The sequence below is a fragment of the Drosophila ananassae genome (genome assembly GCF_017639315.1).
Source record: "Drosophila ananassae strain 14024-0371.13 chromosome 4 unlocalized genomic scaffold, ASM1763931v2 tig00000245, whole genome shotgun sequence".
In the NCBI taxonomy this organism is placed as follows: Eukaryota; Metazoa; Arthropoda; class Insecta; order Diptera; family Drosophilidae; genus Drosophila; species Drosophila ananassae.
Genome location: NW_025319049.1, coordinates 186188 through 312901, shown reverse-complemented (window position 1 = coordinate 312901; position 126714 = coordinate 186188). Strand labels below are relative to the sequence as shown.

The 126714-nt window shown below is 36.2% G+C and overlaps 9 protein-coding genes, 1 long non-coding RNA gene and 5 other non-coding genes across 17 annotated transcripts; 9 read left to right on the top strand and 6 right to left on the bottom strand.

Moving 5' to 3' along the window:
- Window positions 1-17139: 17139 nt before the first annotated feature.
- On the top strand, window positions 17140-18660 carry LOC123258129. The gene is made up of 2 exons (XR_006507973.1): window positions 17140-17379; window positions 17656-18660. It is a non-coding gene; the product is annotated as an uncharacterized LOC123258129 (long non-coding RNA).
- A 219-nt stretch (window positions 18661-18879) lies between these two features.
- On the top strand, window positions 18880-20645 carry LOC123258128 (phosphoribosylformylglycinamidine cyclo-ligase-like). 2 transcript variants are annotated; one of them, XM_044718010.1, is made up of 3 exons: window positions 18880-18900; window positions 18960-19237; window positions 19331-20645. In XM_044718010.1, the coding sequence occupies exon 3, from the start codon at window positions 19335-19337 to the stop codon at window positions 20370-20372; it is 1038 nt and encodes a 345-aa protein (XP_044573945.1). In that variant the 5' UTR covers window positions 18880-18900; window positions 18960-19237; window positions 19331-19334; the 3' UTR covers window positions 20373-20645. The 2 variants fall into 2 exon arrangements, with proteins under 2 accessions (XP_044573945.1, XP_044573944.1); XM_044718009.1 differs by having other exon boundaries at window positions 18881-19237.
- Window positions 20646-21307: 662 nt separating this feature from the next.
- LOC123258114 (uncharacterized protein RBE_0759-like) lies at window positions 21308-42923 on the top strand. Of its 2 annotated transcripts, XR_006507970.1 has the most exons (8): window positions 27982-28090; window positions 28152-28983; window positions 29039-29461; window positions 29525-29630; window positions 29692-29799; window positions 36959-37535; window positions 37597-40472; window positions 40531-42923. XR_006507970.1 is itself a non-coding variant. In XM_044717995.1 (5 exons), the coding sequence occupies exons 4-5, from the start codon at window positions 29621-29623 to the stop codon at window positions 30892-30894; spliced, it is 1209 nt and encodes a 402-aa protein (XP_044573930.1). In that variant the 5' UTR covers window positions 21308-22141; window positions 28152-28983; window positions 29039-29461; window positions 29525-29620. The 2 variants fall into 2 exon arrangements, 1 of the variants encoding a protein (XP_044573930.1); XM_044717995.1 differs by lacking the exons at window positions 27982-28090; window positions 36959-37535; window positions 37597-40472; window positions 40531-42923 and adding an exon at window positions 21308-22141 and having other exon boundaries at window positions 29525-29626; window positions 29692-30894.
- Window positions 27120-28122, bottom strand: LOC123258116 (putative carboxypeptidase RC0549). Its single transcript, XM_044717997.1, has one exon. It carries the CDS (start codon window positions 28120-28122, stop codon window positions 27139-27141), a length of 984 nt encoding a protein of 327 aa, XP_044573932.1. The 3' UTR covers window positions 27120-27138.
- LOC123258115 (probable lipid II flippase MurJ) lies at window positions 34065-36598 on the bottom strand. Its single transcript, XM_044717996.1, has 2 exons — window positions 34535-36598; window positions 34065-34481 (listed from the first exon to the last, which is right to left on the bottom strand). Exon 1 carries the CDS (start codon window positions 36424-36426, stop codon window positions 34930-34932), a length of 1497 nt encoding a protein of 498 aa, XP_044573931.1. The 5' UTR covers window positions 36427-36598; the 3' UTR covers window positions 34065-34481; window positions 34535-34929.
- Trnah-gug lies at window positions 36577-36649 on the top strand. Its single transcript has one exon. It is a non-coding gene; the product is annotated as a tRNA-His (tRNA).
- A 5478-nt stretch (window positions 42924-48401) lies between the features above and the next one.
- LOC123258123 lies at window positions 48402-49555 on the top strand. The gene is made up of 2 exons (XM_044718003.1): window positions 48402-49416; window positions 49477-49555. Exons 1-2 carry the CDS (start codon window positions 48402-48404, stop codon window positions 49536-49538), a joined length of 1077 nt encoding a protein of 358 aa, XP_044573938.1. The 3' UTR covers window positions 49539-49555.
- Window positions 49556-51764: 2209 nt separating this feature from the next.
- Trnal-cag lies at window positions 51765-51849 on the bottom strand. Its single transcript has one exon. It is a non-coding gene; the product is annotated as a tRNA-Leu (tRNA).
- A 1720-nt stretch (window positions 51850-53569) lies between these two features.
- LOC123258122 (cysteine desulfurase IscS-like) lies at window positions 53570-55238 on the top strand. Its single transcript, XM_044718002.1, has one exon. The coding sequence runs from the start codon at window positions 53617-53619 to the stop codon at window positions 54862-54864; it is 1248 nt and encodes a 415-aa protein (XP_044573937.1). The 5' UTR covers window positions 53570-53616; the 3' UTR covers window positions 54865-55238.
- Window positions 55239-68985: 13747 nt separating this feature from the next.
- On the bottom strand, window positions 68986-69073 carry Trnas-uga. The gene has a single exon. It is a non-coding gene; the product is annotated as a tRNA-Ser (tRNA).
- A 4690-nt stretch (window positions 69074-73763) lies between these two features.
- LOC123258120 (NADH-quinone oxidoreductase subunit F-like) lies at window positions 73764-75720 on the bottom strand. The gene has a single exon (XM_044718000.1). It carries the CDS (start codon window positions 75079-75081, stop codon window positions 73828-73830), a length of 1254 nt encoding a protein of 417 aa, XP_044573935.1. The 5' UTR covers window positions 75082-75720; the 3' UTR covers window positions 73764-73827.
- On the bottom strand, window positions 75101-75173 carry Trnak-uuu. The gene has a single exon. It is a non-coding gene; the product is annotated as a tRNA-Lys (tRNA).
- On the top strand, window positions 75494-75566 carry Trnaa-ugc. The gene has a single exon. It is a non-coding gene; the product is annotated as a tRNA-Ala (tRNA).
- Window positions 75721-107679: 31959 nt separating the features above from the next.
- LOC123258118 (aspartate-semialdehyde dehydrogenase-like) lies at window positions 107680-109241 on the top strand. The gene is made up of 2 exons (XM_044717998.1): window positions 107680-108233; window positions 108294-109241. The coding sequence occupies exons 1-2, from the start codon at window positions 107995-107997 to the stop codon at window positions 109027-109029; spliced, it is 975 nt and encodes a 324-aa protein (XP_044573933.1). The 5' UTR covers window positions 107680-107994; the 3' UTR covers window positions 109030-109241.
- Window positions 109242-121926: 12685 nt separating this feature from the next.
- LOC123258127 (chaperone protein DnaK-like) lies at window positions 121927-124197 on the top strand. The gene has a single exon (XM_044718008.1). The coding sequence runs from the start codon at window positions 122083-122085 to the stop codon at window positions 124003-124005; it is 1923 nt and encodes a 640-aa protein (XP_044573943.1). The 5' UTR covers window positions 121927-122082; the 3' UTR covers window positions 124006-124197.
- Window positions 124198-126714: the final 2517 nt, after the last annotated feature.

Genomic DNA, 126714 nt, shown 5'->3' with positions numbered 1-126714 from the left:
CGTTTTTCAAAGCCCTTAGTTTTAGCGAGCTGGTTAGGTAAGGAAGTAGTATTGCTACTACTCCCTCCCTTAGAAACGCAGCATGCAGGTTTCCCCACACTACGCTTGAGCCCCTTATCTAAGTCCTTCTTTTCTCGAACCGGCTTGTCCTTCATGATTCCTCAGAAAACATCATTCTTAATGGTGACACCAACAGTAGAGAACCTTCTCTTGAGAAAGAGCTTGCTAACATTTTTGTTTGTTTCACTCTTTCATCAAAATACTTTTTCCATTTTAAGTCAAGTGGATTTGCATCCGCCCTGATTTTAACATGTCGTCTGATAGGTATATCAATCAACCTAAGCAGTCTTAAATACCTTATCTCTTTCGGTTTGTTCTTGCATATGGGTGCAGCAAAGACCCATTGGCGTTGTTTCATTACCTTGAAGTAACGATTCTTTATCCAACGTAATCCTTTACGAGGATGTCTTTTCTTTGCCCATTTCCATAGAGCACACATAATTTCATGGTCTATTTTGTTAAAAGCTCTTTTCGCACACACATGGCTGTAGTAATTTCCCCATCCCCTTAATAGGGAATTGAGCAACTTGATTAGTACGGCCTGAGTGTTCGCTATGTTTGCCTTTATCAATGTACGTGCTTTATTAAGAAGTTTCTTAATACTTTCTTTTGAAGGTTTTATAATTAACTTCTTATTATACCTGCGTACATTACAACCAAGAAAGTCAAACCCTGTTGTAATAGATGTAATTTTTGTTTTCTCTTCGGAAAGGATAAGACCTCTCTCCTGAAGAAAGGACGATACTAGAGGTTTTACTTCATTTTCCAGTACTTCACGTGTGATTCCTGAAATGATAAAGTCATCTGCGTACCTGATTACATTTACTCCACTTCTGATTTTGCTTCTTCTTTTACTGCCAAGTTTACCAAATTGACTTTCCAATGATTTTTCAAGTCCATTTAGGGCTAGATTTGCTAGTATTGGAGAGATGATACTACCTTGTGGGGTACCTGCAGTTGTGGAATACAGAGTTTTTGATTCTAGGAAGCCAGCTTTTAACCAGCTATGAAGAATTTTCTTCTCCATAGGAATATGCTTCATGAGCCATTCATGGTTAATGTTATCAAAACACCCTTTAATATCACCTTCGAGTATCCATTGTAGTTGGTTACGGCTTGCCAGTAACAAGTGACAAGCCACAGTAGCGTCTGCGCAGGATCTTTTTGGTCTAAAACCATAAGAGTGACGATCACTGATCGTTTCAGCTATCGGTTCCAAAGCAAACAAGTATAATGCTTGCATGGCTCTATCTTTTATCGTAGGGATTCCAAGAGGTCTTCTTTTGCCATTAGACTTACTGATGTATATCCGTTTTAGCGGAGAAGGTTTGTATCCTCTTTGTTTTAATAGCTTTATTCCTTGAAATTTTGTGTTGCAAGTTGACCATATTTGACGATCTACACCTGCTGTGTTTTTTCCTTGGTTTTCAGTTACTCTCTTAACCGCCAAAGCTTTGCCGCTAAAAGAGCGTGTGAGAAGGTGTTGTAAAGTTTTCACCTTACCCCATCTGCCTTGTTGGACAGCCTTAACAATACGCCTCTGTAGCCTCATAACAACTTTTTGGCATTTCTTCCAGGGTAACTGGTTCCATGCTTCGGAGTTATTGGTAGGTGCACTTACAGTTGTACTTGTAATCATCTGCTTTCCTACCTTAAGTGGTTAACAAAGTTTCTTGTCATGAGGGACCAAATGGAAGTCTGCTCGTTTTCACGCGAATTAATGTTACAAATTCTATCCATTTCGTTACAAAATGGCATTCGCTTTCTCCATTATCCTTTACCTGCACATCCATCAGCATTCCTTGCGGGTTGCCTGCCATATAGGCGAAAATACAGGCTTATCCTGTTCCTTTTGTCATACAATAGTGGGTTAGGTGGCTTCTCTATACCGGTGGAATTATTATTTGCGTACATCCAGAAATGAAAAATGTAACTCATCCACATTACCTTTTGGTCGGAGCTTATCAGCATCTTTAGCTCTTTAATCGTTACGATACTTATGAAGCTTCACTTACGTTCACCATACCACTAAGCCTAGCCCTCCAACCACATGATGCTTGTAGTTTATGCTTTCTCTCACGATTGAGCATCTTCTTTATCAAGAGGAGGTTCATTGTCCGCGTCGCTCGGCACCAACTGGTTACCCAATTCGCACTGATGCGTAGACTCAGATGGCAAAACATCTGGTTCAATAAGCTTTAGAATCCTTTCAGTTTCTTTCTGAATGAATTCCTCTCCTTTTAAACAATATGACCGAAGGCTTTCAGGTCGCACCATTTCTGCTATATATCTATTTCCGTGAGAATCCTTGCAGAGAACATCAACAATACTTTGTTTATCAGAGGCAACTTCGGGATCCATAATAGTGCTAAGAAACTCAACTTCTTGTATTGCATTTATCTCAGTAAACCCTAAAATATCGTTCAAAAAGTGGATCAGGATATTCTTATTTTTTTCCGTTCCAAAGATTTTTTTGAAACACAAATCATTGCGAGGATCGAGAAATTTTGAAAGAGCCATGGCAAAAATGCTTGAAAATATTAATAATTATACACTATTATTAACAATTATTCAACCATATTTTTGAAGATAGCTATAGCTAACACGTCATAACCGCCACGAACCGTCATACCGCGATTCATTCGCGGTATCTTAGCATAGATCCCGCTAACAAGTAGCGGGATGACGATTGTGTATCGTGCTTTGCTAAAAATCACAGAATGCAGTCTGGTTACAAATAAACTATTTTGACAGTTAATGGGGTCTAGTTTTGATGTATGGACTATCCAAAGAAAAGGGTGGTATCATAACTTCAAAAACTTTTATGCTTTCTTCATTCAGAAATTCATACTTACCCTGCATTATTCCTGACGGTACATTTAAGTATGTTCCACTTGTGTATTTAAATACCTCTCCAGATTTTATCACAGGTTGTTCTCCGATAACACCAACTCCGGCAATTTCATTTACTTTTCCCTTATAATCTATTATTTGCCAATGACGACTTAACAATTGAATAGTTGATTGGCTTTTGTTTTTTATCTTAACGTTATACATCCATACATAGCAATTTTCATAAGGAATGGATTGCTCTTCAATATAAATTGGTAAAACTGTAACTTCAACAAAGTTGGTAGTTAGTGTGTATTCTATCATTATAAAATATTCATGATAAGAAAATAGTATCTTAATTATATACTTTTTTCATAGATTTTTCAAGTATACTTTAATTAGGAAGTATCAATTTATAGTATGAATGAACCAGATGCGCTTAGCAAAAAAGTAATAGGAATAATAGGTGGTGGACAATTAGGTAAAATGACTGCTATCGCTGCAACAAAACTTGGACAAAAAACACATGTTTTTGCCAGTGCTAAAGACGATCCGGCTTGCTCTGTTGCTGATGATTTCACAATAGCAGATTTCTCTGATAAGAAAGCTCTTGAATCTTTTGCACAGAGTGTGGATTTAGTTACTATTGAGTCTGAAAATATTCCATGTAGTGCAATTGATATCGATGTAAATTTTTATCCGGGTAAAAAAGCGTTACACATTTCGCAGAACAGACTGAGAGAAAAGGATTTTATTAAAAACTTGGGTATAAAAACTGCTAACTATAAGAGTATACAAAATTATAATGAGCTACTGAAAAGCAGTAGAGCTTTTGGCTATCCAACAAGGCTGAAAACAACAGAAATGGGTTATGATGGAAAAGGGCAATATGTGCTTGAGAATGATTCTGAAGTGAAGCAATTTGCTTCCTTTGATTGGAATACAGAGTACATTCTTGAAGCAAGTGTTGATTTACTGAAAGAGGTTTCAATAGTCGTTGCAAGAGATAAAAACGGTAAAGTAGCTTTTTTTCCTATAGCAGAAAATTACCACGTTGATGGAATACTTGATACTTCAACAGTGCCAGCTAAAATAGATAGTAAATTAACTCAAGAGGTACAACGAGCTGCAAAGAAAATAGCAAATGCGCTTGATGTAATAGGAATTCTGGCTATTGAATTTTTTGTTACTAAGGATAACGAATTGTTAGTTAATGAACTAGCTCCCAGACCTCACAATTCTTGCCACTGGAGCTTGGATGCATGTAACGTTAGTCAATTTGAACAACTGGTTAGGATAATATGCGGGCTACCTATGCAGGAAGTAGTATTACGCTTTCCTTGTATGACGAAAAATATAATAGGTAATGATATATATGATTCTCATAAGTATTTGAGCAACGAAAAAGCTAGTTTAACCATATATGGGAAAAAAGAGGTTAGGGATAAGCGTAAAATGGGACATGTCAATATAGATTTAAGTTAACAGTTTTTCTACGTCATACCGCCACAACTGTACGAACATTGTGATATGATGAGATGTTACATAGTAAACGGTGTCATTCTAGCACCTCTTTTCCCGTCATCCCGCTGCTTGTTAGCGGGATCTCATTTCACTTTGTGAAGGTGTCATCCCAGCACCTCTTTTCCCGTCATTCCGCTGCTTGTTAGCGGGATCTCATTTTACTTTATGAGGGTGTCATCCGAGTAGCCCCTTTCTCGTCATCCCGCTGCTTGTTAGCGGGATCTCATTTCACTTTATGAAGGTGTCATCCGAGTAGCCTGACTACTTGGATCCAGGAATTTTATTAAGTTGGTAAGCATAAAAGTGGCTGATCTTATGTTAAAACACAACGTTCTTGATGAGATTACAGCAAGGCTGGATTCCAGCGTCAGCTACTTGAATGACAGCAGTCCTACGTCATGCCGCCGCGGTATCTCTAGATCCCGCTAACACGTAGCGGGATGACGGTTGTCGTTTAGCCATAAATGTTTAAGAAATTTACCAAACGAAAAAAAAGGCAAAAGAAGCCCCGTGGTTGGCTAGTTACTTACATTATACTTTCAAGTATGGCGTTTTTTTTATTCTAAACGTTTAATAACCGCGATTCATCTGCTTTTAAGCCGCAACTAATCTAAATTATAAACATTAAGAAATTTACTAAACAGAAAAAAAGGCAAAGAAAACCTAGGGTAGCTAATTACTCACTATCCATTTTTTAAGTTGGCGTTTTTTGATGTTTTAAATGCTTTATAAGCGCATTTTAGCTTGTATAGCTAGAAATTTGATAAAGACATAAGGTGCACATAGTGCAAAAAATTAAACATGAGACGCCAAATACGTTGAGTTTTTTTGTCATTTAATCTGTACAGAGAAGATAAATAAATAGCTTCAGTTTCATGATAAGGGGGCTGGCGAAGGGTGTCAAGTAAGTTTTTTCGTTTCTATTTCCAATAAAAGTTTGTATGCAATAACACAGAAGCATGCACTGCTATTCCTTCATTTCTTCCAATATAACCTAATTTCTCTGCAGTGGTTGCTTTGATATTTACAAATTCATCATCAATTTCTAATGCTTTTGATATGAATTTCTTCATTTCTACTTTGTAAGGCGATATTTTAGGCTCTTCACAAACTATAGTAATATCTAAATTAGACACGCTGTACCCTTTTTCTTTTGCTTTTTTAGCAGCAAAGTCAAGAAAGTGAGATGAATTGCAATCTTTCCATTCAGAGGAACTAGGAGGAAAGTGCTCTCCTATGTCGCCATATCCCAGTGCTCCGAGTATTGCATCAACGATTGCATGTATTGCAACATCACCATCAGAGTGCGCTTCTATTGCCATGTTGTGTTCAATTTTCACACCGCAAATTTTTATAAAGCTTTCAGCACCATTTTGAACTTTAATGAACTTATGTATATCATAACCGGTTCCGACACGAAATTTTGGCTCTTCAAAAAGGAGTTTTGCCATATTGATATCTTCTTTTGTGGTTAACTTAAAATTGCTTTTTTCACCTTTAATAATCACAACGCGCTTTTTGTGCTCTATCATTAGCGATGAATCATCAGTAAATTCTTTGGTTGATTGGTGACATGATAATAGTTCTTTAAAGTTAAAAATTTGAGGAGTTTGTATGGCTCTAAGTTTTTCCCTTGAAATTGTAGATTCAATGAAATTATTACTTACCAATGACATAGTATCTTCAACATCTATTGCTGGAACTACTCCTGTATATTGATCATTAATCATGGACTGAGCCAAATTATCTATCAGAACATTTGACACAAAAGGCCTACAAGCATCGTGTATAACTACAAAATCTGGGTTAACTTTTTGTAAGCTTTCAAGCCCTAGTTTAACTGAACTTTGCCTGTTTTCTCCTCCATATATTGGACTTAGTAATTTAGTGTCTGTAATTAGTGATATAGCTTTCTCATAGAAGTTTTCATGGTCTCTATTAATTGCTATTCTTATGTGATCTATATATTGGTTAGTCAGAAATCTTTTAATTGTATGAAATAAAACAGATTTACCTACAAGTTCTGTATACTGCTTAGGAATCGTAGAACTGCATCTACTGCCTACTCCTGCTGCAACTATTAATGCTGCTATTTTGTATTTCTTAAGTCTGTTAGTGTGCATATTTATCATTTTCAGCGTAAGTGTATAGTAACAGGTTATTTACAGTTTTAAAAAAAGAGTGTATTATTTTAATTAAGATATAATATGATGCTAGAATGCACATTACTAAGTGTAATAAGGAAAATGAGATACACCTTATATTCTTTCATGGAATAGGGGATAACTATAAAAGTGCTCACAATTATGTACAAGGTTTAAATGGATCAAATAATAACCATGCACATAAATATCCAAGCGCATTTCAGAACTACATAACTTATGCTGCAGTTAGCTTTTTGTTCCTCGTGGCATCTGTATCAGCGCCCATTGCAATATTACTACTTATAAGCCCCATAACAGCTGGAGTAGTTGGTTTAGCAAGCTTAGCTGCTCTAACTTGCATTTTTTTATCCTTAATGCTTATTTTTATTCCCTTTATAAATAGAGATCAAAGTTTGCTTAAGCCCTCGATAGAAGAAATCAATAATTAATGGACAAGGGTGTGAGGCCTGAAAACATTATACTTTTTGGCCATTCCTTTGGAGGAGCAGTTGCATCGGCAGTTTTGAAGCACTTTGCAGACAAAAACGTTAAACTTGGAGGTGTTATTTTTACTAGCACTTTCAGCTCTTTTCATACAGCAATAGAGCATTTTCCGATCCCTCAAGCAAAAATTTTAAGTATGTTGCCCCCATCCATTTTAAAAAATTGCTAAAGGCTTTAGATCTAGATTTTGATTTAGTAAACGATATACGAAAGTTGCGAGATGAAGGAAAATTGATTACGCCAATAATAGTTATTAATAGCAAAGAAGATTACTTAGTACCACAGCCTGCACAATTGGCGCACGCAATAGAAAATGATGTATTGCTACGTGGAAAATTGATCAAGACTGTTAATTCGAAAAGGTGTGAAGATGATCCACATAACGGAGTTTTATCTAGTTGGGAATTGGGTGAAAATTTGACTGATCTAATACTTAATAAAATTGATAAAACAATGAATAGACAGTATTTACAATAAACTGTATATTTTTCAGTAAATTAGCTATGCTAAAAGCATGCAAAAACGTCATATAACTATTTGTTTTATACTGCTTTTTATAATAGGGATGTTAGTCCTGATGCGTCCTATGATTTTTCCATGTTAATATCTGTTGTTATTGCATATTTGTTTAATCCGCTAGTAGTTAAGTTGAAAAGTATAGAATACCGCGTTCATGTTCTGTAATTTTTATAATACTTATTTTATTAATAGCTTTTATACTAGTCATAACATTTGTTTTACCTATTATATATGTTCAAATTACTTCAATATTAAATTTCTTAGTGAGTAAAGTGCCTTCATTAAAGCTTAAAGTAATCCCTCTGTATTAGAATTTCTTAATATAAAAATCGAGGATAGCTTATTTGATCATTTATCTAAAAATCTAGCAGAAAATTACAGCAACTATGTATCTTATTTCATGAATGCTCTTGATATTGCTAGTAACTTTATATCCAAGTGTTAAGTTCAAGCTTTAACACGGTATCATTAATGGTGATTACTCCTGTAGTGTTTTTCTATATATTACGTGATTGGCCTTTAATTATAGAAAAAGCTAGTAAATTAATCCCTATTCCTTACAGAGGAAAAATTGCAGATTATTTTTCCAAAGTGGATTTCATTATATCTAATTATCTAAAGGGGCAGGTAAATGTATGTATTGTCATGATGGTCTTTTACTCTGTGAGTCTGAGCATAATCGATTGGAACACTCTATTGTTATTGGAATTTTATCAGGAATGTTAACGTTCATACCTTACGTAGGGCCATTATTATATACCATTATTGGGTTTTTGAGCGCCATCACTCAATTTAGTGGATGGTTTGAAAGTGCTGCCGTTTTGCTATTATTTGGTGTTGGACAATTAATAGATTCAAATATATTAGTTCCTTTATTAATAGAAAAAAAGTTCATATACATCCAACTGTAATTATTCTGGGAATTACTATATGCGCTTCATATTTTGGATTTACAGGTATATTACTTTTATTCCAATAATAGCAATGTTCAATGTATCAGTAGAATATGCAATCAATAAATATTTTAAAAGTGAGCTTTATAAAAACGGCTAACAGACCTTTTGCATAATCAATTTATGGTAAGAGAGAAATGAGCCCAGAATACCTGACACATTTGAGGAGCGTAAGTAAATTTCTGCGCAAAAATTACTACCAGAAAGAGGTTACGTAAGAGGTTCAACGTGCAATTAAATTTATTTAACAACAATCAAGCTGATTATAGCCGGCAAAATTACATCATCTTAGATGAAAATAAGCACGTATATAATTCGGTAGTTAATGATTTATCTTGGAAATGTCTGATTCTTTTTGGACCTAAAAGCTCCGTAAAACTCATCTTGCTCATATTTGGCAATCAATAAACGATGCAATCTTTATCAATGTGAATAACTTCGTAAGCGAGATTAGGTATAGCGATGCTTTTATTTTAGAAGACGTACAAAACATTAAAGATGAAGCAATGTTATTACATTGTTACAATTACATGAAAGAAAACGACAAGAGGCTGCTAATCACTTCTTCAATTTCACCAAAAAAGCTTAACTTCAAACTAAGAGATTTAAGTTCTCGAATATTATCAACTATCAGCGTAAAAATTTTGCCTGCAAGCGAGAATTATTAAGAATTATGCTAATAAAACGATTTTCAGATAAACAGTTAAAAATTGATTTAAAAGTGATTAATTATATTTTAGCAAGAATAGAACGTTCTTTCTATAGCATTGATAAAATTATAGAAAAGATAGATAATGAATCTATAGGGTCAAATGTGACCGTTCCTTTTATTAGCACTTTATTAAAAAAAGATGCCATTTGATTTCTTCTTTTGTAAAGGTGTATATTAAAAATTTATTAACACCCATAACACTAACGTAATTGGAATCTCTATCTGTCCATGTTAGAATTATAATCAATGTTATGTTATAATAAATATAGATAGATACAGCTAAGAAGTATTCTATATTTATAGTAGAGCTCACTTTATAAGGTGTTTTTTATAGATTTAACGTTATAATTTAACTATGATAAGAGTAAGATTAAATTTAAGAAAAAGGTTAAAGCAAAAGTTTGTGATGTTCACTCTATTGATAAATGCTTTATTTGTCTCATATTTTCTCATAAGAAACACAGGGAACACTTCTAATCAAATTATAGCCAAAGAAATAAATATAGGAACTGATAATGAAAAATAAACAGTCGCAAAATAAAAAAGAAAATCTTTACATAACATATTACATAGATGCTTTAGCTTCAGAGAGGTTCGCTGCACAAAATACTCTGGAAAGTTATCGTTCGGATTTACACCAGTTTGAAGAATTTTTATTGGAAAGCGGCACTACCTTGGTTGGTGTAAACAAAACCAATATTAAAGATTATGTGAAATCTTTATGTACACAAAAAAAATATAAAAGTAGCTCTATATCAAGAAAAATATCCGCTATGAAAAATTTTTACAAGTGTCTATTTAATGACGGAATAATAGATTTTAATCCAGCGCCGGCTAATGATGCTGAATTAAAGAATCCAAAAGTTTCTCGTCCTTTGCCTAAGTATTTAAGTGTCGAAGAAATATTTTTGCTAATGGACACAGTGAGAAAATCAGCAAGCGAATCGAATAAAGAGATAAGCAGTAAAAGGCTATGTGCGATTTTAGATATCCTTTACTCTTCTGGAATGCGTGTTTCTGAACTAATTAGTATGAAATTATGTGAAGTGTCACATTTAATAAACAGTAATAACAAAGAATGCTATATAATAATAAAAGGAAAAAGTGGTAGAGAGAGGCAAATTCTTTTTAATGAACAAGCATTGCAGAGCCTTAGAAATTATTTATCAGTTCGTGATAATCTGATCTCTAAAGAAAAGGAATCCGATTGGCTATTCCCAGGTGATAAACCTAATAAACCAATTACAAGGCAGAGGGTCGGTCAATTAATGAAGGAGTTGGCAAGAAAATGCAATATTGATGAAAATAAGATCTCTCCACACGTGATTAGGCATTCTTTTGCTACCCATCTACTAAATAGCGGAGCAAATATTGTGTTGATACAGAAAGTTCTTGGCCATACTAACCTTTCTACAACACAAATATATACTCATATTGCTAACGAAAAGTTAAAGGACAAATTAGCTGATTCGCATCCTATTACTCAGATGATCAATAATTAAATTTATTGTTTTTAATTTGTAATAAAGTTAAATTTAAATAAATTTATGTGAGTTTGTGATTTCAAGTTTATTGTTTAATTTCTTTCTTATATTATGGGAGGTATTCTATACTTTCATTACTCTCCCTGTAATTTTCTTTTCTGAGTGTGTAATAACCATTTTCCTCGTCTGTTCGGTGAGAGTTGTATTATTCATGCTGCGTTTATTATGTGGCATTAAATATGAAGTGAGGGGAATGGAAAACATCCCTAAGCAACCTTTTATCATTGCATCTAAACACCAATCTCCATTTGAAACATTTATTTTTATACTACTATTTAGAAAAGCGGTTTTTATTTTAAAACGTGAATTGAAATGGATTCCATTCATTGGTTTGCATCTTATAGCGCTGAAAATGATTTTTATTAACCGTTCAGATGGTATCAGTTCTATACGCCATATAGTCAAACTAGCAAAAATGCGTATAAAAGAAAATAGAAGCATAATAATATTTCCTGAAGGTACAAGAACAACTATAAACCAAAATATAAAATATCAACCAGGTATTGCTGCTTTATATAGCGTATTATCTGTTCCTGTGTTACCGGTTGCTTTAAACACTGGTTTGTTTTGGCCAAAAAGCATACTTTCTCTGAGAAAGAATCCCGGAAAGGCAGTAATAGAAATATTGCCCCCAATATATCCTGGGTTAAACAAAAATGAATTCTTGCAAAGTTTAGAAAAAATTATTGAAGAGAGAAGCAGTAGATTAACCATAGGAAAAACTGATATTGCAAATTAACAAAAAAACTTTATAATTAAAAGAAAAGTACAGTATTTTAGGTATTAATATATGGCAAATCATAAGAGTGCTAAAAAAATGATAAAGGTAATAGCAAAGCGCACTTTAATAAATAAGATGCGGAAAAGTAAAACTCGCACCTCTATTAGAAAATTGGTTGATATAATCAAGTCTGGCGACAAAGAAAATGTTGTTCTGGCATTTCGGAATGCTGAATCTAATTTACACAAGTGTGTGAATAAAGGTGTTATTCATAGGAATACTGCTGCGCGTAAAATAAGTCGCTTAAATGCAAAAGTAAAAGCATTGATGACCGCTTAATACGGTTAATGTAAAGTTAACTGTATGAATATATACTCCTCAGTTTGTATATTCTGTATAAAATTTAAGTAGCTTAAGTGATGGATAAAAAAGTGCTATTAGAACTAAGTAATGGATTAAAAATCGAGCTACCTGTATTAAGCGGAACAACAGGTCCTGATGTGTTAAATATCAAGGATTTATATAAGATGACAGGATTATTCACTTACGATCCAGGGTTTGTTTCTACAGCTTCATGCTCTTCTACAATTACATTCATTGATGGAGATGAAGGAGTTCTTAAATATAGGGGACATAATATAGCTGATTTGGCAGAGAATAATAATTTTACTGCTGTGATTTATTTATTGCTCTATGGTGAATTACCCAGTTCAGAGCAACACAAAAAATTTCTTCTCAAAATACAAGAATCATCCAAAGTATCAGAGCAAGTTACAAATGTAATTAAAGCATTTCCAAAAACTGCTCACCCTATGTCAATCTTAGTTGCATGTTTTGCAAGTTTGTCAGCATCTTATCATGAAAAGCATGGCAACAATGTCAATGGTGAAGACCTAGATTTTGGAATTTCTGCAATAGCGCAAGTTTCCACAATTATTGCAATGATTTGTAGGCATAACAACAATCAGGAATTCATAAATGCTAACAATGAATTAAGTTACAGTGAAAATTTCTTAAAGATGATATTTGGCGATGCTGTTGATAATGATAAAAGCGCCCTTTTTGCAAAAGCTCTGGATAAAATATTTACTCTCCATGCTGATCATGAACAGAATGCTTCTACGGCGGCTGTCAGATTGGTGGGATCGGCTGGTTCTAATCTGTTTGCAAGCCTCTCTGCAGGAGTTGCTACACTTTGGGGACCAGCACATGGTGGAGCTAATGAGGCAGTTATAAATATGCTAAAAGAGATAGAGCAAAGTGGAGATATAGATAAATTCATCGAAAAAAGCTAAAGATGATAAAGATCCATTTAAATTGATGGGATTTGGACATCGTGTTTATAAAAATTATGATCCGCGCGCGCGTATATTGAAAGGCGCTTGCCATGAGGTTCTAAGTAAACTAGAACAAAATAATGAACTGCTTAAAATTGCAAAAAAACTTGAAGAAATAGCTTTAAAGGATGAATATTTTATTGTGCGTAAGTTATATCCAAATGTTGATTTTTACTCAGGTATAATAATGAATGCTATCGATATTCCCTCAAATATGTTCACACCTATTTTTGCACTTGCAAGAACCACTGGTTGGGTTACTCAGTGGTATGAAATGATAAATGATAAAGAAACTAAGATCTGTAGACCAAGGCAACTCTATTTTGGTAAATAAATTTATTTTCACTTCATTAGACTTCTTGCATAACCCAAACTAAGTAGAAAAAAGATACCGTCTTGTTAGTCAACAAAAAAGTCATAAAAATTCTCCAAATTGCATAATAAAATCAAAAAATACTTCCAACTGTGTAGCAGTATACAGATTATAGTTAGTGGATATGTTGATAAGTAAATTAGTTACATATAAAACAGCAGAAATTTACTTATCAACATATCCACTAACCAACAACATTCAATAAATTTGTGTAAGATGCCATTTTACATAAGATGAATTAGAAGCATTTTTTGATTTTAAAGTACTAAACCTTCAGTTAACCTTTTAGCCCTATAGTTCTTGATATGATCTGGATCAAAGGCCTTTTTTGAACTTAAAACACCAAAAACTATATGAAGTAACTTACGCATTGCAGCACCAACTATGGCCATAGCATGCTTGCCTTTCTCTTTTAATCTTTCGCAAGAAGCCATAATGATAGGATTATGCTTTTTAGCTGCTATAGCAGAAAGTACATTGCTTTACGTAATGTTCGTGAACCGGTTTTACTTAATCTGGGCTTGGCATGTACGGATGAGCCTGATGTTATATTTTGTGGTATAGTTCCAGCATATGCTGCCAATTGCCTAGCATTTATAAAGGCTTTTATACCAGGAATTTCAGCTAAAATAGCTATTGCTGTTTCCTCTCCTATTCCTGGAATAGTTAATAGGAGTTGAAAATCTTCCAACAATTCTTTGTGTTGTTTTAATAGTTCGCGTATGGAGTTTTTTATTGTTTCTATTTTTTGCTCTATGTTCATTGCAAGGTCTTCCCAAGCATTTGCAACTTCTTTAGGCAGTCTCTCTTTCTTTTCTAAATGATTATTTGCTAATGTTAACTCATCCTTTAACGCATTTGAGCAACGATAAAGATGTTTTAATTTTTTCTTTTCAGGAGAAGGTGGTGTCCAACGAGAAGGTTCCTGTCTTTGACAATAATCTGCAATAATCTCTGCATCAGTCTGGTCATTCTTTTGTCGTGTAAGCTTACTTTTTGCATAAAATCTTATGCAAGCTGGGTTTACAACACTAACGAAATATCCAGCGTTGTGGAGGAACTCAGCCAAAGCTTCGCTATAACAACCAGTGGATTCCATGCAAGCTTTTACTTCTTCTACGTTATGTTTTTGTAGAAAGTTCAGTAGACCTTGAAACCCAGTATCATCATTTTTAAATTTCCTTTTCCTAGTTTCACGCTTTCCTTTTTTACTTATGAATGAGAGAGAAACATCAAAGCGTTCTTTTGAAACATCTATACCTAAAAAGTTGTTGATCATATATAACTCCATATACTACTATTAAAAATGAAAAGTAAGGCTTACCTTGTGAATACAGAATTAGAACCATTTAGGCCTTTCTACGATACCGTCCAGCCTCTACTTTTGAGAAGGGAACTCTTTTCTTTTCTACAGATTTTATATCTAAGGAATCTTCCAGAGTTCTTCCCTTCTCCACCTAATGCTTAAGCTTAAAAACACTAGATGCTTTTTTCAAGATACAAGAAATTGTTGCAGAATTTTACAATGAACATCACATTAACGAAAGTGATTTAAAGACTCTGGAAAAGGGGAAAGATTTAGTAAATAAAATAAATAACATTAACTTACTGCAACAAAATGAAAAAAATGAGGAATTCAATATTAGAAAGACACTTGCTCAATCAATAAAAATGCCTTCCATAGAAAAACACAAGTTAGAACATTCAAAATAACCTTGGCGAAGTATGGCAAAATATACAACTTATGGATAGTCTATTTCATTTTAACTCCTGGCACGCTTTAGTAATACTATCACATCCAATTTCTAATTGTTCCTGAGAGGTTGCATAAGAAATTCTGATAAAATTTTCTAGACCAAATGCAATTCCTGGAACCACAGCAACCAAATGATCTCCCAGTAAGTATTCAGTAAAATCTAAATCATTATTTATTATCTTACCACTTTTTGTGCTTTTACTGAGCAATCCTTCACATGAGACAAATAAATAAAACGCACCTTGTGGAACAGACGCTGATAATCCCGGGGCAGAATTTAGCTCTTTCACCATAAAATCTCTACGACTCTTAAAAATCCTTGTTCTTTCTTTCAAAAAACTATGATCACCGTTTAATGCTGCTGCTGCTGCTGCTTGTGCTATCGAATTTGGATTAGAAGTGCTTTGAGACTGCAGCGTAGAGATAGCTTTTACCACATCACTTCTACCTGCAATATACCCTATTCTCCAGCCTGTCATTGCATAGGCTTTTGATACTCCATTGACTACAAAAACTCTATCATAAAGCTTCGGCTCAACCTGAGCGATAGTAAAAAACTTTTCGTCGTATATTATATGCTCATAAATATCATCTGTAACGACATTCATATGTGGATATTCAAGCAATATTTGTGCTATGTCTTTCAATTCATCACATGTGTACACAGCTCCTGCAGGGTTGTTCGGTGAGTTAAGAATTAACCATTTAGTTTTTTTAGTTATCCTGCTTTTCAATAATTCCGCTGTCAGTTTAAAATTTTGTTTGCATTCTACTACAACTGGCAAGCCGCCAAAAAGACTTACCATATCAACATATGAAACCCAATAAGGAGCTGGAATAATAACTTCATCTCCAGAGTTAATTGTTGCCATGAACAAATTGAATAACACCTGCTTAGCACCTGTACCAACACAGATTTGGTTAAGCGTGTACTCGAGGTTATTATCCTTTCTTAACTTATTAATTATTGCTTCTTTCAGCTCACGCGTTCCATCAACAGCAGTATATTTAGTCTTACCTTCACTTATTGCTTGAATAGCTGCTTTTTTTATATGATCTGGAGTATCAAAATCCGGTTCTCCTGCAGCTAAAACACAGATCTTTTTTCCTTCATTTTTCAACTTATTTGCCTTATCAGTTACAGCAATCGTAGGTGATGGTTTTATTAGGAACATTCTTTTTGCAAGGTCTGACATATTTTACTGAAGCTAAATTTAAATGATAAACCCCGTACAACAAAAAAGCTAGGAATTTTGTGTATTGTATTAGTAGCTTTTTACCAGGTTTACCAACGCAGCAATATTTTCAACTGGAGTATCAGGGAGTACTCCATGTCCGAGATTAAATATGAAGGGTAAATCTCTAAAGCAATCTATTATACGTTTTGCTTCTTTGATTGCTTCCGTTTTATTATAGGCTAAAAGATTAGGATCAAGGTTTCCTTGTAGAGGGATGTTTAGATTCGCTTTCGCCCATTTTATTGGAACATTATAATCTATACTTACTGCAGATACACCTGTTTGTTCGCAGTAATCTTTATAAAGATTTCCAGCAGACCTTGGAAAACCTATTATTGGAAAATCAGAAAATCTATCCTTTATTGCCAAGATAATTCTCTTTGTTGGTTCGATAACATATTCTTTAAACAATGGTTCCGATAACGCACCAGCATTACTGTCAAATAGCTGAATAACATCTGCTCCAAATTCTATCTGTTTAATTAGATAAATAATCGTTACTTCCGTTATTCGTTCAATTATTTCCTTCAAACACGAAGGATAAAAATTTAATACTTTGGAAAAAGTTTTGCTGCTCCCACCTTCTATGATGTATGAGGCTACTGTCCATGGTCCACCAGCAAATCCTATGAGAGATTTTTCTTTTGGTAATTGGCTTCTGACTTTTTTTATAGCGTTTAGAATTGGTAAGGTTTTAGTTTCAATTTCTTGTGGACCCTTCAATTCCTTAGGACTTTCCACGGGTTTTATTATTGGACCTACACCGCGTACGAAATTCACGTCACAACCCAAAACATCAGCTATTATTAAAATGTCTGAAAAAATTATCGCCGCATCCATGTCAAATCTTGTCACCGGCTGTAACGTCAATTCTGTCACTAAATCTGTGTTGTAGCATATCTCCATAAAATTATTCATATTTTCTACTGCTTTGCGGTACTCAGGAAGAGACCTGCCAGCCTGACGCATTAGCCAGATAGGCACTCTTCCACCCGGCTCATTTCTCTTAATAATTTTCGCTATTGTTGTTTTGCCGCTTTCCAATCTATTCTATTTATTCTTTTGTATATTAAAGTATAGTAATAATAATAGTTCTATCAATAACTTGTTACTAACTTAAAATTCAGTAAAAATTGGCGTTGTTCAACTTGTGGATAAATATGTGAGTAACTTTCGTATATTATTGATTTTCTGTTATGATTTATGTGTATAAGTAAGGTGTTTAGAGTGTCAGTAATTTTCTTTTATGGAAAATACTTTACCATCATGCATTGTTACACAACTATGTATATGTTGTTGAAAAAGTTGTTGATCAATTGTTGGTATTTTATATCAACAAATAATTCACAAATTAATTTGACATTATTCACATGCTTATTAAACATTTAATAACAGTTTTCTTGATAAATCTAATCTGAAAACGTTTTTGCCATTACAGGGAATAAATTGAGTAAAAAAAGAACCTTAGTAGAAAAAATAGCATATAGAATTTTTCTCTTCCTTTTCAAAAAAGCTTCTGTGTTGAAAAAGTGTGCGACTGAGGCATTAATGAAAGATCTGCCAGACCTTAATATATTTAATGGTCTATTAAAATTCCGCGATTGTGGTATAATGGATATAATGACTCCACGTACAGAGATATGCGCAGTAGACATTGAGTCAAGCGAGCGTGAAATAATAAAGAAGATAAAAAACACTTGCCACACTAAAATACCAATTTATAAAAATAACTTTGATAACGTAATAGGCTTTTTTTATGTAAAAGATGTTATTTTTAATAGGGATAAAAATTTTAATCTGAAACATATTATACAAAGCGTAATATTTGTTCCACCCTCGATGAAGACAACTAATCTTTTTGTTAGGATGAACTCTTCTAAATCATGCTTAGCTATCGTATTGGATGAATATGGTGGAACTGATGGTTTAATTTCAATGACTGATCTTATAGAGGAACTAATACCAAACATTGATAGTGAAAACGAAATAAATTCAGAATATACCATTACTGAATTGTCTCAAAATAAGTTTGAAGTATCAGCAAGGGCTCTTATAAAAGATATAGAAGAGGATCTAAAAATAGAATTACGTGACCCTGAAGAAGACTATGTTACACTTGGTGGTTTGATTCTTTCGATTGCTGGTAAAGTGCCTTCTGTAGATGAAGTCATTAAATATAAAAATGGTATGAAGTTTATCATCAAAGATGCAAATGAGCGCTACATTAATAAAATAGTACTAGACTTAAGTGATTACAAAAATTAGATTTGGTACCCCTTGTCGGGGAATGCCTTGACACGAAGAAAAAGTTGTAATAACCAAATATGCAACTCAAGTTATAGTTAAACCTATTTCCAGCAAATTATTTTCGCAAGTATAATGCATTTCAGTGTTATAGTACTCTAATAATAAAGAGGTCATATAGATATTAATATCTTTTGTATTTAAATTAGTGTCATTTTTTTTGATTAATTTGTCTACTAATGATTTGCTTATTGGTTTGTGTTCATTTAGAATTTTTATAGTTAATAGCATTTTATCTTCTGTTTGACTCAGTAAAACAGATACTAGTTCAACTTCCGCCACTGCACTGGCTATAGTTAGCACCATATTAGAAATTATCTTATTTATCTTTTCAATTAAATCTTCCTTATTTTTTGCAGAGTATACGTCTATTTTCCACGTAAGCTTTACTTTTTTTTTAATAAATAATTTTCGATATTAGATTTGGTCTTATCAAAGCTATAATTATCCATTGAAGAAGAATATGCCTGCTTCATAACTTTATGTTTATATATTAAATCATCGGAGCTTTCTTTAAGAAACAACAACGCTTCCTTCTGCGCATCAGCATCATTCTTATCTATTACTTCAAGCTCTTCTACGCCAAACGTTATTCCATTCATAGAGTTAGCAAAGTCATGAAGCAGCCGTCCTGATAGCAGTTCCGTTATTAACAGTATGTTTTTGGTATTTTCGTTCATTGGATAATTATAAATGATTTAAGTTACCCTATATTGGTAAGTATATAATAGTCAATTAAGAGAAAGTTTCGTTGCACTTTTTATATCAAGGCATTAATATAGTATTAACAATTTTAAAATTTATAAAAGGATTATGAATACTTATACCAGATCAGGAATAGATATTGAACTATATAATAAGTTAATAAAAGAAGTCAAGCCTATTGCTCAAGAAACTACTAGAGAAGAAGTAATCAGCGAAATAGGTTCATTTTCTGCGTTATTTGATTTTGCTGCACTAAGTAAGAAGTATGACCATCCAGTACTCGTTTCCTCAACTGATGGAGTAGGTACGAAACTGTTGATAGCTCAAGAAGTGAATAAACATGATACTATAGGTATAGATTTAGTTGCAATGTGTGTAAATGACTTACTTGCACAAGGAGCAACGCCTTTGTTTTTCCTTGATTACTTTGCAACAGGCGTTTTGACCAAAGATGTTTTATTATCTGTGGTTAAGGGCATTGCAGAGGGGTGCAAGCAAGCTAAAATAGCATTGGTTGGTGGGGAAACTGCAGAAATGCCTGGAATGTATGGTAATAATCACTATGACCTTGCAGGGTTTGTGGTTGGTGTAGTTGATCGAAAGCAAATTCTTCCAAACTGTAGTATGATGAAAGCAGGTGATTATATAGTTGGCTTAGAGTCAAGTGGAATTCACTCAAATGGGTTTTCTTTAGTGCGCCATGTTTTCAAAAGCTTAGGTATAAATTATAACGATACATCTCTATGGAATAATAAATCTTGGAGTGAAATACTACTTGAACCAACAAAAATATATGTTGATTCTTTGCTGCCTATCATGTCACAAGTAAAAGGTATTGCGCACATCACGGGTGGTGGTTTGGTAGACAATATTCCGCGAATTCTTCCAAAAAACTTATTTGCAAACATAGACATTAATTCCTGGAAATGGCCAGATATATTTTTATGGCTAACAAAGGAGGGTAAAATAGAGAAGAAAGAAATGCTAAAAACATTTAATTGTGGTATTGGTATGGTATTGATCGTAAGTTCTGAGAATATGCAAAACGTGAAAAATCATTTCCAAAAACGTGGAGAAAAAATTGAAATTATTGGAAAACTTGATGAGGCATGTAACCCTCCACTTGATAGAGTAGTATTTAGTTAACCTAACTTTACTGACAGTCTTTTTGCAACTTCTAGGTATGCTTCCTTTAAATCTCCTAAATTCAAACGAAAGACATCTTTATCTAGCTTTTTATAAGTATTTTTATCCCATAATCTGCAGTTATCAGGGCTAATTTCATCAGCTAAAACGATTTTAGTACTGTCATTTATTAATCTGCCAAATTCTAACTTGAGATCAACTAAATATATACTTGCATTTGAAAATAGGTGAACTAATATTTCGTTGATTTTTAAAGTTGTAGTTTTAACTTCATCCATTTCTTTGCTAGATAGCCAATCAAAATACAGTATGTGATTTTCACTTACCATTGGGTCGGCTAGGTCATCATTTTTGTAAAAAAAATCGATTATAGGAGATGCAAGCCTCTCACCTTCTTTGATATTAAAACGTTTGCAAAAGCTGCCAGCTGCGACATTTCTAACTACTACCTCAAGAGGTATTATCTTGAGTTTTTTGACTAGCTGTTCTCTTTCGTTTAGAGTTTTTATAAAGTGTGTGCTAATTTCTGCTTTCTCAAGCTTTTCCATGATAAAAGCACTAATATGATTATTAATTATTCCTTTGCTCTCAATAATTTCATATTTTTCCTTATTGAATGCTGTAACATCATCTTTAAAGTGCTGTATAACAGTTGATGAGTCTTCAGTTTCAATAATGGCTTTCGCTTTACCTTCGTATATCGTTTTATTCAGTGACATGTTTAATTTAACTATATATTATATCAATTTACTATTCTTAGAGTATAGCCCCAAATAACTTAAAATAAACCTTAATGGCATTCAATGTTACAATATTAACCATATTCCCAGAAATGTTCCCGGGGTTTTTGAACTATTCTCTTGCCGGAAAAGCGTTAGAAAAAAAAATATGGAACCTTGAAGTAATAAATATTCGTTCTTTTGCGAAAGATAAACATTCAACTGTGGATGATGTTCCATATGGAGGTGGAGCAGGAATGGTTATGCGTTCTGATGTAGTTGGTGATGCAGTAGATAGTATGCTCTCTGTTCATAAAAACACTAAGTTTATTTACATGACTCCATCTGGAACTAAGTTTAATCAGAATATTGCCAGAGAATTATTAGAGTTTCCTCATATAACAATATTGTGTGGTCGATTTGAAGGTATTGACCAAAGGATAATTGATGCGTATACTCCTTATGAGTTAAGTATTGGAGATTATATACTTTCAGGAGGTGAGCCAGCTGCAATGGTGGTTCTTGATGCATGCATTAGACTTCTTCCAGGTGTAGTAAATAATACCGATAGTATTACTGAAGAAAGTTTTAATTATGGTGGTGGTGTACTTGAATATCCTCAATATACTAGACCTGAGCAGTGGAAGGGATATAAAGTACCTGAGGTTTTGTTATCTGGCAATCACAAAAAAATAAGTGATTGGAGGCAGAAGCAGTCTCATGTTATAACAAAAAAGCGTAGGCCTGAATTATTGAGTGGAGAGATAAATGACAAATTTACTTAAAAAATTTAACGAACAGCAAATGCAAGTGTTAGCTAAAGAAATACCAGAATTTCGTCCTGGCGATGATTTGAAGGTCACTTTTAAAGTAGTTGACGGTACAAGTGAACGTATACAGATATTTGAAGGTGTATGTATATCAAAAAGGAACCGCGGGTTACATTCTTCTTTTGCAGTCAGAAAAGTGAGCCATGGAGAAAGTATAGTGTCTCAGTTTTTTGTTTATTCTCCTGCACTGGTTTCAGTGCAAGTGACAAGAAAAGGAAAGGTTCGTAGAGCAAAACTGTATTATCTGTGCAAACTATTTGGAAAAGCTGCAAGGATCAAAGAGCGTACTACTTATGTTAAAAAGAAATCTAAGTAGATACAATAGGGAGTGATGTCAATTGTGTCATCTCAGAACTCTCTCTTGTCATCTCAGTGCGTGACACACAACTGTACGAACATTGTGTTTGCCTCCCGCTGTGGTGTCATCCCAATGCTCCGACACTGGGATCCAGCATTCATTATTCTCCTTTTGGTTTGTGCTTTCATGGAAAATGTAAAAATTATTTGCAGGCAAAGCCTGCTGGATCCCAGTGTCAGCTACTTGCATGACAAAAAAGGGGAAAGTTTTTTCAAATCCTCGTGTAAAGAAAAGTAAATGAGTATAAAGAAAAAATTCCTTAAATTACTTCAGTCAAGGCGTGTACATGCTCGTATAAAAAGGAAAAATAAAAAGAACAGAGCGCTACGCTTTTGTTCTTTCACGGCACTAGTTATCTCACTTGGCTGTCCTGTGTGTATATTGTTGAGTATATTAGTTAACTCTTACAGTGCCTTAACAGTAACGAAAATTTTATTGCCAGTTGAAATAAATGCTGATCTTGCTTTGGCGAGTAATCCTAGTGACTTGCGGTATAAGTCCATTGGCTTACTCAACGATTCTTTACGTAAGGTGTTTGGAGGAACTGATTTTAAAGACGGTGACGAAATTTTAAGTCGTAATTCTTACAAAGAACTAGAGAAATTTTTTCGTAAGAAAGTAAAAGATAGTGGTGAATATGAGATCTGGTTTACCGCGTCAAGTATAATTAATTCAATAAATAAAGATAAATATTTGAATGATCGTTATGCTAAATTACTTGATTGGCTAAAAGAAAAGAGGAGAGTGAAAAAATTTTTTAATAAGTCTTTATTCCTTAAATCTGACTCTCGTGAACCTGAAAATGCAGGGATTTTAGGAGCGTTTATCGGTTCATTAATGACAATTATAGTGTGCCTAGCATTAGCATTACCAATAGGAATTATGTCGGGCATCTGTCTTTACGAATTTATGCCTAAAAATAGGCTAATGACTAATATTGTAGAAATTAGCATAAATAATCTTGCTGCAGTGCCTTCAATAATATTTGGTGTAGTGGGCTTAACTCTCTATCTTGGCATATTTGGGCTACCACGCTCTTCACCACTTGTTGGTGGAATGACTCTTTCATTTATGATGTTACCTAATATTATAATTGCAACAAAAAATGCCTTTGCGAATGTTCCTATTACGATAAAAGATGCAGCGTTTGCGCTCGGTGCACCTCACATCAAGGTGATATTAGATCACTCTTTACCGATTGCGTTACCAAGAATAATACATGGTACTGTGCTTGCAATTGCAAGGATTTTAGGTGAATCTTCTCCTTTACTTATGATGGGTATGGTGGCATTTATTGCTGATACACCTACGTCCTTTTTCGATCCGGCGACTGTTCTACCTGTGCAAATATACATATGGTCAAGCAATCCTGAAATTGCATTTGTTGAACTTGCTGCTATCGCAATTATAGCTTTATTATTGGTGTTATTTGCGTTAAATTTAGTAGCAAATTTTGTAAAAAGGAAATTCGAATTTTTTAATTTTTAGCAATTCATGAAAATCACAGTCCTATCTGGTTATGGCTTAAATTGCGAAAAAGAAACTGCATTTGCATTTATGGAATGCAGCAGAAAACTTGGTATTGGTAATATTGAAGTAAAAATCGTTCACATTAACGATATCATAGATAATCCAGGTGAACTGAAATTAAGCAATATACTTGCAATTCCAGGGGGTTTTTCCTATGGTGATGACACTGGTGCTGGTAATGCGTTTGCTTTACGTATTAAAAACAACTTGTTGGATGAGTTTCAAGAGTTTTTATCTCAGGACAAGCTGATTATAGGAATATGTAATGGTTGTCAGATATTAGTAAAATTAATTCCAGAGTTCTCTAATCTAGCTTTAATCCATAATGATATAGGCGATTACCAATGCCGCTGGATTAGAGTGAGAGTTAATCCGCAGAGTAATTCTGTTTGGCTACGGGGTCTGAGTGAACTATATCTCCCTATTGCTCATGGGGAAGGCAAATTTTTTATGGATCAAGATATTTTGAACCAATTGATTGAGAGCAATTCCACCGCATTACGTTACATTGATAAAAATGGCAACTATGCTAACCTACAATTTCCTTACAATCCGAATGGATCTACATACGACCTAGCAGCTTTATCAGATAAAAGTGGAAGAGTGCTAGCTTTAATGCCCCATCCAGAAAGGGGAATATTTTTTACCCAGCAAGATAATTGGTCCCTTGAAAAAGAAAAGAGCAAGCGTTTAGGTGTTGCTGTGCCAAAATATGGCGATGGAATGCTTATATTTGAAAATGCACTGAAGTATTTTTGTTAAAATTTATTGATAGGGATTTATGGTCGAAATTATCCCCTGATATTGCAAAAAACTTGCTTGACAAGCCTTGCCAGTCCCCTTATCATGAAACTGAAGCTATTTATTTATCTTCTCTGTACAGATTAAATGACAAAAAAACTCACGTATCTGGCGTCCCATGTTTAATTTTTTGCACTATGTGCATCTTATGTCTTTATAAAATTTCTAGGTTTTTACCTAATATAAGCTGAAATGCGCTTATAAAGCATTTAAAACATCAAAAAACGCCGATTTAAAAAATGGATAGTGAATAACTAGCTACCCTAGGGTTTCTTTTGCCTTTTTTTCTGTTTAGTAAATTTCTTAAACATTTATGACTAAAGGTTAGTTGCATTAAAAAGCAGCTAAATCGCGGTTATTAAGCGTTTAGAATAAAAAAACGCCATACTTGAAAGTATAATGTAAGTAATTAGCCAACCACGGGGCTTCTTTTGCCTTTTTTTTATTTGGTAAATTTCTTAATATTTATAGCTAAACGACAACCGTCATCCCGCTGCTTGTTAGCGGGATCTCTTGTTAGCGCCGCGGTGGTATGACGTAGGATTGTTGTCATTCCGCTACTTGTTAGCGGCTGAGATACCGCGAATGAATCGCGGTATGACGGTGTAGATGATGGTTAAGTAATTCGTCATCCCGCTGCTTGTTAGCGGGATCTAGAGATACCGCAACGTCTCACCTATAGCCTTCAGTGCTCCTTTTTTTGTCATCCCAGCGTCACGCGTTGGTTTCAACATTATATCATGAACTTTCTAAAATTCATTGAACTGTGCTTTCAAACGGTGGTGCCGGGGTGTGAGTATAATGATTATCAGTATATAAAAGTCATAGCAGACAGACTTGAAGCGGCAAATGTTGGCAAAATGAGGCGAATAATATTCAATATGCCTCCGCGTTCAATGAAGTCCCTGTGCATAAGCGTTGCGTGGCCCGCATGGATACTGGGAAATCAGCCAACTGCAAGAATAATAGTTGCAAGCTACTCTCGGCTGCTTAGCGAAAAGCACTCGCTCGATACAAGATGCATAATGCAGTCTAGTTGGTATAGAGAGCTGTTTCCAGAGGTAGAACTATCCAAAGATCAGAATACCAAATACAAATTTCAAACAGTGCAGAGAGGATACAGAATCGCAACGTCAGTTGGAGGGACGTTAACAGGTGAAGGTGGTGATTTCATCATCGTGGATGATCCACTGAGTCCCGCCCAAGCTTTGAGTGAAACGTTTAGAAAGCGTGCTACAAATTGGTTTGACCAGACTTTAGTAGCCAGGCTCAACAATAGAAAAAAAGGAGTAATTGTTCTTGTGATGCATAGGCTACATCAAGAAGATTTAACCGGGCACCTTCTCTCCAAACCGAAAAACATATGGAACCATACTTGTTTACCGATGATATCTGAAAATAAGGAGATTATCTATTCAATCAAAAAGCCAGCGCCTCCTTTTCTTGTTCCTGTCACCCGAGTAACTACAAATGAGTACAAAAGCTGGATTACAGCATCAAGTGCTAGAATGACACCACCCGTAATATTATACTCAAGAGAAGAAGGTCAGTTGCTATATCCCCTCGATGGAGGAAAAGAAGAAGTTGAGATGATAAAGGTTGAACTTGGAAGTTACGCTTTTGCTGCACAATATCAACAAAACCCTCTGCCACTTTCAAGTGGTATAATTAAACGAGAGTGGCTGAAGCGCTATAGAAATTTTTCTGATAGTCTCTCATATGTCACTCAGAGCTGGGACACTGCAGTTTCAACAAGCAGCATGAGCAACTTTAGCGTCTGCACCACCTGGACAAAAGTGGGCAATAAATTCTATTTACTCGATGTATATCGCGCAAAGCTTGAGTATCCAAAGCTTAAAGAGCAAGTTTTTTCCTTAGCAGCAAGATGGACGCCACACGCAATTTTAATCGAAGCAAAAACAAGTGGTCAGCAATTGGTGCAAGAGCTAAAGACAAACAGTGATTTACCAATTATCGAAATAGTACCACATGATGACAAACTCACTCGATTTTATCAAATTGTTCCGATTATAGAGTCTGGCAAGGTTTTTCTGCCGCACCAAGCAGTATGGCTGAACGATTTTGAGTATGAGATTTTAATGTTTCCTGAAACTCGACACGATGATCAAGTGGATAGTACCGTGCAATATTTGCAGTGGGTGAGAGATAGTAGCTCTAGGGTCGCAGCTTTACGGGCATTGTGATTTGAGTCTACCAGATCCAAGTAGTCAGCTACTTGCATGACACCCTGACAACCGTCATCCCGCTACGTGTTAGCGGGATCTAGAGATACCGCGAATGAATCGCGGTATGACGGTTCGTGGTGGTATGACAGTTCGTGGCGGTATGACGGTTCGCGGCAGCATGACGATAAGGTTTATACCTTGTCATTCCAGCGCGTGACGCTGGAATCCAGCCTTTATTATGCAGCCTGCTTGGTTAAAATTAAGTCTTCTGGATCCAAGTAGTCAGGGCACTGGGATGACAATTACCTTAACAATTTCAAAAGAAGCCTAGTGAGCTATCAGCTATGTGTAGCTAACATTCTGCACGTCCATAAAAAACAAACCTTCTTTTTCGTCTTGAACGCTAATAATAGCGTGAGTGTTAAAAGGTAAAGGATCATTTGTATGTCCATGGCCTACCCCTTTCATTGTAAATACAGGAAAGTTAACACTTTTTGCAAACCTTTCTTTTACAACTTCAACAAGGTTATCGTTATAGCAGTTAACGAAATCCCCAAAGATTACTGCATGTACTCCATCAAAGATGTGAGCTTGTTTTAGGTGATCTAAACTGCGCTCTATTGCGTATGGGTAGACTCTTATGTCCTCTAAAAATAGAATTTTACCTTTCGCATTTATTTGCCAAACAGTTCCTATACTGTTTTCAACTAAAGTCATATTACCACCGATGATTTTAGACTTTAATCTGCCATCTTTTAGTCTAATGCCATTATTTATCGTCTTTAGGTTATCAAATCTGATAGAATCCCGCTTGTTAAGAATTAACTCTTTCAATTTTTCAACAGAGCTTTCAGAAACGGAGTTATTTACTATCATTTCCAACATGGTGCCGTGAAGAGTTTGCCAATCATATTTAGCTTGTAGATGGATGTGCAAGGCAGTTATATCGCTATAGCCTATGAGGATCTTTTTGTTTTGAGCAATCCTTTCTTTTTTATCATTGGGTAACTTTTCTAGATAGGGAATTAACCGAGAAGCCCCTTCTCCTCCTCTGATACACCAGATTATTTTACTATCACCGGTTAGTGCACTAACCAAATCATTTGCTCTGAATTCATCAGAGTTGGAATAAAATGGATTATCATTACTATATATTTTCTCCGAAATATGGGGATTAAAATCCAAAGCTTCTACATATTCTTTTATGGTAGTCAGATCTGATTCTTTTCCCTTGGAGGAAGGAGCAATAATATCAACTTGGTCGATTGCATGAATACTTGTGTTAGCACATAAAGTGAGAATGAAATATAAAAGATAAACAATCATTAAAATATCTTATAAAACTCTTTTTTTAGTATATCATCCAATTCAGAGAGTGGAACTTTCACTCCTAGTTCTTCCATTGACGTGACGCCATAATCTTGCAGTCCACAAGGAATAATACCCTTATAATGAGAGAGGTCTGGAAAGACGTTAAGCGCTATGCCATGATAAGTTACCCATTTTCTTAAACGGATACCAAAAGCTGCAATTTTTTTTTCTACTCCATTGTTATTCACCCAAACACCTATTCTATCCTCTTTAAATTCTCCAAGTATATTAAATTGCTTTAAAACATTTATTATCCACTTACTTAGGTCTCTAATATATAGCTTTATGTCGCATTTATTTCTTTTTTTAAGGTTTAACATTAAATATATGATGCGCTGTCCTGGACCATGATATGTGTATTTGCCACCCCTGCCTGTTTTATATATAGGAAATAATTTTTCAACAACGTCGTCATCTGTTGCACTGATTCCTGCAGTATAAAGTGGAGGGTGCTGGAGTAGCCATACTAATTCGTCTGCTGAATTATTGTGAATTTGTTGAATTTTCTCTTCCATAGATTTTACGGCACAGTTATAATCAATAAGCTGATTAGATATTAGCCATTCTGTCATGTTCAATTTCTTTTCTTTTTAGTATAGCAGTGCGTTCTTTTCCTGTCATCCCAGTGTGTGACACTGGGCGCAGCCTTTCTTATTCCTAATATACTTAATACTAACTTCTGTGCTATTTCTCCTTAACAAACATAGTACATGACAAATGTTTAATTATTTGTCAACACAGGTCCTCTTTACGTATAGGCAACTTTTTTTATTGAAAAATTCAGAAAAATGTTGTATAATTATTAGTAGATTTTAGGTAAAATATATGGCAAACTCAAAATTTAGCATAACTTTCAACAACGAAATTTCAGAGTGTCTTGCTGGACTGGCTAAAATAAGAAATAAGTCCATTAAAGAACTAGCAGAGAAGCTAATACAAGAAGCAATTGAAAATGAGGAAGATAAAATACTAATTGAGCGTGCTGCTAGACGTAATGTTTCAGGTGTGAAGAAAATTAGAAGTGAGGATGTAGACTGGAATACAATATTATCTTCATAGAAAGCGTTCTTGAGAAAGACCTTCCAGCTCTTCCAAAAACAATAAGATTAAGGATCATAAATGCGATAAATAAGCGCCTTACAGTTGATCCCATTAACCTTGGTGAGCCATTATATTACAGATTTAAAGGACAAAGAAGATTAAGGGTAGGTGATTATCGCGTTATCTATTCCGTAAATATTATAAAATATGAAGTGGTTATCACAGAGATAGGACACAGAAAAGATATTTATAAGTAAGTACATCATATAAATATTAAATATATTTTTACTCCTTCCTGATTCATTTTCTACCTTAGGTGGCTTCGCTCAGCTCAAAAAAAAAGCTCATTCTTTTTGCTACCCCTTATTGTGCCTGCCATTTAACTACTGTGTAGAGATTGCTCTCAAACATAATGTTCGTACGTTAGTATATCCTTCCTGTGACACCAATTGATATAATTCTACCACAAATTCAATTTTTTAGGAGGCACATATGAATTTCAACATCTTTCAAAGAAAAAAAAGCGCAGTATTTACTAAATATTCTGCTTTGCAGCTAATGATGGAGCCAAGTTGGAGTAAGCGTGATTATGTAAGTTTTGCTGAGGAAGGTTACATAAAAAATGTTATTGCCTTTCGAGCAATCAATATGATTGCAAGTGCTGCATCTTCGGTACCTCTTACTCTCTGCCAGCTTACTGACCAGGGAAAATCGCAACTAAAAGCCCATCCATTACTGAAATTACTTTATTCTCCTAACCCAATGACATCAAAATCTGAATTTATTGAGGGGATTGTAACTTATCGGTTAGTTAACGGCAATTCTTATATATTGATGGTTGAGTCGCAGAACAATAGAAAACCACCAACAGAGCTTTATCTTCTGCGCCCAGATAGGGTTGAAATTGTTCCAGGGAGAAATAACGTTCCTTATATCTATCGTTATGCCATAAATAACAACAGTTATGACTTTAAAGTTGATAAACTAACTGGATGTTCAGCAGTGTTGCACTTAAAGACCTTTAATCCTTTGAATGATTGGTATGGGCTATCACCAATTGAGGCAGCTGCATATAGCATAGATCAGCATAATCAGGCGGGTGCTTGGAATCAAGCGATGTTGCAAAACGGAGCAAGACCAAGTGGTGCAATAGTTGTGAAATCAGCGAAAGATGGAAGTGGTGGAAGTTTAAGTCAAGAGCAGTACCAACGCTTAAAAGCGCAAATAAATGATCATTATTCAGGTTCTATAAACGCTGGAAGACCGATATTGCTTGAAGGAGGCTTGGAGTGGAAGGAAATGAGCTTATCACCAAGGGATATGGATTTTATTGAGTCCAAACACAGTTCAGCTCGTGATATTGCCCTGGCTTTTGGCGTTCCGCCGCAGTTGCTTGGCATACCAGGTGATAACACTTATAGCAATTTAGTCGAAGCACGCCTGTCCCTTTGGGAGCAGACGGTTTTACCAACGCTAGAAAATATTATCTGTCACCTGAATTCTTGGCTGATACCAAGATTTGGTGAAGATCTGTGCTTGTCGTATGACAAAGATACAATAGAAATTCTCATGGAAAAGAGACAAAAGTTGTGGAAATACGTAGAAAATGCAAGCTTTATGACACTCAATGAAAAAAGGGAAGCATTTGGCTTGCCACCACAGCCAGGTGGTGATAAATTGAGTTGAAGTTTTGATGTTTATTACTTATAGCTAAACTGACTTAGATTTATCGACAATTTGAAAAACCGTCATTCCGCTACTAGTTAGCGGAATCTATACCGCGAATGAATCGCGATATGACGTAGGGTTGCACTAGCTATAGCAACTTTGTCTGCGCAACCATTTTTTACCGCACCATTGAACAGATACGCTTGAAGATATCCGTTCAGATAAGTTTATTGTCCCCTAAACCGTACACGCCTAACGAGCTACCGCTAGAGCTTGTGAAAAATTCTCTATTTTTATTCCCTTTAATTTACTAGATAAATTATCTACAAGCAAATCTGATTTAGTACAGATCTGCTCTATTTTTTCAGGAGATAAAGAAGAATCTAATTGATTCGCTATACCAGACACTCCATTTAAAACTACTCCAGCACCATATGGTACATATGACACAGTATATATAGCACCTGACGTAAGATCTAGCAAATTCTGAGAAGCAGTGATCATCTTGTATCCTACTGTATTTTTATCTTTTTCTTTAATCTCCTCAAGTATCTTTGATGCACTACAGGGAATATAAGATATACCAGCTATACCATATGAAGCCCCATTTAAGGCGTACGATACAACTACCGTTGTTGCTGATAGTGCTTTGGCTCCATATTTTGCAGTATAAAGCAATGGCTTAAGGGCATAAGAAATAGTTTTACCTTGTAATTCAGATTCAAGCAACGAATTTAGTTCTTCTTGTGTTGCTGCACATTCAAAAAATTCTTCCTCATCAATTTCTGCAAGATCAATCTCCTCAAAACCCTCATCAATATCTACAAGAGTCACTGTTTCTTTTATAGGGCTAACTTCTACATCACTCTCATCAATTTCTGCAAGATCAATCTCCTCAAAACCCTCATCAATATCCACAGGAGTCACTGTTTCTTTTATAGGGCTAACTTCTACATCACTTCCAATAACACTTGAATTTTTGCCAAAAAGATTCGAAAACATACTAAACATTTTTTTTACCTACAACTTAACCCTCATATCAATATATTAACCTAATATTAACCAGGTGTCAAGCACATATGACTCTTATAAACAGATGTTAGTAAATCAACTATTTTTCTTGCCAACCAGAGCGGTGAAGATTTGGTCTACATCAAAACTCATCTTAGGACGCCAAATAGGGCCATCCAAATGCATATCGATATAGATTGGATTACTATAGTTTGGTGGTATGAAAAAGAACCTGAATATAGAAGCTAAAGCGAAGTTAGATAAGGTTAAATTAGAAGAGATTGACCCTGATGCTTGATCAATCCCGAACTGTAAACTAGTTGAACATATACCACTCTTAATACTTGCTTTTCCGCTAATATTTTCAAAAAATGTTTTACCATTATATATATCAATATAAGCAAGTGTGGAAATTTCAGATTTATTCTTACTGCTTAACAAATTAGTGATAAATGAATTGAAATCTACATTAGTAACTTCTATTCCTTGCGCTTGTAAGTTTACATCTCCTGATAAGTTACTAGCCCAATCATGAAAACTTTTTCCTTGAGTTTTGATTTCACCATTTAAGCTTACCTGACCATTTACATTGTCAATTCCTATAACCTTACCAATCTTTTTAGTGTCCAAATTTACAATAGAAAACCTTGTATTTATTGAGTCTGATCTTAAATAACCCTGAAAAAACACTTGCCCGTGTTCTAATACGTAACTTGCCTGCCTGATAGTGATAGTGTTGTTTCTCATTACCGCATCCAAATTAAAATCTTTCAAAACATTCTGCTTGGTTTTAAATTCTGCAGTATTGATTTGCACATTTGCATCAAAGCCTTCTTTGTCATCCAAAAAATCAAGCTGCTTTGTTGACCATTGAATTTGATCTATCTCATTTCTTGAATTTCTTTTCGTCTCTACTAAATTTGGTAATGTAATAATTTTTCCATTAAATTTACTGCCCGTAAGGTTAACATCTAATAAAGGTTTGGCGTATTTTTGATCTGCTAATATTTTTGCATTACCGGTAATATCGAAATCTTCTCCAGATAGTTTTATTTTATCTGCAACTAGCTTACCTTTTTCCATTTTCAGCAAAAAATCCAAATTTTTAATTTTCGTATCATTCAATGTAAGGTTATTAACACGGGCCTTTATATTTGCATCATACTGAAAATTTTTCAGCCATTGCATTTTAGGTAAACTGCTAAATAATGAATGATCATATTTATCTGCATCAAGATTATGCATGCTAAATTCACCATCGACCACACTGCGTTTTTTTGTGTGGCTTACTCTAATTGACCCTTGCAAGGATTCCTTATTATTTAGCAGTCTAATGTCTGAGATAGATAATATTCTTGGTGCAAGGTGCAGTTTAGAACTTAGTGTAAATTGATTTTTCTGGTTTTCTTTCATCTTTATAGAAGGGAAAAAACATGAAATGAATGACCCAAAATCATTTCCTTCGACTAATAAATCGCCGTTGAATTCAGATAGGACATTATTGTTTGAGATCTCTCCTGATAAGTAAGATATATTATTGATTCCAGGAAATTTAAGAAGCGTATTAACTTTTACTTTGCCATCAGTGGATTTTAGTACAGCACGGAAATTGTCCAATATTTTGTTTTGATATTGAATGTTAGAAGCTTCCATATTAAAATTTAAGCTCAAGTTCTTTGGCACAACTGCTCTAAAACATTCCAGAAGATCCTTCATATTCATTGTTCTTTGTGAATCATTTTGTATGGAATCTAAATCAACTTTACTGAAGCTAATATTGAAATTAGTGTGATTGCCTTTTCTATCATTTTGTATTGTACCACTGGCTTGCATGCTTTTGGAATCAATTTTTAAGTCAGTTGCCGTAAACTCACTTTCATTAAGACTTATATTGGATGATATCTTGATATTTTCGCTAGGAATAACATGAGAGAGAAAGCTAAGATTAATGATTTTTGCTAAATCACTCACAGAACCGGAACTATTATTAATCGTTAGTGTTAAATTACCCTGGAGTTCTTCTTGATTTCTATTACCTGTAAATAGCAAATTTACAAAATTTGATTCAACACTAATGTGTACATTCTTTTTTGTGATATCAACCTTTCCTGAAAAATCGTAATTATTGTCACCTACCTTTACTTTACCAGAGAATTGCCTGTTTTTTTTTACAGCAACCTCCTTTATGTTAACAATATCAGCGAAATCACTCTTAAAACTTACTTGGCTGTCTTTTATTACTATATCGACTGTGTTACCACTGGCTTTTGTATTTATAATATTAATTAAATTTTCTTTATTGCTTTTCATGCCAAACAATGTGATTGACTTTGGTTGCAACGAAAATAAAAACAACGATAGGAACGATGGTCTTATTTCAATTTTTCTTACACTAATTAAATCTGATAACTTTTGCTCTTTATTTTCGTTGTATTGTACATATACATTATAAATAGTGAGCTTTGGAGTAATGAGTGAAACTTCAACTTTCCCTCCAATATGCACTTTAGCATCATACGTCTTCTCCAACTCTTTTATGATATATTGCCTGTAGCCACTCCAATCCTTAAAAGTTGCAGCAACATGAAGAAGGACTAATACTAAAGAAATTGATAATATGGCGTATAAAGAAAGTTTCATAGTAGACCTCTCATTCCGGCATCTCTTCGTCTTGTCATCCCAGTGCCTATTCCTGTCATCCCAGCACCCACTCCTGTCATCCCAGTGCTTGACACTGGGATCCAGAAAATTTGATTAGACATTAAGTTGGTTAGCAAAAAAGTAGCTAATCTTATGTTAAAACACAACATTTTTGATGAGGTTGCATGAGAAGCTGGATCCAAGTAGTCAAGCACTGGGATGACACCCTTCCCGGTGGAAATTGCTTTCAAATCACAACACTCATACAGTTGTATGTGTGACACTGAAATCCAGTGTGACTTAAACAAGGTTTTCCAGATCATACAATCAACAAAATTTCTGGATCCCAGTGTCAAGCACTGGGATGACACCGTTTGCTGTTCCTTTAGCAAAAGATCTGGTTTATACATATTTCAAATTATTCAAACTTCCTCTAAAAGTTAAGTAAAGAGTACCAAAATAAACAATAACACTCAAAGCTATTAAAGTCGCTAAATAAACAATACGAGCCAACATTTTATCAAAAAATAATCCTGCCAACAAAGAATTAAAAATATAAAGGGCTATTGACATGACTGCCGTTGCTACAAAAATTTTCATGATATTTAACAATAACGCTTGGCTAACCTTATACATCTTATTTATTGTTAAATAACTAATTAATAGAATGGAGTTTATCCAAGTGGAAACGGAAGTAGCAATAGCAATCCCCGTATGCTGATACTTGTTCATTAACAAAAGGTTTAGCACTACATTAATTCCAAGACACATTAGCGAAAATATGGTTGGTATTTTCAGATTGCCTTTAGCAAAAAATGTAGGTAGCAATACTTTATTTATAATAAATGCAGGTAAAGAAAGAGAAAATGCTATTAAAGTGGGAACAGTTTGCTGCACTGCATAATGATCAAACCGGCCGTAAGAAAAAAGCGTAAGTAAAATTATGTCGGGAATAATGATAAAGGCAGCAGTTGTTGGCATAATTAACATTAATCCTATGTTGAGAGCCTTGTTCTGTATTTTGACTATATTTTCAGTATTATTCACCTGTTTTGAAATTAGAGGAAGAAGCACTGTACCAATTGCAGTACCGATTATTCCCTGCGGTAGTTGATTTAGTCTATCGGCATAATATATATAAGACACCGCATTTGGTATAAAACTTGCCATTATTGTATCAATCCATAAGCTTATTTGAGTTACACAATTGTTGATAATTGCAGGTATCACACGCTTAAAAAACAACCTTACTTCATTGCTTAATTCAAGGCTAAAAGAAAAAGCTGCCTTTAACTTGTATGCACTAAATAGTATCAAAAGTAGCTGGAAAATTCCTCCTATAAGAACAGCTATAGAAAGGTTGTGCGCTGGAGTTTTTACGTAAGGCACAAACAAACTGATGATTAAACAGAGATTCAAAACGATTGGTGCAATAGCTGTTGAAGCAAAATGCTGCTTTACTTGCAGCATTCCACCAATAAGTGATGCAATTGAAACAAAGATTATGTAGGGCATCATAATTCTTGATAAAGTAACAGTAAGGGTAAACTTACTTTGGTCAAATCCAGGAGCAAAAATTTGAATCATATAAGGGGAGAAAGTTTGCATGATAAGGCAAAAAATTACTAAGATAATAAACGTAATGGATATTACACTACTTGCAAAATTAAATGCCTTCTTATTATCATATGATTCTGTCGAGTATAACGGTATGAATGAGGTAGTGAACGCTCCTTCTGCAAAAAATGCTCGAAATAGATTGGCAAAGCGAAACGAAGAAAAAAATATGTCTGCAAGAGAGTTTGCACCAATAACTGTAGCAATCAATACATCTCTTATTAACCCTGAGATCCTTGAAATAGCCGTAAAAAAACTAAATGTGAAAATACTTTTAAACATACCACTACTTCATTAGTGTCAATACAATTAACTATAATGGTAAAAGTATCAATGAAAATATTTATTGGCTAAACTTAAAACCCTCTGCAAAAGGAGAGTTAAATAATCAATTGACTATTTGCGCTCTTATGTTAGAAATTTTATATCTTGGCGGGCGTAGCTCAGTTGGTAGAGCGTCAGTTTGTGGTACTGAATGTCGCCAGTTCGATCCTGGTCGCTCGCCCCACTAAAACCCGATAATTTGAAAAACCGTCATCCCGCTGCTTGTTAGCGGGATCTAGAGATACCGTGACGGTATGACGTGGGGTTAGCTATACATTAGCCACTGATGATTGAAATAGTTAATTACTGTAAAATTTGACATTAACCGCTAATAGTTAGAATATTAGTAGAGTAAGAATTACTCAAGAAGGCATGCATAAATATGATGTAGTAGTAGTAGGTGGTGGTCATGCAGGGTGCGAAGCGGCTGCTGCGGCAGCTCGCCTTGGTACAAACACGCTGCTTATAACTCATAAAATTTCAACTATAGGGGAAATGTCCTGCAATCCAGCAATCGGAGGAGTTGCAAAGGGTGTTGTAGTCAGGGAAGTTGACGCTCTTGATGGAATAATGGGAAGAGCAATCGACCGAGCAAGCATACACTCAGTCATTTTAAATAGCAGCAGAGGTGCGGCAGTGTGGGGACCACGTGCACAGGCAGATCGAAAATTATACAAGCAAGCAATACAGGAAATTATTCTAAATTATAACAATTTGACGGTAAAAGAAGAGTCAGTTGACGATTTCCTTATAGAGAGTAATAACAATGGAGAATTGTGCATTAAAGCTGTAATAACAAGCTCAGGGGAACATATACTAACAGGTAAAGTCGTTTTAACCACAGGAACTTTTCTGCAAGGTGTAATTCATATAGGAGAACAAACAACCCCTTCAGGGAGAATGGGAGATAAGCCTGCAGTAGAACTTGCAAATACGTTGAATAAATATGATTTTAGATCGTGGCACTTGATCGTGGCACTATAAATTGGTCAATATTGCAAGAACAAGTGGGTGATAATCCACCTGTGCCGTTTTCTTATCTCACAGAAAAAATTAACCAACCTCAGGTATCATGCTTTATTACCCATACTAATGAAAATACGCATAAATTAGAGAAAATCTTCATAGGTCAGCTTCTTCGTATCTAAGTGACGTTGTTGCGCCAAGATACTGCCCATCCATTGAAGTTAAAGTGAAAAAATTCGCAGAAAAAAGTAGCCACCAAATATTTTTAGAACCAGAAGGCCTGGATGATGATACTGTATACCCGAACGGAATTTCAAATTCATTGCCCATTGAAGTGCAGCGTGAAATGATAAAGAGTATCAAGGGACTTGAAAATGCAGAAATACTAAGACCTGGATATGCAGTTGAGTATGACTATATTGACCCACGAGAGCTGTTTCATACTCTTGAAACCAAGAAAGTCAAAGGCCTATATTTTGCTGGCCAAATTAATGGCACCACTGGATATGAAGAAGCAGCAGGGCAAGGAATTATCGCCGGAATTAATGCAGCACTCTCTGCATTTGAAAAAAAAGAAAGCTTTGTTCTCCATCGTACAGATTCGTATATCGGTGTAATGATAGATGATCTAGTCACTAAAGGGGTGATCGAACCTTATAGATTATTTACCTCGCGTGCAGAATATAGGCTAGCTATCAGGTCAGACAATGCAGATAGAAGATTAACACAAAAAGGTTATGATATTTCCCTTGTTTCGCATGAGAGATACTCTGTTTTACAGAATAAACTTGAATCCATTAAGCAGCTTGAAGAGAAGTTAGGGAGTCTGACGATTACTCCTGAGCAGCTTAGGTCTTATGGTATCAAAATATCTTATGATGGGATAAGAAAAACGGCACTAGATTTACTTAGCTATCCAAACATCGACTGGAATAAATTACAAGAAATATGGCCGGAGTTAAGCAGCGTCACGCGCTGGAATGACAAAATGGGACACACCAAAGCGGATAATAGAGCTAAGAATGAAATATGCGAAGCGGTTGAAATTGAAGCAAAATACAAACCTTATCTAATAAGACAAGAAGCGGATATGAAGTTTTTACGAGAGGAAATTAACACTCAAATTCCAATTGATTTCAACTATTCACAAGTTAAAGGCCTGTCAAGTGAAGTAATAGAAAAGTTGCAGACGATAAAACCAGCGACGATTGGCATTGCAAAGCAAATACAAGGCATCACTCCCGCAGCGATAGTGAGCATATTAGTGTATTTGAGAAACAGGAAAACGAAAGTGGCTGCTAATTTTGTATGAGGTGTTCTATGTCAAAAATCGAAGAATTTCGTTCTTTTATGCACGAGATAAACGTTGATGCATTTATGTTGCATACTAAAGATGAATATTTAAATGAGTATTCAGAGGAGCTAACAAAGCTGTGTGGCTTTACAGGAACAAATGGGCTACTTATCGTTACAAAAGACAACAAGTGCCCATTTTTTACGGATGGACGCTATATCACACAAGCTCGCAATCAGCTCGATCGGGGCAATTTTCAAGTATATAATATACAAGAAGAGGATCCACGCGAATGGATAAAAGCAAACTTAACATCGACTGCCTCACTAGGTTATTATTTGCAATATTTTACCATAGAAGATATAAGAAAGTATGAGAATATCTGTAAATTAATACCCTGTTTAGCTGGAAAAAAAAGTGACTATCGAAAACAAGCAGTGGTTTTACATTCTATTGAACATGCTGGTGAAAGTAGTAAGGACAAATGTGAAAAAGTCGCTAAAAGTATAGATAAAGAAGCTGAAGCAGTGCTTTTAACTGATCCAAATTCAATTTCATGGTTATTAAATTTAAGAAACGAAAATGCTAAATATACTCCATGTATATTGGGTCGTGCTATATTGTATAAAAGCGGTAATGTTGATTTGTTTATTCAAGATAAAGAACATTCAACTATAGAAGCAAATTTAGGCAATCATATAAATATTTTTGATATTAGTGAGCTAGAAAATTCGCTGCACAAGCTAAATTCAATAGTCATGGATCCAAGCACAACTCCAATGAGTATCATGGCTGTAATAAAAGATAAACAGGTAGCTGAGAGAGAAGATCCTTGTCTAATTTATAAAGCAGCAAAAAACCAAACTGAAATAGCTGGGGCTATAAATGCGCATATCAGAGATGGAGTGGCAGTTACAAATTTTCTATATTGGCTTGAAAATAATGTTGGTACAGAACTTGAAGCTGAAGAAAAGATTTTAGAATACAGAAAAGAGCAGAATTTGTTTAAGCAACTAAGTTTTCCAACAATTTCAGCATTTAATGAGAATGGAGCAATAATTCACTATCGTGCAAGCAGTAAGACGAATAAAGTAATTCAGAAAGATGGACTGTATTTGATTGACTCTGGTGGCCAGTACCTTGACGGCACAACTGATGTGACAAAAACTGTAGCAATTGGCAATCCAACTGATGAACAAATAACCCACTATACAATAGTACTCAAAGCTCACATTGCTATAGCAAGTGTCATCTTTCCTCCTGGCACTACTGGTGGAGAATTGGATATATTAGCACGTACGCATTTATGGAAATTTGGAATGGACTATATGCATGGTACAGGGCATGGAGTAGGAAGTTACCTATCAGTACACGAAGGACCACAAGCAATATCAAAGGGAAATAAAGTGAAACTCACGCCAGGCATGATACTATCCAACGAACCTGGCTATTACATTCCGGGAGAGTATGGAATAAGGATTGAAAATCTGATGTATGTTGATAAACATAAAAATGGTTTCTTGGGATTTAAACAACTAACCTCTATTCCATATGATAGAAGGCTAATAAGTGTGCAAATGCTTACTAAGGATGAAATTGAATGGATAAATGGCTACCATCAATTTGTCTATAAAAACTTAGAAAATAGCGTCAAAGATAAGGAGTGGTTAAAGAAAGTATGTGACCCTTTATAAGCAAAGGAGCATTTTTTATTATTTAAAAAGTATTAATGCAATTGTGACAGGTATTTTGTATTGTTTTTAATTTTAAAATAATATATAATAAAGGACACGTATTTTTAGGTAGGTTATAATTATGATAGACAAAGGGCAAGGAGATGAATTTATGAAGCAGTATATGGATACTTGCAAAGAGCAAATAGAAAAATTAGCCAAGGATCCTGAATTGCTTAATCAGGCTTTAAAACCATTTATGCAAATGTCTCAGCAGCTTATGGCTGGCGGTATGTTAGAAGGGGCTATGCCTGGCATGATACCTGATTTGGGCAGTATGGATGTTAACAAGATGATTGCTCAGATGAAGGAAATGATTGACTACATAAGAGGTAACTATAAGGAACTAATGAAAGAGCGCAGCTCGCAGATTCAAGAGCTTAATGAATCCAGTAAAAAGCTAAGAGGCTTAGTTAAAAAATTGATAGAAAAGATCGAAAGTAAATAAATAACATCTGGATTTCTGTCATTCTATATACAACTTTCTAGTTGGACGGTAAGTCGAGGTCAATTATTGATGTCATGAAAGTAGCTGACACTGGTTCCTTTATGACGGCAGTGCCCAGAGGTGTCATCCCAGTGCTTGACACTGGGATCCAGTTCTTATTACCTGGTGTAAAGTTAAGTTTCCTGGATTCCAGTGTCAAGCACTGGAATGACAGCAATCCTACGTCATACCGCGATTCATTCGCGGTATCTTAGTATAGATTCCGCTAACAAGTAGCGGAATGACGGTTTTTCAAATCGTCGATGAACCTAAGTCACTTTAGCTATAGTATCGGGAACGTAATTGCACATTGGTTTTACAAATTTGAAAATTAGTGTTAGATAAAAATATAAACGCAAAAGGAAAAAAAATGATTGAACTTAGAGGTCCAGAAATTTGTGCAGGCGGAAATAAGAAAAATTTGATTGTTTTTTTACATGGTTGGGGCTCAAGTGGCGATAATTTCATTCACCTTGCTAAAGTTATGAGCAAGTTTTTACTGGGTTCATATTTTGCAGTACCCAATGCTCCGTTTGAAAGAGAAATAGGTGATGGTTATCAGTGGTTCAGCTTGGAAGATCGTAGTGAGGAAGCGCTATATAATGGAGTAAAAAATGCTACATCAATTGTAAATCATTTCATTGATACAAAATTAAAGGAGCTTAATTTAAAAGATACGCAACTTTCTTTAGTTGGATTTTCTCAAGGAGCAATGCTTGCAATACATACAGCTCTCACCCGCTCTCAATCCTGTGCATCAGTTGTTGCATACTCTGGTAGATTTCTTTCACCTTCAAAAACTGCACCAGAGATCAAGTCAAAACCTAACATATGTGTTATCCATGGTGATGCTGACGACGTGGTACCTTTTTCGTCCCTCGACTTAGCGGTTAAAGCTCTGAAAGAAAATGGAGTAAATGTTGAAGGACACCCAATTCATGCATTAGGGCATATTATTAATGAAGAGGGAATAAAATTAGGAGTAGAATTTATCAAGAAGAATTTTAAAAATTAATTTTCATGCACTTGTTTTGCTTTGGTTATGGATATGTAGCTAAATTTTTATCGAAAAAATTACTGAACTTAGGTTGGAAAGTCAGTGGCACATCAAGAAGTAAAAATATACAAGATGTAATCCTCTTTAATTATGAGAAAGTTAGTCAAGATCTGCTTAAAAGCGCAACGCACGTTTTAATTTCTATTCCTCCAGATGGCGATGATGTTGTGGAGAGATACGGTGATTGTCTGCAAAATGTAAAATGGCTTGGTTATTTGTCTGCAACTAGCGTCTATGGTGATCACTCTGGTAATTGGGTGGATGAGGAATCTGAAACAAGACCTATAGAAATCAGAGGAGAAAAGCGCCTTAAATCTGAAAAGAAGTGGCTAAATAGCAAACTGCCTGTACATATTTTTCGTTTAGCTGGAATATACGGTCCTGGTAGGAACGTGTTAATTGACTTGCAGCTTGGCAAAGCAAGAAATGTGAAAAAAGAAGGGCATTTTTTTTCTCGTATTCACGTTGAAGATATATCGAATATTTTATTTTCTTCCATGCAAAACATAAAACCTGGTGAAATATACAATTGTGCAGACGATTTACCCACTACACAATCTGAAGTGGTAATATATGCGACCAAACTTCTCAATGTTAGCCCTCCAGAACCAATTGAGTTACCAGATTATGCACAGAGTTTTTATTTAGGATCAAAGAGAGTAAGTAATGTTAAAATTAAAAAAGATCTTAATGTCTCTCTAATTTATCCTAACTACAAGGTGGGATTAGAGAGTTTGCACGTAAACAAAACTGAAATCACATCAGAATGATAGATAGGCTTATTGTCACTGCCATTAAGTTAAGGAAAGAATGGTTAAAAACTGAACTAAAAAGTCAGAAATAAGTATCCGTTCAGCGGAGTGGCAGAATAAGGTAGACAAGGTGATCTAAAAAGATAATCATAGAGCAAAAGTGAAATAATATGGTAAACCTTTTAGAACTTTGCAAAAATTTACAGCAAAAAATAGAAAGGTTAGAAGCAAAAATAGAAAGATTGGAAAAAGAGAATGAAAGTTTAAAAGCAGAAAATAAGGCTTTAAAGATAGAAAATGCTGAGTTAAGAGAAAGACTCGGTTTAAGCTCAAAAAATTCATCAATACCAAGTTCCAAAGAGTTGTATAAAATAAAAAAGAATAAGCCGAAAAGCGAAAGGAATATTGGCGGTCAGGTTGGTCATAAAGGAAGTTTTCGCGCCAACATGGATGCAGATAAAGTAGTAAAGATAGAGTTGCCTAATACTTGCGAATGCGGAGGAGAAATTGCAATATGTGAAAAACCATATATTCATCAGAAAGTTGATCTTCCAGAAATCAAGCCTTATGTAGTGGAATATCAGTTAGAACATGGCCGTTGTCGGAGATGCGGAAAGAGAAGAAGTAGCAAGTTACCGGAAGGTGTTACGCCAGATACATTTGGTCCAAGGGTTAAGTCAATAATTGCAGCGTTCAGCGGATTCTACAAAAATTCAAAACGCGAAATAGCGAGTGTCGTAAATGATATCTTCAATTTGAACATAAGCGTCGGTAGCATATCAAATAGTGAACATAGAGTTGCTTCAAAATGCAAAAAAATGTATGAGCAGATCGAACAAGAGATAAGTAGGAGTAAAGTTCTACATATTGATGAAACGAGCCATTATAACAAAGGTAAACTCGCTTGGTGTTGGATGTTTGCAAGCAATACGGCAAGTTTTGTAAAATTTACAGAGTCAAGAGGAATGAAAGTTTTACAAAATAGTAAATTCTGCAATCGCAATAGCTTGGTAATAACTGACAGGTATGCAGCATACAATTATTTTGCCGATAAAAACAGGCAAATCTGTTGGGCACATTTATCAAGAGATTTTGAAAGATTAGCACATAGTTGGAATATTGAAGTTAAAGTTCTGGGTTGTTACTTGAGAAACGTGGCCACTGAATTATTTGCACTAAAAAAAGCTTTACTAAAAAGTGAGATAGATGTTTTGAGGTTTGTCAGACGTGCCAGAAAATTAAGAAAACGTACAAAGTATTACTTGAAGGAGATATCTCGTTTACCTGAAGCAATTGGAGCCTCTCGAGTTGCAAAAAATGTTCTGAGATCTGAAAGAATGATGTGGAAATTTTTAGATGACCCAGAAAATATTCCGCTGACAAATAACCACGCTGAACGGCAAATTCGGCATTATGTCGTTTATCGCAAAAACTCATATTTTACACAATCAAAGCGGGGAAATACATTCCTTGAGCGGATAATTTCATTATACTTAACTTGGAAACAAAGGGGTCTCAATCCTTTCCAAAATCTCCTATCTATTGTTTCTTAAACCACTCTCCTGAACGGATACAGAAATAATTAAGGATTTATGACAAATGCTGAAACAGAATAGAGTAAACTTTAAAGCAGATAAACTCTGAAGTGTAAATTACTTAAGAAATAGTGACCTTACCCAGAAAAAGTGGAGAGAAAGAAAAGAGTTTTTTCGGGTAAAATAAAATTTTGGAGGATTAGAAATGGCAAGAGAATATACGGCAGAATTCAAATTGGAAGCTGTTAAGCTGGCAAATGAACAAAGAAAGGTAGGTCAACCAGTTGCAAAAGTAGCAAGAGATCTAGGAATAAGGGATAGTGTATTAGGAAAATGGATGAAGAAATATAACGAAAAAAAGTCAGCGGCAAATGCATTTCCAGATGTAGCACCTTATGACAAAGAGAGGTTTGATTTACAAAGCAAGAGTAACAAGGGAAAGAGACATTTAAAAAAAAGCCCTGGCCAGTCAAAAAGAGTAAAATATTTTTTTATATAGTAACTGCTATAAAGTACAGGAATTATGTAGGATTTTCTGCTAGTGGCTACTATAAGTGGACCACAAGAAAAATAAGCAGTAGAGAATCAGCAAATAAAGAGCTACTCGAAGCTATTCAAAAAATATATCAAGTTTCTAAATGTAGATATGGAGCTCCTAAAATTCATGCTGAATTGAAGGCTTTGGGTAAAAGTTGCAATTTGAAAACGGTGCAAAGTATTATGCAGAAAAATGACATCAGGGCTATACTGAGAAGAAAGTTTAAAATTAAAAAACAACAAACAGATAATAGAGCTGTAGCTCCCAATATACTAGATCAAAACTTTATTGTTGATCAACCAAATAAAGTATGGGATTACTTACATCAAAACCAAGGAGGGATGGCTATATTTGGCAGCAATAATTCTCACGTATGGTAGTTAATGAGTAGTGCAATAAATAAACAATTGGTTATGAACTCTTTATTAATGGCCATTAATAGGCGTAAACCTGTTAAAAATCTACTGCTGCACAGTGACCAAGGTTCACAATATACTGCGCAAGGGTATCAATATCTCTTAGCTGTAAAGAATATAGATGAGTAATAAAGGCTGTTGTTACGACAATTCTGTTGCAGAAAGCTTCTTTAGCTCATTGAAAAGAGAAATACTTATTGATACTTCACAACACTCTGCTCAACACACTAGAACTGCAATATTTGAATACATAGAAATTTTTTATAACAAACAACGTCACTATTAACTATTGCATTCCAGAACAATTTGATGCATCATTCTTTTTGTAAAAAACATTCCACACTTTCTCTCCACTTTTTCTGGGTAAGGTCAAATTTCTTCTACTAGGTTTTAATATTACATATGTGTACATCCCCATCATGAATGCTATTTTCGGTAAAATCTCTTACAACGCTCAAAAGCAGAAAAACAAAAACTTGATTTTCTCAGCTAAATAGTGGACCATCAAAAGCACGCATAAATATCTACAATGAAAGAAAAAACTTTCACAATCATCGATGGCTATGGTTTTCTTTTCAGAGCTTACTATGTACTACCTCATTTAATTACCACAACAGGAATGCCAATAGGTGGTGTATATGGCTTTCTGAATATGGTTCTTAAGTACATTGCCCATTCGGACTATTTAACTATAGCACTTGATGCAGGAAAAAAGAATTTTAGGCACGATTTATATCCTGAGTACAAAGCGAACAGAGTAACGCCTCCTGAGGATCTAACTCCACAGTTTACCATACTGAGGGAAGCGGTAGAAGCTTTTAACCTCAGCTATGAAGAGATTGAAGGTTATGAAGCAGATGATATAATCGCAACACTAGCTGCAAAATACGCCAACCACCAAGACTTTAAAGTGGTAGTCGTTTCATCAGATAAAGATTTGTTCCAGCTTTTGAATTACAATATTCTAATATTTGATCCTATTAAAAATATATACATAGATGAAAAACAAATAGTAGAAAAATTTGGTGTAAATTCAAACAAGCTTCTTGATTTATTTTCTCTAACTGGTGATGCATCTGATAACATTCCAGGCGTTCCAGGAATAGGCCCAAAAACTGCCACTAAATTATTAGATGAATTTGATTCATTGAATAATATTATAGAGAACATTGATAACATCGAGCAAACGAGGATTCGTAATATTCTTGCTGAACATAAGGAAAAAGCGCTAATTTCAAGAGAACTTTTATCACTATGCGAAAAAGTAGACCTTCAACATGATATTGCAAAATGTGAAGTTCGCCCTCCAAATATGGAAAAACTATTATCCTTTTTAAAGAAGTATGAATTCAATTCTTTAATAGGTAAAATGGAAAAGCTTTTTTCCTATAATGGGTCTAGCACAAAAGAGAAAATAGAATATAGTAGTGAAGAGTTAGAGAAATTTTTGGAGCATTGTAGATATGAAGGCAAAATTGCAATTCATTACCACCTTGAAAACAATGTATTAAGTCTATCTTATAGCGAAAGTAATATTTTTTATATAGAGCAAGACAGCATACAAGATGCACTTATTACAATTAACTCAACTTTACTCTCAAATGGAGTGCTTAAAATAATACATAACATTAAAGAGATCAGGAAAATCTTCCCTGCAACAGAGAAGATGTTAGATTCAGTTGATGATTTGATGATAATGTCGTATAGCTTGGATACAGGAAAACACGATCACAGTATTCCAAACATAGTTGCGCATAATTTGAGTGAAAATGCAGAAATTTTCTCGGCAAAAACTTTAATAGCAATTCATGAAAAGCTAAAGCAAAGGTTATTTCAGGAAAAATTGTTCACAATTTACGAGCGCTTCGATAAGCCACTTATGAAAGTAATATTTGATATGGAGAAAAATGGGATATTACTGAACATACAAAAATTACAGGAGCTGTCCGATAAATTTCAGCAGGTAATTGCCGTGCTTGAAGATGAGATATATAATTTGGCAGGAGAAAGATTTAATATTGCTTCGCCAAAACAATTAAGTGATGTTTTATTCAACAAAATGGGGCTTAATAAAAAGAAAAAGTCAAAAAAATCTGGATCGTATAGCACCAATTATGAAGTTCTAGAGGCACTCGAAGAAGAAGGGGTAGAAATCGCAAGTAAAATCTTAAATTGGCGACATTTAAGTAAATTAAAAGGCACCTACACTGATGCATTAATAAAGCAAGTTGATCCACTTGATGGTAGAATACACACAAGCTTTTCAACGACTGCAACTGCAACTGGAAGGCTGAGCTCCAGCAATCCTAATTTACAGAATATTCCTATCAGAAGCGAAGAGGGAAATCTTATCAGACAAGCATTTATTGCGCCAAAAGGGCATAAGATAATTTCTGCTGACTATTCACAAATAGAATTGAGACTCCTGGCACACGTTGCAAACGTTGCAGCATTTAAAGAAGCTTTTGCAAACGAACAAGATATTCACGATATCACCGCTAGGCAAGTTTTTGGAGTGCAAGAAATAGATGAGCAATTAAGACGCAAAGCAAAATCCATTAATTTTGGAATTATATATGGCATTAGCCCATTTGGTCTTGCAAAGCGGCTTGGAATTACCATTGCGGAGGCTGCTGAATACATTAATTACTATTTTTCCTGTTACCCAGAAATAAAGGTCTATATGGAAAAAGCAGTGTCTATCGCAAGATTGCATGGTTATGTAGAAACTTTGTTTGGCAGGAGATGCTTTGTGAGAGACATAAATAATACAATTCCTTATGTAAGACAATTTGCAGAAAGGGCAGCAATAAACGCACCACTGCAAGGCACCGCCGCTGATATAATAAAACGTGCGACGATTCAGCTTTTTGACCAATTAAAAGTAGGTAAAATAATCCTCCAGGTTCACGATGAACTACTGGTTGAAGTAGAAGACGAAAAGGTACAAGAAACAGCAAAACTTATGAAAGATATAATGGAAAATGCAATAGAAATTTCTGTACCACTTGAAGTAGAAATAAAAGTTGGCGACAACTGGGGTCTAAATTCCCTTAATTATGACTTAAACATCGTGAATTCTAGGAGTATAAATCATTTGAACTAATACGAAAAATATGTTAGAATAGAACATAGCAAATGCAAATAGGTCAGCCATGACAGGCCCACAAGTAAAAAGTTCAAAACCTCCAAAGTTACCTACTCAGGTAACTAACGAAGATGAGAAAATTTTTGAAAAAGAGGAACATCAGGTAATCCATGATGCCTTTATACAATTGCTAAAAAACAAAGTACAACCTAAAGAATTAAAGGAAGATGACGAGGCAGTACTCGCTTTCATGCTAAGTCAGAATCAAATTATATTCAATAATGTCAAGCTAGAAGATGTAGAACCACTCAGTGAAGAGAATTTTTCTCAGTTTTTACTTTCCGTATTTGAGAAAATTAGAGAGAAAAAATTAGCTAATGAGGAGAATCTCAAGAATGGTAAAATAAAAGAAGTAGTAGATGACTGTGTAGCTGATATACGCGGTACAGAAGCTAAAGATTCATCCATAAAGTTTGTATTGGAAATGCTGCTGCTGCTAATTGGAGGGATCAAAATAGACCCGAAAAATATTTCTGGCTCCTTTATGGATGGGATGAAAGAAAAAATACCATTCTTAGGTAAAGATAAAAAAGAAGAGGATGAACCACCACTCAGTGATGAAGAGATGGTAACAACGTTCTTAAGCAAGATCTTTTTTCCTGTCCTTCTTTCCACTATTCCAATGTTAATTTTTGGTCCTACTACACTCGGAGTAGTTCTTACTGCTATCGGCACAATATTTGCCATAAAAGGAGGAGTGGAGGTTCTTTTTTCAAATGACAAAAAAGGTACTTTGTATAACCCTCATTCACGGGATGAAAAGGAAAGAAAAGAATGGGGTAATGAAATTAGCGATGGCATCAATAAAATTTTAGGAACCCCAGTCGAGAAGGCTAAAGGGAGTGAGCAACCCATTTCTGTTTCTGAACAAATTTCCCAAGGAAAAGAAAAGAGTGAACAACAACCTGTTCCTGAGCAAATTTCCCAGAGAAACAACAGGGAAAACGAAAAGAGTGAGCAGCGCGATCAATCTTGGACAGGAAAGGAAAACAAACGAAGGGAAGAACCACAGAGCAGCAAAGGTAAGACTACTCAGGTTTGCTAAAAGTGAATTGTGTAAGAGATCTGCTATTATTCTATAGCACATACAACAGGAGTATGGTCAGACGGATTTTCTAGCTTACGCAATCTATCATCTATGTAGCATGTTTCCAATTTATCTACAGCTTGTGGTGATAACAGCATATAATCTATTCGCATTCCTTGATTATTTCTGAGTGAATTGCCTTGATAATGCCACCAAGTGAATTGTTGCAAATTTGGGTGAGATATTCTAAACGCATCTTTAAACCCAAGATTCAAGATCGCTCTTAACTTCTCACGTTCTCTTATATGAAAGCACACTTGGCCATTCAATAAGTTTGAATCAAAGACATCAATTTCATCCGGTGCAACATTATAATCGCCAGCTATAATAGTTAACTCTTCATTCTTTAACAAAGTGCTCATCCTTTCATATAGATTATCAAAAAACTTGAGTTTATATTCAAATGCTTGAGAGTCCGGGCTTTGACCGTTTGGAACGTATACACTTCCCACCCTTACCTTCTGATTATTGTGCTTTATTATGCACTCTATATAACGCGCTTCTTGATAACCTTCTACAATGTCAATTTTAAACTTTTCCAGTATTGGATATTTAGATAAAACACAAACGCCATTTCTTGCAACTTGTCCATAGATAGCATATTCATATCCTAACTTTTCTATCTCTGCATAAGGAAATTGCTCTTCCGTACATTTTATCTCTTGCAGCAAAACTATATCTATCTGACTATCAACTATAAAACTACAAAGTTGATTAACTCTTTTACGTATGGAGTTTACGTTCCAAGTTGCAATCTTTAGCATCAGCAATCCTTATTAATTATATCAATTAAACTCTCCCCAGTAGGCAACCTCGATGTTATAATTTTTTTCCACTTGATTAACTTTAAACTATCAGCAATGTTTTTACTCATGGTATATGCAACTGTATTATTCATCACATGAGATAGCCCACTTTTTAGAACTAATGAACAAAATACCCTTGCTGTCTGTGAGGAAAAAAAAGCAACGCTATCAATTTTACCATCCAACAGTAAATTTTTACACCTATTAGTTAGACTCCTTTTAATGATTGTTTTATAGAGTACAACTTCTCTTACGTTAAAATCTTCTTCAGATAATCTCTTTTTGAGGTCACATGATACTTCTTGTCCCCTTATATACAAGAACTTTATTGCGTTTGAATAATGAGCTTTTATGAATGATATCAGACCATCAACGTTGCTGTCTGCTGAGATTATATCAGAAAATCCCAAATTTTTTGCAGCCTGCATGGTTGAATTACCAACTGTAATAATCGGAAAGTCATCCTCTTTGCATATTTGACTAAAAGCCTTTACACTGTTTTTACTTGTAGATATCACAACGTCAAATTCGTACGCAGATATATCAGGATTTAAGTACTTTATTGTGAATACTGGTTCTATATAAACTTTGTATCCATACTTTCTCAATATATTTCTTGTATTGAACGAATCCAATAAAGGCCTCGTTAATAAAATAGACTTCATTCTGATTTATTTTACTACCAGTAAAATAGTACCCTTTATACACAAATTACTGAATAAAAACTTTTATTTTGATAGCTTGAGCAATTATTCAAGTAATTGATGTGGAAGTAGGAGTACTAAGAGCTCCTACCCCAATAAGCCCACAATTTCTGCTTACACTTTTTTGACGCTAATTACATCGAACTCTTTTGAATGGCTTCCTTCAGTGGAATTATATAGCTAATATTCCTGTATAAGTTAATACTTAAGCTTGTACTCTTGCAGTATTTGAAGAGAGATTCTCAAGGGCGTTTTTTGTCTGTGGTTCACTAATCATAGTTTGAACGATATTAGCTGCCATAATAACACAGCCTAGAATAAAAAAAGGCGTAGAAACAAAATAAATAACAGAAGACTCAAAAAGCGACATAGATGCAATACCTCCTATTAGAAATGAAGCACTGGATGCTATATCAAGATAGATCTTTGTTAACTTTTTTTGTCCTGGAGTGTTTTTTATGCCAGATTTCTTATTAAGATTCTGTTGTCGGGAATGATCATTTAGTGACCATATATTTAAAGCAAACGAAAGTGCACTGAATATAGTGCCGGCAATACTAAAATACAGACTTAAGACAGGAATATTCAAGACCAATGCCGCTATGTATCCAATGAAAGAGATAGTAGATAGTGTAGTAACTAAGCGTTTCGAGTAAGTTCGTACCTTCTTTCTGTAGGCTAACTTATCTTTTTCACCATACATAGCATAAATATTACCTAATATGTTATATTATAACATTAATTAATTCAATAAGCAATATGGAAGCTAAGAGTGCCCGAGAGAAGACTTGAACTTCCACAACTTAAAAAGTTACTAGCACCTGAAGCTAGCGCGTCTACCAATTCCGCCACCCGGGCTTTTTATAGTTTACTATGTTAAAGTTAAATAATATACTTAAACAATTTTTAGTTCAAAGGTAATGCCAAATCTAGATCAAATATTTTTTGCTCAAAACAATGTTAATATTAATAACGTATATAAAATAGTCAATAACGCTTTGAGCAATAGCGATGGTGGTGAGCTGTTTCTAGAATTTTGCCAGTCGGAGTCCCTGGTTTTTGAGGATAACATATTAAAACACATGGACTTGAATACTAGAAGGGGATTTGGTTTAAGGTCTTTTTGTGAAGATAGTACATCTTTCGTTTGTTCTTCTGAGATCAGCGAAAAAGAAATTAGTAATGCTGCTTCTATGGTAAAAAGCTCAGTGTCTTTAAACAAGACAAATTCAATAAATTTAAACGAAGAGACAAAAAGCCTATATTCGAGGATTAACCCTATAAATGAAATGGATCTGAATTCAAAGATTAAGCTACTCAATGAGGTTAATGAGTATGTAAGGTCCAAAAATAACTGCGTGAAGCAAGTAAAAATAACTCTAAGTGGAGAATGGCAAGTTGTACAAATAATAAAGGGTGATCACAGATTAAGCGATATCAGGCCTCTGGTACGTTTTAATGTGCTAGTCATTGTAGAAAAAGATGGCCGTACCGAAAGAGGTTCTGCAGGGCATGGTGGAAGGGACTCTTATAGTAAGTTTATTTCTGAGAAAAAGTGGAAAGAAGTTGCAAACCAAGCGTTAGAACAAGCACTGGTAAATCTTGAAGCAATTCCAACTCCAGCCGGAGAAATGACAGTCGTTTTAGGTCCAGGCTGGCCAGGAATATTGTTACACGAAGCCGTGGGTCATGGACTTGAGGGCGACTTCAATCGCAAAAAAGTCTCAGCATTTTCAAATTCTGTGGGTAAACAAGTAGCAGCTAGTGACATCACAGTAGTTGATGACGGAACTCTGCCCAATTTGCGCGGCTCTATCAGCGTAGACGATGAAGGCACTCCACCCAGTTATAATATATTGATAGAGGATGGGATCCTAAAAGGATACATGCAGGATCATATGAACGCTAAACTCATGGGTGTAAGCCCAACTGGTAATGGTAGAAGAGACAGTTATAAAGAAGTTATTATGCCGCGCATGACAAACACCTATATGTTGCCCGGAAAGTATACACCGAAGGAAATAATATCTAGCGTAAAGAAAGGTCTATATGCAGTAAATTTCGGTGGTGGGCAGGTTGATATAACGTCAGGAAAATTTGTTTTTTCATCTTCGGAAGCTTACCTAATAGAAAATGGCAAAATTACACAGCCAGTAAAAGGAGCAACACTAATTGGTGACGGTCCAACAGTGTTGAAAAAAGTATCTATGGTTGGTAATGACTTAAAGTTAGATCCTGGTGTTGGCACATGCTCGAAAGATGGACAAAATGTGCCCGTTGGAGTTGGTCAGCCGACACTCAAAGTCGACGCAATAACTGTTGGTGGAACTGAGATATAGATAAGGGCTAAAACGGATTCCAGCGCACGGCGCACAGCTGTACAAACATTATGATTTGGAAGCAATTGCCACCAATAGGGTGTCATCCCAGTGTCTGGGCACTGCCTTTGTGTTTGAGGCAAAACTGGCTATAACATTTAACACACTGCTTTCGCAAATAAATGTTCGTACAGTTATGTGTCAGCTACTTGGATGACACTTTTGTACTTGATGCAAGATTATATCTTGAAAAAATTAAGTTTTAATGCTATAAAATAATTGTAAATTTTGTCTCCGTGGTAGCTTTATGAATGTTGAAAGTAAAAAAATACACGATGCTAAAATAAAATTACCAATATTTCTTGATTATCAATCTACTACTAAAGTAGATCCCCGTGTTTTAGAGGTGATGATACCTTACTTTGGTGAGTTCAGCAATGCACACTCTCGCAGCCATTCATTTGGTTGGACTGCTGAAGAAGCAGTGGAAAAAGCAAGGAAACACATCGCTGATCTGGTGAACGCAGATAGCAAAGAAATTATCTTTACCTCAGGTGCAACTGAGTCAAATAATACGGCAATCAAGGGTGTTGCTCACTTTTATAAAAATAAAGGAAATCATATAATAACTGTCTGCACGGAGCATAAGTGTGTTCTGGATTCTTGTCGGCATCTGGAAAATGAAGGCTTTAAAGTTACATATTTGCCTGTTAAGCAAAACGGAATTATAGATTTATCAAAGCTTGAGGAAGCAATTACTGATCAAACAATCCTGGTTTCAGTGATGATGGTAAATAATGAAATCGGAGTAATTCAGCCTGTCAAAGAAATTGGTGTAATATGTAGAAAGCATAATATATTTTTCCACACAGATGCAGCTCAAAGCTTTGGAAAAGTTCCAATTGATGTTAATGAGATGTGCATTGATCTTATGAGTCTCTCTAGCCACAAAATTTATGGACCTATGGGAATAGGCGCATTATATGTACGTAGAAAGAATCCTCGTGTTAGGCTGATACCACTAATTAGTGGTGGTGGACAGGAAAGAGGCATGCGTTCTGGAACAGTTCCAACACCTCTTGCAGTTGGTTTTGGTGAAGCGGCACGTATTGCTAGAGAAGAAATGAAAAAAGAAACAACTAGAGTGGAAGAATTAAGGGATATTTTGTATAACAAGATAAAAGAAGCGTTTCCTAATATCGTTTTAAATGGTGATTATGAAAATAGAATTCCTGGCAACCTAAACTTGAGCTTTCCCTATATTGAGGGTGAGTCTCTCATCATGGCAATCAAGGATTTAGCAGTAAGTTCTGGTTCTGCGTGCACGTCTGCGTCTCTTGAGCCTTCCTATGTAGTACGGTCGCTAAATAATGGCCATGACCTTGAGCATTCATCAATTAGATTTGGCCTAGGCCGATTTACAACTAAAGAAGAAGTTTTGTATGCAGCAGATCTTGTTGCTAAAAATGTTGGCCGACTGAGAGAAATGAGCCCACTTTGGGAGATGGTACAAGAAGGAGTAGATTTGAACACCGTGAAATGGGACTCTCATTAAATGTATCCGTTCCAACTGCAAATGCACTTTGAAATTACTCTGTACCGTTCACACTTAATTCTTCAATCTCACTAATAGAAAGGCCAGTAAACTTGACAATAGTGTTGACATCAACATTATTAGCCAGCATTGCTTTTGCGACTTCAATTTTCCCTTCCTCTTTACCGATTTTGATGCCTCTTTCTTCGCCAATTTGGATGCCTTTTTCAGTAGCAAGGTCAAGTCTGTATTCAAGAATGGCTTCTTCTTTCCGTAGATCCATTATTCTTTCTTCATAAGCTACTAAATCTTTTTCATTCCAGCTAAACCTGTCTAATTCATCGTAGGCTAACTTTATTATTGGTGCTTTTTCTGCTATTTTCCTTAAGTCTTCTTCCGTAGTTTCATCTGCATATTTGAAGAAAAATAACCAACGATCCACTATGCTTTCTAGCTGTTCTTCCTTATTCTTAGGAAATTTAGGTAGTTCAATAAATACAAATTGAAAATCTTTTAAGTCATGCTCATTGGTTTTCTCATCTCTTATAGTGTGGCTGGATATATAATCAAGCTTATCAGGAAATAAATTACAATTAGCCCTCTAAGCCAAAGCTGCCTGAAGGCACGTATCACGTTTTTGGCCGTAACAAATAAATTAAGAACTTTTCAATCGTTTAAATAATTTTTGGCGGTTGGTAAAAGGCACATAAAATTATTAGTCTCATCTTTGAAGAGCTCCGAAGCTCTTAAACAATTGAAAAGCTGTAATTTTATTTTTTAACCTCAAAAAAAATACGTGCCTTCAGGCATGCTTAAGTCTTAGAGGGTTAGAGATAGCAATAAAGAAAACCTTCTTTAAATCAATGTACTTACCAGATTTATCAGCTTGCCTTGAGTAAGCCTTAGCAGCATATAATTGAGCTCGTTTTTCGAAGCCTTTATCGCGAGTAAGCTGGTCAGGTAAGGAAGCAGTATTACTACTACCCCCTCCCTTAGAAACGCAGCATGCAGGTTTCCCCACACTACGCTTGAGCCCCTTATCTAAGTTCTTCTTTTCTAGAACCGGCTTGTCCTTCATGATTCCTCAGGAAACATCATTCTTAATGGTGACACCAACAGTAGAGAACCTTCTCTTGAGAAAGAGCTTGCTAACATTCTTGTTCGTTTCACTCTCTCATCAAAATACTTTTTCCATTTTAAGTCAAGGGGATTTGCATCCGCTCTGATTTTAACATGTCGTCTGATAGGTATATCAATCAGCTTAAGCAGTCTTAAATACCGTATCTCTTTTGGTTTGTTCTTGCATATGGGTGCAGCAAAGACCCATTGGCGTTGACCCATTACTTTGAAGTAACGATTCTTTATCCAACGTAATCCTTTACGAGGATGTCTTTTCTTTGCCCATTTCCATAAACTATGCCAAATTTCATTGTCGATCTTTCTAAACGCTTTTTTAGCACACACATGGTGATAGTAATTTCCCCATCCTCTCAGTAGAGAGTTGAGTGACTTAATTACTATAGCCTGAGTGTTCTCTATATTTGCTTTTATCAATGTACGTGCTTTATTAAGAAGTCTTTTAATACTTTCTTTCGAAGGTTTAATAATTAACTTCTTATTATATCTACGTACATTACAACCAAGAAAGTCAAACCCTGTTGTGATAGATGTAATCTTTGTCTTCTCTTCTGAAAGAATTAAACCTCGCTCATGAAGAAAAGATGATACTAAAGGCTTAACTTCATTTTCCAGTACTTCATGTGTGAAACCTGAAATAATAAAGTCGTCTGCGTATCTGATTACGTTCACTCCACTTCTGATTTTGTTTCTTCTTCTACTGCCGAGTTTACCAAATCGACTTTCCAATAACTTTTCAAGTCCGTTTAAGGCTAAATTGGCTAGTATTGGAGAAATTATACCACCTTGCGGGGTACCTGCAGTTGTGGGATACAGAGTTTTCGATTCTAGGAAGCCAGCTTTTAACCAACTATGCAGAATTTTCTTCTCCATAGGAATATGCTTCATAAGCCATTCATGATTAATGTTGTCAAAGCATCCTTTGATATCACCTTCAAGTATCCATTGTAGTTGATTACGACTTGCCAGTAACAAATGACAAGCTACTGTAGCATCTGCACAGGATCTTTTAGGCCTAAAGCCATAGGAGTGACGATCACTGATTGTTTCAGCTATCGGTTCCAGAGCAAACAGATATAATGCTTGCATGGCTCTATCTTTTATCGATGGTATTCCAAGAGGTCTTCTTTTGCCATTAGATTTACTGATATAAATCCGTTTTAGCGGAGAAGGTTTATATCCTCTTTGCTTTAACTGCTTTATTCCTTGAAATTTAGCATTGCAAGTTGACCATAATTGACGATCTACACCCGCTGTGTTTTTTCCTTGGTTTTCAGTTACTCTCTTAACAGCCAAAGCTTTTCCGCTAAAAGAGCGTGTGAGAAGATGTTGTAAAGCTTTTACCTTACCCCATCTTCCTTTTTGGACAGCCTTAACAATACGTCTTTGTAGCCTCACAATAACTTTCTGGCATTTCTTCCATGGCAACTGCTTCCATGCTTCAAAGCTTTCGGTAGATGCACTTACAGGTTTACTTGTAATCATCTGCTTTCCTACCTTAAGTGGTTAACAAAGTTTCTTGTCACGAGGGACCAAACGGAAGTCTGCTCGTTTTCACGCGAATTAATGTTACAAATTCTATCCATTTCGTTACAAAATGGCATTCGCTTTCTCCATTCTCCTTTACCTGCACTTCCATCAGCATTCCTTGCGGTTTGCTTGCCATGTAGGCGAAAATACAGGCTTACCCTGTTCCTTCTGTCATACAACAGTGGGTTAGGTGACTTCTCTATACCGGTGGAGTTATTATTTGCGTACATCTAGAAATGAGAAATGTAACTTATCCACATTACCTTTTTGGTTAGAGCTTATCAGCATCTTTAGCTCCTTCATAATTACGATACTTTGAAGTTTCACTTACGTTCACCATACCACTAGCCTAGCTCTCCAACCACATGATGCTTGTAGTTTATGCTCCTCTCACGATTGAGCATCTTCTTTTTCAAGAGGAGGTTCATTGTCCGCATCGCTTGGCACCAACCGGTTGCCCGATTCGCACTGATGCGTAGACTCAGATGGCAAAACATCTGGTTTAATAAGTTTTAGAATCCTTTCAGTTTCTTTCTGGAGGAATTCCTCTCCTTTTAAACAATATGACCGAAGACTTTCAGGTCGCACCATTTCAATCACATACCTGGCCCCACTAGAATCCCTGCAAAGAACATCAACTATACTTTGTTTATCAGATGCAATTTCAGGATCCATTATAGTACTGAGGAATTCCACTTCTTGTATAGTATTTATCTCAGTAAACCCTAAAATATCATTCAAAAAATGTATGAGAATATTCTTATTTTTTTCAGTGCCAAATATTTTTTTGAAGGTCAAATCCAGCTTAGGGTCGAGAAACTTAGATAAAGCCATAGCCAAAGTGCTTAAAAATATTAATAATTATACACTATTATTAACAATTATTCAACCATATTTTTGAAGATAGCTATGCCGCCGCGAACCGTCATACCGCCGCGGTATCTCTAGATCCCGCTAACAAGCAGCGGGATGACGAATTACTTAACCGTCATACCACCGCGAACCGTCATACCGCCGCGGTATCTCGGCATAGATTCCGCTAATTAGTAGCGGAATGACGATTGTGTATCGTGTTTTGCTAAAAATCACAGAATGCAGTCTGGTTACATTACTCTAGCTATACGCAACAACTTTACTTTCAACAATTTTGTGAGCAATAATACGACTTTCACAATCAATATTTATTATATCAGATAGTGAATTAATATCGGTATAACTACCAAAACTTTCCATTGTTGATTCCACTACCTCTACTATTTCCAAAAAGCCGATTCGTGACTTCAAAAATTCATTAACAGCTATTTCATTTGCAGCATTGAGCACAATACTGTTTGTTTGTGGAGTAGAAGAGTTTAACACTTCCATGCTAAGCTTTAGCACAGGGAAATGCTTATGGTCTGGCTCTTGAAAGGTCAATTTTCCTTGCTTTGTTAAATCTAATTTATAATTTAAAACTAATCTTTCTGGCCAAGATAGAGCATATGAAATAGGAATTGCCATGTCAGTTTCTGCAAGCACAGCAAAGTTGAACCCATCCTTATAAGTTACAATTCCATGTACTATTGACTCAGGATGCACTACTGCTTCAATTTTATCCGGGCTGATGTTAAACAAGTTATGTGCTTCTATTATCTCTAGTGCCTTATTCATCATTGTTGCGCTATCAACCGAGATTTTCTTTCCCATATTCCAAGTGGGGTGACTAAGCGCCTGATCTACCATGATATTTCTTAATTGCTCAAGGCTATAATTTAAGAATGGTCCACCAGAAGCAGTAAGTATGATCTTTTCTACGCATTTGTCGTCATTTTGCAAAATTTGAAAAATTGCATTGTGCTCAGAGTCAATAGGGATTATTTGTACATTTTTTTTTTTAGCTTTTTTGAGTAATAACTTTCCACCGCAAACAATGCTTTCTTTGTTTGCCAATGCAATGACTTTGGTACCGCTTTCTATAACCTCCATAACTGGCCCAAGGCCTGCAATGCCAACTATTGCAACAACTGAGAGATCAACAGGTATAGCAGCAACATTTGTAGCACCAATTGCTATTTTTACATCTGTACCAAGTAGACTTTCTTTCAAATCTTTGTAAAGTCTTTCATCGGAGATAGCAACATATTTTGCATTCAGCAGTTTTGCTTGGTGTGCCAGTAGAGCAAAGTTCGAATGGGCACTTAGTGCTTCCACTTGGTATTCTTCTTTTCTCTTTGAGAGCAAATCTACAGTCTTTTTTCCAACACTTCCTGTTGACCCTAAAACTGAAACCTTTTTCACTAAGACAAACTCATAACAATAGCAACTTTTCTTGCGAACCCAACTATTCAATAGTTTTTAAGCGTTTAACCAAGTTCATGCCCGTGGTCATCGCCAACAGATGGTGAAGGACCAGGTGAAAAAGATTGACCATGGTGATCACCTGCATCATGCATGTCTTGCAAACCATCAGCATTATGAGCTATTTCGTTATTGGCATGAGGGTAATCATCTGAGTGATGTCCATCATCACCATGAGCCATATCCATTCCTTCTGATGGCATATCTTCCCCACCTCCACCTGAAAAATATTCTGCAAGGCCTTCAAGAAATTTTATGCCAAACATATTACCTGACTTTCCAAACAATGTTACTAAACTACTGCCACTCACCAAACCTTCAAACACGTTACTATAAGCAGCAATTGCTCCTTCATGAAAGTTGAACAACCATTTCATTCCATCGACAACTGTTGAAACAGAGTCACTATGACCAAGACCAAAACCACTTTTCTCACCAGCAGCCTCTTGGTGTTGCTGCTGCGCTTGCCATTCTGCAATGTTTGGACCTTGAGCTTCACTCATAAATTTTTACTCTCAACCTTAAGCTATTATTTTATCACAAATATTGCAAAATATCAATAGAGCTTTTGAATATAGCTAATACAAACAATTTCTGTCATCCTATATATAGCTAAACTGACTTACGACAATTTGAAAAACTATCATTTTCCAGATGACAGATTTTAACAAAAGCGTTGCGGTAAAGCATCAAGGCGCCGAATGCCAAAAGTTTTAAAATAAATCCTGCCTAGCAGCTTATTTGCTCAGTTAAAGAACTCCCAATTATATTTGTCTTGCATAAATCAAGAAGAGATGGTGGTGTTTGTTTTGTGTTATGGTTTACAGAGATATCTTTAAATGTATCACAAATTGTTTGTGTTATGTTTTGTGTAAGACTTACTCTTTCTCCAATTACGTTTGCAATATGAATACTGTCCTCTATCAATTTTGCTAGTAAAGACAGATCATCTGAATTTGTTATTCCTTTTTTTCTTAAAAATTCTTCTATCTCCTCAGTTTCTGGTATTGCTGATAAGTCTTGTATTGTTAAATCTTGAATTTTTGCTAAAGATTCTGGTGTAATTTGCTGATACTTCTGTGCCACAAAAAGCTCTGTAAACTTTCTTTTCAGTATTTTTTCCCATCGTTCTTCTAGAGTGGTATGCAGACCTTCCTCAAATTCAAACAACGGAAAAAAAAGGATGATTATTACCTGTAATCTAAGTATATTACTTACATCTGAAAACAGGTTCCCTTTAAAAATAAGTAAGTTAGAAAGGTAGCGGTTTATTTTATCTCTTACTTTTGAGATAAATCTGCCATCAACTAAATGTTCAACTTTAGTGTCTTCTATGATGGGAAACATTAGTTCATACCTATCTTTTATCGCTTCTTTGAGGAAAATCTGAAACAGATTAACACTTTTAGAAAAAACTCTTTCTGCTCGCTGATTATTATGTATTCCACTTAATAGAGCATAATCTTGTGCACATCCACGAAACTCACTATTTATGAAACGTGGGCGAAATGTATAAAAAAGCTTGTCCTCTAGATCCATATCATTATTAAACATACTATTTTTTCGCAACGTCCACAACAAGTTAATGTGATTCAATATTTCTCTCACTTTATTACCATCAAATTTTTCATCTGAAAGCACCCGTAGTATTTCATTCCGAGAATTGAATAATTTACTATTTAAAAGTGCATGAGTTGCTTCGGGATCTTTTTCAAAAGCAACTATTAGATTATCTAAAATATTTTTATTTTTACTTTTATCACCCAAGCAATCAAAGAATGCTAAAACTTCGTCAACATTTGCACAGTTTTCATATAGCTCGGTACTGCAGATTTTTCTAAGGACTCCAATGGGGATGCCCCTGAACTTATAAAACAACCTATTGTTTGCTAACAATAAGTGCAGATTACTTATATCAGAAGCTGCTGTTTTAAGATCAAAAATTTCCCTTAATCCCAAAAAAGTGCTATAGCCATTGCATTCTAATGTATGTGGCAGAACATTGTTAATATCATCAATATGTTTTAAATTATCAATCATATTTTTATCTTCCAACATTGAAGTGAGGTTATCAAACTCGCGTTCACTCATCTCTTTACGCAAAAAATATTTGATTATTAGCATTAAACTAGATTGTGCGCCCAAGTTAGAAGATAAATTATCAATTAAATCCTTTTTTAGAAACAACTTTTTTAAATTGTCTTGCATTACCTTCTTACTGTAGTACCCATTGTACTCATGTCCAAGAAATATGGAGAGGTATTCAGCCATTTGCACAGCAAGTATTTGTTTGTTTCTAAAGGCATCAGACATGTTTTTTACTAAGTCATTATTATCAAACAAATCTATAACATTGGATAACCGCGAAATGCACATATATTTCGGGTTTCTCACTGAAGATTCATTTAACTTGAGCAGTGTTTTAAGTAATCCTATGTCAATATCATTAACTACTTTAATAAGCTTTTCATGTGTGTTATAAATTTCATACAGACGGCGTTCACCATAACTATCTTTTTGGATTAAAGGTTTTAAGTTACTTAGGCCTAAATAATCGAATATGATTTTTGATTTCTCTTTATCGGAAATCTTAGTAGTGACATCTGTCACAAACTCTAGGTGTGTTTCATAGAAATGGAAAGGTGTATCATCTTGTATACTAAAGTCGTTATCTTTAAGAAGTGCTACTAATAGTTTTCTATTACTATCTTTTATCTTAAAAAAAGTTTTAGAGTCTTTTATATATGCATAAAAATCCATATTATGGAATTGAGTAATAGATAAGCTAAAAACTCTACTAAACTTAATTCCTTCCTTAATTCGCAAAGACAAAAAGAACTCAGGAAAAAGTGTAATTTTTGCGACTGTCAACAAAGTACTAATTGATAAATGTAGCACTAGAGCTAGCATTGCACATGGCAAATATAGCACTACTAATGGAGCAATAATAATATACTTTAATGCTTTGTTTATACTTTCTGTATTCCAGATGTTAAAAACCAAGAGACTTAATGCTACAAATGGAGCTGCTGCTATAAAGAACAGTGCTATAAGTGGTAACATTATAGCTTGATATAAACGTTTTCTTATGTGCTTTACTGCCATTATAGTTTCGTAATTACTACTTCAATTAAACATACTTTAAGAATCGAGCTTTGTCAATTTTTATGTTAAACTGTTTAGTACTCACAATCTCGTTTGTGAACCTATAGCTATATATAACGAATGAATTTTTTTATATATTGGTTATTAGTATTTTGTATTTCCTGAACAGTTCCATGGGAAATGATCTCCCCTTCATATAATACTGCTATTTTATCAGCTATTTTAAATGCACTATGAATATCATGTGTAATCGTGATAATTGTAGGGTTAAGATCTCTAGATAATTTTATTATTATCTCGTTTACTATATCTGACATAATTGGGTCCAATCCTGAAGTTGGTTCATCCAAAATAATGATTTCTGGATTGTGTGCAATCGCCCTTGCAAGTGCCACTCTTTTTTTCATTCCACCTGATAGCTCTATTGGAAACATATCTGCTATGCTTTCCTCCAGTCCAACATCATTTAACTTCTCGATTGCTAGCTGTTTTGCCTCTTTTTTGCTGATATTAAAGCGCTTTTTATAATTAAAAGATATATTTTCCCACACTGTAACGTAGTCAAATAAAGCGGAATTTTGAAATAAAACCCCAAATTTATTTTTGCTTTTACTATTTATTTTAACAGACCCTGAGTCTGGAGCAAGCAAGCCGATAATTGTTTTTGTTAATACAGATTTGCCGCTTCCTGAGCCACCAAGTATGACTAATGATTCCCCTTTTAATATATCAAAATTTAGATCTTTTAGTACTGTCCTATCATCAAAAGATAAGCTTAAGTTCAATATTGATATTATGGGGTTACGCATGTATCAAAGTAATCATGTAGTTTGCTAAAATGATCAGTATGGACGATAAAACAACAGTTGATGTTGTAGCAACACCTACTCCTCGTGCACCTTCTTTGCAATGGTAACCGTAATAGCAGCTTGAGACAGAAATTATGGCGCCAAATACAGTTGCTTTTATTAGCCCAGTTATAAAATCATACGTATTAAAGAACTGAGCTGTGTGTTTAATGTATATATTTAAATTGTGGTTAAATTCGAAGACTGCAGTGATACATCCTCCAAATATTCCTATTAAATCTGCACATACTGTAAGTATGGGAAATACTATGATTGACGCTAAAATCCTTGGTGCAATTAAATATTTAAAAGGGTTGATGTTCAAGGTTGTAAGTGCATCTATTTGCTCGGTGATGCGCATTGTACCAATTTCTGCTGCAACTGATGATCCAACCTTTCCTACCATTATTAAGCTGATCAAAACTGGTCCTAACTCTTTAATGATAGTGATCGTAACAAGTTTGGGTATTATCTGTTCTTGGTTAATTAATGGGTCACTCAAGCTGCTTTGTAAAACTATCGCCGCTCCTATGAAAACTCCAGTGAGCCCAACAATTGGCAGAGAGAAAAAGCCTATCTCTATAATTTGTCTTGCTACGTTGCTAAAATAATATGGCGGCACAAGGCAGTGGTATAGAGATTGAATAAAAAATATGAATGCACTACCAAGCCTTAACAAAAAATTGATAAAGTACCTACCAATTATTCTAACACTATTTATATCAAAAAAGCTCACTTTGTATTCATTTTAGCTAGAGGTTAGTCTTACTGATTTTATTAAAATTTTTATTAACTTTATCGCAAAGTATAGCTGAGATATGTTTTAAGTTCGATATACTTGATGTTTTAATTTATAGCTAACCCAAGAAAGGTTTCCCTATGTCATACCGCAATTCATTCGCGGTATAGATTCCACTAACTGGTAGCGGAATGACGGTTTTTCAAATTGTAGAGCCACTTTAGCTATAGAACTCAATTACATAAGCAAACCTTACTTATTTTACTATCCCTGTTTACTTCCTGTAAAAAACATGTTACTAATGAATTGAATTTTGTAGTAGAATGGAGGAAGTTTTGGCAGTTCCAAAAAGAAAAAAGTCAAAGTCAAGGCGTAATATGCATCGTTCTCATCATGCTATTGAGCCTAAGAATGTTGTGGTATGTTCAACAACTGGGGAATTCATGTTGCCTCATAACGTAGCAGTTGATGGCAGTTACAAAGGAAAACGGGTTTTCATCAAGCAACAGGCAGAGTGACTATTATGATATGTTATCTACGGTCAATAATAATATAGTTATTGCACTTGACGCTATGGGGGGAGATTTTGCGCCTCTTTCCGTAATTCATGGTGCTGGTTTTTTTTTAGACAACCTTGTTGACCCAGGCATTAAAGTTTTTTTTCATATTTATGGAGATAAGGAAGAAGTATCTCCTTTGCTTTTGAAATATAAAAAAGTAAGTAACAATTCTGAATTTACTCATTGTTCTGACAATGTCCTTGCAAATGATAAGCCATCTTTTGCGCTGAGACATCGTAAAGACTCAAGTATGAAAGCTGCAATTGTTGCAGTGAAAGAAGGTAAAGCTTTCGGAGTGGTATCTTCAGGCAACACCGGAGCGTTGATGGCAATTTCCAGATTTGTTTTAGGAACATTACCAAATATTTATCGTCCTGCTATTGCCTCTATCTGTCCCACTAAGACAAAAAGCTTCGCTTTGCTTGACCTTGGTGCAAATGTTGATTGTAATGCCGACTCATTATTTCAATTTGCGTTAATGGGTAGTATATTTGCAAAAATAGCATTAAAAATTGACAATCCTGAAGTTGCTTTGCTAAATATCGGCACAGAAGAAGTTAAAGGTAATGACTCAGTGCGCGGCGCTTTTGAGTTGCTTAAAAACGCTCCAGGCATTAATTTCAAAGGGTATATAGAGGCAAGTGAATTTTTAGAGGGTAATATAGATGTGATTGTTGCTGATGGTTTTGTTGGCAATGTAATGCTCAAAACGGCTGAGGCAACCGCTAGTACCTTTATCAATCTAATAAAGCAGGAAGTATTCAATTCGTGGATAGCGAAAATGCTTGTTGGTATATTGTTAAAATCCAAACTAAATAAAGCTTTAACGCGTTTTAATCCCAAAATTAGAAGTGGAGCTATGTTTTTAGGGCTGAATGGTATCATCATTAAAAGTCATGGAAATTCTGATGCTATTTCTTTTGCCCATGCCATAAAATTTGCAGTAAATGCAATTAGTGAAAATTTAAATCAAAAGATAATTAACGGGGTAAGTCATATTGAATAAAAGTTTCATATTAAGCACTGGATCTTACCTACCAAGAAAAATGTTGAGTAACAACGAAATTGCATCGATAGTTGAGACGAGCGATGAATGGATAAGGCAGAGAACAGGAATAGTTCAAAGGCATATAGCAGATGAAGGAGAACTAACGTCAGATCTAGCTGTAAATGCAGCAAAAAGTGCTATAGAAAAAGCTAAAATTTCAGTAGATGAAATTGACTTGATTATAGTTGCTACAACAACTCCTGATAAAACTTTTCCTAGCTGTGCAACGATTGTACAAAGTAAGTTAAAATGTAAAAACGCATTTGCTTTTGATGTACAAGCAGCATGCTCTGGTTTTATATATGCAGTTACAGTTGCTGATTCGCTCATAAAATCTAACAATAGAATTAAATATGCATTGGTTATAGGTGCTGAAATAATGTCTAGGATTGTTGATTGGGAAGATAGGTCAACTTGTGTACTCTTTGGTGATGGTGCTGGTGCAGTGGTGATGAAATCAGAAATGGGTAGAAGCGGCATCATATCAACAAACTTATACTCTGACGGCAATGTGGACATACTATGTACGAACGGAGGGATATCCTCAACTGGTGATTCTGGAAAAATATGCATGAATGGAAGAGAAGTGTTTAAACATGCAGTGGATAAGTTAACAGCCTCAGTAGAGGAAACTCTGAAATGCAATAATTTGAAAATCACTGATATTGACTGGTTAATTCCCCATCAAGCAAACATTCGTATTATTGAAGCAGTAGTAAAGAAATTAGATTTTCCTATAGAGAAAGTGATTAATACCGTTGATAAGCATGCAAACACCTCAGCGGCATCAATTCCACTGGCCTTAGACTATGCAATACAAGAATCAAAAATAAAATCAGGAAATCTGGTACTGCTGATTTCAATAGGTGCAGGCCTGACCTGGGGTTCCGTGTTGCTGCACTATTAGACTTCCTGCATTACCTCCTGTCATCCAAGTACCCTCTTTGTCATTCCAGTGCCTCTTTCTCCTGTCATCCCAGTGCCCCCTTTTGTCATCCCAGTAGCCCCTTCGGTGTCATTCCAGTCTGGAATCCAGTTCTTATTGTACATTCACCTGGTGTAAAGTTAAGTTTCCTGGATCCCAGTGTCAGCTACTCGGATGACAAAAAAAGGAGCACTGGAATGACAGCAGTCCTACGTCATACCGCGATTCATTCGCGGTATCTCTAGATCCCGCTGGGATGACGGTTGTCGTTTAGCCATAAATATTTAAGAAATTTACCAAATAAAAAAAAAGGCAAAAGAAGCCCTGGGGTTATTATCCGCTTTAAAATATTGGCGTTTTTTATGTTTTAAACGCTTGACAAGCGAAATTCAGCTGCTTTTAATTGCAACTAACCTACGCTGCAAACGTTTAAGAAATTTACTAAGCAGAAAAAAAGACAAAGAATCCCCGAGTTAGCTAGTCTTTTACTATCTCTGTCGAGTATTGGCATTTTTTGATGTCTTGTAACGCTTTGTAAGCGCGTTCAGCTTATTTAGATAAAAATCTAGATGTAGATGAAGTTTTGTAAAGACATACAGTATCTATATACTGCAAAAAATTGAACATAAGACGCCGATACATTAAGTAATCCTTACCTTTTAATCTGCAGATTGGCGAAAGCAAATACAATAGCTTCATTTTCATGATAAGGGAGCTGGCGAGGTTTGTCAAGGAAGTTTTTCTTTCCCGTGAATTCCCTTTGAGGTTGAATATTGAAAGTTAACCGGAGAATTGTGGATTACTTTGTATATGTCATAACAAGCCATGGCACTCTCAGCAAAACCACTTAATATTAACTTTAGTTTGCCTGAATAAATAGCTATATCTCCGATTGCATATATCCTATCTCTACTGGTTTTAAGTGTAGCTGGGTCGACAACTATGCGGCTATGTTCTAACTGTATACCCCAATTGTTTATTGGACCAAGATTCATTGACAATCCAAAAAATGGCAGCAAAAAATCAGCGGATATTTCTTTTTCTTCCTTAGAGGCAATGTTTTTTACTATCACTGTGCTCAATTGCCCATTACCTCCTGCTAGTTCGTGTAATTGATATGGCACTACCAGTTCTATCTTTCCATCACTTTCAAGTGATTCTAATTTATTTCTAGTTTCAGGAGTGCAGCGAAATTCCTTTCTCCTATGTATCACATAAATTTTCTTCGCAACTTTAGAAAGTTCTACAGTCCAATCAGCCGCAGAATCACCCCCCCCTGCAATGACTATAGTTTTATCCTGAAAATCGGAAATTTTATTTACACTATAAAATACAGATTTATTTTCATATTCTAATATACCACTTAAGGGTGGACGGTTAGGTTCAAACATTCCATTACCTGCAGCAACAATAACAGCCTTACATTTTACCTCTGTACCTATGCTCGTTATGATAGTAAAGTTTTCACCTTCGTTATTTGAAATCTTTTCTACTTTTTGACTTAAATGGTAAATAGGCTTAAATGGCGAAGCTTGCTCCATTAGTTGCTCAATTAATTTTTGGGCAGTAATTACAGGATAACCAGGTATATCATATATTGGCTTTTCTGGGTAAAGAGCTGTGCATTGTCCTCCTGCTTGATCCAAAACATCTATTATATGACATCCCATATCAAGCATTCCCGCTTGAAAAGCAGTGAATATTCCAACAGGTCCTGCACCTATTATTACTATATCGGTTTTCATATTCAGATGGTGATCTATTTATAGATATTAGCTTTCTTTGCTAACAAGGTCAATTTACAAAGGGATGTATTTTTAAAAGATGTGGCTAGATTAGACAAGATTTCCAGCGTTATGAACCACATAGTCCAAATAAGCTCTAAAAATCAGCTAGCATAGCGAGATGCTGTGCGGACGGAATGGGATTCGAACCCATGGTACGCTCATCACGTACGTCAGTTTTCAAGACTGGTGCCTTAAACCGCTCGGCCATCCGTCCATTTCTTTTCTATCACAACATTTGATTTTAAGCAATCTATAAAAGCTTTACTTGCCCACGCAAAAGTTGCTAAACACACTACTCAATATTTCCTCAACATCAATAATTCCAATCACCGCACCAAGTTCAAATGCAGCAAGCCTCAAATCTTCAGATATCAACTCAATTGGATTATCGATATTAAAACGTTGTAAATGTTCCAGTGCTTTCTGCATGTGATTCCTATGTCTTTGCCGAGTAATCACAGGAGTGTCTCTATCATGCCCAAATTTTTCCTCTGCCTTCTCTTTTATGAGAGAGATCAATTTGTTTGTACCTATTCCCTTTAGAATAGAAACGGGTAAAAGATCTATGCCATTAATTTTTATATCGTGATTATTGATAACATCGTCAGCTTTGCTCAATACATAAATAGTATCGCTATTTACAACGTTGCAATTGATATTAGGACGCTGTTCAAAAGGAAATAGTTCTATTCTTAAATCAGCTTCAAAAGACCTCTTTTTCGCTCGACTTATACCTTCTAATTCTATTGGATCTGAACTTTCACGAATTCCAGCAGTATCAGAGAGAATGATTGGGTATCCGCCAATGTCAATATGAGCTTCAAGTATATCTCTTGTTGTGCCTGCATATTCAGAAACAATAGCAATATCACGCTTGGCTAAGAAATTAAACAGAGTTGATTTACCGACATTTGGTTCACCAGTTATTACAATATGTAAACCCTCACGCAACCTTTCGCCCCGTCTATTATCATTTAAATGCTCTTGTATCAATCGCACGAGAGATTGCACTTCATTATTAATTTTTTCCAACTCACTTTTTTCTGCCCAAATGTCCTCTGGAAAGTCTATATATGCTTCGATTTTGGATTGTATCGTTATCAATCTTTGCCTCCAATTGCTGTATAGTCTCTCCAATTCTCCTGATATCTGCTTAATCGCTTGTTTAGCTTGCATTTTCGTCTCAGCATCAATTAAGTCTGCAATCCCTTCTATTTGCGTTAAGTCAAATTTACCATTTAGAAAAGCCCTAAGTGAGAATTCTCCAGGCTTGGCCATAACGAAAACTTTTGATAATTCCTCCAAGATGATTTTTATAACTGCCTTGCTTCCATGCACTTGTAACTCTATAACATCCTCGCCAGTGAAACTGTTTGGAGCAGGGAAATAGATGATTATTCCATTATCTATCAATTGACTGGAATCATCATATAGATCAACTAAAGTAGCAAATCTTGGTTTAATTTCTTTCTTAATATGAAAATGATTTAAAGCTTTAAGCGCGTAATTGCCTGAAATTCTGATTACTGCAACTCCTGACTTACCAAATACGGTCGATAAAGCGAAAATAGTTTCATTTGTGTTTGTCATTATTTATATAAACTACTTAGCAATGTTATACTTAAGGAACCAAAATACCTAAAAAGTCACCCAGGTGAAAATATTTATTTTGAAAACTGATAATATGATTTATAATGACTGACACAAGTTTTAAATATTTTATGCTCAAGAAATTAGCTTGGTACTGGTCTTTTGTAGAGTTAATTAAAGGGTTTGTTATTACATTAAAATATATGTTTAAGCCAAAGGTTACTTTGAGGTATCCTATGGAGAAGGGCCCTTTAAGTCCAAGGTTTCGTGGTGAGCATGCGTTGCGTAGGTATCCAAACGGTGAAGAACGATGCATAGCTTGTAAATTATGTGAAGTTATCTGCCCTGCTCAAGCAATAGTTATTGAAGCAGAGGAAAGAGAAGACGGTAGTCGCCGCACCACGCGCTATGATATTGATATGACAAAATGCATATACTGCGGACTTTGCCAAGAGGCATGTCCAGTTGATGCAATTGTTGAAGGTCCTAACTTTGAATTTGCTACTGAAACAAGAGAGGAGCTAATGTACAATAAAGAAAAGTTATTGCGTAATGGTGAAGTTTGGGAAGACGCAATTGCACTCAGGTTAAAGAAGAATAGGCCTTATTATTAATGTTCAGAGCTTATAACCCTGTTATCCATTATGATTTAGGGGCAGTGCCCACTAGGGGTGGTGTCATCCCAGTAGCTGATACACAACTGTACGAACATTTGTTTGCGAGGGCAGTATGTTAAATGTTATAGCCTGTTTTGCCTCAAACACAAAGGTGTCATCCCAGTGCTTGACACTGGGATCCAGTAAAATTGATTGTGAACAAGCACACTATACAACATTTTCAATGAAATTACAAAAAAGCTGGATTCCAGTGTCAAGCACTGGGATGACAAAGAGAGGGTTAGACAAAAGGGTCGATAAATGATTAGGATTACTTTTTCAGCCGAACAAAAAGTAAAAGAATACAGTGGTAAAGTTACTGGCTTTGATATATTACAACCGGATGTTTTGAAAGAAGCAATTGCCTTTAAGGTAAATGGTGAGTTGCATGATCTCTCACGTGAAATTGAAGCTGATGCAGAGATAGAGGTGATACAACTGAGTGACGAAGCGGGTTTAGATATAATAAGGCATGATGCTGCTCACATAATGGCACAGGCAGTGAAAGAGCTATTTCCTAATACTCAGATTACTATCGGCCCAACAATTCAGGACGGTTTTTACTATGATTTTGCTACAGGTCGTACCTTCACTACGGACGATCTTACCGCAATAGAAAAGAAAATGAAAGAGATTGTAAAAAGTAACCACAGATTTGTTCGAGAAGTTTGGACTCGCAAGCAGGCAATTGATTTCTTTAGTGATATAGGCGAAAAATATAAGGTTGATATTATCTCATCCATACCAGAGGGTGAAAACCTAACTGTTTATAGGCAAGGTGATTTTATTGACCTATGTCGTGGTCCGCACTCACCATCAACCGGCAGAGTTAAAGCGTTTAAACTTATGAAAGTAGCGGGTGCATACTGGCGAGGTGATGCAAAGGGCCCAATGTTGCAGCGAATATATGGTACAGCATGGAGAAATAAGGATGAATTAAACGCTTACCTTGAGTGCCTCAAAGAAGCAGAAAAACGTGATCACCGCAAAATTGCTAAGGATATGGATTTATTTCACATTCAAGAGGAAGCTGTTGGGCAGGTTTTTTGGCATGAACAAGGATATATTCTATATAATGTTCTTGAGTCTTACATCAGAAAGAAGCTAATAAATAATGGCTATTTTGAGGTAAAAACTCCTATTTTAGTAAGCAAAGAGCTGTGGGAAAAATCTGGACATTGGGATAAGTTTCGTGAAAATATGTTTATTGTTGATGAATCTGAAAGCAAAAAGCTAGCAATAAAACCCATGAATTGCCCCTGTCATGTGCAGATTTTTAATTCTCACACCAGAAGCTATCGTGATTTACCGATACGTATGGCAGAATTTGGTACGTGTCATAGGAATGAAAGCTCAGGCTCATTGCACGGACTGATGCGAGTGCGTGGTTTTACGCAAGACGATGCACACATTTTTTGTATGGAAGAACAAGTGAATTCTGAGACTATAAAGTTTTGTGACCTTTTAAAAGAAGTATATTCAGAGCTTGGGTTCAATGAAATTTCTGTGAAATTTTCAGACCGTCCAGATGTTAGGGCAGGAGATGATGAAGTGTGGGATAGAGCTGAAAAAGCGCTGCTTGAAGCCGTTAAAGAAGCGGGCTTGAGTTATGAACTGAGCCCTGGTGAAGGTGCATTTTATGGTCCAAAGCTAGAGTTTGTTTTGAAAGATGCAATAGGCAGAAGCTGGCAATGTGGAACATTGCAAGTTGATTTCATTTTACCAGAACGTCTGGGAGCTTTTTATATAGGAGCAGATGGGCACAAGCATCACCCTGTCATGTTACATAGGGCAATTCTTGGGACTTTTGAGCGTTTTATTGGAATTTTGATAGAAAATTACGCAGGAAAATTTCCAGTTTGGCTTGCTCCAACGCAACTTGCTATTCTGACCATTACAAATGAGGCTGACGGTTACGCCACAAAAATCAGCAATGTCTTAAAAGAACAAGGTGTAAGAGTCAAGACTGATTTGACCAATGAAAAAATTAGTTATAAGATACGTTTGCATAGTCTAAACAAGGTTCCTATATTGTGGATTGTAGGCAAAAATGAAGTTACCAGTAAAACTGTGTCAGTGAGAAATTTAGGATCGGAAAGACAGGAGTCTTTTTCTTTGGAGAAGGCTATTGAATTGTTGTTAAAAAGTATTAATTTGAATTAAGGGAGTTAAAGTTTGCAAGTTAAAAAGAACAATAAAAACAGAATTAATGGATTCATCACAGCTAAGGAGGTACGCTTAGTTGATCACAGTGGTGAAATGATCGGAATCGTGCTAATAGAACGAGCTTTGGAGCTTGCACAGGGTGTTGGTTTAGACTTGGTGGAAATTGCACCTGATTCAACCCCTCCAGTATGTAAAATTCTGGATTATAGCAAGCAAAAGTATGATATAAAAAAGAAAGCAAGTGAAGCAAAAAAGAAACAAAAAACATTAACTATAAAAGAAATTAAACTGGGTCCTAATATTGGTGATCACGACTACGAAACAAAATTGCGTCAAGCAAGAGACTTACTTGTCCACGGACATAAAATTAAAGTCACAATGAGATTTAGAGGGAGAGAGCTTATAAACACTGAAGTTGGACTGGAAAAATTAGAACGGCTAATTCGAGACACTGAAGATATCGCAAAGGTAGAATTGGCACCTAAAAGAGAAGGGAATCAATATTTTTTAGCTCTGGTTGCTAAGTAGCAAAACGGCTTAAGAAGTATAAGTAAAGTTAAATTATCGCTCTCTCTTTGATAACATGGCGAAAATGTCTTATTAATCCTTGAATCGGCCAAGCTGCAGCATCGCCAAGCGCGCAAATTGTATGTCCTTCTATTTGAGTTGTAAGGTCAAGCAGCTTATCTATTTCATCAGGTTTAATATCTCCTGCCACCATCCTCTTCATAATCCTCCACATCCATCCAGTACCTTCACGGCATGGTGTGCATTGTCCACAGGACTCATGCATATAAAAGTGTGATAACCTCTCTATTGCAGCTATTATATCAGTTGATTTATCCATCACTATTACAGCAGCAGTACCAAGCCCTGATTGTGCAGTTCTTAATGAATCAAAATCCATTTCAATAGTATCGCATATAGATTTTGGAATTAATGGCGCTGAAGACCCACCAGGTATTACAGCAAGTAAATTATCCCAACCTCCTCGCACTCCACCTGCGTATTTTTCAATTAATTCACGTAATGGAATTCCGAGCTCTTCTTCAACATTACACGGGTTGTTTACATGTCCTGAAATACAAAAGACCTTGGTACCAGTATTATTTGGTTTACCAAGAGATGTAAACCATTCTCCTCCGCGATTTAGAATATCTGGAACCATGGCTATAGTTTCAACGTTGTTTATTGTGGTTGGGCAGCCAAAAAGTCCAACACCTGCGGGAAATGGAGGCTTCATGCGAGGAAAGCCCTTTTTTCCTTCAATTGATTCAAGTTGAGCTGTTTCTTCTCCACATATGTAAGCTCCTGCACCCCTATGGATAAACACATCAAGATCATAACCTGATTTGCAGGCATTTTTTCCAATTAAGTTTTCTTTATAGGCTTCCTCAAGTGCTTTTTTCAGAACTAAATATTCATTATAAAATTCACCCCTGATATAAATATACGCAACTGATGCGCTGATCGCTCTGCTGGCCAGGAGAATTCCCTCAAGTAACTTATGTGGCTCATATCGCAATATATCTCTATCTTTACATGTACCAGGTTCTGACTCATCTGCATTGACTACTAAATATGCTTTTGGGAGATTTTTGGGCATAAAGCTCCACTTAAGGCCGGTGGAAAATCCTGCACCCCCTCGACCTCTCAAGCCAGATTTCTTTACTTCATCAATGATTTTTTCTGATCCTAAATCCAGTAATTCCTTTGTTTTTTGCCAACCACCACGTTTTTTTGCACCCTCAAGTAGTGGAGTTTCTTTACCATTTAGGTTGGTGAATATTTTGTCTTGTTCTTTTAGCATGTTTTTCAAAATTTGTGAGTGATCCCGACGCGATTCGAACGCGTGACCCACTGATTAAAAGTCAGTTGCTCTACCGGCTGAGCTACGGGATCATTTCATTTTTCAGCTATACTAAACATCAATACAGTTTTTATCCGTTTTAATCAAACTAAAATTTTCATGTGTGGTTAAATGAATTATATAATATACTGCGTTAGTGATAATTTAGTTAAAAAATTTTTAAAGGAAAACTTCTTGTTAATTTTCAGTTCACAGATTTATTTGGATGGTGTGACGTATAACGCTAAGGAGACAAAAAAATAGAGAAGTGTGTACACCCTGCAGAATTTGTACACTATTTAGCAATAGCCTAATAGATAAATATTTCTTGCATTTCAGCCTGAGTGATTTATGCTTTAAGCAAGAATTACCTGGGGGTATAGCTCAGCTGGTAGAGCATCTGTTTTGCACGCAGAAGGTCAGCGGTTCGATCCCGCTTGCCTCCACCAGTCTATACAGCTCTAGCCGCCACAAAACCTGTCAAAGCAGCTTATTTTAATCTATGAGGATTTTATACTACTTCCCTGAAAATCTCTATTTCTTTTCGTAACTTTTCTCTACACAAGTAATGTTGGTTATTACAATTGTAATATATACCAATTTAACAATAAATTAATCAATAAATGTTAGAATACTAACAATTAATTTATTGGTAACGCCTATGAGTGGAAAAAAGCATGTTTTTAAGATGATACCTGGAAAAGAGGTGTTTAGAAAAACCCCGACTACAAGGATAAAGTGGCCTGAAGGTAATGATCCTACAATGCCTATTAAAAAAGTTGAGCTTGTATCGCTGGATGATAAAAACGATGTAGTACTAGGCTTATTGCCTATAAAACTTTGCAGCAGTTCTTGCCTAGACAGTTACATATGTCTGGAGGAAGAAAATGAAGGAAATCTGGTAGCCAAAGATTATAAAAGTGATTCTAACTTAGATTATGTAAAAGGTAACCATACATTTGTATATTACGGTAATGAGTTGGCTAAGTTATCATATACAAGAGAGCTTGTGCAGCCTTTCAAAACTATGTGTAGCAGTTCTATTAAATCAAAAAAATTGGAATACAAATATGTAACATGGGAAGATTCAGATACTGGCAACAATAAATATTATTTTTCAGACGAGGCAGGAAATATAATCGATTCACCTGACAATGAGGTATTACAAGACATTATGTTATACTACGGTGAGAGACATATAAGAGATGTGCTACTGTTGCTATCAAACGCGTTTACTAAAGTTTTTATTCAGGGCCTAACAGACGGCCAACTAAAAACTCTTGCCAATACTCTTAGTAACGAGCAACTACAAAAAATCATTCCTGAACTGAGCTCAAGCCAGTTGCAGGCCTTAGCAGAGAACTTAACAGATGAACAACTCCAAGCTTTAGTGGATCATCTAACCAATCACCAGCTAAAAACCCTCGCTCAGGAACTAAATCCAGAAAAGTTACAAATAATTGTTCCTATTTTAAATGATACTCAGCTTGAAGCTCTAGTGAGAAAATTAAATTCAGAGCAAGTAAAAGAAATTTTACCTCACTTAAAAGTGGATCAGTTCAAAGCACTTATTAAAACTTTAAATGACGAGCAATTTACAGTGCTTGCAAAAGACTTGGCTGAGCACCACTTGACGATACTCTCCAAAGAATTAGAAGGTGATCAGTTGAAAGCTTTAGTAAATAGTCTGCAAGAAGACCAACTGAAAGACTTAGTTAATAAGCTTGATCCTGAGAAACTCGAAGCAATTGCTCAGGATTTAACTGATTCTAATAGGATCCAGATTATCATTAAGTCTTTAGTTGATAATCCAGAAAAACTTCAAGCTTTTGCTCGCAATATGTCTAATGAGCAGTTTAAAGAACTTTTGGATAACATAGGCGCAGAAGAGCTTAAAGATATTATTCACAAGCTGCCTTATGAAAAGGTGACAGCTGTGATTGGTGATCTTGGCAGTAAAGATCAATCTAAAGCTATTATTGATGCATTAAAAGGGGAACTTGACGAGCAGAGTAAACAGAACAAGGAAATGATTGAGATGCTCAAGCAAATCAAGGACGATATGCCAGAAATCGGACAGGCCTCAGACTTCACAATAGTAGACATTAATAATGACTCACTGTTATTTGTATAGTAGTGATTTATAAAGATAAGTAGTTTTTTATAGGAGGTAACTATTATGAGTAAAAATACAGAATTATATTCTAGTGAAGAAGTTGAATCAAATAATACATTACAACTTCCGAAGCCGGCGTTTAATAAACCAAATTTTGCAATACCAGAAATAAAGAAGATTACTACTAAAAGCGCACCGGATGGAATTGATATAACTAAGGTTATGGAAGAAAAAGAGATTAATGCTATACCGACAATCACGGTAAGCGTTAAGAATCTTAAAAATTTTTATGATGGTCTGATGAAAAGTATTAATAAATATAACGATGATGTAAGTGATGTGATGACAAGCGGCATAGTAGAACCACTGTCATCAACTATAGAAAACATAGGCACAAAGACAAGCGAGATAGACGCTAAACTTAAAGATCTTCAGGCTAGACTTGATGATATACCAGAGATTGGAGAAGCTCCTTCATTACTCCATATTACTGGCGGAGAGAACGGATTGCTTTAATAAAAAAGGTAATAGCTTGCTAGCAGGCTGTTGCTTTCTTTCACATACCATTTCAAGGTAACTAGTTAGTTTCAAAGTTCTAATTTTTTATAGGAGTTAGCATGAATAATAGTAAACAAGAAAGCAAAAACGAACTTAAAGTAATAAGCAAAATAGAAGTTAACGCCAAACCTAAAGGTTATGATGAAACAGTTGCGCGAAATCCAGCGCAGCTTGGTTATGTCCACAAAGCTTTAGATAAATTAATCGCAGAGCTGAACACGAAATTCGTTCCTGAATTGGATGATGTATTGCATAACAATAGCAACTCTATCAGTCAATTAAATGACATGCTAACAGAAGAAAGGAGTAAGCTTGACGAGCTAATAAAAGAAATTAACGATTTAAAATCTTCGCTAGAACCGCCACCAATGGATGCTCCTGAATTCATATAAGAAAAAAAGTAATAGCCCAGTGGGCTGTTACTCTCTCTACATATCGTTTCAATACAGCTGAATTAGGGAATCTGTTTTAAAACTTTCGGCATATAGTTCTCATCATGTTTTGCAAACACTGTATCTGCAAGAAAAGTACTATTATCAAACATTTTACCTTGCACAACAACACCACTTTTTTCTGAAAACATTGGTGGAAGTATCCCTTGATATTTTACCACAACGCTTTTGTTAAAATCTGTCATTTGAAAAATTACTTCACTTTCGCTCCGTATCACGCTATTTTCAACAACCATTCCACCAACACGGATTAGTTTTTGACTATTTTGTAAAACTATTGCCTCACTTACTGTATAGAAAAATGAGATGTTTTCTTTGAGCGTTGTTAAAATAAAAAAGACTATGCAGCTTAAAAAGCAGAAAATTCCTGAAGTTATAAGTAATCGCTTATGTTTCTTCTTCATTATTATCTTTCAGGCTTTCTAGAATTTTTTTACTTTTAATATAGCAAGAAATGGTAAGAATCAGTTCTCCGGTAATCAATGTAAGACTAATAAGGTAAGCAAAAATCACATACGTGTTCATAATATATCGTTAATAAATAACTCACCTGCATCAAAATAAATTAAGCTTTCATCCTTTTGCTGCAACACCAATTTACCACTTTTATCTATATCAGCAAAAATTCCTTCATACAATTTGTCAGCTAACTTTACACTGATTTGCTCATTCATTTTGAATGCTTTTTTTAACCACATTTCTCTTATAGCATAAAACCCATCAAATAGCCATTGCTTTCTTAGCTTATTAAAATTTATTATTAATTCCTTTAACAGATCTATGTTAGACACAGACTCACCGTAATTGCTAATGCACGTTGTTCCTGGAAGTGGTGCATGACTGACATTAATTCCAATTCCTACAATAAGCCAATTCGAATTGGATCTTTTTTCAAGCAATATTCCACTTATTTTCTTGCCATCAATAAGGACATCATTTGGCCACTTATACTGGAGATTTAGACCATTTATAAATGACAGTATAGTATTTCCAACAGTAAGAGCAGTAACAAAAGTCAATTCTGTTAATTTGCTAACATCCGCAATTTTATTCACCAAACCCTTCTCTGTCATCCCAATGCCCTCTGATGTCATCCCAGTGCTTGACACTGGGATCCATTCTTCTTTTTTTCTAGATTCCAGCGTCACGCGCTGGAATGACACCGAAAGCTGGCTTTCATTCAGATAATCGTTAAAGAGGTTTATTACCAAACTTGCATAAAAATTACCCTCGGGAGAAATCCAACTTTTTCCGGTACGCCCTCTACCCTCTGTTTGTTTGTCGGCAATAATAGCGGTTTCATTTGATATTCCTTTATCAATTAAATCCAACGCTTCTTTATTAGTGCTTGAAACTTCTTTGTAATGATGAATATGAAAACCCTCAGGGATCACCTTGTCAGTCCTTTAGTTCAATGAGTGAGTAAAACGTACAAGAAAAGAACGAGGTTGATCAGTGAAGCCACTGAAGTAATAATGAATAGACCCTTAGAATAAGCAACCTTATTACCACTAGCTTTATCAAAATACATAACTTTCATGATATTTAAATAATAGTAGCATGATATCACACTCGCTATTACAAGGATCAAGGACAGGCTGATAAAGCCAGAATTTATTAAACTTTTGAATATAAAAAATTTAGCGATAAAACCTGCAAGTGGAGGTATTCCCGACATCGAGAGTAACAGCACAGAAAGATGAAATGCTACAATTGGGCGTTTCTTCCCTATACCAGATAAATTTGCAATATCACAATCGTCATCGTCAATTTGTACAAGATATGAGAATAGCCCTATGCTTGTGATGATATATATCACCAGATACATTAAGGCACTATCTGTTCCTGCTTGTGTAAAAATAGAAAGTGAAGCAAATATAAAACCAATGTGACCAATTGAACTGTAAGCAAGCAGCCTTTTTAAGTTTTGCTGACGCAAGGCCCCAAAAGCTGAGATAAGCACAGACAATGCTGAAACGTATAAGAAAATAGGCTGAACATAACTTTTTACATTTACTAACTCTTCATTCATCAATCGAATTAAAAATGTTACAAGTGCAGCTTTTGGAGCTGTAGAAAAAAACGCAGTTACTATGGTAGGTGCACCTTGATAGACATCTGGAGCCCACATATGAAAAGGAACAATAGCAAGCTTGAAACACAAACCAATTAGGACAAAGACTAACCCAAAAACTATTCCATAAGTTATCTGGTGGTTTTGCAAGAATGAACTGAGCTCAGAGAAATTGACTTGTCCTGTATATCCATAAAGCAGCGACATTCCATATAGCATAATGCAGGAAGATAACGCACTGAGTGTAAAATATTTCACTCCTGCTTCGCATGAATAAGCTGAATCTTTATTAAAGCTCGCAAGAACATACAAAGATATACTCATCAACTCAAAAGCTAAATAGAAAGAAATTAAGCTATTTGCTGAAACTAAAGTTATCATGCCAAATAGCGCAAAAAGAATCAGTATTGAAAATTCATATTTATAGTCATATTTTGATAAATTCAGCATCAAAAGTATTAAAATTCCTGTGCTGAGAATTAACCCTTGGGCTGACCTGATGTATAAATTGAGTTTTAACAACGAATTAAAGAGAAAAATTTCATTGTTTTCTGCCGAAATAATTAAAATAATCAAAGTTACCACTGTGCAGCCAAGTGCTAGTAAATTGATAGTGCGGCGGTTAAATATAATCCCAAGCAGCAGCAACACTAACGAGGAGATAATAGAGAACGTTTCCGGCAATATCTGTATATAATTCATAGCGCATTATATTTGACTAACAAATTTGCCATACATGGCTTCAAATAATTCAGTGCAAGGGTTGGGTAGAATCCAAGCAAAATAACAAACACTGCAAGCAGAATTAAGACAGAAAATTCTATGCTATCCAAGCGGTTATTTAATAATTTAGAATAGCTAACCCCCCATATTATTTGCTTACATAAATTCAGCATATAAACTGCGCTTAAAATAGTGCCAAGTGCGATAAATCCTGTAAAAAACCCTAGGCTCTTAAACATTCCAACCATAGCCAAAAACTCACCTGCGAACCCAGATGTTCCAGGTAGCCCTATTGAAGCTATTGAAAATAAAATGAACATAAAACCAAATTTTGGCATTGTGTTTACTATGCCAAAATATTTTGCAATCTCCAAAGTTCCAGTTCGAGTATATAGCATTCCAACACATAAAAATAAAGCAGCAGAGATAAGGCCATGACTGATCATTTGAAATATGCTACCCAGTACTCCTTCCTCACAAAATGAAAAGAGGCCAGCAGTAACGATCCCCATATGTGCTATTGAAGAATAAGCTATTAACTTCTTTATATCATCTTGAGCAAACGCAACTAGAGAAGCATATATCACCGCAATAATGCTCAGCACAACAACGAAATTTGAAAAATATAAACTTGCCTGAGGAAGCATTGGAATAGAAAACCTTAAAAATCCATATCCCCCCATTTTAATAAGCAAGCCAGCTAAAATCACAGATCCAGAAGTTGGTGATTGCACATGCGCATCAGGAAGCCAAGTGTGAAATGGAAACATCGGTACTTTTATTGCAAAAGAAATAAAAAATGCAATCCACAGCAATGACTGCACTTCAAGATCAAGGTTTGGCACTAATGTAGCTAATTTTTGTATATTAAACGTCCCAAAAGTGCTATAGATGTACACCAATCCAAGTAAAAATAATAATGAGCCAGTTAATGTATAAAGAAACAACTTAAACGTTGCATATACCCTGTGTTTTCCTCCCCAAATGCCAATAATAAAGAACATTGGTATTAAAACAGCTTCAAAAAACACATAAAAGCTTATAGCATTCAGTGAAACGAAAAAACCGACTACAAAACTCTCAAGCAGTAGAAATAATGCCATATATGGCCTAAGGGTTGTATAACTCATTTTGCAGTTGTAGAGTATACAAATTACAAACAAGAAAGTTGTAAGCAGAAGGAAAAGCAACGATATACCATCTATCCCTATTCCAACATTTCTAATTGGGTAGCTGACAAACTGAAAGTCCGCATCGTTATAATCAAATTCTATACAAGCTACAATGCTAAGCAAAAATGGAAGTACAGCAAAAAATAGAGCAAGGAATCTTAAGTGTATAGATTGATGATTAATCCTGATTAAGGATAAAATCAACGCTCCTATCAGTGGAAGCAAGAATATACTAAGTAACAACACCTTCTATTTAATTCCAATAATATATAAAGCACCGATTATTAAAGTAACAAACATAATAAATGCATAATCAAATATATAACCAGTTTGTAACTTTATAGAACTTTTTGAACATTCATTAACCAACCTTACAATACCATTTGGCCCAAATGAATCAATAGCCTTAACATCAAACTTCCATAGAAGCCTAGATATAAACCTTATCGGTGCAATGATAACAAACTCATACACCTCATCAAAGTACCATTTATTCTGCAAAAACTTAAGTAAAAATTTACTCTTAATTTGCCTAATTACTTGATATTGGTAAATTAGGTACGCAAGTGCTATTCCACTTAGGCTTGCTAAGGTTGGCAGTAGTTTTATAAAGAAATTATGAACTCCATGCTCATCAATAACTACTAAACTTGATTTCCAAAACGCATTACTAGTTATGTTCAAAATATTTGCTCCCCACACTCCAGAAAATACCGAACCAAAAGCAAGTATCAGTAATGGTATAAGCATAATCTTTGGTGCCTCATGTATATTAATTTTACTTTGTTTTTGGCTGTGGAACACAAGAAGCAATAACCTCCAAGAGTAAAACGCTGTGAAGAATGCAACAACTAAGCTTATTACAAAAGCAAAGCTATCCGTGCTATAAGCATGTTCAATTATCAAATCCTTTGAGTAAAAACCTGCAAATGGAAATATTCCAGAAAGCGCAAGAGACCCAATCCACATGAGAGTGTAAGTGCAAGGGATTTTCTTCCAGCAATTTCCCATTTTCTGAATGTTTTGCTCATGATGCATTGCATGAATTACATTGCCAGCACCAAGAAATAGTAGAGCTTTAAAAAAAGCGTGGGTCATTAAATGAAAAATAGCAACATTGTAAGCAGAAAGCCCACATGCCATGAACATATAACCAAGTTGACTGCAGGTTGAATAAGCAATTATTTTCTTTATATCGTTCTGAGTAATTGCAACGGTGGCTGCAAAAAAAGCAGTGAGTGCTCCAACGATAACTATTAATTCTCGTGCCACATTTGATAACTCAAACAATGGAGAACACTTTGCTACTAAAAATATACCTGCTGTTACCATCGTTGCTGCGTGAATAAGTGCAGAAACAGGAGTTGGCCCTTCCATTGCATCTGGCAACCAAACATGTAAACCAAGCTGTGCAGATTTACCCATACAGCCAATAAAAAGTAATATGCATATTATATGAGTTACTTTGAATTCACAGCAGAATGCTCTAATGTTCTGCGTGCCAAGAAGATCAGCTGTGTCAAAAACTTCAGTAAATTTCAAAGAGTGAAATGTATAATAAATAAGAAAGATCCCAATCAATAGTGCAAAGTCTCCTACCCTATTCACAACAAATGCTTTAATTGCTGCATTATTTGCAGAATATTTTTGGAACCAAAATCCTATGAGTAAATAAGAACACAGGCCAACTCCTTCCCAGCCAAAAAAAAGCTGCACGAAATTATCGCTTACAACCAGCACAATCATGCAAAACGTAAATAGCGATAGGTAAGAAAAAAACCTCGACTTCCCCTTATCATGCTCCATATAACCGATAGAGTAGAGATGTACTACCAGTGAAACGGTGGTAATAACAATCAGCATTAAGGATGAGAGAGCATCCACACTAATTGCCCAATTTACTTTTAAGATGCTCAATGAAAACAAAGGAAATAAACTCAAGTGATAATTTTCAGAGAAGGTGAGAAAAACATACCAAGATAAAACTGCAGATATTCCAATCCCTGCCGTTGTAACTAACTGACTAAAAACATCTCTTCTAAAAAGTGCTGCAAATAGCGAACCAAAAAGTGGCAAAAATACTATTAATTTCAGTATATACGTCATACTTTCATTCTTTCATTAAATTTGCTTGTTCAACGTCTATATTGCCACGGCTTCTATAATATACAACCAATATCGCAAGCCCAACTCCTGACTCTGCTGCTGCAACAGTCAACACAAACATCACAAAAATTTGCCCAACTATATCATTCATAAAGGCAGAAAAAGCAACTAGATTGATGTTGATTGCCAGCAATAATATTTCTATTGATAACAGTATGTTGATTATGCTCTTACGGTTAATGAAAATACCGCACACCCCAATAGTGAACAAAACAGCAGCAACTATCAGAAAATGATTTAATCCTATTTCCATTCTACTCCTTTTCCAAATTTAGCCTTAACCAATTTTACAGATGAAGATTGCGTCAATTGCTTTAAAACATTCTGTCTTTTAATTCCTTTTTTCTTGTCTTGCAAAGTAAGAGCAATTGCACCGACAATTGCAACAAGCAGCAGAATACCAGAAAGATGAAAAGCGTACATGTAGTCAGTATACAGCAAATTACCAATAGCTTTCACGTTATTAGTATTATAGTTTATAACATTACTTATATTCAGCGTTGAGCTGCGGATTACAAAGCTGATGACTAGAAAAAACACAACACATAATATAGCACCAAGAGTGAAATGCTTTGCAAAACCCTGGCGCAACCTTATGTAGTCAATATCGAGCATCATAACTACAAAGAGGAATAACACTGCAACCGCGCCGATGTATACTATCAGCACCATCATAGCAATGAATTCAGCTCCAAGGAGAATAAAAAGCACTGCAGAGTTAACGAAGGTGAAAATTAAAAATAATACTGCATGCACAGGATTTCTTACGCTAATCACACAAACAGCAGATAAAATGCTCAAAATCGAAAAAAAATAAAAGAAAAAAGGCATTGATACTTTAATTGCAACAATAGTTACTAATTTAAAGTGACTATTGTTGTAAAGTCAATATTATATTAAACGTTTGAAAACATTGTACTACAAAGCTCCAGCTCCATTTTAAATTATTATACAGAGCGCTTTCTAAGTGCTTAATCAATACACTAAACCCTTAATTTATCCTTGATTATTTTAATTTATCAATATATAATATGTGTATGTTAGTAATTAATGGCGGCTCAAAATGTACAACATATTTGGTTATTTTCAAAGTAATAACACTTGTAATACACAAAGTGGTAAATTAAATAGAGAAAGTTATCAGTACACTACAAGAGATTATGTGACAATTTACTTTAATAACATACCAGCCAGTTTAGGTAGATCATTGAGAGAATTTAAAGAAAAAGCGTATGGATTTGTGTATGATATCGGAGCTTGGTTGAAAGAAACATATGAAAATCTCACTGAACGACCTGCAACGCATAATCACTATACCCCAAAAGAAAAACCCCTTGTTGAAGAAATAGAAATGAAGGAACTAAATTGTACATATAAGCCATTCCAAACTCCACCTATTCACCCAACAACTGGTGCCAATACCTCAAATCAAGTTGTTGTTACTCGACATACACCTGAAACTACTAAAACAAAATAGATGTAAAACCTACGTTTAAATATATAGTACTTGAGTGAAGCATTCTTTAACTGTTCTATTCAATAAAACCTTTACAATATTTCAATCATAGGTTTAACTTTACGAAGTTATAATCTATAGGGCTACGATGAACGATTATCTCTCACTGCTAAATCCAGAACAACAATCAGCTGTAACTAACATAGATGGACCGGTTTTAATATTGGCAGGAGCCGGAACCGGAAAAACAAGAACGATTACTTCAAGAATAGCACACATAATTAGAAATGGTCACGCTTATTCTGATGAAATATTAGCTGTTACATTCACAAATAAAGCAGCAAATGAGATGGTATCAAGGGTACTTGAGCTAACGGGCACAAACATACCATGGCTTGGCACTTTCCATGCAATTGCAGCAAAAATTTTGCGCCTGCACGCAGAAATTGTGGGCTTAAACCCCAATTTTACAATCATTGGTGTGGATGACCAATTACAGGTAATAAAAAATATTATCAATGAAATAAATCCTGATTACCTATCAGAAAAATGTAAGACCATTATGAATATTATTCAGCAATGGAAAGAGAAGTGCTTATTGCCATCTGAAGTGGAAGATATTCAATCATTTAGGCCAGTATATGTAACTGCACTCAAGGTCTATCACCAGTATCAGGAAAGGTTGAGATTCCTTAACTCTGTCGATTTTGGTGACTTATTGCTATATAACATACAACTCTTTAATCAAAAGACCGAAGTTCTGTCCTACTACCAAAACAAGTTTAAATATGTCATGGTAGATGAATATCAAGATACAAATGCGATACAATATCTTTGGCTAAAATACCTTGCAAAAGAGCACTCAAATATTTGCTGTGTAGGAGATGATGACCAGTCGATATATAGTTGGCGTGGTGCAGAAGTTGAAAATATTTTGAAGTTTTCTGATGATTTTAAAAATGCAAAAACCGTTAAACTAGAGTGTAACTACAGGTCAACATCCCACATACTTGCAACTGCGTCATATGTTATCAATCACAATAAGACTCGCTTAGAAAAAAAATTGTGGACAACAAACATTGAAGGGGAAAAGGTAAATCTAATAAAATTATGGGACGGAAAAGCTGAAGCAAGGTTCATAAGCGAACAGATATTAAAGCTCAATAAATACAGATTTAGTGACATTGCAGTGCTGGTAAGGGCCACTTTTCAAACTAGAGTTCTCGAAGAGTATTTTATAAAATATTCAATTCCCTACAAGATTATAAGTGGCGTAAAATTCTACGAACGTCAGGAAGTCAGGGATATAATTGCATATTTAAGACTCGTTACAAACAATAACGATGACTTAGCTTTCGAAAGGATCGTAAACCGGCCAAAAAGAAGCATAGGAGCTACAACTCTAAAGAAAATATACACGACTGCTCAGGATAACAAAATTTCTTTTTTTGAGGCAGCAAAAATATTAGTTAATAGTAATCAAGTAACCGAAAGAATTAAACTCTCACTAAATGATTTTTTAAATAAAATTAAAGCTTGGGAAGAAATAGTAAGCGTAAAACCACTGCATGAATTCGTTAAAATCGTAGCAAACCAATCAGGGTATATTGAAATGCTTGAAAATGAGGAGGTAACAGGCTTAGCACGAATAGAAAATGTCAAGGAGCTCATCTCATCTTTAAAAAATTTCGATAATGCCACAACTTTCTTGGAGCACATAAGTTTGGTGATGGAAGTGGATAATATGAATAACGATGACACCGTATATGTTATGACTCTTCATGCAGCCAAAGGACTTGAATTCCCGTGCGTGTTTCTACCTGGTTGGGAAGAGGGATTATTTCCTCATCAAAGATCTTTTGATGACAAAAGTGGTAAAGCTTTAGAAGAAGAAAGGAGACTCGCATATGTTGGCATAACCAGAGCCAAAGAAAGGTTAATCATTTCATGTGCAGATAGGAGGGAAATTAACAACCAGTGGCAACCGATGCGCACTTCTCGGTTCATTAAAGAATTGCCAAGAGAAAATGTTGAGGTAATTAAAAGCAACATTGCCTACTGTTGAAGCTATAATTGCAGATAAACATATCTTACAAATCTGAATTACTTTAACTATATGTTTCTCCTGGCAAAAATTCTGTAACCGTTCACACTTAATTCTTCAATCTCATACCAATTTCTATTACATAACAAACAAATAGACAATAGGAGTGAGAAGGTTATACTAAGGCAGTATAATGATGGAGTTTTGGAATGGCATTGGTATCAGGTTGCAATTTTAGCTTACATTGTGCCAATCTTTCTTCAATTGCTGCTCGCATAAATTCTGCCTGTCTTTTAGTTGTATTAAATAAGACTTGACCTGACACTTTAAAAAAGTAAGTTAAAAATAAAGGAGTGTTAGATATGAGTACAATACAGACAAAAATATTAAAACCAAAGCTAGAGAACTAGCAAAACAACTAGGAAATGTGTCTCAAGCATGCAAAGTGATGGGATACTCAAGAGATACATTTTATCGCTTTAAGGAGTTATATGAAAATGGAGGAGAGGAAGCATTACATGAAATAAGTAAGAAAAAACCGCTATTAGCAAACAGAGTTTCCGACGATATAGAAAGAGCAGTGATTGGTATAGCAACAGAATTTCCAGCATATGGGCAAGAAAGAGCTGCAAATGAACTGAGAAAAAGAGGTATAATAATTTCTCAGGGAGGAGTAAGGTCTGTATGGCTAAGAAATGACCTTGAAACTCTCAAAAAGAGACTTAAAGCACTAGAGACAAAAGTAGCTCAAGACGGAATCATTTTAACTGAAGAACAACTTGCAGCTTTAGAAAAAGTGAAAGAACAAAGGGAAGCTCATGGTGAAATTGAGACGCAACATCCAGGTTATTTGGGTTCTCAAGATACCTATTATGTGGGCAATATCAAAGGTATAGGGCGCATTTATCAGCAAACTTTTGTTGATACTTATTCCAGAGTTGCAATGGTTAAACTTTACACGGACAGAACAGCTATTACAGCTGCAGATCTTCTCAACGATAGAGTTATTCCATTTTTTGATGAGCAGAAAATTCCATTATTACGCATTTTAACTGATAGGGGTACGGAGTACTGTGGCAAGCCCGAAAATCACGCTTGTAACAGAGGCAGGCAGAGATGGTCGAGGTGGCAACGCCGAAAAATATCGATAGGGGTAAAGTTACAGGAGTTGGCAGCCCAGCGACAGGGGGGATCATGTACGATCGAACCGGTGTGAGGTAGGTCCGAATGGCGGCGTGAAGCTTGCGTTCTTTTCCACGTGAACCGGCGACACCGAAGGTATTCGAGGCGATATTGAGGAAAACAAAAAGACAGCAACGGTGCGAAGCGGACTCGAAGGAACACGGACCCGAGAATACAGACTCCGAATCTGGAGCACGGCGATCCGCAGCGAAGAGCGTCGGTTGGGCACAAAGCGAGACAGTTTTAGTGGCAGAGCTCGGGAATAACCCGCTTAGGTGAGTGTAGCTTGGTTAGTGAGGTTAGGTGGAAATTTTGATGGTGTTTTGCTTAGGAACTCGGCGAATATCAAGGCTGAGTGGGCGTATTGGTGTGCTCCACGGGCAGTGAAACTTGGAGTAGCTGTCTCCGTGGGCCCCAGCGAAAGCGAGGAGAAGGAGGGCGGCACGTGCCCGGCACAAGCGCGGCGGGAGCTGCGCCGCATTAGGAAGCGCGCAGGAGCAACCGAAGGAGCGAAAAGAAGGAACCAAAGAGGCGATCCCAGCGACGCAGGCGGTTTTGACCTAACCCTCGGAGAGGACGTCGGGCAACCGCGTGCTCTGAAAGAGGAGTTTCTAGAAAGAGCCGGCGCAAGTGCGCCCGAATACGGAGCATAGGAGCTGGCAGAGCTATAGAGGAGAAAGCAGACTTCGTGGTGAAATTGCCGTAGACTGTTGTTGCTGCCCGCAATCCACTCGCGTTCGGCGATTGCTCCGAAGTAGAAGGCAGATCCAGGAGCAGGCGATGACGTAGAGACTCTTTCCTTGTTAGTCTTAAGAATATCGGGAAGCATCTGGCGACCCTTAAATTTTGTACCACTCCCCTACAGGTGGCATGAGGAAAGCGCTTTCATCATCGCAACAACAGGACGAAGTGGTGAGTGAGAAAACATAGTTAAATTTCCCCGAGGTAGAATCATTCGTTGCCGTCTGCATCCTTTGGAGAATCCCAAGCTCGGGCATGATCCACGCGTTGAGTCTACAGCGGTAGTCTGAATCAGTATAAGCAAATAAGTCATCTCGTCGCTCCCAAGCTCAGGGGCCGGAACCCCGATTCCATCCCACGTCCCTCACGCGAATTTTCTCACGCGGGCGTGCAGGTTAGCGGGTGTGAAGACATCCAACCTTCTCTTTACGGGTTTTATTGCCAAATTGTTGCAATTAAGATTCTCTAATGTTTGAATATTGAAGTTTCGCTGTAATTTAGTTCCTATGCCTCAGATTTAAGAGATTTTGATTGAAGTTTTGTTGTAATTTAGTACCTATACCCTAGTTTTAAGAGATATCGAATGAAGTTTAGCAGTTAGGTTAAGATTGTAAGGTTAGGAGTTAAGGGTGGATTAGAATGTGGATTAGAAGTAATAAAATGTTTATAATGTGCTAAGAAAGTACAGCCGAGTCTGATTTGCAGCCGCCATGCCGTCACCTGATCGATCCAGGGGGCTACCTTGGACCGCTTGCGGGCCGAAAGTTTTTGAGAGAGTGGATTGGTAAGCCTGCGCTGTTCGACAGGCGAGGCACGCGTTCGATCAAATTCGAGATTCTATGATGGACAGCAGGGATCCTGTAGGGAGAGAGAGGAGTTTTAGAGGGACCCACCCACTAGCCGACGAGGTCTAGGCCGGCGACAGCGTGCACCTCCCGTCTCACCCGAATTTGTCAGTACAGGATTCTCGCGCCATGACTGTTCGTTACAGTTATAATTATTTTTAATAATTCCTCATAGATTTTCTGGCGCCCAACTTAGTGGCCATGTGGTTTAGGAGATGGCTAACAGCAACCATGTAGTGCAAAGATATTGAGTATATACTTTTTTCGGCTGGTTACAATGGCATGGCATTAACCACGACCAAAACATTCAGGATCTAAGAGTAACATCGCTTGGAATGCTACTTCGAAAGAAAGCAGAGTAGACCACGATGCTTCAGCAGCCTCACAGGCTAGGGGTAGTTTGGTGAATCCGGATTTGCGCTTTGGAATATAGGCGAGCAGAGGAATCGTCTAGCCACGCGAAACGGACACAGACGTCTTCTAGTAACGCATAGACGGGAAAGCGGGCTGAACAGGTGTTCGGAAATGCAGACTCGTTGAGTTCTGACCACGCCTTAAGAAAGCAGCGGACCCCGTCATTCCCCAAAGGAGGAGTCGGACGCTTGGAATTTATCGGCAAAAGTAGCAGGTAACCACGTCCGAAGCATTGACCTCGCAGGGCCTGGGAGTCAGCAGGACTGGCGAGGGAAGAGTAGAGGGGTTTTCTTTTTGTCGGTTCTCTTGAACGAAGTGGTTGGAACCTAGGATCAGGAAGAAGAAAAAACAGTGAGGTGGCGCATTGGCGGTGCACAGATCAGACAGAGGCATAGTTTGATTATAGTCTACAGGAATACAATTTTCGTTAGCGAAATAAGTGTTAGTTTTTCAGAATTATCGGAAATAGAGATATCATAATGAACCCAGCAGAGTCAGAGAAGGGGGCAGCGACACCCCAAAAGGTGCCAATATGCATGTTATGCAACAAAGAGATGGCAACAGGCAGGGCCAGAACCAAATGTGGGCATGAGTTCCATAAGTCATGCATAACTACTCACGCGAAAACCAAAGCTTCTTGTCCAACTTGCAAGGTTGTTTGTTTTGAGAAGCCTCAAACGGCGAGCGAAATGTCTTCGGCAGGCACAAGCCAGCAATTGCGTAGGGCGGATTCACCGGGGGCCGCAAGCCAAGGAGGTTCTCAAGCAGAGTCCCTAGGTAGTACGGCAGAAATGAGCTCAATGGTGTCTCAGTCGGTGCAAGCCATGCAGTCAACTTTGTTAGAACAACTATCAACTCAGATGGAGAGATTGTTTCAGCAAAGAGCCGAAAGGGAAGCTGAAGAAAGAGATTACCGGATGGCAGGGCGAAATGAATATCCTAGCGAACTCTCGGATAATGAGAGAAGGATTCGAGACCAAGGGGATATTCTTAGGGGCGACACGAGACAGCAAGGAGCAGCAAGCTCGACATATCGGCCCGACAAGGTAGGACATATTCTAAATAGCTGGAAGATCAGGTTTAGCGGAAGTCCAGATGGCATGACTGTAGACAACTTTATCTATCGAGTGGAGGCTCTAACCCACCAAACACTAGATAGCGACTTCTCGGCACTCTGCGGAAGTGCAAGTCTCCTATTCGATGGCAAGGCCGGGGAGTTTTATTGGCGCTTCCACAAAGCGAATAGAGGCATGAGATGGGGCGAATTGTGCGACGCTCTCAGGAACCATTTCCGCGATAGTCGGTCGGATGTGGACATACGCGAGTCTATTAGGGATAGAAAGCAACGCGAGAAGGAAGACTTCGACACGTTCTACGACGCAATAGAGCAATTAATGGACGGGCTGGGAACGCCCCTTAGCGAGACCACGATAGTGGAAGTTGTGAGGAGAAACCTGAGGCCCGAAATACGACATGAATTGCTGAATGTCACGATTCGATCGATCAGTCAATTAAGAGAAGTCTGTAAGCGTCGCGAAAGGTTCTTGCAGGAAATACGGCGCGAAAGCAGCTTTTGCAAGCCCAGCTATCCGAAGAAGTCGAACGGTGAGGGGTTTAGACGAGAGGATAGAGGTCAACATAGGAGCTATCCGGCTGCAAAAGTGGTAGCGGAAGTAAATGAGGGAATGGAATTGGAGGACGCGAGTGAGTTTTCGACCGATGAGGACTTGGACATCGAGGCGGTGGCTCTCATTTGTTGGAATTGTAGAAAGGAGGGGCACAGATATCAGGACTGTGCTGGAAAACGCAAGGTGTTTTGTTTCGGGTGCGGAGCACCTAATGTTTATAAACCGTCTTGCGCGAATTGTATAAAAAACGGGAGAGTGAACGCGCAAGACCGTCCAGCTCAGCGTGTTCAATTAGGACAGGGCAAGGACAAGTAGATCTAATAAAGGTAGCGATAAGAAAAACAGATTTAGATAGAGAAGAAAATGAAGTAATAGGAAGTAAGAAGCTGGAAGTTAATCAGAAAAGAAAATCTAGAAATACGAATAGGTTAAAATGTTATTGGCGTTCGTTGAGGAAGATCGAGACGATCAGGTATAAGGGTTCGGATAAGCGTCCGTTTGCGGAAGTCTATCTCCTAGGAGAGAAAGTCCTAGGGTTGCTGGACACAGGAGCTGCAGTCAGCTGTTTGGGAGGTAGATTGGCAGAGAGATTTATCAAGAGCGGAGCGGAGTTCGATCGCAAAGGAACATTTGTAAATACAGCCGATGGACAACAACAGCAAGTGATAGGGCAGGTGACAACCGAGATCAGATTCAAGGACCAATGTAGAAGTCAAAATCTGTACTTGGTTCCTACACTTAGGCAGGATTTGTATTTGGGCATCGACTTTTGGAACAGCTTTGAGCTTCTGCCGACAGAGTTCCAAGTTAGCGAGGTGTCAGTTTGTCACGAGTTGACGATAGCACAGCAAGCTAGGCTAAGGGAAGTAGTAGAGCAATTCCCGTCTTTTGCCAAGTTAGGTCTAGGTAAGACGCATCTAATCAGCCACAGCATCGAGGTGGGGAAGGCTAAAGCAGTAAAGCAGAGACATTTTCCCGTCTCCCCAGCGGTGGAGAGACTGTTATATGGGGAGGTTGAAAGGATGTTGAAGTTAGGAGTAATCGAGGAATCCGAGAGCGCTTGGTCGTCGCCAGTGGTGTTAGTCCAAAAGCCAGGGAAGGTTCGACTGTGTTTGGATTGCAGAAAGGTGAACAGCTTCACGCAGGGAGATGCATATCCTTTACCACAGATCGACGCGATTCTAAGCCGGCTTCCAAAGGCAGTTTACATCTCTAGTTTGGATCTAAAGGACGCCTATTGGCAGATTCCTTTGGACACCGCTTCGCGGGACAAGACAGCTTTCACAGTACCAGGCAAGCCGTTGTATCAGTTCACTGTGATGCCGTTCGGATTGTCCAACGCATCACAGACGATGACGCGGCTCATGGATAAAGTCATTCCGGCCTCTCTGCGAAACGAAGTTTTCGTCTATTTGGATGACTTATTAGTCGTTTCAGATTCCTTTGAGGCGCATATGTCAGTCCTAACGACGGTGGCTGAGCACATCCGACAGGCAGGGCTTACATTAAACGTCGAGAAAAGTCATTTCTGCGTACGATCGGTTAGGTATCTGGGTCACGTGATTGGTGAAGGAGTCATCAGAACAGACCCGGAAAAGATATCAGCCATGGTGGAATACCCAATCCCACGTACTCTGAAGGCATTGCGGAGTTTTCTGGGGATGACTGGGTGGTATAGTAAATTTATAAGCAACTATGCGGACATAGCGGCTCCACTGACAGATCTAGTGAGACCTAAGTGCAGGTTTACGATGACGCAGGCGGGGATCGAGGCGTTCACAAAGTTGAAGGAAGCAATGTGCCAAGCCCCAGTGCTACACAGTCCTGATTTTGAGAAGCCATTTTTCATCCATTGCGATGCGAGTAGTCATGGTATAGGGGGGGTGCTCGTCCAGAAAACAGAGGGAGATAAAGGAGACGAGTATCCTATAGCCTTCGTCTCAAGGAAGTTGAGCAAGGCTCAAAAAAACTACTCCGTCACGGAACAAGAGTGTCTGGCGGCGATTGTCTGCATCAACCGTTTTAGACCGTATGTCGAAGGGCATAGATTCACCGTGGTTACGGATCATGCGTCGCTGCAGTGGCTCATGTCACAGCCCGATTTAAGATCACGTCTGGGACGGTGGGCAGCCAAGTTGCAAGCTTATAAGTTCAAGTTTGAACATAGGAAAGGGAAGCTGCACGCGGTTCCGGATGCGCTATCTAGGGTTTTCGAAGGCGACGGCGAAGAGATCGAAGTGTCAGGCTTAGATGTAGACTATGAGTCTCCGTGTTTCGAGAGCAGAGATTATAGGACGTTGGCGGAGACGGTGGAAGCCAATAAGGACGTGACTCCGGATTTGAAAGTCATGGACGGAAAGGTTTTTCGGAGGGCAAAGCTGGTTCAGGAAGAGGGCTTGGTTGACCAATTCGCGTGGAAGCTATGGCTACCCAAGGAAGTGATTCCGGAAGTCTTGAAGGAGGCGCATGACAGTCCAATGGCCGCACACGGGGGTTTCAATAAAACGCTGGAGAGGATTCGGCGTATGTATTATTGGCCGAATTTGGTGGATGATGTAAGAGACTATGTCCGCAGGTGTGAGGTGTGTAAGGAAACGAAAGCACCCAACCGCGTTACGAGACCCACGATGGGCAGAGTAGGCGATTCTCAGAGATTTTTCCAGAGGATTTATGTTGATTTTCTGGGACCATACCCGAGGTCACGGTCAGGAAATGTGGGCATATTCATTGTGTTAGATCACCACACCAAGTTCGTTTTTCTGAAGGCGGTGAAGAAGTTGTCGGCTGATATAGTGGTCAAGTATATGAAGCAGGAGCTGTTCCATATGTTTGGCGTGCCGGAGACGGTAGTGTCGGACAATGGGACGCAATTCAAAGGGGAGGCGTTTAGAGGTTTGATGCGGGAGAACCGAGTAATGCAGGTCTTCACAGCGGTACATTCGCCGCAGGCGAACGCGTCAGAGCGGGTGAACAGATCCGTGATAGCAGCGATTCGGTCCTACGTGAAAACAGATCAGAAGAACTGGGATGAGCAGCTTAGCGAAATTTGTTGCGCCCTGAGGACAGCTGTTCATTCGGGAACAGGAGCTTCTCCGTACTACCTAGTTTTTGGACAGCAGTTTATGGGTTCCGGAGGCTCGTACAAGCTGTTGAGGGCATTAGGTCTGCTGGAGGATAGGAGTGTTTTGCTCTCGAGGGAGGATTCCATGGACATAGCTCGTAAGCAAGCTCAGAAGGCTTTGGAGATGCAGGGCGAAAGGAACGAGAGGCGGTACAATACACGTGCGAGGGACATTGAGTTTCAGAATGGGCAAGAGGTCTTCCGTAGGAATTTTAAGCAGAGTAACTTTGCAACTGGGTATAGTGCCAAACTCGGTCCTAAGTATGTCAAAGCTAGGATAAGAAAGAGGACCGGCAAGGCGACCTATGAGGTAGAGGATAGGCAAGGACGATTGGTTGGAGTGTACCATGCGAAGGACTTACGGCAGTGAATCCTGCCTCTGTGTTTGAGCTGTGTAGGATCCATGGCGATCCTAAGCCAGCTCTTGAGAGGGGGCTATTCTGTAACAGAGGCAGGCAGAGATGGTCGAGGTGGCAACGCCGAAAAATATCGATAGGGGTAAAGTTACAGGAGTTGGCAGCCCAGCGACAGGGGGGATCATGTACGATCGAACCGGTGTGAGGTAGGTCCGAATGGCGGCGTGAAGCTTGCGTTCTTTTCCACGTGAACCGGCGACACCGAAGGTATTCGAGGCGATATTGAGGAAAACAAAAAGACAGCAACGGTGCGAAGCGGACTCGAAGGAACACGGACCCGAGAATACAGACTCCGAATCTGGAGCACGGCGATCCGCAGCGAAGAGCGTCGGTTGGGCACAAAGCGAGACAGTTTTAGTGGCAGAGCTCGGGAATAACCCGCTTAGGTGAGTGTAGCTTGGTTAGTGAGGTTAGGTGGAAATTTTGATGGTGTTTTGCTTAGGAACTCGGCGAATATCAAGGCTGAGTGGGCGTATTGGTGTGCTCCACGGGCAGTGAAACTTGGAGTAGCTGTCTCCGTGGGCCCCAGCGAAAGCGAGGAGAAGGAGGGCGGCACGTGCCCGGCACAAGCGCGGCGGGAGCTGCGCCGCATTAGGAAGCGCGCAGGAGCAACCGAAGGAGCGAAAAGAAGGAACCAAAGAGGCGATCCCAGCGACGCAGGCGGTTTTGACCTAACCCTCGGAGAGGACGTCGGGCAACCGCGTGCTCTGAAAGAGGAGTTTCTAGAAAGAGCCGGCGCAAGTGCGCCCGAATACGGAGCATAGGAGCTGGCAGAGCTATAGAGGAGAAAGCAGACTTCGTGGTGAAATTGCCGTAGACTGTTGTTGCTGCCCGCAATCCACTCGCGTTCGGCGATTGCTCCGAAGTAGAAGGCAGATCCAGGAGCAGGCGATGACGTAGAGACTCTTTCCTTGTTAGTCTTAAGAATATCGGGAAGCATCTGGCGACCCTTAAATTTTGTACCACTCCCCTACAGGTGGCATGAGGAAAGCGCTTTCATCATCGCAACAACAGGACGAAGTGGTGAGTGAGAAAACATAGTTAAATTTCCCCGAGGTAGAATCATTCGTTGCCGTCTGCATCCTTTGGAGAATCCCAAGCTCGGGCATGATCCACGCGTTGAGTCTACAGCGGTAGTCTGAATCAGTATAAGCAAATAAGTCATCTCGTCGCTCCCAAGCTCAGGGGCCGGAACCCCGATTCCATCCCACGTCCCTCACGCGAATTTTCTCACGCGGGCGTGCAGGTTAGCGGGTGTGAAGACATCCAACCTTCTCTTTACGGGTTTTATTGCCAAATTGTTGCAATTAAGATTCTCTAATGTTCGAATATTGAAGTTTCGCTGTAATTTAGTTCCTATGCCTCAGATTTAAGAGATTTTGATTGAAGTTTTGTTGTAATTTAGTACCTATACCCTAGTTTTAAGAGATATCGAATGAAGTTTAGCAGTTAGGTTAAGATTGTAAGGTTAGGAGTTAAGGGTGGATTAGAATGTGGATTAGAAGTAATAAAATGTTTATAATGTGCTAAGAAAGTACAGCCGAGTCTGATTTGCAGCCGCCATGCCGTCACCTGATCGATCCAGGGGGCTACCTTGGACCGCTTGCGGGCCGAAAGTTTTTGAGAGAGTGGATTGGTAAGCCTGCGCTGTTCGACAGGCGAGGCACGCGTTCGATCAAATTCGAGATTCTATGATGGACAGCAGGGATCCTGTAGGGAGAGAGAGGAGTTTTAGAGGGACCCACCCACTAGCCGACGAGGTCTAGGCCGGCGACAGCGTGCACCTCCCGTCTCACCCGAATTTGTCAGTACAGGATTCTCGCGCCATGACTGTTCGTTACACGCTTATCAGCTTTATTTGGGCATAGAAAACATCGATCATTCTAGAACTAAAGCCAACTCTCCACAGACTAATGGCATATGTGAAAGGTTTCATAGAACCATGCAAGATGAGTGTTAGAGGTTGTCCGGAAACAAGTAAAAGGCTATAATATCTGAAATTTTAGTACGGGGTAAAGATGAGAAAAAAGTATCCAACAGATCTAAGCGAAAGGGAATGGGCAAGAATAGAAAAACACTTCAGAGTATCATACAAGAAAGGAGGAAGGCCGCCAAAGTATAGCAAAAGAGAAATATTAGAAGCAATTTTCTATGTATTGCGTACAGGGTGTCAATGGCGGTATTTACCAAATGATTTTCCACTATGGAAGACTGTGTATGAGCAGTTCAGGCAATGGAAGAAGCAGGGAATTTTTGAGAAAATGAATTATGAAATTACAAAATATAGTAGAAGAAAAATAGGAAGGAATGAGCAGCCGAGTGCCTGTATAGTAGATAGTCAATCTGTAAAGACTACAGAAAAGGGGGGATCAAAGGCTATGATGGAAGTAAAAAAGTAAAGGGTAGAAAAAGGCATATAATTACAGACACTCAGGGTTTTATACTAGGTTGTTACGTAGGCGCTGCTAACGAAAATGATAGAGATGGTATTAAAATAGCATTAAACAATATGAGAACAAAATATACTAAAGTTAAAAAAATGTGGGCTGACATGGGATACCAAGGAAGAAATTTAAAGAATCACATAAAGGAAGAATATGACATAGATATTGAAATTGTTAAAAGGCCTCCATGTAGATTTTGGGTGCACAAAGATACGCCACCTGAGCTACTACCAACAAGAGAACAAGGGTTTAAAGTACAGCCAAGAAGATGGGTTGTAGAAAGGACTTTTGCTTGGGTTAATAGGAATAGAAGGCTATCGAAGGAGTATGATTTACTCACAACATCCACTGAGAATTTCATATACCTAGCTATGAGTAGGGTTATGTTAAAGAGGGAATATGCTTGAATTTACTAGTTTCCGGACAACCTCTTATACCAATTCCCATTACACGGCAAACAGATGGACAAAGATGGAAGAAAAGCCATAATGAAGTAAGTAAAATAGTTGAGGTATAAATGGCATTAAGATCAAAATTATTGGATGAAAAAGTAGTAGAATCAGCAAAAGAAATGCTGAAGAAAGTAAGGAATAATGCATATGTTTCAAAAAAACTAAATGCTGTAATTGCAGCAAAAAAGTACAGTATAACGGCTGTAGCAAAAATATATTGCATTTCAAGAAGCGCACTAACTTCGTGGGTAAAACTCTTGAAATTTGGCAGAGAAGAAAAACTGTTTGCTCCTCCACAACGCCGTAGAAAAACTAAATTAAATCAGGTTCAACTACAGCAAATTGAAGAGTGTATAGAAGAAAATCCTAATATTACCATTAAAGAAATGAGAATAAGAATCCAGGAAAAGTTCAGATTAAATATCAGCAAATCTACAGTACACCGCTATATGCAAAAGATGAAATTCTCATATATTACACCAAGACCAGTTCATAATGGACAAGATAAAAGCAAACAAGAGGAATTCAAAAAAAAATCTCAATGGAGCTATTAGCAAGTATCCAGAAAAAGAGCTATTTTTCTTTGATGAATCACGGTTTGGCACACATTCAAAGGTTGGACATGGGTGGTTTAAAAAGGGGATTAGAACACAGGTTAAAACAAAATTAGGTAGGCAAAATTTCTATCTCTATAGTGCGGTTAATCCTAGAAATGGAGAGAGTTCTAGCTTATTTGCACCAAATGTCAACACTGATTGCATGAACATATTTCTTGAGCAGATGTCGCAATATCTAGAAACACGAGAGGCTTTTCTTGTTATGGATTGTGCTAGTTGGCATAGGTCAAAAAATTTAAAGGTACCTAAAAATATCGATATTATATACCTACCTCCGTACTCACCTGAGCTAAATCCTGTTGAGAGGCTTTGGTTATATATAAAACAGAACATTTTGCGCAATAAAATATACGATACAATTGCTCTGCTTGAGGGTGCTTTGTGCAAATTTATTACTTCTCTTGCCAGCTCCACAATTAAACAACTCTGCAATGTCTCCTATTTGACTGGCCAACAATGAGAGTTGGTATTACAATATCATCTTTAGAAAGAAAATCTACAGTTCTTTGGAAGATCTACAGATTGATGTTGATCATTGGTTGCGTTCTTATAATGAGACAAGACCTCACTCGGGTAAATATTGCTATGGCAAAACGCCTATGCAAACTTTTCTTGATAGCAAATATATTGCTTTTCAGAAAAATATTAGTAGCATTACACAAGAGCCTGATATTAGTTTTGACTACCTCAATTCTTCTGTCAGTTAATTCTTGTCTGTCAGATCAAATCTTGTCTTTTACATTTTAGTTCTGCAGTGCACTATCGCATCATCCACATATCTTTCAAATGGTACTGTTGGGTGATTTTGTTTCATCCATATATCAAATGCATGGTGCATAAATATGTTTGAAATGATTGGGCTTATTGAACCTCCTTGCGGAACTCCTTTTTTCCCTAACTACCTTACTGCCATCTGCTTGCTGAATAGGGGATTTCATCCACCTTTCAACATACAGTATGACCCATTTGCAGTCTGTGTGCTTCTTGATAGCCTGCAGTGCTAAATTGTGGTCCAGATTGTCGAAAAATCCTGTAACATCAACAGCTTTCTTGGTAATCGTATCCTGTCTCCAATAAACAGCGGTTTTGCTATGTATCCTTGATCAGCAAAAAACTTACGTAAAGTTGGAGCCTTGTATTTAGCTTGAGTGAAAAGATTTAGAGCACCATCACGATCTTGAACACTTGCACTATGAACATCAGCCGCAATAATTAAGCCCACTGTATCTACAACAATATGACGTTTTCTACCCTTTATTTTTTTTTCAGCATCATATCCTCTGGATCCCCTTTTTGAGTGGTTTTTACTGATTGACTGTCAATTATTCCTACTGAAGGTGTTTCATTTTTACCAAACATTTTTCTTACCTCTTTTACTAGCATATTATGTATTTTTTCCAATTTGCCATTACTACGTCACCTGAGAAAATAGTCATACACCGTCTTCCATGGAGGAAAATCTTTCGGCAGCATTCTCCATTGACAACCACCTCTCATTATATACCTTATTGCATTAATAATTGTTCTGATATTGTGCTTTCTTGGCCTCCCTATCTTTCCTTGTGCAACATGTGGCTCCAAAATTTCCCATTCCTTATCACTTATATCACTTGGATACAATTTTCCCTCCTATTTTTTACTTACACTATCATATTTTTTTCCTCATTCCTTTTCAAGACATACTCTTAGACAACTGGACGTCGAGCCTATCCTAGTGTTGCATATCAAGCTCATACTCAGTATGTAAATCTTTGACCAAAGCTACAACGTATTCTTTTTGAACAATTATACTGATTTTGATTTCGGATGTTGTGATAGCAAGTATTTCTATCTTTTTTTCGCTTAAAACCTTGAGTGTACGGTGCATCACTTCAGTGTTAGACATAACACCAATACCAATTATTGAAATTTTAGCTACATTATCGTTTATAGCATAATTTTCATTCTTATTCAGTAACTTTTCCATTAAATCAATATCAAATTTGGAGATAACAAAACTTGACCCATGTACCATATCAATTTTAACGTTTGCCCCTACTATATCTCTTAAAGTACGCAAGTTATTTGCAAGGTTAGTGAAAGTTACAAGAGCTTCATTAGTGCTATAAGTTATTCCAGTAATTAAGTATCTCTCTAGTACATCCCTTTTGTGTAGCACTGTGGTGCCTTCTACTTCCTTAAAAGTGGATAGCACTTGCACTTTAATGTTATGTTTCATTGCAAGTTGTACTGAACGATTATGCAGTATTTTAGCACCAGATGACGACATTTCCAACATTTCATCGTAAGAGATAAATTTGAGCTTGCGTGCCTTTGGAACAATTCTCGGGTCTGCTGTATATATTCCATCAATATCAGTAAAAATTTCGCAAGTTCTAACACCAAAGGCTACCGTGAAGGCAACTGCTGATATATCAGAGCCTCCTCTTCCAAAAGTAGTGATTCTATCATCATTTATACCCTGAAAACCAGCGATGATCGCAGCAGTATAACCCTCAGCAAAAGATCTTTTCACACGGTCAATCTTTATTGTTTTTATTTTAGACTCAGAATAAAAATCATCAGTTACAATTGGTAACTGCCAAGCAAGCCACGATTTAGCATTAACTCCGATCGATTGGAGAGTGATAGCTAATAGACCGCAAGAAATTTGTTCTCCTGCTGAAAGCATAACGTCATACTCTGATAACTCTTGTCTGCAACTTAAATTTGAGATTTGCCTAGCCTGAAAAGCCATTTGGTCAGTAAATCCTGCAACAGCAGATACAACAACGATTACATTACAACCTTTCTCAATATCGTTTTTTATCAAATTTGCAACTCGGTTTAAATCAGTTAGCGAAGTCCCACCAAATTTTTTTATGATTATTTTGTCCATAGTTACAATATAACTCTCTTCTGAAGAAAAATATAGTTTTTGTAGAGATAGCAGCTTGCAAGCCATTCAGAAAAGGGAAGACAAAGCTATAGCTAACGCGTCATACCACGATTCATTCCATAGCTGTACGAACATTCATTTTTGAAGGTAAATTGCACAGCAAATGGTGTCATCCCAGTGCCTAGACACTGGGATCCAGAAGACTTAATTTCAACCAAGTGGCTGCATAATAAAGGCTGGATTCCAGTGCCAAGCACTGGAATGACACCCTCCCTTGTGGAAATTGCTCTCAAATCACAATGTTCGTACAGCTATGGATTCATTCGCGGTATAGATTCCGCTAACTAGTAGCGGAATGACGAATTTGTTGTTTTAAAATTGTCAGTAAATCTAAGTCAGTTTAGCTATATAGCACGAACTAAACCACTAAGCAGCAGAAGACCTTGCATGACCTCCAAAAAATGCTTTTACTCTTTCAAGATAAGTAGGTGGTTCTGCAGGGATTTCTATTTCATCTATTTTAGAATATATTGCCGCGTCTACGACTTCATCCGTTATTAACTCCCTTAACCTTTGTTTTATCTGCCCTCTCTGAATATGCTCCCCATAGTCGTTATAAAACTTTACATATAATTCCTTAAACACAAATTCTTTTATAGCATCTCTTGTATAAGAAATGCCGTCCTTTACTTCATCACTCACGTTGCTCAAATCCACTTCAGAACTTGGTGAATACAAATCATCAAAATTTTCTTTCAAAACTTTTATCTTATAGTAATGCTTATCCACATATCTCTCAAAAAATCTTTTAGTAGTATACCTAGCCAACTCTCCTATTTGCCAAGGCTCTAGTTGAGCTGCAAAGTTGTTTTCTGCTTCAAGGCCACTTAATGCATAAATAATGCGGAGAAGCATTCCAGGACCACATTGGCGGTTACTTTCATCAAAGCGAACCAGTAATATAGATTTCAATAGTTCTACGTCTGAATTTTGCTTTCTTGCCGCAATTAAAACTAAATTTATAGCCTGTGTCAATGTCAATCCGGTTTTTGAATCTACCCAATTTACCCACTCCCCAGTTTCATAACCATCCAATCTTAGATAAGGTTCTATCATTCGTTTTTGCTGACTTGTTAAACCGCTTATATAACTTTTAAACTCTTCATCTAACTCATTTGATGGTGCCCCATATTTTTCCTTTAATTCTTTAGCACATTTAATGGTGCTTTCTTCAAAACTTCTAGTATGAACACTTTGACTACCAGTGCCCACATCACTTACATTAAACAAAAAGCTTAGCTGCTTTACATTCAAACCCAAAGGTGAAAAGAGTTTTACTGATGGATATTTTATTAACTCAAGAAGTGCTACTGGAATTAGCAGTGCATAATTTAACAATAATAAACCAAAATTAAATATAAGAAACTCACGTAGAGCTGATACCTTTGATGCAATGTACAAAAATGGAAGCTGTAGGTAATATATCAAGTGTATACTGAAGAATAAGATTTTGTCCTTTAATTTTATTGTTGGATCTTTATAAACCTCAAACAACATGCTATTGCTATCAATATTGTTGTTTTTAAAGGAGGTATAGTTGTTTATGATCTTCTCTTGCAAGGGAAGAAGCATTTTATTCAGGCAAATAAACGCAGCAATAACAATAAAACCTGTAGCCAAAAATGCTAGTGCAGGGCTAGAAGTGCTTGTAGATAAATAGGCATAAAGACCATCAACAATTAAGTTTTTGTATAATCTTTCAAAGGGACGAACTAGAATCGGGTCAAGGATATAGTTAACAAGAAGATTTAAATAATACACGAGAAACAAAAGTGCAATCAAAAATGCAATAATACTACAAACAACCAAAAATGCTTTTAATCTCGGATTCATAACCCCCTCTTAATAATCTGTTAATATAATCTATTTTAGGAATAAATTGAAAAAAATGCAAGTTTTTATGTTAAAAGATCAATTGAAATTTCTGAGTTTAGGGTATATTGTTAATCTATTTAGATAAGAATTATTGTGTCAAATAAAATAGATTTTTGGGCTATTTTTGCCTTAGTGATTAGCAGCCAAATTGGCTCTGGAATTTTTATGCTTCCAATTAGCCTTGCTCCATATGGCATGTATAGCCTTATAAGCTGGATAATATCAGGGCTTGGTGCTATATCTCTTGCTTTAGTTTTTGCCTCACTCTGCGCAAAATTTCCGGAAACGGGTGGCCCTCACGTCTATGTAAAGCATGCTTTTGGCCCTGCTGCAGCTTTTTTTGTTGGTTGGACGTATTGGGTGATCTCATGGGTTAGCACAACAGCCGTAATAGTTGTGGGTGTTGGTTATCTTACACCATTTTTCCATGAAGATATTCAAAACGTACATCTGTTTTTAGAGATGTTATTACTTACAATTATTACACTAATAAATTTTAGAGGAGTAGCTACTGCTGGACGTGTTGAGTTTTTATTGACGGTGATAAAAATTTCTGTATTGCTTGTAATACCTATAGCAGCATTGTTTTTTTTTGATAGAAATAACTTCATCATAAGTGAAGAAATATCAAATCTTACAACATCGCAGATTCTTGCCCGTTCTACACTTATTACTCTATGGGGTTTTATTGGAGTTGAATTGGCAACAGCACCTGCAGGGTCAGTTGATAATCCAGCTAGAACAATACCAAGAGCAGTGGTACTTGGAACAATCTCTGTTGCTGTTGTGTATTTTATCAACAATCTTGCAATTATGGGATTAATAAATGGCAATGATTTAGCAAGTTCAAGAGCACCATATGTTGACGCAATAAAAATTATGGCCTCTGGCAATTGGCACTTGATTATTTCTATAACTGCGTTCATTTTTTGTGTTGGTACTTTAAACGCTTGGGTACTAGCTAGTGGACAAGTGGCCCTTGGCCTTGCAAAAGATAAACTGATGCCACAGTTTTTTGCTCAAAGAAACAAGCACGGTTCTCCTTTCTGGGGCATAACAACTAGCTCAGTTGGAACTGCAACTTTACTAATCCTCACTTCAAGCAACAATTTTGCTAAGCAGATCACATCAATTATCGACTTTTCTGTAGTTTCATTTTTATTTGTTTACCTTGCATGCAGTCTTGCTTTTCTCAAAGTTATTGTGCAAGAAAAGAGTTGTTACAAATTTTTAATTGGCAGTATAGCAACAACCTTTTGCTGCTGGGTAATATTTGAAACTTCTGTGAATACCTTGCTGATCGCAAGCTTATTCACTGCAAGTGGCGTACCTCTTTATTTATTTTGGTATCGCAGAGTTTCTGTATAGCAAATGTTATGTATCTGTTCAGCAGAGTGGCAAAATAAGGTAGACGAGAAAAGACAACTATAGGAAGAAATGGGTGTCATGCCAGTGCGTGACACTGGCATCCAGTTCTTTCGCGCAGTTCCATCAAAAACGTTGTAAAGGATTAATCGCTTTCGTGTTTACCAACTTAGTGCCCAATCTGGATCCCAGATACTGTCTCTGCTGTCAAACAAATTATCCAACAAAATTACAATTAAATGGTTGATTCTTTTTAAGAATACCAAAAAAGACATGCATTAATTTTCGCATTAACGCAAGAACTATGACTTTTGGACATTTGCCTTTACTTGCTAGACGCTGACAAAACTTTTGAAAATGATTATTATGGTTTTTGACTACTATAGCTGGCATATAAAGAGCTTTTCGAATACGCTCAGATCCTATTTTGCATATGCAACTTCTCTTACTTACTGACGATCCCGATTGATAATGTCCTGGCAGCAAAAGCTGTAAATTGTTTAGCATTGTCAAAGTTATCAACTGATGGCATTTCTGCGACAACAGCAACAGCAGTAAGATATCCTATACCTTTTATAGTCTTAAGGTTTTCCACCATATTTTTTAGATGTGGATAGTTATTTATATGCTCATTAATTTCTTTTTCGAGAACAATAATTTGCTCCTCTATTGCCAAAATTACTTTAGATATAGCTTCTTTGCAACTGGAATGCATATTTTTGTTTTCCAAGCGATTTGTCTGTTGCACCTTATCATCTTTTAGCGATTGCATGCAACGCCCTCAAATGCCTCATTTCAGGTGCAATGGGCTTCCAAAGAGCAGGTTTGTTGGCGATACAAAATCTAGCTATCATAGCTGCATCTGATTTATCTGTCTTATTTCTGAGCAGCTCACTTTTGCCAAAAGCTTTCTGGGTTTACTATACTGACATTATGTCCTAAATCGTGCATAAAAGTAGCCAAATCTTCTCCATACCAACTAGTTGCTTCAAGACATAAATGAGTAAGATTTGCTCCATGGCCATTGCACCAAACTACAAGTTTTGCAAAACCATCTTGATTATTTTGAAAGACTTTGTGTCGTTTTTTACTGTCCACTAACAAACAAACATCAAATTTCTTTTTTGAAATATCCACACCCAAAATAGCATTTACTTGCATAAAATTGCCTCCAAGACTATAAATAAACTGAGAGTTTAGACTAACCTTGTAATACGGGATATAATTCCAAAAGATACTGTTCAGTCTTTAACTCTATGGGAGGGAAGCAAAATCTGGCTTAATGGCATTAGTGTCGCATCAGCTTCACCCTCCCTGTGAGGTATTTTAGCTCTAATGCCTCACATCATAAAGATACAAGTGTCACGCACTGGGATGACAAGAAAGGGAGCACTGGAATTTTTGTTTCAATATTTGTACATGAGCCATGCATCTGAACAGATACAATGTTATAACTAGAGATAATTTTTAAATGATTGATATTTATGAACTACGACTTTTCTTGTTGTCCACTTGTTCAACATTACCCTTCTCAAGTTTACTATCTACTTCTTTTGTGTGTTCATCATCTATACTAGTTTCATCTTTTATCTTACTAGGGTAATCTTCCTGCGATTTTTTATATGCTTCCATGTTGTCATATATAGGGTTACTGATGATTTCTATTTTTTCAGGTGTGAAAATCCTTGCTAAAAATCTCCTTATTATTGGTATTGACCCTAAGAAATCTCTTAGCTTTGAAGATTCTTGTCTTTTGTTTAGAGACTGTTGGTCTATTTTAGAGGTTTTTACACCATACTTTTTATCATCAAAATTTATTGTAGGCTTTCTTTTATTCGAAAGAACACTTTGGGCCTTTGATCCATTGGTTCCTTCAGGCCCTTGAGGTGTAGAAATTGCAGGTTTAACCTTAGTTTCATCGTATTCCTTACTCATCTTTCATTTCATTATGTAATATTACTAATATTGCATAATAATAGCTAAATTACAATTAATTGCAAGGTAAAAATATTAAAACAATTGTAAATTTTGTCAGTAAAAATATAATAGAACTTTGAAATTAGAGGTTCATCTATATGGGATACAAAATTGCTGTTATTGGAGCAACCGGAAGAGTAGGGCGTGAGGTATTAAGCACGCTTGCTGAATTTCAAGATGAGGCGATAGATTGCGTTATTGCACTTGCATCGAAAAAATCAGAAGGGAAGAAGGTGAGCTTTGGTGACAAAGAGTTAACAGTTTTATGCCTTGAGGATTATGACTTCGTTGGAACTAATGTAGCCATTTTCTGTGCTGGATCTCATGTTTCTGAAGAGTATGTACCAATTGCAACACAGGCTGGATGCATCGTGATAGATAACAGTTCCCATTTTAGAATGAAAGAGGGTGTGCCACTCATTATTCCAGAGATTAATAAAGAAAAAATTATGGAATATAAAAACCACAACATAATATCCAATCCAAACTGTACTACAATACAGATGCTGCTAGTACTACATCTATTACACCAAAAAGCAAAAATAAAGAGAATCGTTGCTTCAACTTATCAATCAACTTCTGGTGCAGGCAAAGCAGCAATGGATGAGCTCTATGACCAGACAAAAAAAATCTTTATGAACGAAGCTAAAAAACCCAAGATATTCTCTAAGCAAATAGCATTCAATTGCATTCCCCATGTAGGAGAATTCATGGAAAATGGTTCTACAGAAGAGGAATGGAAAATGCAAGAGGAGACAAAAAAAATTTTAGAGGAAGATATAAAAGTTACTGCAACTTGTGTAAGGGTACCCGTCTTTATCGGTCACGCTATGGCAGTAAATGTGGAATTTGATCAACATATCACTGAAGAACAAGCTCGTGAAGTGCTAAGTGAAGCCGAAGATAGTGGAGTTTTAGTGTACAACAGGCGTGAAGATAGTGAATACATAACTCAAATTGATGTTGTACAGGAGAATGCTGTATATGTATCGCGTATTAGAAGAGACAATACTGTTGAGCACGGATTAAATATGTGGATAGTGGCTGACAACCTGCGCAAAGGCGCAGCATTAAATATAGTGCAGATTCTTGAGATTTTGATAAGAGAGCATTTGTCAATCAAGTGCATATAGAGCGCACGTACGTTGTAATTCGAAGGAAATTTGTATACCACATGGCAGCGCGTGACGCTGGAATGGCTTTGTTGCATCGCTACTTATGAAAGGCTAACTATAATTAGGATTATAAGCAACTTATTGAAAATCTTGTTTTTTTGCAATCAATCTGATCAAATTTAAGAATAGTAATTTGTTATTTATATTAATAAATTTAATTCTATTGAAAATAGCTAAAGCATTGAAATTCTTGAATTTTAGCCGGATTAGTGAGTGGTAGTGAAATTTCTTTTACTCAAATTTAGGTATTCACTGACCGTTCTTGTTATAAATACCAGAATAATAAGCTACTGATATTCTCCACCTTTTTTATCTTTAATCCATCATAGCTAGCGATGCAACAAAGCCGGCTGGATTCCAGTGTCAAGCACTGGAATGACACCATTTGCTGTGCAGTTTACCTTCAAAAATGAATGTTCGTACAGCTATGGAATAAATCGCGGTATGACGGTTCGCAGCGGTATAGTAACTCGTCACCCCGCTACTTGTTAGCGGCTGAGATACCGCGGCGGTATGACGTAGAAGCTATACTTTTATACTCACCAACTCAGTATCCAATCTGGATCCAAGTAGTCAAGCTATTCGGATGACACCCTCATAAAGTGAAATGAGATCCCGCTAACACGTAGCGGGATGACGGGAAAAGAGGTACTGGGAGACATCCTTCCTGGTAGACCCAAATCACAATGTTCGCACAGTTGTGCGTCACGCGCTGCCGAACACTGTATGGTTATACAAGAAAAATTAAGGCTTAAAAGGAAACTTAAGCAGCTAATAGGACCTAAGCCTTCTTAATAAAACATAAAAAGCTCCTTTACCACCATGTTTTTTCGTAGCTTGCTGGTAGTATAGAACCATATGCTGGATTTTAGTATCATTTAACCACTTATTTAAGTTATTCTTTATAGTGTCTGTTTTATTTGTTGCACTGCCGTATCCCGTAATTACCAATAAACATCTATTCCCTGCTCGATAATTTTTGATAATAAAATCTATCAATTTACAGTAAGCATCCTCTATATTATAGCCATGCAAATCGAGCTTGTCGCTTATAAAATATTTACCCCTATCAACTTTTGATTTTGTGTTTTGGTCAAGACAAAATGATGAGTTACCATTATTGGTATTAAGAAAATTCCCTTGTAAGTCGGAGGTACCTTTATCAACCATAGACTTTATATTTACTTTATGATCAACTTTCAAAGTAACTTTTCCACATTTTATTGGCTTAACATTTTTTTGCCAATCCAACTCATCGTCCGACATAAACGCATTAATCGAATTGTATAATTTTACAACAATATTCAAACATAGTAAAATGTTGCTTATTCTATAAAAACCAGATTTTCGATAATACGATGAAATCGTCAAAAACTAATGAGAATTTTTGGCTGTATGGAAAGCACACCTGCATGTCAGCACTGAAGAATAAAAATAGGCGGTGTATAGAACTGTTAGCAACAGAAAATTTCTATAGAGAGCACAAAAAAGAAATTAGGCAATGTGTAGACAGTAAGGGCATTAAAGTTCGATTAGTAGAAAGCAAAATACTTAATGACGTTTTACCCAAAGGTGCTAACCATCAGGGAATTGCTTTAAATGTTGCCCCTATTCTTTATAACTTAAGCATTGAAGAAATAGCTGAAAGCTCGAACGATAGCTCTACTATAGTCATTTTAGATCAAGTCACTGACACGCACAATATTGGGTCGATTTTAAGAACTTCAGCTTGTTTTAATGTCGACGCATTGGTTTTACCACATAACCATTCACCAAGTGAAAATGCATCTATTGCAAAAGCAGCAAGTGGAGCATTGGATATTGTCCCACTAATATACGTTACAAATATAGTAAAAACTATGCAGTATTTAAAAAAGGTCGGTTACTGGTGTTATGGGTTTGATTGCAATACTAAAGAAAATATAGATGAAATAAAGAGTTTTGAGAAAAAAAGAGTAATTATTTTTGGTTCTGAAGAGAAAGGGGTACGAAGACTAGTTAAAGAAAACTGTGATTATCTTTTAAAAATACCAATGTCAAATGCAATTAACAGTTTAAATGTTTCAAATGCAGCAGCAATAGGCCTATATTCTATTTATATTAAAACAAATGCCAGCGCATAGCTGTTTATAATAAAAACACTTGATAAAAATATGGTTTTATATTATAATGTGTTAAGTAATGGATAAAAGGAGTTATATTATGTCTTACATGAGAAATGAACAGGATATTCGCTCTCAAGGCGTTTATTATAGTGCTGGGCTTAGAAGTTACCTAACCAAAGTATATAACTACATGGCTTTAGCTTTGGGCGTCACAGGGCTTGTTGCATTTTTAACAGTATTTTCTGGTCTTTTTCAAGTAATTTATTCTAATCCCGTTCTATCGCTTGTGGTAATGTTATCTCCGGTTGCATTGGTGTTCTACATGTCTTATAGAATTCAACACCTAAGTGCTCAGTCTGCCGTTACTATATTTTTCTCGTTCTCAGTGTTAATGGGGCTTTCCTTATCTTATATTTTTATAGTTTATACTGCAGAAAATATAGCAAGAGCGTTTTTCATTACATCAATTATGTTTGGCTCTATGGCTTTATATGGTAATACCACAAAAAGAGATCTTACAAGTATGGGCTCTTTCTTGATTATGGGAGTCTTGGGGATAATTATAGCATCCATAGTAAATTTATTCCTTGGAAGTAGTCCTCTCTACTTTGCAATATCGTTCATATCAGTAATAGTCTTTACCTTAATGACTGCATATGATGCTCAAAGAATCAAGGACGTTTATTATAAACATAATGACGGATCAGAAGTTGCTACTACTAAATTGGCAATACTCGGTGCAACTAATCTTTATTTTGACTTTATTAATATATTTCTCAATCTACTCAGGTTACTTAACTTGTTCAACAATAGGGATTAGATGTTTTCCTTTTTAAGGAAAGGCAGTAAGAATTCTATAGTTTTCTTTCTAATATCTCTAGTTGTATTGATGTTATGTCTTGCATATGCATCGGTGCCTCTATATAGCATTTTTTGTAAAGCTACTGGGTATGGTGGCACAATAAGAAAAGTAACTAACACAACAACAAATATAACTAACCAAAAGATCAGGGTCCATTTCAATGCTGATATAATGTCCGATCTACCTTGGGAGTTTAAATCAGAAACTAACTACTTTGACGTAAACATAGGAGAACAAAGTTTAGCGTTTTATTACGCAAAAAATCTATCTGATCAGCCTTCATTTGGTATGGCAGTATATAACGTTACGCCTTTCAAAGCAGGTAAGTATTTCAACAAAGTTGCATGTTTTTGCTTTGAAGAACAAATGTTGCTAGCAAAACAAAAAGCAGCTATGCCCGTATCTTTCTATATAGATCCTGAGATAATGCTTGATAACAACACAAAAGATTTGAGCGAAATAACACTATCATACACATTTTTTAAGCTTAAGTAATAAACTTTTTCCTATTGTCACCCAAGCAGCGTGAGCTATAGCTAAACTGACTTAGATTTACCGACAATTTGAAAAACTGTCATTCCGCTACCCGTTAGCGGGATCTATGCTTTGAGATACCGCGAATGAATCGCGGTATGACGTGTTGAAACAATCCGATAAGGTAAACCTCGTCATCCCGCTACTTGTTAGCGGGATCTCCGCGGCGGTATGACGTGTTAGCTATAGAAGGAGTGCGTTGTTATTCAAATAATGATTATGCAACAGATCTGTTGAATTGAGCAGGAGTTCTTATTTGCTTTTTGCGCACCGACTACTTGTGTCTCAGTGCTTGGTGTTATCAATTCCCATCCTTCATTCTTTGCTTCACAAGCATTCCAATATTGAGCCAATTCCTTATTATTTTTTACAGAATCTGGCATTTTTTCATGAGGTTTTTTTTCCAATGTATGCTTAATTAGAATCTTACAGCAATCTTTGCATTCAATTGACTTCTCTGCATCATATAATTCAGTAACACAATCTAAAGCGGTATTTCCACCGTAGTGTTCATGTGGGCTATCACTTACCCCCGCTTCTATGAGAGCCTTTAACACATCTGGAGAACGCGTCAAAGCGCAGGCATGTAAATATCCTTTCTCATTTTGCACGTTAGCCCCTGCTTTTATTAAAACTTGCGCTAGATTTGGTAAAGCGTGAGGCTTGTGATTAATAGCAATAGAAAAAAGACTATCTACTGGAAAGCCATCATAGTCTTTCAAATCAAATTTGTGATTAATATCAAAACCTTTTTTTTCCCAAGAAGCATATAAATATTCATAATAGTTTTCTTTGCTTGAAGTTCGCATTCCACTTTCTAGCCTTTCTTTTATTTTTTTTATTATATTACTAGTATCTAAATCGTTATCTTCATCCACTTTGTACAACACATTATACAAAACACTATAAAGCCAAGTTTCTCTATTCATTATAATTTATACCTTAAAACTATTAATATACACTTATGTAGTATATAAACTCTAAATAACATTTTGCAAAATATTAATTGTTAGATAACATAATCAAAGTTTTTATCTTACATTCACCATGGTTAGAGCTATACAAATAAAAAAAACTGGGGGACCAGAAGTATTAGAATTTGTAGATAAGAGTGTAGGTGAGCCAAAAGGCGAGGAAGTCTTAGTGCGTCACACAACTATCGGCTTAAATCGTTATGATTTAGAGCACAGAAAAGGTACACGCAAAATTAAAAATTTACCATCAGTGCTTGGAGTGGAAGCAGTGGGAGTTATTGAAAAGCTTGGTAAAAAAATCAGTGATGGGTTGAAGGTCGGAGATAGAGTTGGATATTGCACAGCTCCTCCAGGGGCATATTGTGAAAAGCGCATTATACACCAGAAATATCTGATAAAAATTCCAGATGACATATCTGATGAAGTTGCTGCTGCAGTGCTGTTTAAAGGTATGACAGCTCACTATTTAGTTAATCAATCTTATAAAGTTAGGCCTGGTGCTTTCGTGCTAGTTCATGGGGCTAATGGTGGCTTAGGACAAATAATATGCCAATGGGCAAAGGATAAAAAAGGTGTAGTGATAGGTTCTGTAAGCTCTGATGAAAAAATGAAGATAGCTTTACAAAGTGGCTGCACATACGCAATAAACTACAATGATAAAGACTTCGTTTCTAAAATTATGGAGATTACGCAAAACAGAGGAGTAGGTGCAGTATATGACCCCATAGGTTACGCTACAAGCAAGCTCTCTTTTGAATCTTTAGGCAGGTTCGGCATATACGTTTCCTATGGGCAGATATCAGGTAACGCTCCTATTAGTTTTTCTTTACTTAGTTCACGTTCATTATTTGCAACTGGAACCTTAATATATCATTATAAGCATGATAGATTCACATTAGTGCTTACCACAATGGAAATCTTCGAGATGATAAGAAAAAAACTTTTAACTGTACGGATCAATAAAAAATATAAATTTGATGAAATAATTCAAGCACATCGTGATATGGAAAATAGAAAAACGAGTGGGTTAAATATTATTAAAATCTCTCAAATAAATTAATAGTTAAAATTAACCATTCATTAAATTATATCAACTAGAATTTCACATATTTAATTCTCCTTTTGGGGGAATTAAAAGCATATAGCTAAACTGACTTAGATTTACCGACAACCGTCATCCCGCTACGTGTTAGCGGAATCTGTAAAAGACAAGATTTGATCTGACAGACAAGAATTAACTGACAGAAGAATTGAGGTAGTCAAAACTAATATCAGGCTCTTGTGTAATGCTACTAATATTTTTCTGAAAAGCAATATATTTGCTATCAAGAAAAGTTTGCATAGGCGTTTTGCCATAGCAATATTTACCCGAGTGAGGTCTTGTCTCATTATAAGAACGCAACCAATGATCAACATCAATCTGTAGATCTTCCAAAGAACTGTAGATTTTCTTTCTAAAGATGATATTGTAACACTCATCTTGCATGGTTCTATGAAACCTTTCACATATGCCATTAGTCTGTGGAGAGTTGGCTTTAGTTCTAGAATGATCGATGTTTTCTATGCCCAAATAAAGCTGATAAGCGTGATTTTCGGGCTTGCCACAGTACTCCGTACCCCTATCAGTTAAAATGCGTAATAATGGAATTTTCTGCTCATCAAAAAATGGAATAACTCTATCGTTGAGAAGATCTGCAGCTGTAATAGCTGTTCTGTCCGTGTAAAGTTTAACCATTGCAACTCTGGAATAAGTATCAACAAAAGTTTGCTGATAAATGCGCCCTATACCTTTGATATTGCCCACATAATAGGTATCTTGAGAACCCAAATAACCTGGATGTTGCGTCTCAATTTCACCATGAGCTTCCCTTTGTTCTTTCACTTTTTCTAAAGCTGCAAGTTGTTCTTCAGTTAAAATGATTCCGTCTTGAGCTACTTTTGTCTCTAGTGCTTTAAGTCTCTTTTTGAGAGTTTCAAGGTCATTTCTTAGCCATACAGACCTTACTCCTCCCTGAGAAATTATTATACCTCTTTTTCTCAGTTCATTTGCAGCTCTTTCTTGCCCATATGCTGGAAATTCTGTTGCTATACCAATCACTGCTCTTTCTATATCGTCGGAAACTCTGTTTGCTAATAGCGGTTTTTTCTTACTTATTTCATGTAATGCTTCCTCTCCTCCATTTTCATATAACTCCTTAAAGCGATAAAATGTATCTCTTGAGTATCCCATCACTTTGCATGCTTGAGACACATTTCCTAGTTGTTTTGCTAGTTCTCTAGCTTTGGTTTTAATATTTTTGTCTGTATTGTACTCATATCTAACACTCCTTTATTTTTATTATTTTTAACTTACTTTTTTAAAGTGTCAGGTCAAGTCTTATTTAATACATCTAAATCCGATAGAGCATTGTTGGCACACCATCAAAAGTTGCCTCAGACCTCTAATGCATCAATGTACAGACTTACACCTTTTAGTTGGTAATACCATTTTAGACGTTTATCATTCGTTTTAGAAAATACTATAGTTGAAATAGCGCAGTTACTCACCCCATAAATTTGGTGCTCTCTTTCAATCAAAGGTGTCTTGCTGCTTGAAATGTTTTCTTTGTAAAAATTTGGCTTATCTTTATATCATCTCATTCAAACAGCATTAACATAACTTATGCCTTTTTTGGATGTAGAAATTTTCTAGGAATTGTCTTTTTGAATTCTATGGTATTTTGTTTAACATTGAAACAAGAGGCCAGTGTCACGCACTGGCATGACACCCATTTGTTCCTATAGTTGTCTTTTCTCGTCTACCTTATTTTGCCACTCTGCTGAACAGATACATAAAGAAAGTGGAAAATTGGACATTCTCAACTCGGCTCCTGCAGATTAAAAATTAAGTTGAATAAAAATTGGATTTGACGCAGTTTTTTCCCATAGTTTAAGAAATTAAAAGTTTAACGATTAGAATTATAATTACAAACCACAATAAAAAATAGACTTTTCCATTTGATTTATTTTTAATTTGGATGTTTTCTAATTTTTTATCAGCTATTAGGTTCAATTTTTCTATAAGGCTAAATATCCCTTGGATTGTTTTTACAGGATAAGAACTTCTAATTTTTTCCCTATACCCTATTTTACTTTCATGTTGACTGCTTATCCACGCTTCAACTACTTTCCACATATTGATTTCTGGGTAGATCTTTCTACATGTCCCTTCCAGTAAAATCATAGTTTTCTGCAGCAATAACAATTGTGTTTGAACTTTCATATCAAAATCACCAGTTATTTTTAATAGCTGAGCAAGTAAACTAGCAAATGAAATCTTCTGTATAGGCTGCCCAATAATGGGTTCACCTATTGCCCTGCAAGCTGTGACAAAATTTCTATGCTGTGATGAAACGTAACCAGCTTTAAAGTGCATTTTTGCAACGTGATCATAATCCCGATTTAAAAAGCCTTTGAGTATCTCTATAACGTAATAGCATGTCTCACGATCTATTCTACCCATGATTCCACAATCCAGAGCAATAATATTGTTATTACTATCAACCATTAGATTTCCAGGATGCATATCAGCATGAAAAAAACAATCCCTGTATACCTGATTACAAAACGATTCTATAAGATTGATAGCTATTTGCTTATGATTATTCAGTTTTTCAACTTCGTATATTGGCGTTGCTTCTATCCATTCTAATGTTAAAACCTTTTTTGCAGTTCTATTCCAATCTATTTCAGGTACATAAAAACCTCTGTCATTTTTTGTGTTTTCCTTTAGTTCCGAAGAGTGAGCAGCTTCAAAACGTAGATCTAACTCTAATCGGCAAATTTCAGCAAAAGTTTTAACTAATTCAATTGGCCTCAGCCTTTTTGATTGTTCGCTAAATTTTTCTGCAATTTCTGCAAGCCAAGAAAGCATTTTTATATCTCTTGAGAATGTTTTCTCAATATTTGGCCTTAAAACCTTCACAGCAACTTCCTTACCCTCAGTTGTAACCGCTCTATGCACCTGAGAAATCGATGCTGCTGCAATTGGCTTTTCAGAAAAGCTTGAAAAAATGTCGCTCAATTTACAATTAAACTCACTTTCTATAGTTTTAACTGCTATTTTATGTGAAAATGATGGCAATCTATCACATATCAATAACAAGTTATTTGTTATATCTTCATTTAAAACATCAGTACGTGATGAGATAGACTGCCCAAACTTAATGAACACCGGACCTAATTTTTCAAGAGCACACTTTAGCTTGTGGCCTTGTATTTTATTTATTGATTTTTTTGATGGTGGAAGTAAATAAGGTAATATATTGTAACGCGTCAGCACCGTAGTTATGTGCAGAAGACGCAGAATATTTTGAATCATTTCGCTGCGTAACTGCTAAATATTTCATTTAGGGTTCTATTTTTCATAATCTCATCAGGCTTGCCTTGGCAATAGATAGTATTATTTATACAAATTATGTAATCTGAGGATGGTAGAGCAGAGTTAAGATCATGAGAAGTCATAAGAATCGATACCAATCGTTTTTTTGCTATTTTATTTATAATATCATAAAATTTAGCCCGCGCGTTAATATCCATTGCACTAACTGGTTCATCTAGAATGATCAAGTCAGGCTCTGCAATTAAACAACGTGCAAGTAGCAATAATTGTGTTTGCCCTGCAGAAATTTCTAACACTTGATTCTTCAAAATGTTACCGATACCAACCAACTCTATCGTTTCTGTAATAATGGATTGATTTTTCTTTAGTCTTTTCAAGGAGCTATTTAAAAGGAAATATTCAACTGTTATTGGCATCAAATTACTAATACTAAAATTTTGCGGCATATAGCCAATTTTTATGTTGTCAGCAAATACGATATTACCGGTACAGCTTTTATTTATGCCAGCAATTGCTTTCACTAAAGAGGTTTTACCTCCACCATTTGGACCAAGTATTGTAATTATGTCTCCTCTTTCCATGAACATATTGATATTGTCAAGGATTCTTTTACCATCATATGCGAGAGCAAGATTTTCTATTTTTAGAACACGATTATTGACATTATTCAATTTATTGACAAAATTTAACTTCTTCTCAACGTTTATATGAGACATTTACTGACTTTTTTTCTATTACTTTCATTTACACTATACTATAATATCGCCTTTTCATCCAATTTAAAAGTTGTAGCTACAATCAAACCTATCCACTCACTTGTAGCTTCTATTACAGAAGGGATTTTAGAACCGGAATTGCTTGGCTATGCAACATCTGCGCATAATTATATATTAAAGCCATCTGATGCGAGTAATTTAGAATCAAGTGACGTTATATTTTATGTTGACGATAACTTAGAGACGTTTGTTCAAACTTTCGCCAAAAATAATAAAGAACTAGTGCAATTGTCAAAGGCAATCAACCTACTTCCTACTCGGCCACATTCATTTTCTAGAAAAATTACTCACATTAAAGATGAAAAAGATTTACACATTTGGCTGAGTCCCGAAAATGCAAAGAGCATGATACTTTCTGTAAGTGCAACATTGTCTAACATAGATAAAGAAAATTCCCATCGATACAACTCTAATGCAACAAAAGCTATAAAAAAAATAGACCAAGAAGTAAAAGAAATTATGAAAGAACTGAATGATTTTAAAAATCAAAAATATATCGTCACTCACGATGCTTATCAATATTTTGAAAAATATTTTGGTTTAAATCACCCAAGTGCCATTCTTTCCATAGAAGAGGATTCTTACATAGGTATGAGGAGTTTAATGAAGCTAAAAAAGATAATGAAGGAAGAAAACGTTAAATGTATATTTGCTCATTCACAGGAAGACAGCATAAAGCCTAATGCTCTTTCTAATGACGCAAAAATGGTAGTTCTTGATCCTATTGGATCAGACATAGAGCCTGGAAAAGATGCATATCTAGCTATAATCAATAACATTGCACAAAATTTTAAGTCTTGTTTTGTTGAGTAATAAGTTCCCTTTTAGCTTACTGTTTTATTGTTCTGCATTTATTTGTCCTTTACATATTATGCAGGTTTAGAATTATGCTTTATTCTTACGTTTATGTCTTGGCCCAATACAATCAATAAGTTAAGCAAGTATTCTAAGGAGAACCCTTCGATTTTTGACCTATTGATTTGAGATACTTTAGGTTGATCAATCTTTAGAGCGTTTGCTGCTTTTTTCTGTGTTGTGTACTTCTTACTCATTAATTGTGCAATGACCTTTATTAATTTCAGTTTTGTATCTTTCACATCCCCCAACTCTATTATTATAGGATAACTTAATTGTAAATTTTGCATAATAATAAAATCCCTTATAAAAAAATTACTTTAGTTTTTCTTCTTTAAATAATACATGCCTTCTGACTACTGGGTCATACTTCCTAAACTCCAGTTTTTTGGTAAGCTTTTTTGGATTACGCTTTTTTACATAAAAATAACCTGTTGATTTTTCTTCACCAGTTTTTGTTGTCTTGATTGCAGTGCTAACTAACTTAACGAGCAAAGAAGCATTTTTTTTCGCCATACTTATAATGATATAATAAATTCTATGCGAGTTTATTACGCAAAACACTAAAAGTCAACCGAATAATGCAGATCGTAAAATTCTTGACAATCAACAGTGCATTAAGTAGCATGAAGTTAACTTCAGAATGAAAAGCAAACGGTAAATAAGTGGTAAATAGTGGTAAAAGGTTATTATTGATAGAAAATTCCACCTGTTCTAATGAGGTAAGAGTTGCCTTGTCAGTTAATAATAAGGTTGTAGAATTTGAACAAGAATTCAAGGAAAAAAAACAATTAAGAGGTAATATATACGTTGCTTATATAAAGCGTATAGAGCCTTCTTTGCAAGCCGTATTTATCGAATATGGAAAAAATAAGCAAGGTTTTTTGTCTTTTTCCGAGATATCTCTAGATTACTTCAATATTCCAGAAAAAGAAAAGGAAACTATCTTTGAGAGCTACTCAAATGACGATTATACAGAAAAAGGGAACGATACCATAGCAAATGTCTCTTCAGATTCTGCAGCTAGTAAGAATGTCAATGAGTCAGGTAGTGGTTTTGTAAGAGAGGTACCTTTATATAAAAAATACAAATTACAAGATGTTATTTCAGTAAATCAAAAAGTATTGGTTCAGCTAACTAAAGAGGAACGAGGCAATAAAGGAGCTTCATTTACAACATACATAACTTTAGTGGGTAGATACTGTGTTTTCATGCCAAATTCCATGAGTAAAGGTGGAGTGTCTCGCAGAATTGAAGATGCTAATGTCAGAAAGCAGTTAAAGGAGATACTGAGTTCAATAAACTTGCCAAAAAGGTCAGGTTTAATAGTAAGAACTGTTGGTTCAGGAAAAAATAAGAAAGAAATTGAGCAGGATTACAATTACTTATCCTCATTATGGCAGAGCATTCAAAAAAATGCCTTCTCTGTAAACGTTCCATCATTAATTTACAATGAAGCAGATGTAATTATGAGATCTGTTCGTGATTTTTGTAGCGATGGTATAGAAGTTATAGTGTCTGGAAAGGAAGCTTTTGAGGCAGTTAGGCAATATGCTAACAATGCACTAAAAGGTAGTAAGTTGCGCTATAGATTGTATAGAGGTTATGCTCCGATCTTTACTTACTACGGAATCGAAGATCAAATTTCTGAGTTATATAGCAATAGAGTAGAATTGCCATCTGGTGGGTCTTTGATAATAACTTTAACTGAGGCGTTTGTTTCAATAGACGTAAATTCAGGAAAGATGACAGGAGAAGATAGCATAGAAGAAACAGCTTATAGAACCAACATGGAAGCAGTACCTGAAATATCAAGACAGGTGAATCTTAGGGGCCTATCAGGATTAATAGTAGTCGATTTTATTGATATGTTGAAATATCAGTATTGCAGAGCTGTTGAGTCTGCTATAAAGCAAGCGTTTAAAGATGATAAAGCTAAAGTTCAATTTAGCTACATAAATGACTTTGGTTTAATGGTATTTTCAAGACAAAGAATTAAACCAAACATACAAGAAATTAATACTACAGAGTGTTTACACTGCAAAGGTACTGGAAGAGTAAAATCAAACGAAGTAATTGTTTCATCAATACTAAGGGATTTACAACATATTGCTAACAAGAATCGAAATAAGTCTTTTGATTTAGTAGCACACAGTGCAGTTATAGCGCACATTTTTAATAACAAACGCAATACAGTTTCTACAATCGAAAAAGAGTTTAATATTACATTCAACGTTAGTATTGATAACAGTTTAGATGTAAATACATTTGTTTTAAAACAAGGAGATGATGTTAATTTAAACGGTTATAAGCCATTACAGAACTCTGGATACCAAATTGGGGATAGCAGCAATGAAGAAGCTGATAATTCAAATAAACTACGAGGCAATTTTTGGCTGACTAAGTGGCTTTCGCGCCTTTTAAGTTCTAATAACTAATTAGAAACCTAAATTGGGCTTGTAATTAATGAGCCCTATACTTATATATTCTTATATCAGATAATATTTACAATGGGGTACTCATTATGGGAAGAGCAATAGGCATAGATCTCGGAACAACAAATTCTTGTGTTGCAATAATGCAGGGCAAGGATACAAAGGTAATAGAAAATAAAGAAGGGGCAAGAACTACTCCATCTATAGTTGCATTGACTTCTTCAGGAGAAACGTTGATTGGTGCTCCAGCAAAAAGGCAAGCAACCACCAATGCAAGTAATACCTTTTTTGCTACTAAGAGATTAATAGGCCGTCAATATAGTGATCCTGAGATGAAAAATCTAAGTGTACCATACAAAGTATTTGCAGCAAAAAGTGGTGATGCATGGGTTAAAACAACTGATAATAAAGAATATTCTCCTAGTCAAATTGGTGCATTTATACTACAAAACATGAAAGAGGCAGCAGAAGCTTATCTTGGAGAGGAAGTAAAAGATGCTGTGATAACAGTGCCAGCATACTTCAACGACTCTCAACGTCAAGCAACAAAAGATGCAGGAAAAATTGCCGGATTAAATGTACTCAGAATAGTAAATGAACCGACTGCTGCAGCACTTGCTTATGGTCTTGATAAGAAACATGGGCACACAATAGTAGTATATGACCTTGGTGGTGGTACATTTGACGTTTCAATACTTGAAATAGGTGATGGAGTTTTCGAAGTGAAAGCAACAAACGGTGATACCCATCTTGGAGGTGAAGACTTTGATAATGGAGTAGTGAGTTATTTACTAGATGAATTCAAGAAAAGTAATGGCATTGATTTGAAAAATGATCCAATGGCTATGCAAAGAATCAAAGAAGCTGCTGAAAAAGCGAAAATTGAATTATCAAGTGCAATGGAAACGGAAATAAATCTACCGTTTATTACAGCTGATGCAAGTGGTCCAAAACACTTAAATATGAAATTAACGAGAGCAAAACTTGAAAGCTTAGTGAATGATTTAATCGAAAGAACTATGGCTCCTTGTAAAAAAGCTCTTGAGGATGCTGGTTTATCTGCTAGTCAAATTGGCGAAGTGGTTCTTGTTGGTGGCATGACTCGTATGCCAAAAGTCATAGAGAAAGTTAAAGAATTCTTTGGCAAAGATCCACATAGAGGAGTTAACCCTGATGAAGTTGTAGCAATTGGAGCTGCAATACAGGCGGGGATCATTCAAGGTGATGTAAGAGATGTGTTACTACTTGATGTGACCCCACTTTCTCTTGGTATTGAAACTCTAGGAGGAGTATTCACTCCACTTATTGAGCGTAATACTACAATTCCTACTAAAAAATCTCAGGTGTTTTCAACTGCAGAAGATAACCAAACAGCTGTTACAATTAAGGTGCATCAGGGTGAAAGAAAACTGGCAGTTGATAATAAGCTACTCGGTCAGTTTAGTTTGGAAGGGATACCTCCTGCTCCGCGCGGAAGGCCACAAATTGAAGTGACATTTGATATAGATGCAAATGGAATAGCACACGTTTCTGCAAAAGATAAAGCTACTGGAAAAGAGCAAAAAATACGCATTCAATCTTCAGGTGGTTTATCTGATGATGAAATAAATCGCATGGTAAAAGAAGCTGAAGAAAAAGCGCAAGAAGATGAAAAGCGCAAAAAGTTTATTGAAGTGAAGAATCAAGCGGATAGCTTAGTCCATTCTACAGAAAAGTCTCTGACAGAGTATGGTGATAAAGTTTCACCAGAAGATAGATCTGCTATTGAAAATGCAGTTAACGAATTAAAAGAAGTTAGTAAATCTGATAACATTGATGACGCTGATTCAATACAGCAGAAAGTCACTAATCTTTCTCAATTATCTATGAAACTTGGAGAAGCTATGTATCAAGCATCTCAACAAAATAGTGCTGAAAATGGCTTTTCATCAGAAGGAAATCCAAATGATAAAGAGGAAAAAGTAGTAGATTCTGATTATCAAGACATAGATAATAAAGAAGAGAATAAGTAATTGCGATTGTCATCCAAGTAGCTGATACTGGGATGACAAGAGGAGCATATTGTTGCTTAAAGAAACCATTATGGATATTATTAAAACGATAGAAGAAAAGATACACGATTCGATAGATGTAATTGATATCAACATTATCGATGAATCAGCAAAGCATGCTGATCATTATTTTGCTTCATCTTCAACACTACCTTCACATATCAAGCTAATATTGATATCTGACAGCTTTATCGGAATGAACACTCTCAAAAGGCATAAATTGATCTATGAATTATTAAAGAGTGAGATAGAGCTAATACATGCAATTTCTCTTCACTTGTATACGCAAAACGAGTACAATTTAAAAAATAAATAATAAAAATGTGAAGGAAGAGTCTTTATTAGTTAAAGCAGGAAGAAAATTTAAGGACTATAAAGGTTCTATGAACCCGCCAGTTTATCATTCTTCTACCATATTATTCCCTACTTACAAGGACTACTTAAATGCAGCAAATGGAAGTATATACGATGTAATCAACGATGATGTTGCAAGAGATTACAGCTATAGTAATGTTGGTACTCCCACTGTTCATTATTTTTCAAATGCACTGGCTGAAATTGAAGGGAGTGGACAAGCGCTTATTTTTCCTTCCGGACTATTTGCACTTACTTTTGCTATTTTGACTTTCACTAAAGCAGGTTCTCATGTTTTAATTCAGGATAACAGTTATTACCGACTCAAGAGATTTGCCGAAAATGAGTTACCAAACAGGGGAATAGAAGTAACTTTTTATGATCCAACACAGGATATAACTGATTTAATTCAGAGTAATACTTCATTGATAATGATCGAGACTCCTGGTTCTGTAACGTTTGAGATTTCGAATATAGAGCATATAGTAAAAGTTGCTAAAGAACGTGGAATCGTAACCGTTTGCGACAATTCATGGGCCACTCCTTTGTTATTTAAGCCGCTTGATTATGGAATTGATGTTGCACTATATGCGGTAACAAAGTATCTAGCCGGTCACTCAGATTTATTGATGGGGACTATGATTGCTGAAGGTGAAATTTTTAAATTGCTTTATGAGAGCTATAAAAATTATGGAGTAACCATTCAATCGCACGACTGTTATCTTGCACATAGGGGACTAAGAACACTGCACACACGTATGAAAAAGTACCAAAATACAGCAATGGAAGTGGCAAAGTGGCTAGAAGCACAGCAAAAAGTTAGAAAGGTTTTATATCCAGCACTTCCCTCCCATCCTCAACACGAATTATGGAAAAGTTACTTTAAAGGAGCAAGCGGCGTATTCAGTATAGTATTGGGTAGAGAATATTCATGTGAAGAACTAAGCTGCATGGTTGATCACATGAAAATTTTTGGTATCGGTGCTTCTTGGGGAGGGTGCGACAGTTTGATATTACCAATAGATCGTAGATCTATGTCAAGATCTGTAATGAATTCAGATTATGGTGGAAGTTTTATACGGATATTTTGTGGACTGGAAGATCCTGAAGATTTAATCTTTGACCTTAATGACGCACTAAAAAGGTTACCATGTTTAGACTTTCAAAACGATGAAGTAGGACATGAAACTGAGAGAATTACTGCATAACATTATTGATGTTAACTTTGATATTGAAATCAAAGGCGTCACATGTAATCCCAAGAAAATCAAGGAAGGTTATCTTTTTGTTTGTGTGTCAGAAAGGGATAGGATTTACATAGATCAGATATTATCTTGTGGAGCTAAAGCGATAATTGCAAGTGATTGCATAACAGAAGCTTTAAGCCTTGGTATCATTCCAACGCGTGATGCTGGAATCTGTATCTTCCACCCAAACCCTCAAGAAATATACAGCGAAATAGTCAGCAGGTTTTATCAATTCAAACAGCCAAAATATGTTGCTGCTGTAACAGGCACAAATGGCAAGACTTCAGTAGTAGAATTTTGCCGCCAGATCTGGCAAAACTCTGGCTATAATGCTGCGTCTATTGGAACACTTGGAACATGCATCAATAATGGCAGAAAAGGTAATAGCAACAGCCTTACCACTCCAGGTGCAGAAGACCTTTACGCAACATTGCGTGGTATAAGTGTAGAACACTTAGTGTTGGAATCATCAAGTCATGGGATTGATCAATACAGAATCCATGGATTAAAGTTGAGTGCTGCAGCTTTTACTAATTTCTCGCAAGATCATTTAGATTACCATAAAAGTCTTGGTGGATATTTAGAAACTAAAAAAAGGTTATTTTACGAAGTATTACCAGAAGGAAAAACAGCGATTTTAAATGCGGATATAGATGAATACGGCGCATTGCTTAAAATAGCTGAAAAACGCAGTAATAAAGTTGTGACTTATGGAAAAAAAGGCTCTGATATTACTTTATTAGAGCAAACATCAACCCCTAATGGTCAACATCTTACAGTAAAAATTGATAACCAAATTTACAATACATTTTTCCCAGTTTTAGGAAAATTTCAAGCATATAATCTGCTATGTGCAATTGGTATATCTGGATTAAATTACAGAGAAATATGCGTAGAAAAACTCGTTTCTCCACCAGGAAGAATGGAAAAAGTGAAACCTTTTGCATTCGTGGATTACGCTCATACTCCAAGTGCGCTTAAACAAGCCCTATTGTCTTTAAAATGGCATATCAACAAAAAAATAATTCTAGTTTTTGGATGCGGTGGAAATCGCGATCAGACGAAACGT

Excerpts from the sequence above, each read along its gene's own strand:
- LOC123258128 (XM_044718010.1), top strand. The coding sequence starts at position 19,335 with ATGAATACTTATACCAGATCAGGAATAGATATTGAACTATATAATAAG.
- LOC123258116 (XM_044717997.1), bottom strand. The coding sequence starts at position 28,122 with ATGATTGTTTATCTTTTATATTTCATTCTCACTTTATGTGCTAACACA.
- LOC123258115 (XM_044717996.1), bottom strand. The coding sequence starts at position 36,426 with ATGTTTAAAAGTATTTTCACATTTAGTTTTTTTACGGCTATTTCAAGG.
- LOC123258123 (XM_044718003.1), top strand. The coding sequence starts at position 48,402 with ATGACAGGCCCACAAGTAAAAAGTTCAAAACCTCCAAAGTTACCTACT. Across the intron at positions 49,417-49,476 it reads AGAACCACAGAGCAGCAAAG|CACATACAACAGGAGTATGG; the intron begins GTAAGACTACTC and ends ATTATTCTATAG.
- LOC123258122 (XM_044718002.1), top strand. The coding sequence starts at position 53,617 with ATGAATGTTGAAAGTAAAAAAATACACGATGCTAAAATAAAATTACCA.
- LOC123258120 (XM_044718000.1), bottom strand. The coding sequence starts at position 75,081 with ATGCTAAAAGAACAAGACAAAATATTCACCAACCTAAATGGTAAAGAA.
- LOC123258118 (XM_044717998.1), top strand. The coding sequence starts at position 107,995 with ATGGGATACAAAATTGCTGTTATTGGAGCAACCGGAAGAGTAGGGCGT. Across the intron at positions 108,234-108,293 it reads GGATCTCATGTTTCTGAAGA|AATGAAAGAGGGTGTGCCAC; the intron begins GTATGTACCAAT and ends TTCCCATTTTAG.
- LOC123258127 (XM_044718008.1), top strand. The coding sequence starts at position 122,083 with ATGGGAAGAGCAATAGGCATAGATCTCGGAACAACAAATTCTTGTGTT.